The following is a 132,889-nucleotide window of genomic DNA, read 5'->3' as shown; positions in this document are numbered from 1 at the left end:
TGGATGAGGGAAGATTTATTATTGATCGACCTGGCATTGAGCAGCAGCACCGTCAGACCCGAGGGGTGGTTGACAAGGCTACCTGGCGCCCTCTGGTTGGGGGCAGGATCAGAAGGAGGGAAATGCTGTTGCTACACTAAAAACTGCTGTCTGACAAATATGCAAAGGGGAAGAAGCAGGCAGATATGAGCCTGGTGCCTTTCAGTTGTGTTGGACTACAACTCCCACAATGCCCAAAGGCCATGCCTGCTGGACCTGATGAGTACTGCAGTTAGGGTTGGGGAAGTTTACTCTGAGCATGGCGTTACATGCAAAATTCACATGTAAAAGCTGTAAACACGTTACACATATTTTACATACAAAATGAATAAAATTAAAGCATGCAACAGCTGTATGATTTACAATTTTAACATACTTTTTTATCTTAAAGATGCAATAGGCTTTTTGCGACAGGACGGCATATAAATATTTTAAATAAATAGTACGTACATTTTTCCACACCTATTAACTAAAACTTTACAAGCCTATCAGGACTAGTTGATATTGCTTTGAGCAGCAAACCGGGCACCATGGGCCCCTACTAGTCATCCCTGTGGAAGAGGGAATGGAATACATTTTGTTCTGCCTTCATGGAGGTAAGAGATAAAAAAGCAATAAAAATGCTGTGCAATCCCCAAAGTGAACAGATGCCACTCTAAATGAACAGAAGGGGCATCTCTGTTGTGTAAGATGATGCTATTTTCCCTGTAATTACTTTCCGGTGAAGAACAGCTTTGCTACAGAAGCAGATACTATTTCTTAAATTTATTCTAAAGACCTTTCAAACCTTAAAACAACAACTCCTCTAGATTATTTTATAAATGTTTTACTTGCTTTAGACTCGATCAAGAACAAATAATTTACTTGTGTTTTGCTTCTCCATTGTAGCCTGTGCCCAAAGCAGTTCACAGTGAATATCAAATAAATATCAAAATATGGTATTGTATGTGAAAAAAATCAATGGAATCCATGTGATCACTGTCATGTGTGCATATTGTGTTTCTTGTTTGGGTAATAGTTCGATTTTATACAAGCGACTTTCATTTAATGGTTTTCTTGATACTGCAGATTAGCCATGCTGGTAAGCTCTTGCGTTTAGTGGTCACTCTTCTAAACTGTGGCTTCTCTGACAACCCACAAGTTCTCTGGAAAGCTTTGACCAAGTTGATTTCCACTTTCAACTCCCACTTTAACCCCAGTCCACCCAACCCCCCTGCAAATAGTTTGGATGGCTCCCTTATCCACAATGGGAGCACTGTGCTATCTTCTAGTTCCAATGTAATAGGAGGGATGTGAATTAAATTATCTTGTTTCCTTAAAAAATCATAGTAAGGGGTGTGAATTTCAAAGAATTAAGGATAAACACTGTACAGAGGCACAAATGTATGCCTGTTTAGACCCAAAAAGTACAACAACTCCCAGCCTGATTGGAAGACTTTTTCAGTTCAAACATGTATAGGATTGTACCTTAACTATAATACAACTTTCTCCAGGCCGGTGCTCTCCTGATGTGTTAGACCACAGCTCCCACCATCCCCAGGCAGCATGTGGAGCCATCCTGGGTGGGGAGGATAGAAGCTGTACAGTTACGCCTCTGCAATAACTTGCAGATTTATAGTGCTGGTTAATGGGAAGTTGCTTTGAGCCTCATTCTCAGTGCCACATCTGCCCTGAATATTTGTGAGGCTTTGAAGATGGCTTATGTAGGTCAGGTCCACCCCATTAGGCTCTTCTGGTTCTCATTCTAAGCTCGTTCCACATTCTGAGTGACTCATTGGATGAAGTAACAGTTTTACTGAAGCCCATCTGGTCACATTTCTGCCTCTGCCCCTTTGTTTCTGGTCTGCCCAAGTTGGTACTCCATCATCTCTGCCTCTAGCCATTGGTCCATGATGACTGAACCAGCATCTGGCTTCCAGCTTGCTTGCGACCATGCATTCTGGCTCTGGTCAATCCGAACGTCAACTATCTAGCCAGAATAAGCCACACACACACACACACAGACACACACACACACCCAACCCAATGTATTGTGTCAGAAAGTTACATGCCAGTCCTGAAAAGGAGTCAGGAACCCTGGAACCTGGCCAGCCCCCATTGCTAGTCTGCCAGTAGCTAGACCGTGGAATAGATGTACAGTCTCTGTCCAGGCAGAGTAGTGAGGCAGCCTCAAGTCCCAAGATACTGAAGACTGCTGAGAAGGTCAACACAGAAACAGGGCCTGCCTCTGGGCCAGGCTGATTCATACTTGTGACACGTGTTAGCTAAAGCTTGCTGCAATCAACTGCTTGGCTGAAAACCTTTCCTTGAAACCTGAGACTTAGTTAAAATCCAGGAACAAAGATTATCTGTTAATTATGGGATTATCCTATGTATATGGTGCAGATAATTATACTATATGAAACAAATACTATTCATATGGTAAATGCCAAGCCTCAGTTGGTAAACATGTTGCACAACATTTGCAGCTGAGACTTGCCACATATATGGTTATAATATGTTTATATTATTTATGCACACACACACACACACACACACACACCCCTAGCACTCTTTGCTAAAAAGTAATCAGTCATCAGCATACAAACATTTCAAATAAAACCTTAAAACAATAATTTTAAAAAAACAGCCAAGATATATTCAGCTTAATTTATATTAGCATTTCTCATATGGTCATATGCAGAATCCAATGGAGGAATTTGTCAGTGTGAACTGACCCTTATCCTTATTATTCAGCATATTAACATTGTTCTCTATTTGTTGGATATCAATTTCAATATCAAATATCTGTTAAAGCTCAAAAGAAACTAAAACACATTCAATCTGACAGAAGAGGTGTGCACGGAATGCAGACATAAGAACAATCTGAGCTTCACTGAAACAAGTTCAGATGTGTCAATCTCATTGCATTTCCTGATACATACCCCCTTCATTTCCAGCCAGAAAAGCAAGCTGAAGATCAAATTGCCAGTTAGAGTTCTTTCGCCTATCATATAGGCTGCTTAGATATTAAGAGGGGAAAAGATTCCTCATTGCCCAGATACTTGCCACCAAAAAGGTGATGATCTCAATATCTAGACATTCCAATTTGCCATGTACTGTTGGCCATAATGTGATGATGTGATGCTTGATTCTTATTTTGGAGCAATCAATGGAAGTACATGTGATACTTTCCCCCTGGCTCTTTCACATACTTCAGAGTGCTTCCTGATTAAGCTTTTATGATGCCAGCATCCTGCCTCAATCATAGACAGGATGGTCTGTTGAGACACCCTGTTCTGTGGTCTGTTGAGGTTCACCAGGGAAGGTGGTGGCCGGATCAAGGCAGGAAGAAACTGGGTTCTGCTGACTGGAACATTATCCTACTAGTACAACAGAATGATGTTGTCAAAGCAGGGAGCTAAAGCCAACTGAAGCTTTATGAAGGCTGACAAGACACGTAGTATCATTGTCTGCCACCTCTGGAGGAGCTGTCTGTTCAAAGACCCTCACCTGTTTTTATAACCTGAGGCTTCTGCAAACCTGGATAAATGGAGGTTTTGCTTGGAACCCATCCTCTGAGCTGGAGAACAATGGCAGGTGTGTGTCCTCCTAGAGAGATGGGCAGGAATATGTCGTATCCATCAGGAAGTAGCTTATGCCATGCTTTCATCAGAATCCACTGCTGTAGAGCTATTGGCTGATGGCTTTATTTATGGTGAGAAGTTATAGTGGGTTTATAACATTTTAATAGCCACATTTTCTCCCAAAAAGGGAAGTGTTTTTTAGGAAGGTACCAAAAATGATCTGTCAGAGATTCCTCCTGGCCCCCTCACAGGACTACCATTCGCCAGCGAGAAGCTATCATTTTCACGTCACATAAGGTCTTGCTGAATATCGAAGCCCACTATTGAGGTCCCTCTGATAGTGGTACAAAGTCCAAGAAAAGTTTCCCTGAGAATGGGACAGATCCAAAGTTAAGTTGTTCTTTCAGGGGATCAGTTTCATAACATTTCAACAAATATTATGGTTAACATCTTGATTAAAAAAAGATAGCCTTGATTAATAGCATTACAGTTATGCCAAGAATATCTTGGTAATAAAGAAATCAAAACATTCTTCACTTGCATACTTGAGAAACACCAGATTATTGTCATATTCCAGCCATGATAAGCAAAACCTCACTAGACTTCAAGACTGTAAATGATTTTTGCAATGATTATTACAGTGCAGAAAAAGGACAGAACACATTCTAAACATGACCTTGAACAGGCAGATTTAATCAGGCATCTTCTTGTTACATCTAAAGCAGGTAAAGCAAGTACGCAAAAGTGAAACTAAAACCTGCATTCCAGCTCCCTACATGCATTATCCATTTAGCTGTATGTTGTACAACTGAAGTAATGCATGTGGCGGTTTAAAGGGTCCCTTCCATAAGGCCATTAAGTCCAAAGTCTAACACTGAACTGCTTCCCTTGGGACCTGCTGGTCTTAAGTTGGCTCTGGGAAGGTGGGAAAGGGTTCAGGTCAGGACTGTTCTTTAAAAGAAGATCAGTGTATGCTTTATAGTCTACAGCAAAGCCTTTAACTGTGCAGATCAGGAACAGCCATGAATGGTTCTGAAAGAAATCAGTGTGTAATGTGTAATGCATGTTGTTGTAAGAAGTTACTGCTCGGATATGAGATGGAGTGGTTATTTGTTTTTCGGCGCCAGGTGAAGACCTTTTTATTCAAACATTATTTTAATTGTTAATATTATTTATTTATTTTATTCTTTGGCCAGGGCAACTTAATTTATACTGTTAAATTATATTGTTTTATAGGATGTTATTTATTTATGTTTGTGAGCTGCCCTGAAGCTTTGGCGAATGGGGCGGCATAGAAGTTCCCTAAATAAATAAATAAATAAATAAATAAATAAATAGGAAGGAAGGAAGGAAGGAAGGAAGGAAGGAAGGAAGGAAGGAAGGCACAGCCCTGAATTAACAAGAGCTGAGCAGGGCTGTCAAGGACAAGACATTTGGCGGGCAATCCTTCATAGGGTTGCGTAAGTTGGACTTGAGGGCATGTGACAGCAACAACAAAAGTAAATCGTTCCTGTCTCCATTATTCCATAGGTATATGCTGTAAAATAAGCATATTCAAATACATATTCTATCAACTTGAACCAAAAAATCCTGGGGGCAAGCTGAGAAAGCAAGTTTTATGAGACAATAAAAGGTCTGTTTTTCCTTCTGCTTTGGCTGCTTGTGGCATCCCAACCCAACCCTGCCTGGCTCCGCTCAATCATGCATACTCCTTCAGCATAGCAAAACATCTTTCAGTTTCTCCAGTGTTACACTTTTGGAATGATGAGTGATTTGAAAAACAAATTTTCTGGGTGATTTATTTATATTCCAAAGCTCCGTTAAGGATGAAGGCACAGGGCAGCTGATTCTGTCTCAGAGAAGAGACTAGATAGACATGTTATTCCCCAAGTGCATCTCTGACAGAATGTATATCTTGATTTCATGCATTCCACACAGTGGAAGAGGAATATAATTAATCTATAATACTAAAAGAGGTCTCGTGTCTGTCTGTCTGTCCATCCATTTATAGTGCCAAATCCATTAATCACAGGCACCTGAAACTTGCCAAACATACTAACTGGACCCAGGGGGTATACACCTTACATTTGTCTTGAGAATGCATTAATTAATGCCTGAAGCTGCACCAACATCTGCAGCTACTAGGGACAGACTTTCCTAACCACAGTCCGTATTGTTTTGTGGGGAAGCCTCGGTGGCAGCCGCAACAAGGACAACCAGGTTCAGTCAGGAAAGACCCCTTTCGCCTGGAACCTCAGCAGTTTTACTGAAAGATCACCCAGGACCCCTGCAGTTACTTATGACAGCAGCTACCAGGTAGTGAATCTCACTGCCAACTACAAAATCACAGCCCATGTACAGACACTTTTATAACCTGCTAATCACATACACCAATACAGAGTGTTAAATTTCCCGATAATCTTAGTGCGATAGCATCCTAGTGTCTTTAGCCATGACATCATGTTCTAAACTGATTAGAAATACTGGTAACAATAGTATGGAAAACATTACTGATTGCTTTATTGCCCTGTCAATTGAGTAGACCTCTTTGCAGTTTGGATCCTGTTTAAACAGGCAAATATGTCCGATTGAGGAACCGTTCAGGAAACCTGGTTTGACGACTGCACTGTGCAGGCACTTGCCTTCGTGGAACTGGATGCTTAGGTGGGTCCATTCAGAAACAAATGGACACTGTTATTTCAGTTTTTCTGCAGCTGATGAGAACACAGGTATTTCCTCACTAATTGGGTTAGCTTACAGCAGCTTCTCAGTTCAGTTAAGAACTCCATCTTCTTAAAGTAACAGGAGCACTAAACAGTGACCTGGCTTGAAATTCTGCTGCTTTCTGAGAAAGGAGGGCAGGTTTGATTTTATCACATGAAGGCACATATAAGCAACCCTTTTCTGCCAGAATTTATCTGAATTTTCCCAGCAGCCTGAAGCCAGGGGAGATGAGTAGGCCAGCCTCTCCCCTCTGCAGGAGGCCAGAGAGGAGAGGCCTGTCCCTCAGGGGACTGTGGGGTTGGGCAGTGGCAGGTTCAGTGCCTAGGAGTGCCAGTGAGCAGGCTTCATTCAGGACAGGCACCATCTGTCCAAGCCTGACAGTTGTGTAAGTTTGCCTGAAGGTCTGCCTGTATCAAATTAAGGACTATTCCTATCAAGGAGAAGCTGGGCCTGTTCATGGTTCATTTATAAAGTCTTAAAGTTCTCCATGAAGATAGAAGAATAAGACAGTCTTGCAGACTTGCAATTCAATGCCTATGGTACAAAAGGAACACTGAATGGGAAGGGAAGAGGCAAACAAAGAAAATTCAGGTGGCAATTTTTACAGCAACCAAAAGTTACCACTTTGTTGTTCTAGTAATTGACTAGAAGAATGACTGTTGAGGAAGCAGTTCCAAAGCAGGAGGAGAAATCAAATGCCATCTGATCCGATGGAGCCAGGCCAATGGAGGAATCTCTCATTTCTTACTGAGATGTTACTTAAGAAATTTAAGAAAGAGGAGATCTGCGAGAGGCTTGGAACAAGGGAGTCTTGTGAACTTCCAGAGGCTGGCCAATACAGAAACTAGGAGACAGCCAAGAAGAGACCTAAGAAACGGGGCTGGCCCGAAAGATGTTGTTAGGGAGAGGGCAATATATGCCCCCCGTTCATTATTTCATGTACAGAAGCTGCATGACCTGGCGGTCAAACCTTATTTTGACATTGTCCTCCGCATCCAACAGCAGAGGCAAGTGGAAGGGCAGGCTGTGCGATGCCTACAGCACAGAAGTCATCGAGCATCTTGCTGCCCCCTCTGCTTCGCTGCACCTGCTTCACTCAGCCTAACGGTAGGACCCGCCCTGCCCAGAAGGAGAATGTGTAAAGCTCTTCTCATGAAGGGGTGCAGCACCCCTTTCACCCTTAGGGCACATTTCCACTTCAGAGACTTCTCAGGCCTGCATTCCAGTGGCACAGAAAGCCAAAAATACCAGGACATTTAGTTTTCTGCTCGTACTGCCAGTAACTAAGACTTAGCAGTGACATTTCAATATTTTAGAATGGGGGTGCACAAATGCCAGAAAACCACCAAAAGATCAGTGGTTAGGGAAAGGAGGAGTCACCCCCTGGAGGAAGCCCAATTTCGCCCCTTAAAGGCTTTGTACCCATATTCTAATGCAATTGGGTCCTAGCAAGAACAGCTGCTTCCTGTGCAAGGTTTAACTAAAAGCAGAGCCTGGCTCTCAAGAAAAATGCTCTGAAGATCCTTCCCAAAGACTACCATACCGTTTTTTTTTTTGTTTGTTTGTTTTTTTGAGAGAGAGTTTTGTTGTTTCAGGTGCATATGCATTTTGACTTTCAGTTGCCTTGCACTGTGCCATCTGCTTCCATGTTTTGCAGCAGCTGTCCTGCACAACCTTTAACAGCAATCTGCCTTTCAGAACCTTTCTAAGGCACTTCGATGCATCACAGGACTGGAAAGGACCAAGACCACCTCTCTCCCCTCCCTACTTCATACAAACATACATTATGCTTTCCCCCTTTCTTCCTCCCCACAAGAGAGAAGGGAAGCAGATGAGAATCACCTTCCCTGACCCTCTGATCCCACAGCAGCTGCCGGGGTAAAAAGAGGACACAAAATGTCTGTCTTGGAAGGCACATGAAACTGGAGCTGCCAGCTCGGTCGCTTGCCGTCTTCACTCCTGGCCTGGCCAGCAACAACTCCTGCTTAGCTGCAGGTTGCTGGAAGAGTGCAAGAAAAACATTCCTTTTTCTGTTTTGTCTTTTCTTTTTCTGTTTCGGCTTCTGCTTTCATTTCACTGTCATAAAGAAGAGGGCAAAGACATCTTCCTACTCACACAGTCCACAACTGTTATACCGGGGCCATGAGGCATAAGGACTGGCCCTGGGGTCCAATGTTCTAGGCCCCCTAGCCCAGGTGCCCCCCACAGAGAGCAGCAGATGATGGAGATGGTAGTTGATCCGCCGAGGCTCACAGCTTGTTGCTGGTTCTCACAGCACCCTTTCTTTCCTCTTATTTTAAAAACAGGCGGGTCCAGATGGCCAAGCCTGTATGTTTTCAGAAGCACATTTTATTATGTTCATTTTCTGATCATTTAAAAATATATCCTTTTTAACAAAATGTTGCATATTCCAAAGAAGATGCATTTGGCAGCATAAGTGAATGCCATTTTATTCTTGTCGTCATGACAATGCTGTCATTTAAAGGTACAGTATATTTAAAGGTATATCCCATGCATATTTGGACAGGGAAAATGTCCTACTACTCCAGTGGAAACACAGCCTCAGTTCTGGGTTCCAAATGTGTCTGAGAATGCCCCTTATAGAGGATGGGGTGAGTGGCAACGGTGAAAATTCATACCCAAGAGTTACAGTTTTTTAAAAATGCATCACCAACCCAGCACCCAAAGTTCACATCATTTCACAACTTTGTTGTCCCTGACAGTTATCCCAAAATAATGGGCTTTCTTAACAACCACAAATGGGGCCTGCAATGCACAGCGCTCCTGTCAGAGTTCAAGCCAGTCCAGCCTCTCCCCCTTTGCACCCCCCGAACCATCAGCCAGCACTCAGGAACCCCTGAGCCTGTTCAGGCCTGAGCTGCTTTTGGTTCTCACCCTGCCCTTACGGGATTTCCCCCACCGCTTCTTTGCACTTCTGCAAACCGTGGGGTTCCTCCAAGTGTGCTAATACTCTGGGGGTTGCGGGGAAGATGCTGTTTTGGCTACAAAAGGATCTTCTCTTAGTATGTAGTGAGTTTGCTCTTTGTATATAGAACATGATCTTTCTGTTGTGGTAGCCGAAAACACACAAATGACCTCTGGAGATCCTTGACAGTATTCAGCAAGCCACAATCACTGCCAATGTTACGTTTTGTTCTGTTTTTCTTTTGGGTTTTTTTTTTTTTTGGCATTTTTAATTTTTCTTATTTTAGGGCATTCCTTCTTCAAACAGACTGACAGCAGATATGCATGCAAATGTATATACTACCCCCCATCTGGATGGTGCTTTACAGATTTGGAAAAGGACAGGTCCCTACTCAAAGGAGTGTACAGTTAAAAATTTAGCACAAGAAAAAGGAATGGAAGGCACGGGGGAGCAAAAGCAGGGGAAACGGGGCGGCAGTATCCACTTGTTCTAGTTTGGGTGTGCATCGACTTAATTACAGGCTGTCAGGGGAAGGCAGCGTTCTTCAAGCTGGTGACCTGCAAATGATTTGGATTACAGTTGATCACTGATTATGCTGCCTGAGGATGATGGGCCTTATAGTGAGCACATCAGGAGGGCACTGCCTTGGGTAGCCTAGAATAGGGCTTGAAAACTTGGCAGTTGTGCCAAAAACTGCATTGAAAAACTGGGTGTTGAAGAGCATGAAAGAAGCAAGAGAGGCAATTCCAAGCATTCACAGCAGCATGTGAGAAACAGAGGCCTTTTGTGGCAGTAGGTCTGTGATGCACATTGGCAGGCAGATGTAATGCCCAGGCGCATAGAGGTGCCTAGTAGGTGTACATAGACATACTGTGCATTTCTGTAAGCCTGTTTGTATTTCAAACAGATTTCAGATTTGGAGCCACCCATCACCAACCTGAAACCCCAAACAACTTCATACGCATGAATAAATTTAAGTTGCTTTCACGCTGCTTGCACCTCTGGTGCGTTCTTTCGTTCTTTCGCGTTTCAGTGGCAGCTAGAATTGAGAACAACGTTGCTTGCTTGGTTTTCTCTTCCTCCTGCTGCTAACTTTCTGAAAACTGGTAGAGACCTTTCTTTTTAGGAAAGCATTTAATTTGTCATTTTTGAACCAGTGGCTTGAATCAGTGTTTTTTGACTGAAATATATTCATTACCATTTTTGTGTTTAAATAGCGTGCATGCAGGTATTTTTAAATTATTAAGGATGCTTTTAATTGCTAAATGCATGCTTTTATTGCCGAGTTTCCAGGATGAAGGGTGGTATGGTATAAAGGCCTTTAAATAAACAAATCAGCCAGCCAGCCAGCCTGTACAGAAGCGAAAGACTCAGTGCATGACTGAAGAGAGCAATGAAGGATCATGAGACAAGCACCTTTTGACACTTCAGTTTTCATTTGCTGCTATTGCACTGGCACTTCAGAGCTGGTTTACTGTTGTGGCTGCTACAGGAAGTGCTAACTTTCTTCCTCCCATCCATTTTCACAATACATCTGTGAGGTTGGCAATTTGTATTCCTATTCACTCAAACTGAAATCATGATTGAGGGCACAACTCTATATGCATTGGGGGGAGGGGGGCATGACAACAGAATTGTATCGGATAGAGCCTGTGGCACACAACCCAGTCAAGAGGGCTATAAAACTCCACACTTGGAGTACTGCAGCTGCAGAGACGCTCTTTGCCTCCCTGCTCTGCATTTTTGCTAGACAGCCATTTTTTCATCTGGAGCACTTCAGTGGGCGAAGGAGGCTGGGCAGCCTCAGGAGACCTTGCATCTTGGCTTCTGCAGCCTCGTCTCTGCCTTCCCAAATGCCCCTTTACCCTCCCTGAGGTTGTCGCCCTGAGGTGCCTTCTATGCTGACAGGGAGGGTGGTTGAAGCTCCAGATCCCAGCTGCATGGTCAGAGCACTGTCTCCCGCTTGGCACCTGGGAGCAGAGGCAGAGGAGAACCAGGCAATGCCTAGGGGTCCCAGGACTGATTTCTCCCTCACTGAGGGCAGCTTCAGGTTTGCTGTTCATATGCATGTACAGCCAAAGCAAAGAAAGTGTCCATCCATGTGCCTTTGCTCTGTCCAATGACTGCACATACCTGATTTACCGAGGATACAGATTTTGAGAACTTGCTGCCAGACACAGCTTCCCACTGTGTGCCCTGGGCCAGTGTGGCGCAGCAGGAAGAGTGTCAGACTGGGACTCGGGCGTTCTGGATTGTGCTCTTCACCCACGTGGCCCACTGGGTGACTCTGGGCCAGTCACTGCAGCTCACATGGTTGCTGCAGTGGGTGAGGATTTCTGTGGAGAGGGGAACAGTGTGGGCTGCCTTGAGCCCCTTGAAAAAGGGGAAAAGGCAGACTGTGAATGTAATTATAATACAAGGCAATATATTCGTTTGTTTGCGTGTTTAAAACTTTTCTAGACCATCCTTTACCAAAGTCTCAAGACGGTTTAACAATACAATGTAAAATAAAACACAGTGTCCTAAAAAGTTCAACTGACAATAAAACCCCAATTAAAACAATCAGATCTTAAAACATTGGGAAAATTAAAAGGTTTTAGCCTGGCACCAAAAAGAATAAAGCGATGGTGCCAGGAGAACCTCTCTGGGGAGAGAATTCCACAACTGGGGCCCTTCTCCGGGTAGTCACCCTCCCAATCTCCCAACCTTCAGGGAGGGCACCCAGAGAAGAGTGTCTGCCCCAGATCTTAAGGGGTGGGTAGGCATGTATGAAAGGAGACGCTCCTTTTCAGTTTGCAGAACTGTGTATGCTAGTCTGGACTACATTGAAGAATGACATGCATAAAGAAATGAAATAGACACGACTTTATTATTACATTCCATTTATATCTCACATTCTTCTTGTGAAGACTCCAAGGTAGCTTACATAGCTTCATTTTATCCTCACAACAACCCTGTGAGGTAGGATGGGCTAAGAGTCTCTGACAGGCCCAAGTCACCCAGCGAGCTCCACAGCCAAGTGGGGACTAGAATCTGGATATCCTGAGTCCCTACTCCAAGCACCCCAACCTCCACAACCACACTTTTAGCAAACAAGATCCTTTTTATGTTTGTTTATTAGGCCCAAAGAGAATACCTTAACAGATATTAAATTTAAAGAGTTCAATAGTCAAGAGGGTTCTTATTTAGAATAAAAATCTGAATGAACATAAACAGAATTGAATGGCATTGTGTGGGATGCAGTTCAATTGATAAAATGATGGAAGAAACAAAGACAGAACCATCCAAACTTAAAATTATGCAGCCTGTGAAGTCACATTCACATGAAGGTCAGAGCAAGATGGCACAGAAATCAGGGCTTTAGATTAAGACACATCAGAACTGGAGGTGGTGGCAATGTTTTCAGCCCCAAGGGATGCATGTGCTACTGGGGGGCAGGTCAGCTGCCGGTCTCCCACTTCAGAAAGAGAAGATAAGCTATTTCCGGAGAAAGTTTTTCAGTTTGGGGAAGATCTTCTGTGCATTCTGTGTTGTCACCTCTAGAACTTCTTCCACTGAAATGCCTTTTAGTTTAGCAACATATTCTGCAGCAATGAAGATATTCTTTGGTTCATTCCTCACCTGAAATAGAAACACAGGAGGTCTCCAGTGAGACCTATTGCCGACTTCAATTTGCTTTGGAACAAAAGGCTGACAAATGGGTTCCAGCTGAGCTATCCTCTGCGCCTTAATAATTGCACATTCACCACTGGTTCACCCGAAAGCAGGCCTTCCTAGTCTCTACTGCTCACCTCTTCCATTTCAGCTATTAAGATCTAGGAGGGTTTTTATGCCCTGAAGTTGCCACCTGCCCTAATGCCTGCAGCACCTGCCTACGAAGTCAACAATACTTCAGCATTCAGGGCATGTTGTACCATTCGGCAGTGTGGCGTGCACACCTCAGGCGGCTCTTTTGGGGTGTCATGAAAAGGCAGCAAATAATTAACTATTTAATGCATTCTTGTATTTTTACGCCCATGAGAAGTGCTTGTGGATTTTTCTGCCTTGGGTACCAAAAGAATTTGGCCAGCCTGGTTACTATGTACTTGGACTTAGAGAGGTGGTGCCACATTGCCTCAGGCAGTACATCGCCTTGGCCTGAGCTTGCAAGCCCTCCTTAGGAAGAAGGGCTACATGCTCAGAGGCAGGGCACATGTGGGAGGTGCAGAAGGTTGCAGTTCCATCCACAGAATCTCCAAGTACCGAAAAACTCTGGCCGGAAATCCTGTAGAGCTGCTGCCAGTCAGTATCAAGAACACTGGGTTAGCTGGATGCATGCTCTGACTCCGCGTACGGCATCTTCCACTGGTCTTCTTTCCCCCAGGTGCCTTTGAGTCTCATAGGTGGGTAGTGGAAAAGCCAAAAGGCAATCAGCAGACGCCTGCAACTTGCCAGGCTCCTCATGTTCCCCGCTTCCCCTTTTCTACCTCAAGGTCTGGCTCTGGAAAACCTGGCTTCGGAGATGATGCCAACATGCTGCTTCTCCAGCAGAAGGGCAGCTCATGAACTGTGCTGCATCTCAGAAAAGCTGGACCAGTGCGGCATGGGTGAAGCCTCCGGTATTTGCGACAGCCTGTGGGCATCCCTGCTGTATTCTCACACCTGGGGTTACGTCATGCCTAGCAGTTCAGACATGCCTTCCTGCAGAAAAGCCTTCCACAACCTTGTTTGCTCTCCCAATGTTTTACACCATAACGCCAAGCATTCCTGACCACTGACTGGGGCTGATGGGAGTTGAAGTCCAAAACATCTGGAAGGCACCAGGTTGGGGAAGGCTGATGCTCTATTCGGCACTCATCCAACCAGCCAATGCTCGGCAGTTTGTAGTGCCACCCCTTAAGAATCTTCTCCCTTCTTTACTCCTCAGTGTCTTGTCACCTTCCTGAATTTCAGTTGGTATCACCTGTTTTGTCACAGCCTATTACCTTTTGGCTGCTATTGCTGATCTTGATGACCTAGGAGTACAGATGATCCTTTACCTGTTTCTCAGGACCTAGAGCAGGAGAGTCAGTTTCTAAGCAAAGGCTTTCTAGGGGCAGCTGTTTCACAAGTTTCTGCTTCTTGAAGGAAATGAAAAAGGACAGTTAATGTCTACAGTTTCTGAACAGGCAAAGCAAACATTAAATGAAGCAGAGCTGTCCTCTGGAAAAAAGGTTGTTAGCTGATCAATCACCTCTTTTATCCAAAGAAAAGCAATTAAGAGTACAATCTTATGCACGTTTAGACAGAAGAAGGTCCTAAGCAGCCTATGCCCAATGTGAACAGAAATGTTTCTTTTCAGAGTACCAAACCTTTGTTTATTTTAAATTACTTAAGAGCACAACTGTATGCTTCTTTAAAACAAAAAAAAAAAAACTGGTATGGGATTGTGCTTTAAGTTACAAGCCATGGGTAGTCAGGGTGACTTGTTTTGCCCACAAACAAGCCACCCTTCAGCAAGTAGTCTGGGCTGACAACCCACCATGGCTTATCATCCACAATGGGTTGTCATGTTATGCAACCCAGAATATTTATTTTCCATTCCCTGTTTCAGAAGCTTAAGAGTGAAAAAACAGTTCACAAATATAGACAATAATGTGGGCTGGATAAAAATTAAAAATGTGTTTTTTAATTTAAATTGGATTTTTACTTTAAATCAGGTTTATTTTAAATAAAGTGCTTTTTGAGGAAAAATCTATCTAAAGGTAGTTTCCTGTTTAAGATACATTATACTCCAAAGGTTATTCATCATGTAATAAGGATTAGTTTTTAATTATGTAGCATGAGGCTGTATATTCATCCAATGTTTAAATGTTTAGGCAAATGAATTCCATTAATCCAGTCACAATGTCATGCTCTTCCAGAGGTTTCTGTAAGCTTATTGGACAGTTTTTCTGATTGGAAGATATTATCACAGATGCTTGGTTCTGCAGTTCTCAAAACAGTGAATTTGTGTCTGCAGAGATCACATGCATCTTCTTCACAGCAAAAATGTTATAAAATAAACATACAGAGTTGAGAAAAAGAACTTAACCCCACTGTTCTTTTGCAAATCTATGCACACAGAATCAATCCCTTACCAAGAGTTAAGTGCTCAGTTTCAAAAAATTCAATGAATAGAAGAAGATTTTGGGTAGTGAAATAGAACTGCACAAGAAGCTAAGTGTGAGGCGGGAGCGGCAAGCAGTAAAAATGAAAGTGAAACCTTCAGGGGAGAATACTCCACAAGCCTTTGGATCCTTTTGTGTATGGCCTGAGGTTTATTGCATTATTGTTTCCCTGGAGGAGAAAACCTATAATGGCAGTCAGCTGTAAAAGAGACCTACTTTGGGAATATTTTAATAAAGTTCCTCTACTTATGGGTACAGCAAGCACACATGCAAATTATGTAGAAAACAATGATTTAAATTTAGTCTTACTGACCTGTGATTTAAATTGTGATTTAAATTGATTTGATTTCAATCAAATCCACACTGCAAAAATGTTTTCTTAATTCTCACAACCACTGGTAAAAAATTGTTCCAACTATTGAATCAAGGAAATCAAATAAATTAACACAGTATGCATATACATATTTACTTAGAAGTAAGTTATATTCATGTTAATGGAACGTCTTCCCAAGTAAAGGTATAGGATTGCAACCTAACTATGCAATCCTTTAAATGAATTTCCTCTGCATTCAGCATTGTTTACTTGCGGGTAAGCATAAATGAGGTTTCAGGCTATTTGCTCTCTCTTGCGTGTAATACATCAGAAGCTTGCAAACATTTTATGTCATTACCATAATTGTCAATTTACAAAACTGCAGTCATGATCAATAATGAGAGGAGCTCCTTTGAATTATGGTTCCATGGAAAGCAGCTTCCTGTTCCTATTGGTATACTGTTGCTTTTATTTATTATCCTAAATTAGAACAATCTTTAACTTATAAAGAGGGAGGAAATGGCTTTTCCACCTTTTAATCCACAGGGCCATTTCAATGACAATGGCAGGATCTCCATCCCCAGGCAATACATGGGAGGGGTACTTATCCGTATTGCAGGGAATTTATTTGTACAGCTCAGAAAAACAAATTTGAGTCAGATTTTCAGCTGTGCTGCAGCGAGGAAGGAAATATCCTCTAAGGTTCAAGGAATAGTTCCAGGCCTTCAATAAAGGGTCAGCAAAACTGATCCTGCATCACTGCAGCCAAAAAGGAGCAGATAGCCTTGTCATGCAACACAAGGACCTGGCTGTTATGTAACAACAATCCATGGCTTAAACAGCCCATGGGTTGCCATGCTTGAGTGGACAGCGTGCGCTAAACAACCAAGCAGTTAATCTATACTATATTGGTTGATTTAGGCCCCAAACAACTCATTGGTCTGGGTTCAAATGCCACTCTCCAAACCTACAAATGAGCCTATTATAGGTTGTTGTAGGGTTTGCTTTCTCCCACTCATCCCCAGAAGCGTTGCTTTAACCCATGAGTTGCTTGAACTGGCCAAAAAGAGAAAAGTAACAGAAAGATAGCACTTTACAGGAATTAATTGCCTCCAAAATAAAGAAAGAAATGTTCCATAATGTCAAAATCTCTGTTTTGTTGGAAATGCCCAGCTATTGGTTGTATCCAACATCAGTCCTACATAAAGTAATCCCACCAAATGAACAGGACTTTAGTCATAACTAGCTTCAGTCCCATCCATTTCACTATGTCTGCTCTAAGTAGCCTAATGCTGGATGCCATCTGCTATATTGCTTGCACACTTGAACCAAGCAGTTTAGCAATAGGGACCAACGAGGCCCCATCAGGAGATCTTTTAGGGGATGGGGATTGACTAGTCTGAGTCTTACGGCTTCACGGAGCTCTACTTGCTTCACCGGGACAGGAAGGGAAACTGTACCACTCAGCCCGGAAGGAAGCAGGTGCCCTTGGGAGCCAAAAGGCTTGCAAAGCCATTCGAACCCCACTCTCAGGCAGCAGATCCTAAAGGGAAGCACATTCCACTGCCAAGAGAAACACACACCCTAGCCAGCGCTCTGGAGAGTCATGCTGGTGCTCTCCTGGGATGGCTGGCTCAGCTCTCTGGAGTGCCAGCTGACTGATGCTTTGCTTTAAGGACTTCCTTGGAGCGTGGCAACAGATGGGGAGGTTCCTTGGAAGCCCAGCTAGCCACTCAGAGGGGAGAACAGCCAGCACCACTCTGTGAATGGTCCTTCTATAAAATGATGTATTTGTGGGAAATCACCTGAGCTGCCACAATACAGCTGGTCTAGACGCTACTTCCTTGCCACTGCCCTGAGGGAAAGACCCCTCGAGCAGACACTGAGGGAGGAGAATGGCCTGCCACTGCAGCCACCATGCGGGGAGGAGGAGGAGGAGGAGGAGGGCGGCAATTGCTGCTTGGGAAGAGGGGAAACTGTTGCCACTAGTGTGGTGGGTGGAGGGGGAGGAAAGTGGGCGGCAACAGGGGGAAAAGGAGGAGGTAGAAGTGGGCAGCCACTGCCACCATCAAGACAAGGGTGCCAGGAGAGGAGAGAGGGCAGCAGCACACCCTTCTGCCTCGGCAGGAGGTCTTGCATCAGCGCTGTCAGTAGAGGCCTTTGTTGTTATTTGGTGCTGTCAAGTCGTCTCTGGCTTATGGTTCTCCTATGAATGAAAGCCCTCCAAAATATCCTGTCCATGACAGCCCTGCTTAATTGTTCTAACTTCAAGGCTGTGGCTTCCTCCATCTCTTATTTGGCCTTCCTTATCTTTTTTTGCATTCAACTTTTCCTAAAGTGATTGTCTTCTCCAGGGAGTTTTGCCTTCTCACGATGTTCCCAAAGTATGAGAGCCTCAGTTTTGTCATTTTTGCTTCTAGGGGAAGTTCTGGCTTGGTCTAGGACTCCTTCTGTCAGTCCAGGCCCAGCTGGCCTTACAGAGGTGGTCTCCTCAGTTTGCCTCCTCAGGGTGGCCTTCTCTGACAACCCTGGAACTGACCTCCAGCCTGTTTGGACCAGGTTGTTTTCATATCTGAGCCTTTAAGATCCCAACAGGTCAGTGTCAGGAGATTTGGGATACGAACAAGAAACCTTGTGGAAGCCACTGCCCCTTGAATCTTACTTGTTCGCTCCTTATAATGGAAGGAGGAATGGAGAAGAAATAGCCAGCCTTCACCCCTTCCATTGCCACCGAAGGCTTGCCATCAAATGCATGGAGCAGCACCCTTTCAGCACCTGCAAGGAACCACATCAAAAGAATGTGTGTTTCCAGAAAAATTAATGGCAGAAATCAGATAGGTCAGGAAAATTACACAGCAAAGCTCCACAAGGTGCTAATACATAGCAGGGCATTTGATGTTTGTGGAGTTTCGATCTGGGCTTCTATCCCTTTGCCCTTTATTTTATAGCCATCAATGTGATCTCCTGACTTGGCTGGCAGAAGCCTGACCCAAAGCCAGAAGTCTTCTAAGAATAGGATCACACATGATGCCCACGAAATTTCAGCCCAGCACACAAGATCCTATCCTATTGTTTGCGTAATTTCTTACTAAATCTGTGGTGGAAAAAATTGAAAGTTTTTCTCAGGTTATGAGAAGAGATATTTGTGGAAGGACAAAGTCTAACTATACTATTCCCTTTAAGTTAGTCTTCAGCTAAAGAGCTGAGATTCAAAGATTCATTTGATCTACGTTCAACTCCCACTCTTAATCCCCAAATCTCCTTCAAGCTCACTGGCTGACCTTGGGCCAGTTGCTACCTCTCAGCTTAACCTACCTCAAAAAATTGGGATGAGGATTTTAAAAAATAGGAGAATAGGAGGTATAATATATACTATCATGAGGGTAGGGAGAAGACAGGATATAAAATAGATACCACTACATATTTCTTTATTTATTAAATCTGCATGCCGCTTTTCTCCTGAAGTGCTTGAGACAGTTTATCTCACATAATAGTACAAACTGTAAGAGACACATTTTTTTCAAAAGGAAAAATAATGGGGGCAGAAGAGGAAAACAAGCCTATCCAAGCACCTGTTCTTTTATGCCATTAAAGAATAACATTACATAGTGACTGGGAAGAATAGTCTCTGCAGGAGAATATCCTGGGAGCTAAAGACCCTCCTGCCATCTTTTCTTGCGTTCACTTCTATAGGTTGGCTACATACTGGATGTGCATTAGTGCACCTCTGATCATCTTCACTACCCTGAGGTACAGGGACTGACAGACTGACTGATGTACACTAATGCAACCTGCCCCACAAACCAGCATAACCGGGGTGCTGGTGTCTCTACACTGTGGCAGCAACAGGACTGGCTTGTAGAATCATAGAACAGAAGAGCTGGAAGGGGCCAGAGGGCCATGGGGCCCAACTCCCTGCTCAGTGCGGGACACCCTGATGAACCATCCCTCTCAGACGGCTCTCCAGTTGTTCTGTTCTATGTCCTTCTTGACCAAACTGATACAGATACACAGCCTAACTATGCGCTGGATGTGGAATTCTAATACCCCATGCAAAAGTAAAAAAGCAGAGGGACAGTGGCTGTTCTGTCTGGACCATCCATGTGCAGAAGTGTTCTCTGCCACACTGCAGGCTGGGCAACTTGAGGATCTCCGGATGTTCAGGCCTGCAACTCCCGTGTGTCCTCACAAGAGGCTGTGCTGCCTCAGAAGGATGAGAATCATAGGCCAGAACTTCTGGAGAGCCACGAGTTGCCCAGCACTGGCATTCTGAGTCCCATAATGGAGAGGCTTTAGCTTTGGGGGGGGGGGGGGAAACCCTATGTAGGCCAGACCTTTGCCTTATATACAATAGCACAGTTAGGTGTCTTAGACTCGGGACAATGGGTCATATCTAGTGTTGCCCCAGTGCTGTGCTTGTATAAACCAATTGCTTATGCAATGGGGAAACATGGCAAGCTTTCTTTCAACTAAAGGCCTGGCGGACAAGCTTATGCTAGCAAAATATCAGCACTAGCACTGGGGTTACAATGAACACTAGCCAATGGTCTTACTTATTTATTTAGATTTAGGCTGTGCTCATCTTGATTAAAAATACATTGAAGCAGTTTACAAGAAGATTAAAGTACATTACTACACATTGTGCTATACTTTAAAACAATTAAAATACATAACAGTTACTAAAAAACATAGATACAATGCATTTAAAACGGATAAAAACATTAAAACCAATATCCACAATATGCCTTTCCTGTACTTTAGATTACAGCACGTACTCCTTGCCTTACTCCGGGATAGAGTAAGCTAGTCCTGCCAAGCTGGGGGCACTCCTGCTCATTCAGCTCAGTGGGACCCCGATGCCTGCCCCCAAATCCCAGCCTGATGCCAGCCTGCTCATATCTAAAGACGAAGCACTGCTAACTGCAACAACGATCCAGACCCTCACACAGCTGCACTTGTTGAGTTGAACTGAGCATGGCTTTGAAACTTACACTGGATCAAGGAAACTAAATTATAAATTGCTACTTGTGAAACTGGTTCTCACGTTTCTCATCCAAAGGAAATCATCTGCCCCTGTAGGAAATGGGCCCCAAATCGAGTGTCCATGTATTTTGGCAAAAGACAAACCAAACAAACATAAATCAAATCAAACAAATTATACCTTGCTCCTTTAAGAGGTTAATGGTTGGCCTTCCAGCTGAGCGGGAGTGGACATTTCTAGGATAAACAAGAAGAACAAAAGAGATCAGCGGGAGATTTTAGCAGAAACTTGCTGGCTTTTTATGGCCGGATAAACCAGTTCTAAGGGGGGAGCACAAGTGCATTATATGCTTTTAAGATTGATTCAAGCTAGATATTTTAACTTATTGTTATCTACCCCAAGCCTTCAGAGCAGGCTATTTTAAAATTTCTATAAACAAGTAAACAACTACATTTTTTCATGGTTCACAGAGCTTCTGATTATAACAAAATGGGGAGAAAGGAAACCATTATTAGTGTAATTTCTGGAAACATCTCAAAGCACTGGACAAATATTATACAACACAGCTTATTAGCCTGAAAATGCAGCAGCATTTTCTCCACGAGTACAGGAAACATATGCAGTAAAAGATCAATGCAAGCTACAGTAATAATTTTAATAAGACAAGCTTGTAACAGAGCTGCTGAATCTCTTTCAGCCCAAGGATCACATACAGTTCCCAAGAAGCTCTCTGGGGCTGCATTCCAGGAGTGGGTGGAGCAGAAAGCAAAAGAAATAGAGCCCAAATACTTAAGCATAAAATGCTTACTGCTTGCAACTAAGGGGCGATGTCTCAACCTTTTAGAATGGGGAGAAAATTGCAAGAGCTAGGAAACCACCAAATAATCAACAATCAGGGAGGGGGACATGGCTTTTTGAGGTGCCCCATCAGCCAGTTTAGGATCACAGGCAAGATGGAACTGATCCATGAGCCCGAGGATGCACACTCATTATTCATGACAAACTTATTAATTAGTCATTTGGACACTAATCACTACAAAGGGACATAAAATTGAAATGCATTTTTCCTAACAATAAAAATAATGATCTTACTAGCAACACACACAAGACCTACAAAGGCAAATCTAGTTGTTTTGCAAGTTGAATCTGTTTGATCAAGACTTGTCTTTGCCTTTCCTTCTGCTCATCAGTACTTGCAATTCTGGGAGTGAAATCCAAACCAACCTAGCAAAAAATGGAGAAATAAGATTTTCTTCCTCTCCTAAAATGACTGTAAGAGTATTTTTCTTTTCTTAGCACCACAGTTATAAATACAGTCAGTTAGAAGCAATAACAAAAATATGAACTGCACAGGCTCTAATAGCAGTGCACATTTAACAAAAATATATTATGGAAGCTTTGCTATAACTGTGAAACACCTGAGATCCTTAATCAGCCACTCAGCAATCCACCAGGTGAGTAGTTTTTAACACTTTTCAAAACAGATGCTGACTGCTGTTCAAAAGCCAACAATATGCTGGGAGTTTAAGGGCCACATCAAACCTCGCAAAATTCCTACTGGGAAAATGCTCCCTATGGAGGAAATACCAAGCAATGCATAAGTAGATCATCACACATAACAACACATAAGTGTTCTGTAGAAAATAACGCACTCCTCATAGTTTAAGCATGTATTCATGCATTATGCTGCAAGTTTTCTTGCACAATCTATGATGCAATCACAATCACAGATGAATGTACTTCAGCCCAGTTGTGCTTTTTGGAACATGGTAGCCTGCCAAACACCACTTCCTAGCTGGGAATGCATGCCTGGGTGTTTTAGTCATAGACTCATGGAATAGTAGAGTTGGAAGGGGCCATGAAGGCCATCGGGTCCAACCCCCTGCTGTTGCAGGACACCAAGTCACACCATCCCACTCAAATGGCTGTCCAGTTTCTTTTTGAAGGTATCTAGTGTGGGAGAGCCCACCACCTCTCTAGGCAGCTGGTTCCATTGTCGTATTGTTGTGACAGTGAGGAAGCTTTTCCTGATGTTCAGGCTGAATCTGGGTTGTCACAACTTGAATTGGTTATTCCGTGTGCCCTACACTCTGGCATCAGCAAGAAGAGATCTTGACCTTCCTCTTTGTGACAGCCTTTGAGGTACTTATAGAGGTACCATGTCCCCACCACACAAATAGTCACACAAATGTCTATGAAGGAAGCATCAATAATAGGTATGGCTGGGCACCTGCAGATGATCTCCATCCCAGGAAGGACCCATCTACAAAAACTCCCTAGAGGTGCTCCTCCTTTTCAAGCTGGCAACCTGCTTCACCTGTCTATATTTCTGACTCATCCAACAATGGTGGTGCGAAAGGGAAAGCATAAGATGGCACTGCCAACCTGCCCACGGGTTATTTGTCTGCCAAGTAAGTGGTGGCAATGATGAGAAAGAGAATGAAGGACAAGAGCAGCTACTAAGAAGGAAGAGAAGATAAACTCACTGAAAAGGGGGACCATTCAGCATAGACTCACTGAGGAAGGGGGCCATTGAGGGTGCCTTGCCCAAGGGCCCTTGAAAACCTGCAGCATGCACTACATGCATTGTATATTAGCTTCTACACTGCATATTATTTTCTACACCAAAGGGTAATTCTGTGCATGTTTATTCAGAAGAAAGCTCACTGAGTTCAGTAGGACTTACCATCAGGTAAATGTATACAGGATTGCAGCCGCAGCTTACCTTGTGCTGCACAGCTCCAATCCTAGATGCAAGATGACTTCAATGGACCCCCTTCCTCGGTAAGTCTTTCTTCTCACCACTGCTCTTGCTATTCATCCTCTTGCTTTAACAGGCAATGATCAGTGGACAGGCGCCTGCGCCCCCTTCTTGCCAGCACCATTAAATGAGTAAGTTCCACCCAACCCACTGTAAGCCCCAAGAGCAAAAATGCTTTGGTACTGCACCGCACCAAGCCTTCTGCCAAGGAGAACTATTACCTCTAAAGCATACCATAGCATACAAAGAAGGTTGTGGAGATGTGACTTGCCTCTCCAATGGCCAACAGCTGGTCTTTATAGAGCTCTATGAGTGGCAATGCTTCATCTACATCCTGCAGGAAGATCATGTGTAAGTGCAAGATGAACACTGGCACCTCAGACAGCTGAGAAACACTATAGGAAGGACAAAGTACTGCAATGCCATTGGTTTCCATGTTACCTTTAATGTAACACTGCTCTCAAGTCCTGCTGGACTAGTTTGAACTGGATGAATGCCAAGACATGGAAAGACAAATCCTGGGTACCTGGACATGAGCACATGTTAAGGGGTTAGAAAGCTCAGATATATGTTGCTGCCTAAGCTCCAAACAAACACTACATGAAAGACTAAAAAGAGAACAGCCTTTGACATTCTAGTTAACACTATAATTTAAAATGAAAATTCTAGACCAAAATAATATAAGAAAATATAACCAGGTTTTATCTCTTCCGATTGCTTGATTGTTAACAGTAGTATTGTCAAGTTTTATCTCCTGATTTTGGGTAATGCTTAGAATCAACTCCAGTACAGCGTATTTTATATAAAACAATACCAACCAATGATTCTGTTTTACTAGGAAGTAAACTGGTTGTGCAAATCCCACAAAAGACCAGGGTTAAGACCAGGGGAGGGTAAATTCTGGAGGCCCTGGAAAACTCCTCCAGCCATCCTCTACCTGCATACCCTGCCAAAAAGAAGATGAAGAGGAATAAGATCTGTTTAGGAAATAAAATCACACAAATCCATGCTACAGAGCACTGAGACAGGCAGCCTGTGGAAGACTTGGCTGGCACTGGGGAAAGCATCTGCTATTCGTAGTGCCAGATGAGTCCCCAGCTTTGGATGACACATAAGAGGACTCAGCCAGCAGAGGAAGAATAGATGCTCCTTTCAGTGCCAGCTGAATCCCCCATCACCCTAGTTTCCACTGTAATCTCCCATCTCTGTTTGGGGATCCTTGAGGGGTTGGGGCTTAAAGGCTGAGCACTGCCACCTTGAGGAGCCCAAGAAGGTTTTGCAGGCTGGGTATGGAACCTCGGCAGGCTGGATTGGGCGCAGTCAGGTGGATCCACAGCCCTGTGCTAAATGTTCTAGTCCATCTGCCTCTGCCTTGCACCCATTATCCAGATCTGTTTCATTGCACTTTACGACTCTGATGTCAATTAAACAGAAAACAAAAAAGTCTTCAACATCCCCTTTCACCCATTCATCATAACTGACTAAACTCTACACTGATTTTACAAGTTTTCTGCCTAGGGACACCTCTGATATATGTCATTTTCATACAAGTTGCCAAAAGAAAGCACATTGAGGGAGCAAGGGAAGGAAAACAAATCCCTCCAAACTCTCTCAAAATTTGAACGCTGTCCTGCACAAACCGCTGTACCTATCCTTCCAAAACTTTGCAAAGGTTCCCAGCTGCAAAATCCTGCACCTATTTGTCTGAAACATGTCGAGCTTAAATCACTCAAAAAGACCAAATATTCCTGCAAATTTCATCCAATTATGTCAAATGCTCAAAAAGCTATAGCAATGTTGTTGATTTCCAATATATTAAATCAAAAGCACAAAGCTTGGGATTACCAAACTGGGATTTTGGTTCACACCCTGAGTTTACATAGGTGGCCTTGGAATTGGTGCAAGGCAAATAAAGATGTTATCCATATCAGGCCCTAAATCAGGAGTGGGCAACACATGCACTGTGGGCATGCGCTGTTGCTGTGGCTGCCGCCTTGTCAAATATGGCAGCAAGAGAGGGGTGGTGGTTGTTATTGCTGTTTAGATGGAAAAGGGGGCATCAGTAGCAATACAGAGTACTAAAAGAGACAAACTGAAAGTTGCTTGCAAACCTCATGTGACATTTTTAGCACTTTATAGCTACTGCAAAGCACTAACAAGTTCAAATTTAGGGCCCAAGAAAGCCAAATCTGACCCTTTCACTGAGAAATGCAAAATGGGGGGATGACATCATTGGCTGTGCCACGCTCACTCACATCCATCAGCCTTTGGAGGATGAAGTGGGGGAAGCAATTCGACCTCCACCCAAAAAAAGTTCTGCACCCTGATCTAGGATTGTCCAAACATGCCCACTATGACAGCAAATTATGAGTTAATTAAACAACCCACTCTTTTCCATGGTATATGGCACCATCATTTTAAATATGTAACCTTCAATCAGCTTGATTGGAAGTAGTTCCATGACATACTAACCCATCACTACATGTTAAGTGTGGTTTAAACAACTCATAGTTAACTTAATTACTAATTATAGGTTAACTATGGGTTGTTTAACTCATGATTAACTCACATTAGTATTATTTATTTCATTCCTATACCACCCAGCCAGCTTTGGTTTTGGGGTAGTATAGAAATGAAATAGATGATACCTAGTTTCATACCTCACATAAACCTTCTAATCAGAGGTTGTATATTCAAAATTGTGGCAGCCTGCAAACACAGCAAAATGTTCAGTTAATTAATTAACCCACAATTTGCTGCTATTATACATGAACAGAATCAACCTCCCAGGTCCCACGGGAGCCACCAAATTTCTTTTAATGTTCCTGCTACTGGGAAAGAGAGACCAAGCAAACTGCACTTAACAGTTCCTGCAATATATTACTTCAAACCCTTTTCCCCAAAGCCAAAGGAAAGCCACTCACTGTGATCAGAAACTAGAACTGTCTGTCGCAAAACTACATTCCTTCCTCTCCCCAGTTTGGCATTTTCCAACTACGAACAGCTTGGAGATGAGTGTAGCAACTTTTACAAGTGCTTTGTTTGGGTCTCTACATCCTCCAAATTGCTGACAATGTTCTTGTTTCAGTCCATGTTGAAGGAGCCCTATTTTGAATGGATCATCTCCTGAATCTTTCCAAATCACCCTGATTAGTACTGGATTTGAGTGAATCCGGTGTACGCCTAATAGTGACTAGCTCAAGAACATTCAGTGGAAGACTGTAGACTTGAATCATGCTGGTTCTCCAAAAGCACTGTGCACTGTGATTTATATACATACACAATGAATATAATAGAATGAACTCCATCAAATTGCTGAAATATCATTCTAAAATCCTATAGGTAGAATCCAAAAGAGTTATTTCTATGGTGCTCTGGATATTCCAAAAATCCAGTTGGATTTTTGTAGTCTTTTTTTTTTTTAAGAGCAGATGTTCACTGAACACCAAATATATCACAACACGCTTCTCAAAATAAAACAACAAACATAAAATAGTTGCCATGCAGCTTAAGTAGATTCCTTACAAACCAAAACACAGTTGGCTGAATAGAATTAACAGTACCACTATCTGGATCCTAGAATTTAATTATTTTCATCCCACACAATAGGCTGAAAAACTGGAAACATTGGTACCTTTTAGAAAGTTGAATAATTTTTTCAAAATCTGCTAAGTATTCAGCAACTACCACCAAGGCCAAAACTTTAGCCTGAAATAACAGGAAATAAGTTAACTAGAATGGAGAACAAAAATGAGACATCTTATAACCTGATCCTAAATGCAACTATTTGTCAATACCAATTTAAGCGTTACTTCTATATCAGTGGGATTCCCATTTCTTAATTTACCCTATAATAGTTTGGACCATGAAATAAGTTAATGGAAGGGCATTTATGGCATGAGAGTTCCCCTCTAGGCCTTATGGTCTCATATGAGTCCCAAAAAGATTCTCTAAAAATGGGAAAGAGAAGGTATCTTCCTAGGATGGGCTGCTGGGGCTGCAGTATGAAGGTAGAAATAGGAAATCTTCTGCCTGAACTTCTCTAAATTAAAATATCTTGGGGACAAAGTCTGATTGTGGGTGATTTCTCCCCTTCATAACCCCCACCTCCATCTCATATTGGTCAGGGGAGGCTGCCCTCCCCATTGATTGTAGGAGAACACATGACTGGTGGGGGAGAAGTTGGGAAACTTCCCTTCTGTTAACCTCCTTAAGGGCAGAATCCTATCCATATTTAGACAGTAGGAGGTTCTCTAATTCTCAACATCCCTCCAGCCAGCCATATTGGCTAGTATATATGCTCGGAATTGCAGGGCTCCTTTTCTGTTTCATTGGTAGAGAGTTATTTGCTAACTTACCTTAGGATCCAAAGCAGTATTTTGTACTATTGTAATATAAAGCTTTACTAGATATGAACATTCCATTTTATGTAAAACTTTATGCAAAGTTTTATGTAAAACTAATTGGTGATAATCATTCTAGGGCTTAAATATGACAACAGGAACTATGTTACACCTTTAGAAAAATAATGGTTCCAGTTACAAACCTTCTTTGTGTCTTCCAATACACTTTCAATGTCCTGGAAGATATTAAAAATATAGCTATGTTAGTTCTATTAAGCTATGCTATGTTCATTATCTTAGTTCTACTAATATGTTAGCTAGTTTTACTAACATAAGAAAAAGGAAATAGTAAGGGCCACATCGTGAATCTACTTTTTTCTTTTTGCAATAACTCCTCAGTATCAGAGGTCTGAGTTCATATGTCTGTTATGTTGCACAAGCCTCAAAATAAACTGCTCCCAATTGTAGCAGGAATGCATTTTAGACCTGAAACCCCACCTCTCCTTGTATTTTGGTTTCTGAGCAAGTTACTTTTCTTTCAGTCTCACCAGTTCTCCTTCTGTGTCCACTGTCCCAGAAAAGCTGAGGACTCCTGCCCTAAGGCCTAGCAGGAATGGGAGACTTTGTTGGATTGCAAATCCTATAATCCCTAGCCAGCATAGCCAAAGGTAAAGGATGATAGGAGTTGCTGTCTGACAACATCTGGATGACCACATGGTCTATGATGGCAACTACAATAGGTGCTTCTAAATGGAAATTTTAAAAACCAAATTCATATTATTATTATTTCATATGCCACTGAACACCCTGCCTTTCTTGTGAGCTTCTGAAAAGGCATCTTGGGATCGTTTAGCTTACAAAAAAGGGAAGTAAGTGTATACAAATGAGCATGGTGTGGAGAAATCAGGGAGGATGCCATTTTTCTCCATCTCCCATAATTCTAGAATCCAACGGGGTCATCCTATGAAGACTATTGGTAGAAGGTTCAGAACAGGACAAATGAAGACCTTCATGAGGAGCACAGTTAAACTGTGTCACTTCAAAAAGATATAATGATGGCTACTATTTTGGAGAACTTTAAAAGAAGAAGATGGCTTTCAGTGGCTACCAGTCCTGATGGCTAGATGCCACCTCCAGTATCAGAGCCAGTGTGTCTACTTACACCAGTTGTAAGGAAATTGGTCAAGTGGGTAATGTTACACACTGGCCCTCCTTCTGGGTGTCCTACAGGCAGTTGGCTGGCTACTGTGTGAACACAGTGCTACACTAACTAGATGGACTTGCATGGCTTTTCCTATGTTCTCAACTGTGGGAATGTATTTAATTGTTATATTCATATTTCAGCTTTGGTTCAAGGTGCCAAAGGAGGCATAAATGATCCTCTCCATTATATCCTTCAAATAACCCTGTGAGGTAGGTTAGACAGAGTGCCAGTGGGTGTCCCAAAGTCACCCAGTTAGCAGAGATTAGAACCCAGATGAGGATGAAGGTGGGGTCTCAGGCAGTCTAGGTTCCAGTCCCCATTTGGCATTGAAGTTCACTGGGTGACTTCAATCTGGGTGAGGGATGGTGACCCTACATCACAGGATTGTTGGGAGAATAAAATGGAATGGATGAGCAGGATCATAGGTCACGTTAACCCATGCACTACAGTGCAAACAGGATAGTGGACTAGATGGGCTTCTGGTCTTGTCTAGAAAGGCTTATCTTGTGTCAAGAACAGTTTACAAAGGTTTGCTGAGGGAGTGCAATCGAAAGAACAATTACAGTTTACTCAGATATACGGGAAATACATGCAGCTTGTAGGTAGCCCCCAAAGGGACTACAAAGATGGCATCTTCAAGTTGCTTTTATAAATTACATACAAAGTTTGGGAAAGGGGGATCATGTAGGCAGTTTGCTACAGGCACTCGGGAGCATTCCGACAAACAATAGAAAAGGAAGAACTTTCGGAATGGATATACCTTCGCATATCTAAAGTGGGACAGGCATACTATCGCGTACTTAAGGTAGGAAGCAAGACTAGTACCATGGATTCCTGATCAGATCAGGAATCCCACCTTAAGTCTAAAGCTGTTCTTCCACGGTCAGGCTTTCGGCAACTATATCATGGCAGAGCTTTCACTCATTTTGTCCTAACACTTGCCAGACGGGAGGAAAGAGAAACGTGAGCGTGCGTGTGTGTGGGTGATGGGGGGGGGGGGTACCAACCACGGTGGAAAGCACACCTCCCTCCTTCCCGCCCAGCGACTCCCACTCACTCACCGCGTGGAACTCGGGCGCCGCGAGGTGGCAGTGACAATCCACCGCCCCCATCCCTAAATGCGGAACTCCCGCTGGGGAGACCTCAGTTTCCAGCCAGATCTATTTTCGGACATTACCTACTTTTGCTTCAGTGCATCATGCAAAGTGGCTCGGCTTAGTTCCGCTTCCGGGTTACAGTAAGGCGGATGGATCAAATCAGGAAAGGTTTCAGAGAGCGGGAAACGGTCGCCGAGATGGCGGCCGCTTCTCCGCCGCGAGAGCCGCGCGTGCAGTGTCGCTCGCGCCGCTGGACTGGCGAGCTGCTGGGACACTACGGGCCTTTCGTGCGCAGACTCGGGGCCGGCCAGGCCGTTGAGGCGGAGAGCTTGGAACAGGCTCTCAGCGAAGCGCTCTGGGTAAGCGCGGCCGGGCTGAGGTGAGGGGTGGGAGGCCGCTCCGCCTGTCCCACAGCTCTTTGGGCCCCGGGCTGCATTTGTAAGCGCTTCTTTTAGTTTCAGGCGCCCTCAGAAGAACGGCGTCTTCAGATCAAATGATCAATACCTAGCCTCGTTGTCCTGCTTGTGGGGACTTTGTCTGTAAGGGTGGAAGGTTCGTTATTAAACCTTCTTGCAATACCTCTGTGCCTTCAGCAAAGCACGAGAGCCAGAAACTGTATTTTTAATTTAATTTTTGACTAGGATTTTGGGGTTTTGGCAACCAAAAATATGTTTCTTAACCACAAACAGCAGGCAGCATTAAAACAGTTGAGAAACAACAGTCCACAGGATTAAAACAGTATAAAAACAACAGAGCAGAAAGCATATGTCCAGCAAATACCACTTTTTTTAAAAAAGTAGAAGCCTGTCAGACCTGCCTAGGGAGGATTTCACAGTTGTGGTGCCACGGCTGAGAAGGTGCTGTCCCTGGTACCTGTTAAATTTCCAGTGGAGGTGGACAGCATTTGGAACCTCAGATGCTGATTCTAGGGCAGTAGTAGAATCTTATCATGGGGAAAATGTGCATAAGCCAATCAACAAGAAATTCAAAACTTTTTACATTAAACCTTGGAACTGAATCAGCTTTTTACATTAAACCCTGGCACAGGAAGCCAGTGGAGCTGGTGTTATTCATAGGTGCAAGTTCATGAGTCAATGTTTCTGTGCCAGGGAAAGGTGTACCTGTGAATTTTTCATGGCTTAGGGGTATAGCTCTCAAAAAGTGACTTTTTGTTTTTGTTTCTTTTGTTTTTGTAATCACTGTATAATTTTCTGTTAATGAAGTGCTTTTGCTAAACATTTAAAGCTTTTCCATGTTGCATTGCAATGAAGTATCAACCCTTCTTTATTTGCTTAGCCTGATCAAAAACTCTGCCTCTTGGTCACATTAACATGAGCTGGGATAATAGGGACCAGCTTTTTGATTAAAAATAAAAATCTGATTTGCCAGCATAGGACCACATTTGATTTTTTTTTCCTTTTTTGCCTCTGCCTGTGAAGTATCTTTATTCATTTAAACTGTATATCTTGCATGATTGTAAAAGGGATGTGTCCAGCTAGAGTTTTATTTATCAGTGTATGATGGAATTCTTCCAGGTCACTATTGGCATACTATTGATGCTGTCTGATTAAAATATGCATTGGACATCTGGTATGTAGCTACATGACCACAAATTCAGCTTATTCGTTACTGATACTCATTTCTGTGTACACTGGTACCTCAGCTCACAAATAACCAAATTGGGTCACGAACAATAATTTCATGAAAATTTTGACTTGGGTCGCGAACTCTGCATTGGGTGGCAACTAAGATTGCAGCCATCTCCCCACCCCACCAAGTGGGGAGATGGCTATGATCACAGTTGCATTCATGCAGGGAAGACGTGTGTGATCATGGGCACACTCCTGCAGGAAAGACGGGTGCAATTTCGGCCATCTCCCCCTCGCACAACCAGCACGATCGTGGCCATCTACCCCTCCCCCCCACAAACAGCATAATCGTGGCTATCCCCCCCCACCAGCATGATTGCGGCCATCTCCCGCACCTCTCCCCCACGTGGGGAGATGGCCACGATCGCAGTCACATTCGTGCAGGGAAGATGTGTGTGATCGTGGCTGTGCTGTGCCTGTCTTTCCTGCAGGAGTGCACCCGTGATCATGCACATTTTCCCTGCACGAACGCAACTGCGATTGTGGCCATCTCTCCACTTGTGGGGGGAAAGATGGCCACAATCCTGCTGGTTGCGGGGATGGCCATGATCATGCTGGGGGGAGAAGGCCAAGATTGTGCTTGTCTTACCTTCAGGAGCTCGCCCATGCCAGGATTTCTTTGAGAAGCACCTCCCCAACATAACTGTAACAAACAGAGTGTTGAATCAGATGAACAATAACATGGTCTCTCATTTCCGGAGGGTTATGCAGCGCAGGAAAAAACAAGTGACTATAGACAGATTTTTCACCAAATTTGACCCTGCAGCTAAGAGACAAAGAAGAGAGGAAACCCCTGAAAGAGATTTCCTCAACGTCCTTATGGAGGGGGACTCTCCCTCAAAACAATAACCTCCCCCCCCCCCACCTAGGTTAGTGATCTCCACTGTACTGTACAGTACTTTGTTACTTTGTTGTTCTTTGTCACTTTGTTTCAACTTTTTCTGATTAAAATAGTTATGGAACGGATTAACCTTATTTACATTGAACCTTATGGGGAAATTTGACTTGGCTCATGACCAAAAATTGGCTCACAACCACATTCGGAGGGGCCAGGATGGACTAACCTTATTTACATTGAATCTTATGGGGAAATTTGACTTGGGTCACAACCAGTTTGGGTCACAACCAGAGTCGTGGAACGGCTTAAGTTCGTGAGCCAAGGTACCACTGTACCTCCAAGGCTTTTTGAACTGACTGCTCTCCATAGTTTGCTACTTTTTCTGTAACAAAATTTAAAGCAGGAGGTAACAAACTGGGAGGTGTGCAAGTGAATTCTTGTGTTCTATTACATTGACAGAGAAAGGCATTTAAAGGGTTTTATTCAATATATTTACTACAGAACTTTGAAACAGCTGTACAGGAGAATATTACTGTTAATGGACAGCTATGGAAGGAGTCATCAGATGATCTTCAAAATGGTTTGTGATTTTTTGAATATAATTTCTGTTTCTTAGTTTCATTATCCAATCTTTATTATTGTATTTTTCTGTGTATAAGACAATACTTTATCTTTAAAATATTTACCTAAAAATGGAGGGGCATCTTATACATGGGGGGGCGAGAGGAAAATCGTGGGCATGCTCGGGAGGGGGAGACTGGCGTGATGGTGGGTGTGTGCTCATGGAAGCAGCTTGCTCGGAGATCGGTAAGAAAAGGGGGGGTCCTATACATGGGGGTGTCTTTTAGATGGAAAAATATGGTAGTTTGTTCATGAGATGCAATGTAAGTATTTGTGTGTATTCTTATATCTTTTAATGTAGCTATCCAATACTGAATGTACTCAAGATAAATTTCATACCAGCTGTGCTTACATAGGTAACTGTATGGAGTTCTTAGTCCTGATTTCCCTTCTATACACAGTAAATATTAAAAACACATGAACATGCTTAATCCAACCAAAGGTCTGTTTAGTCCAACATTATGTTCCCTCAGTGGTCAAGCAGTTGCCTATGGAAAACTTTCAGCAGGACATAAGAATATGCTTACTAGCACATAGTATTCAGAGAAATTCTGCCTCTGCTCCTGGAAATATATAGTGATAATGACTAGTTGACATTTATAGCCTTATTCTTCCAAAGACATGCTTAGTATCCACAGTGGGTTGCTTGTTTAATTTCCAAATTTGTGGCTATGTTTAAGTATGTCCATAAGAATTTTTGTACATGTGAACAAAATTGATTCATCCCTATTCCCTATTGCTTCCACGGGACCTCATTGAAGCCCCATCGATGAGGGTGTTCAAGGGTAGGCTGGACATGCATGTGGTGGGCATGTCATGAGCAGAGCCAGCTGGACCTGGAGATCAGACTAGTGGTCCGGGAGGTCCCTTCTGACTTGCTCAGTTTCTATGTTTCTATTTTAGCACCTCCACTACAGTATTTATTTATTTTATTTATTAAAACATTTTTATGTCGCCCCATTCGCCGAAGCCTCGGGGCGGCTTACAACAATAAATTAAAATAATTATAATATTAAATTAAAAATATAAACATTAAATTAAAAATACAAGAATACAATATAAAATAAGCCGCCCTGGCCAGATAAAATCCAATAATATTAACAGTTAAAATGCCGCTTAAATAAAAAGGTCTTCGCCTGGCGCTGAAAAACAAATAACGACGGCGCCAGGCGGACCTCTCTGGGGAGCGCATTCCATAACTTAGGCACCACCGCAGAGAAAGCCCTCCTCCGAGTAGCCACCCTCCTAATTTCTTTCACGGAGGGTTCCCGGAGAAGGGCCTCTCCCACCCCGATCTCAAGGGGCGGCTGGGCATATATGGATGTAAGTGCTCCTTGTTCTGAAGTAAGCTATTACTTCAGAATAGAAAAAGCTAGTGTGTTCTCATGATATAGAAGTGTTCTGGGGAAAACTTCTGTAATAAGGGAAGCAGACCATCACTTAGTAGGGTTCATGCTTTGCATGTGAATGGTGCCCCAGGTTATCTCTGCCTTCTCTACTAAAAGAAGACCAGGTGGGAAGTGATGGGCCACCACCAGATAAACAATACTAGTCTCCATGGACAGATAGTCTAACCTGTGTGAGGTGAAGAAAAAGATTTCATCATTAGATTTTATCATTTTGCAGTAAGCATTTACACCTGTATATTTGTAAATAATCTGTGAGGGTGTTTTAAATAAAGCAAGATGTTTTGAGGCAGGGTGTTCAATTAGCTGCCTTGGGTGCCATTTTCTGGCCAAAAAGTGGGGAACAAATCAAATAAGATAGCATCTTTCTCAGCTGGGATTCTTTGCTGTATGCTTTCTTAAATGTTGGAAAAACATCTTGTCCTCCTACCATCTAAAATGTAATTGTTAGAAAAGTCTATCTAGAATTACATGCTTGGTTGTAATAACATTAAATTGCAGTAGGCTAAAAACGCAGGATTTCCACATCTTAAGGATGTGTCAAAGTAGAAAACATATTTTTAAACAGTAGAAGCAAGCACATGAATGCTAAACTTCATTGCCATCTGCTGGTACACTGGAGTTAATACAATTGACAATTCTATTTTGACAATTTATAATTGTTTACAAGATCTTGTTTTCAAGTGAAAAATGGTATGAATGACTAATATTTGAACATTTACAGAAAATACTTTAGAAATTTTAGATAGTTTTCACTGATTTCAATGAACTTTTAAAACGTTATATAAAATAGCTTCAGTACTGCAGTTTTATTTCTTGGACTATACAATTAGATACCATGCAGTATTAATCTTTCATTTGAGATGAAACTCTGCTATTTTTTTCTTTTTATTGAGATGAAAATTTGAAAGACTTTTCAGGGACATTTTTAAAAGTAGGATGAACTTCTTGGAAAATAGTATACTATAGCATACTATAGAAATAATAATATAGGAGGAAGATCAATTTTTGTGAAAATACTAATCTATTTTGTTTTGCATTAAGCCAGCAATATTGAACATTTTGATAATGTAGGCTTGAAAATAACCTTCATTCTTATAGTCATTGGACATGGAAACAATGAGCAGTCATTTTTGGACAAAGCGCTAAACTGTGATTTAATGTTACAAGCAAGAGCAAGCCTTGAACTCACATTCTCTCCTCTCCCTCTCTGGAGTGGCTGTTGAGAGACAATAAGAAGCTTTTGCCCCAAATTTTAAACTAAGCTGAATTCATGGTTATGTACACAATCAAGGAAATTTTGGTTAGCTTAAGTTTCAGTTTGTTCAACATACCAAGACCAAATCCTGACTTGTTCTTAAACAACAATTTAAACCAAAGTCAGGCAGAATATGGTCTTCCAGAGGTTTCAGCATATGGCCAATGACTTGTTATGTCATTTGGAAAACACAGCTGTTCCAAGGCCAGAACCAGAGACATGCTTGGCAAGAGCAGCCTGTTGCCACTCTCGTCAGACAGCTAGCTAGAGAGCACCAGCCGTGTACAGCTGCTGTTCTGTACACCTTTCAGAGGCATCTCTGCTCTGTCTGCCTCCTGTCTAAAAGTGCTCCCTTTTAGTGTGGGGCAGGAACAAGTGGTCAGCTGGTCCATGCTAGGAAAGGCAGAGCTCCACTTAGCTGATCCCACCCACATGTGCATGCCAAAGCAGGAAGGCAAGAATCGGCTGGACAGTGCCCAGTTGAGCGCTGTACCACTCACAGCAGGGGGTGAGAATCAGCTGGGTAGTGGCTTCTGGTGAGGGATTGCACTATTCAGCTGGTTCCCCCACTGCCCCCAGGCATGCCAGAGGGAAGCCTCAATCACAGGTGGGAGAGGTGATAGGCAGTAGTACCTGGGTTTACCTAAGGTGTGCACAGATGGGGCAGAGTGGGAATCAGCTGAGCAGCATTTATTCCTTTCTGCAGCACTGCCCAGCATATTTCCTCCCCTTTTGCCTGAACAGTACTCTCTGGAGCTGGCAGCAAGGGTGCCTGATCAGTTTTCTCCTCCCTTATGCTGCTTTTCAGGGTATGAGCCCTCTTTGCCCAATGGAGACTCCTTGGCAGCAGCAGCAAGCCAAGCTTACCTTGTGATGAATCATGGCTGACAAAGAGAGGAGCCTCCTTTCTCCCTGCAGCATATGCTGGGATACCACCTGAGGACTGAGAAGAATGGAAAGGGCAGGAAGGAGGAGAGTTAACACCATGAGCCAGATTGCCTGTAAGGCCCATCAGGGTAAAAAAGAACATGTGAATCATGCAGGGTCACTTGTCATGACATGTGAACGCAGCCAGTCTTTCATCTATAAGAGTCTGGTGCTCTTATCCCTAACCCCATGATTAACAGTTAATAGAAACATGGCAGTTGAGGGATAATTGTAGTTATAGCTCCCAAAAGATCCAGTTCTACATATTTGATGTACACATAATCTCTAGCCTATCTTTGTGGTCCCACATAACTCTGTTCGAGGGTGAGCAGGGTATGCATCTTCCTGATTTTAGTTCTTATTTGATTACTGAAGTTGAATATGTGCCTTTCTTTGCAATGGGGTGGAAATGGCCATTTCATTCATGTATTTCTTAGCCTTCCTAAAGCACTTGGCTCATGGGCTTTCTAGCAGGAAGCTCGTATTTTTTTCAGAAAATATTGTATACTTCCGTACTGTCTATCTTCATTTACTTGGTGTTCGTATTTTTCTTGGGAATTAGATACGGACCTAAGACTCCTTGAAGATCAGCTTGATGAGTTAATAGTGGAAGTGGCTTCCAAGCGTAATCAGTATCCCAGAAAAATACAAATGCATGTTGTCAAAGGCATTAAAATGCAGCAAGAATTGTTGGTGAGTAACCCCTAATTCATATGGAAGAGTTGTGCACCCATCAAGGGAATGGTAGAGTCACCAGATACTTGTGGATGTTAGAATTTGGGGTTCAGTGTAACACTGCTAAATTGCTACTATACAGTATTCAACTTTACCTTGACCCAGAACATGCTAAGTAGCCTTGATCAAGCTCCATTCACACTGTCCCTCTTCCCCATTAACTGCATAAACGTAAAAACATTTACCTACTTCCCAGCTTCTTACAAATATTACCAAGCCTAATATGATGTATTTTGAATGCTAAGACTTGTCATTGCTGAATGTGAAGCAGGCTGGTACACTACAGTGCAAGCCAAGTTTATCATTTAAGAGGGCCATAAATTGACAGTGATCCATGTAAAAAGGGACATGAATTTGTATATAAGAAGATAGTGTTTTTTCAGAAGCAATTTATTTTGTAAAGTCAGTAGTACTAGAGAAGGTAAGAAGTGAGTGCAAGTAGTCCCTGTTCCTGAGACCAGCCTCAAGTTGAATTTGCATGCAAGTTTTAGCTTTCTCTGCACATAAAACACTTAAGAAATGCTTCCATAGTCATTAAAATATCTTAAACACAATACAGTATCGTAATAAGGATAATACAGTAGTAATAAAGTAACTACGGGTATTAGAGAGAGAGAGAATCTGTGTATGGGTGTATAGGTATACAGTATTGTAAAAAAAATAAAAGAAACAGATTTTAAAACAGTACAAACATTCTTGAGGTAACATTAAGCCTAACATTAATTGATGATGATGGAGATGGACCTGGTGCTGGAGAGTCAGGGCTTGATTATGCTGCTCGAACGGGTGGAGTACCACTGGAGTCCAGGGTCTGGATGCTGCAGAACAAAAAGCCGTGAATACCATATCTCTAGGGAACTACTTGGCCACTAAGAGACATGTCGCCAAAGAGGTCACATAGTTCCCTAGAGATAGCAGTGATTATCTTTAGTGAAAATCCATTAATATTTCTAGGGAACACACACACACCCATCCAGTCTGCCAAACCTGCCACCAAAGCATCTCAGTCTTGTCTGGACCAAATTACAGTTTGTTAGCGCTCATCCAGTCCATTGTCACAGCTAGACACCAGTTTAGCACATCCACAGCTTCACCTGCCAATGATGAAAGTAGAGCTACATGTCATCAGAATATTGATGGCAGCACACTGCAGAACTCCAGCTGACCCCAGTCAGCAGTTCCATGTACATGCTGAATAGCATGGGGGACAGAAAAAAACACGTGAGGAACTCCATGTTTGAGAATCCATGGGGCTGAACTATATTCCCTAAGCACCACCTTCTGGAGATGGCTTTCCAAGTAGGAGCAGAACCATTGCAATTTAGTACCCCCTACTCAGACAGTCACCCCAGAAGTATACTGTGGTTGATGGTATCAAAACCCGCTGAGAGGTCCATGAGTATCAATAGGATCATACTCCCCCATCTCTTTCCCAGCATAAGTCATCATACAGTGCAACCAAGGCTGTTTCCATGACAAAACCTGGCCTGAACCCTGACTTAAATGGATCTATATAATCAGTCTCATCCGAGAGTACCTGGAGTTGATTGGCAACCACCCTCTAGATCCTTGCCTAGGAAAGGGATGTTTGCTACCAGCCTAAAGTTATTAAGGTCTTCTAGGTCAAGGGAGGGTTTCTTCAGAAGTGGTGTTCCTGCCACCCTCTCACAAGGAGGCATTAATTACCTCCCTGGCCCAGCCATTTTTTCCTTCCTTACTGATTTCTGTAAGCCAGGAGAGGCCAGGATCTGGTGTAGAGGTGATTGCACAAACCTGGCCAAGCACCTTGTCCACATCTTCAAGCTGTACCAACTGAAACTCATCCAATAAAACCAGACCAGGCTGTGCTCTGGATATCTATACAGATTCAGTTTTTTAACTCTCAAGTCCAAGTCCCAGCAGATGCAAGAGATTTTATCCTGAAGTGTCGAGTGAGTAAATTACAGCAGTCCTGAGATGGTTCTGAGGGGTCACTGGGGCCAGAGTGTAATAAGCCCTGGACCACCTTGAAAAGCTCTGTTCAGCAGCAGAGAGAAGATTGAATTGAGGCAGTGAGATACTTTTTTTTTTTTGCTGCCCTCACTACCCCAAAATATACCTAATTGTAGGTACATGCCAGGATTCTGTTGCTTATTGAGAGATTTCCTCTATCTTGATTGACTAGAGATCAACTCCTCTGGCCTCCCTGATCTTTCGGGGAGGTCCTGGTGTCTATGCCTTCACCTGAGGATTTCTGTTAGGCAATTACATAGAGATGAACCTTCTCTGTTGTAGATTCTGCATTATGAAATGATGGCAGATTAGACTCTAATACAGAATTATTTCCTGTATTATATTTATTACATTCTTCCATAATCCACTTTGGGGTTTGTGCAAACAAGCAGTATAGAAGTATTGCTAATAAATAATAATCTTATTACATATCTTTCTTACTGAACCAATGTTCGCATTCTTTATACATGGAAGAATCACATGTTCTCAGTTATCAATCCTGTACTGTTGTAAACATAAAAACATAAAATAAGTCAAATAGTAAAAAAAAACCTTAAAGTATTTTTATTTATGTAGGGCTGCTGTCAACCTGCTGTGAATCCTCAAGAGATAAAAGCAGACCCTTCTCAAGGTAATTACTTATCTAAGATTATGAAATTCTTTAGTTTAATGTTGACTAGATAGTGCTGCCTTTGTAGCTGTGACCGTGTTAACTGTGTTAATCAGTTGCTGAAAAAACCAGCTTGTGTCACCTTAAAAACTTTAACCCATCTATTGTGGCTCATATAGATACCTAGAATATAGATATTCAGATGCATGCTACCCTAAGTAGGCAGGCATATCTACACATAGGTATAAAGTGTTTTTCTCTGCACATTAACATCTAATTCATCTGATGTACATTCTAGCTCATAAAAGTTTATATCATAATAAATGTGTAAAGGTTTTTAAAGCACAGATGCCCAGGCCCATGTGCCAAATGTGCCTCACCTTGGGTCTCAGTCTGGCCCTCTGGTGTTCCCCAGATAGCCATGTTCCTTCCTTGGCCACACTCTCTTTTTCCCTGACTACCAGTCATCTGGTATTTTCCTGACTTTTTCTAAGGGAATAGGAATGCTGGAAGTTGTAGGACTTTTTCAGTATAAACATGCATAAGATTGCACACTTAAAAGTTGAAATGCCTTTCTAAGCTTAATGATTGACAGTAAGATCTTTAGGCTAAAATATGCCAGTGTTTTACAGTGTTTACTATTGCCTTCAGTCACTACTGAAATGTGCCCCCAAGAGCTTCTGTGAAATTGGATTTGGCCACTGACCTGAAGGAGTTTCAACACCATTGCTCCAAATTAGTATTATCTGCTTTAATTGGCAGCAGCTTCCCAGTGTCTCAGGCACAGGACTTTCCCCATTACCTACCTGTTCTTCTTTAACTGGTGAACTCTAGGATTAAATTCAGGACCTTCTGTATTGAAAACATGGGCATTAGTAACCTCAGAATTGGATTATTGTAATGCAATCAGTATAGAGCTGGGGCTGGACATTGTGGCTGGTGCAGAATGCAGCAAAAAGGCTGCTAATGTGGGCTTTGGGTGACAAAGATACATCCCACTGCCTCTAGTCAGTCTTCCCTTTACTGTCCATTAGAGCCCTTTAGGATTGTCTAGGGTCCTCAAACTTTCACCAGTTGAAACCTGCTGGTGCTGGGCGTGGGCCGGAAAGGTGATGCCGGCAGTGCGTGCAGGCCGGCACGGGCGGCACACACACTGAGGCGGGGGTGGGGGCGGGCACGTGCCGTGAGGTGGGCACATGAAGCAGCGGCTTGCTCACTTGGCGATCATTTTCTCCGAGCGAACCGCTGCCTTCCTGCACGCAGGGCGAGGTGGGCGGCGGCGGGCCCAAATGGGCATGGTGGGCCAGATAAATGGGCATGGTGGGCTGGATCCAGCCCCTGGGCTGTAGTTTGAGGATCCATGGTCTAGATCCTATTACACAGTGACCCCAAGGACCATCTGAAGCCTGCTGTGATAATATGTGCTAGGATTTCCTGCATCCACCAGGACTTAAACTCCAATGCTATAGCAGTTGCACCTGGCGAGGTACCCAGAGTACAGCTTGGTCTAATTTTATTGGATGAATTCTGTTGGATGTTGACATGGTGTTTGGACAGGTTCATGGAACTACCTCTGTACTGAATCATTGTCCCTTTAGGCTTATAAAAAGTAGCAGGGAGGAAGCAGCCAGCTGGACCAAGGGGGTGATCAATGCCTTTTTGCCAGAGGGAGTGTTTGTTGCCACTTAAAACAGGTGGGGGTGAGGCCACTCATAAAGAAACACACCCTGGACCCAGAAGTTCTCAACAATTTAAGGCTGGTGGTAAATACCCCTTTCATCTGCAAGATCAGATTGTAACTAAGCAGCTCCAGGCACACTTGAATGAGACAGATCATCTGGATTCATTGCAGTTGGTGTTCAGAACTGGTTTTGTCTTGGAAACACCTTTCATTACCCTGTGTGATGAATTTTGTCAGAAGAGAGATGGGGTATGTGACCCTGCTGATACTGCTGGATTTCTCAGCAGCTTTCATTACCATTGACCATGGTTTCCTTCTGGGGCAGCTGTCTGAGTTGGGAATGGGAGGAACTGCATTACAGTGGCTCTGCTCCTACATAGGCTCTGTGGACTCTCCAATATGCAGTTTCTCAGGAGTCAGTTCTGTCCCCCATGGTATTCAACATGTGAATGAAACTGCCAAGTAGGGTCATCTGGAGTTTTGGAGCACATTACCATCAGTGTATTGATGGCACACAGCTATGTTTCTCATTTTCATCTTCAGCAGGTGAGGCTGTAGATAAATTAAGCCAGTACCTGGCTGTGACAATAGACTGTATGAGGACAAACTGAAAGTTAGTCCTGATAAGTGTGAAGTGCTGTTAGTGGGTGGTTCTTCATCATGGCCTCTGTGCATCACACGTATGGGTACTGCGCCTGCGCAGTGCCTTTGGCCGGAAGATTGAAAGCTAATGGTTTTTGGCGGGAAGCTCCGCTCCCCTCCCCCATGGGCTATAAAGAGCGGAGCGTCTGCCATTTGTTCAGTCTTTGCGACCGCCGTTTGCTGTGCCTCGCACCACTTTCAACCTTCGCTTTGGCTATTCTTGGTTCTCTCCTTATATATTGCCTTAAACTACTTTCCCCTTACTTCGCTCCCGTTCTGTGTAGTTTTCTCTCATTTCTTCTTCGATCCAAAAAAAAACAAAAAACAAAAATATATACTTACCCTCTGCACTATCTCTCTTTTCTTCCCTTTTCTGCGATGGCGCAGCGGGCGGCTTTCCGCAAATGTGCTGACTGCGGGTCAAAAATGGCACCTACTGATCCGCACGACCTATGCCTCCTCTGCCTTGGGGAGGGGCATAGGACGGATAAGTGTGTTCATTGCCTAGCCTTCTCTAAGCAGGCTAGGAAGAACTGCGAAAACCGGCTTCGGAGGCTCCTTTGGGATAGGGTTCTGATGCAATCAGACCCGCTCATCTCTACTCCAAAACCGGGCTCCGCTTCTGTGGCTCCACCCTCACGCCCTTTGGATGAAGGCGCGTCTGCTTCGCTGGCCCCCTCTGCCTCACCAAAAAAGAGGCATGAGAAGCACAAACATGCCGAAGACAAGCCGGCAGGCCATAAGAAGGCCAGAAAGGAAAAGGCCTCTAAGCCTCCAAAGAAGGCTAAGTCTACGGATTGTTCCCAAAATCGGGACTCGGAGCCGACGGGCGCTTCGGTACCGGTGGCGGTTACGATACTGATCCTTCAAGAGGCTATGCGGGTCACCCCTCAGGGGTCTCCCCGACGTGTGGTCGACCTCCCGCCTGCACCCCTTCCAACTCTACGGGGGTCTATCTCGGATGGGGAAATTCAGGACTCCCCTCCCAGAGCGAGGTCACCGACACCGATGCCCGCGGTGACATTGGAGACAGAAGCTGGCCTGTCCCCACCAGGGAATCGGAGGAGCCGCTCGGTAGAACAACGCCCGGAGAGTTGCCGTCGTCCCTACTGCCAACCTTGGGGAGACCCGCTCTCTGTGGGATACTACCCTGCTCCCAGAGCGCGATCCTCACCTCCGCCCCGTGACCAACCGCGGCCTGTGGATTCGAGGAGGGTACCGCCTCGATCCCCGCAAAGCGGAAGCAGCCGCTCCTTATCACCGGTGGAGTCATCATCTTCTGCCCCGCCATACTATGGTGCTGATTCGGATGACTCTGATGTAGACTCAACCTCCCCGGACGTCGTGGTGACATCCCAGGATCCTGTGTCACCCGATGAGTCACACGTCTCCTTCGCGGAGCTGATGTCGAGGCTTGTCCAGTCCCTGGACATCGATGCTGCCCAGCGCCCGGGACCGTCGACGGATAAGTTTTACGACGTCCGCGGGGAGCAATCGACCTCTGTCGTTCTGCCACTTATAACTACCCTGCGGCAGGCGATGACGCAGCCCTGGGACCTACCTTCACATCCTCAACCGACGTCCAGGAGATATGAATCTATGTACAGGGTCAGGGAAGAAGACATTCCCTTCCTGTTAAAGCACCCGAAACCAAACTCGGAGGTCGTCAAATCCTCGCAAGGCAGGGAGGCAAGGGGTCATACGGCGCCGAGGGATAAGGAGGGCCGGAAAATAGATTCCCTGGCCAGGCGGGTCTATGCTGCCTCGGGCTTAGGACTTCGCATTTCTAACTATGAGGCGACGTTGGCGCGCTATCAATATTTTATTATGCAGCGCCTCCACAACGTCGCCTCCACCCTCCCAAACCACCAGGGTGACCTTGCGAAGGTCCTGATCAAAGAAGCCATGCAGGTCGCGGTGCAGCAGTTGTCCACGGCACGTCACCACGTGGACACTGACTCCCGGGCCTTGGTCGGTGCCGTTTCCCTCCGGAGACACGCATGGCTTCAGAGTTGTAATTTCCCGGAGGAGATGAAGCGGCAAATAGAAGAGATGCCTTTTGACGGCTCGGGACTCTTCCATTCACGCACCGACCATAAACTCAAGAAACTACACGAGTCAAGAATGACGGCGCGCAGGATGGAGATCCAGTCACATAGCAGACGTAAGTGGTCCTGGAATCGGCCATCCTACAGGCAGCCATACCAACAGAGACAGCTGCCGCAACCTCGCCAGCAACAACAGCAGCAGCGTCACCGTCCTCAGCCCCAGCAGCACTTCCAACAGGGCCGCCGTCGCTTCAACAATCGGAGACAACGCTGACGGGACTGGCGAACCACTCCTCACGCTCCTTTAATACGCACCCCCCTCTCATCTGGGGACCGGCTCCAAAGCCGACTCCTCATTTGGGAGTCCATCACATCTGACCGGTGGGTATTGTCCGTCGTTCAATACGGCTGTCGAATAGAATTCGACATCGTCCCGCCATCGAGTCCGATCTGGTCTACTTCATGTTCGCCGGTACTTCTCAACGAAATACATCAACTTCTCCTTAAAGGAGCGATACGTCAAGTATTCCCATCTGACGGACTCCACGGATTCTATTCCAGATACTTTACGGTCCCCAAGCGGGACGGGGGTCTACGTCCAATTTTGGATTTACAGGACTTGAATAAGTTTATTATACCAAGAAAGTTCCGTATGACCACCCTTCAAAACATCTTGCCGTTGTTAAGGAGAGGGGATTGGTTCGCCTCACTGGACCTGAAGGACGCCTACTTTCATATTTCAATTCATCCAAATTACAGGCGTTTCCTTTGTTTTGCTGTTGTAAACCAACTTTATGAGTTTAAAGTTTTACCCTTCGGACTGGCTTCAGCTCCGAGAATTTTTACCAAATGTGTGGCTCCTGTCTGTGCCTTCCTACGCCTTCAGGGCATACAAATTTACCCATACCTCGATGACTAGCTGTTAGTCTTGCAATCCAGAGAAGGACTACTAGACACCATCCATACAACCTGTGCCTTACTAGATAGTCTGGGTCTACGTATTAATACAGAGAAATCTTCTCTTCTTCCGACACAGACGCTCACACTCATTGGAGCTCGCTTGGATTCGACGTTGGAGAAAGCCTTCCTCCCTCAGGACAGACAGCAGACTCTCGCTCGCTATATCCATCGAATTCGACGAGAGGGAACGGTTACGGCGAGATCCATCCAGAGGGTCCTGGGGCATATGGCCTCCACAGTGGCCGTAGTGCCACATGCCAGACTTCGGCTTCGCCCACTACAATTATTTTTCAACAAGGTGTATCATCCACAAAGAGACCCACAGTCGAAACGGATTCGGATCCCGTCTTCCGTGCTCCACTCCCTGTCCTAGTGGCTGAAGCCGACCAATCTCGTGGTGGGAGTCCCCTTCAGGCCGCAACCTCCTTCGATAACTCTCGGTACTGACGCGTCTCTCCTAGGATGGGGGGCGATCTGCTCTGGCCTGTCTACCCAGGGAACGTGGACTCGTCTAGAATCCACGAATCATATCAACTTCCTAGAGCTGCTGGCAGTCTTCAAAGCCCTTCATTCTTTCGAAGACCTCCTTCGTCATCGGACCGTTCAGATAACTTCGGACAATATCGCAACCGTTTTTTATCTGAACAAGCAAGGAGGGACGAAGTCACCGACCTTAGCCAGGCTTTCTATGACGATTTGGGACTGGTGCATTCTGAGACACATTACTCTGATGGCCGTTCATCTGGCCGGCACAGACAACGTACATGCGGATCTTCTCAGCAGACACATCTTCACTTCGCACGAGTGGGAACTGGATCCTCGCACGCGCAACCACCTGTTCAGGCGCTGGGGGTTTCCCGATGTGGACCTATTCGCTACCCAACAGAACAGGGTGTGTAAGACTTACTGTTCGAGAGCGGGAATCGGACAAGCATCCCTAGGGGACGCATTCATGATCCCTTGGGACAGCATCAACTTTTATGCTTTCCCTCCGATCCCTCTTCTGATGAGGGTCATAGCGAAGATAGTGAGCGACCGTGCATTGGGGATACTAGTCGCCCCCTGGTGGCCACGCCAAGCGTGGTGTGCGAAACGGCTCGACATCTCCCGCGGGGAGTTTCTTCATCTTCCGACACTTCCGTATCTTATTACGCAAATGGACGGCACACTTCGTCACCCGGATTTGCTCTCATTGAATCTGACAGCGTGGCGGATTCGATGATTGACCTTCCATTGGGCCGGCGACAGATTCGAGAGCCTCGAATCCTACAGCTTCTATTAATTCATCGGTTTCAACTATCACTTCGACCGCTTCAGCCCCGATTCTCGAATCCAACCATGCGGGTGCTTCTCACTGCCACAATCTCTCTGTACCATCCAGTTTGAGACAAACCCCGTCGAATTCGAATCCAACACTCTTGCACCCTGAGATTCAGCATATTATCGATGCTGCTCTAAAGCCGTCCACAGGAAAATCATATACAGCTAAATGGAAGCGGTTTTCCGCCTTCGCCGAGTCTCATTCGTTCTCCCCACTTGTCTCATCAATTGAACAAATTCTTCAGTTCCTTCTGGAGTTGCATCACTCCGGACTGAAGCCGTCTTCTATTAAAGTGTATACGGCCGCAATAGCCTACTACCGTGGCTTAGTCAACGGATCACCCCTGTTTTCTCATCCTATTCTCAAGAGATTTTTGAAAGGACTCTATAACCGTAATCCATCGATTAGACCGGTTATGCCCATGTGGAGCCTTTCTGTAGTTCTACAGGCCCTTATGAGGGCCCCCTTTGAACCTTTGGCGACTGTGGATCTCCAATTAGTTTCATGGAAGACGGTGTTCCTTGTAGCTGTCACGTCAGCCCGGAGCGCCAGTGAACTTTGTGCCCTCCGCGTCGACCCTCCTTATCTAAACTTCCACAGAGAAAAGATCGTTTTATGTCTCGACCCATCTTTCTTGCCCAAAGTCTCTACACCTTTCCATTCAGGACAAGACATTGTACTGCCTGCCTTTTTTCCATCGCCATCAAATCCCTTGGAAAGATCTTTGCACTCCCTCGACGTTCGGCGTTGTTTAGCCTTTTATCGATCGCGAAGGGAGTCTATTCGGCGATCCAATAAACTGTTCATTAAATATTCGGCTAGAGATAGGGCGACCCAGTCACTCCTCAAAGGCTCTCTAAGTGGATAGTCCACGCTATTACCTTGTGCTATCAGTTAGCTAAGCTCGAACTGCCTACAGTTCCCCGAGGCCATGCCACTAGAGCTGTCGCTACGTCTTCTGCATTTGCATCCGGAGTTCCGATTGATGACGTCTGCCGAGCCGCTACTTGGGCGAACCCTTGCACCTTCGCCAGGCACTACCGTCCCGATGTTCAAGCTCGACGGGATTGCTCCTTCGGTAGAGCTGTTCTCTCCTCCGTTCTTCAATGAGGACACCTTCCCTCCTCCTTTGATGGCAAGCTTGTTAATCTACCCATATGTGTGATGCACAGAGGCCACGACGAAGAAAAGCAGGTTGCTTACCTGTAACTGATGTTCTTCGAGTGGCCATCTGTGCAGTCACACAACCCACCCGCCAGCCCCGCTCGGTGTCAGTGAGTGGACTCATTCATCGGTACCGAAAGTTTCCCATTTTTTCTTGGTACCGATCCCTTTTTCCTATCTCATACTGAAAATTTTTCCACAAGGGGGCGCACGTTCGGTCGTCAAAGACTGAACAAAATGGCGGACGCTCCGCTCTTTATAGCCCATGGGGGAGGGGGAGCGGAGCTTTCCCGCCAAAAACTGTTAGCTTTCAATCTTCCGGCCAAAGGCACTGCGCAGGCGCAGTACCCATATGTGTGACTGCACAGATGGCCACTCGAAGAACATCAGTTACAGGTAAGCAACCTGCTTTATTTTATATTGTATTTTACTGTATTTTATGAGTTGTAAACTGCCCAGACAACTATTAGGCAATATAGAAAAAATTAGCAACAACAGTGCCCTAAACAAGTTGAGACCAGATTACCTTAAGGATTGCCTTGTCCCTTCTGTCCCTGCCTGATGCTGGAATCATCAGAGGCATTTCTGATGGTACCACATGCTCCTGAGGTTTGTCTCAAGAGCATTTATAGTAGAGCATGTACCTTTGCAGCACCCACTCTCTAGTCGCACTCTGTAGTGGAAGTTAATATTAATTACATATTAATATGTTAGCAATATCAGAATTGTAAATAACTCTAAAAACAGAAGAGGCAATAAATGTAGAACAAGTTGTTTCAGCATCAATGTTGAGCAGTGAGTGTTTTTTAACACTGTTTCTAAATAGAGCAAAAAACAAATTGCTGACCAAATTATTACATGGATCTATGTGTTAGGTTGAATCTGTATGTTTGCTCAGTGTCCAGGATATTCATGTATCCCTGTTTAGTAACTATGGTGGCCAGAAACCAACAATATTTAGATTACTCACTACCTTTCATTTCCTTTTTTCATTTCCTTGTGTTTACAAGCCATGTATATAACAGTTACTAAATATTAAGTACCTTTAATATAATGTCAAGTAGCAGTTTCCCTGGCTTAGTACATCATAAGAATTGTTGGGCCAGATCCATTCAGATATCCCAGTTCTCTGCCTTTGGAAAACTTATAAGCAGCCATTGTCAGTAAAAGCATTCTGCAATTTGTAGCTTGCTGCAGCTCCTGTCTTTAATGCTCCCACTTTACAGATGGAAAAGCAAAGGCTATGAAGGAATAGTTTGCCCAGGTTCACCCCCAATCAGTGGCATAATAGAGACTAAGGATCCTGTTTCATGAAAACAGTGGGTTTGGGGAAAGGACAGGTAGATAAGAACAAGTAGGTGTTCTGGGAGGCATTGTTCTGCTACATCACATCTAAGTTCAAACAGCTGATCCACTGACATTGGTTTGCAAAGAACTGCCAGATGATGTGATCTGCCTAGGCTCCTTCAGCTGTGTGCCAGTCATTCCAGTAATGACTGCTGTTTTGCTTACTCACAACTTGCATTTCTTTGGGCCCTCCAGTCCAGGTTTCTTATTCGAAAAACAGCAGGTTTAGACAAAGCTGCATTCAATCCACACTCAAGGGTGACTTTGGGTTGACTGTGGGTTCTCATAGAACTTTGGATAGTTGTTGAAGCCTGAGTTACCATGTTGTCAGAACCTAATTGGAATAATATGATTTGTTTATCACCAAGAACTCATGGCTAATTTTTGGTTATGAACTGTGGATTGTTTTCTGTGGTTTGTCAGCTTGGATGGATTCAGAGAATATGATAAACCATGTTCAGCAACAACCCACAGTTCAGTGGCAACTAGTGTTCAACCCATTGTCAGCCCTTGAGTGTGGGTTATTGTGCTGCCTGAAACCAGCCTTGTATGCTTGAGTGAGGATTCACTATGCTCCTTAAGGTAGCTTCTGTTCTCATGTACCATGAAATTTTGGTGAGTCATGTAGAAAGCTGCTGGTAGTTTTAATTTCTGTTCTTTAAGTTTGTCTTTGCTCTTAGCATTCTTTCCTGAGTGAAATTTTGTCACCTAGTCCATTCAGGAATATTTGTGTGTTTGCTTTTTAGGCAAGGGAAAGTACATAAGGAGTCATTTCTAGTAAATTTCATTTTCTTTTTACAATCATAATATCAACATTTAAAAAAAACTTTCAACTTAAGTACCTCACTTCTTATAATATCCTATTCTCTGACTTTTACCCAAATTCTTATTTTTCTGTGGGTGGTTTTCCACTTTTTGTTTCTGGGTTTCAGCATTTTTGTTGACAGGAAAGACCATGTAATTGCAAAGAGTGAAATCAAATGCTGACCTAAAAGTGCTCTCACAGTTTTGCTTTTACTTATAACAGCTGAGGGAGCTGTGCTCCAAAGGCTAAACTGGACTTAGAACAGGTGGGAGATATAAAATAATTATGCAAAAAACCCCCTCATTCCCTTATTTTAAGAAAATTTATCTTATTGGAGGACATGTTCATAAACCAAAATCAACCACCAGGAAATCCAACTCAGCACTCTTGAAAAAAGCAGTTTAAGTTGCATGGTTGTAACTTTTTGTTTTTGTTGAACAAAGTGGCTGTTGTCCATGAAGCAGCAAGCATGTATTGTCTGCAGAGGGAACTACAGTTTCCCACTCCATGAGGTTTATGTGAAACCAGTCAGTCTTTTATAATTTCCCTAACTGACAGTGCAAGTGTAATTTGTTCAATTAATTGGCTCCAGATTTTGTCACTGAAATCAAGGAGACAAGTTAGTCATAACAAACCTGTGTCATTGATTTCAGTGGGCCTACTTAAAGCATGATTAATCCTGTATTCAATCCAAAGAGTATATTTGAGAGTTTGTGATGGTTGTCCCTTTTCTCTCCCCTCCACCGCCATATTGCTTGGAGTCTGCTATTTCAGTGTGCCTCATCCAGGATTATCTTTTTTCATTATGTGTGCTCAAAGAAAGGCTATCTAAATGTATTCTTTGAGTTGGAAAGACACTATTGTGTGTGTTACTGTTGCTTTATGTTTTGTACAGCAAATGGGTTTATAGCAGTGTGAAGGAAAGATGCAAGTTTGTGAACCCTCAGAGGGCACGTGCTTTGAAAGTCAAAGTTCCCTGTCACATGTACACCATATCTGTGAGTTTTTATTTTACAGTGAGTCCTGCTATAAAACACACTTTTTACATACAATATGAATCAGCCCTGGAATACAGTTATGTCTTAAAGAAGGAGCTCTGGCTTTTATTCCATGTAGAAGTACATGCTATGCAAAGCAACTCTTGTCTTTATCACTCACACAGTGCAAGCCCATTTCTGTAGACACATGAAAGAAGCAATATGTCGAGGCTAACATATGGTCCCTTGGAGGCCTGCTGTGACTTCTCTTTTCCTGAATGGAACTTTCAACAGATTGCGCATATCTTGATCTCAGCCGCAGAGCAGGAGGCATTTTTTTTTAATGCAGGATTTTTAAATATATGAAATTGTATGCTCTTTGTGGCACAGAAAGGATTCTCTTACATTCTTCTGTTCTTATATTGTGTGTGCAAGCTTGGAGTTATAGTCCATAATAACAGTCATGCATAGTAGATATGGCCAATCTACACTTTAAATTATCTCCTGTAGTACTTGCAATCCTGACAGCAAAATATTTAAGCAACATTGCAGGTGGAAATTTTCTGTAACTACCAGAAGATGTTTTCCTTTCAAAAACTAAGACTTGTACTTCTGGTAGATTAATATAATGGAGCTGAATTAAACAGCTTGGAGTTGTATTGAGGGCTGTCTTTATGCCAACTGGAGGACATCTGGCAGTAAAATGGATTCCCTCCTGCAGGCCCCAGGCAGATCTGCTTTGTAGGATTGGGGAACTGTCCAGGAACTACTTGGGGGTTTAGCAGGAAGAAGGGGAAGGGAAAGTTCGGCTGCAAGAGAGGAAGCGTAACCCTTTGTGTTTATGGTAAAGTATCTATCAGTTTGATTTTAGGAAGCGAACATCTTAAGTTTCATAAAATAGAAGGTATCTATCAGTTAATGACAGTTCATAGACTTGAATTAGAAAATGGGGGACTTAATTAAAATATAAATAAAAAGCAGGCCAAAATAAAGGGACAGAATAATAGCAATAACATAACTCAACATTTTCTTGTGACTCTCATGGAACTTGCCAGCCCATATATAATTGTGTTAAAAGTTGCAGCCTTGATGAGAGTAGGAGTTGTAAATCTTATCTGCTTGATCTGGTGGGAGTGTGGAGCATTCATTCATCTTTAGGCAATCAGGAGAGTGCAAGAATGCTTTCATTTATATATTTAATCCAGTCCTCCCCCCCCCTTAAAGAGCTCAGATTTGTGTACCTAGCTCTTCCTCTATCCAATGTGCTCTGAAAACAACTTGGGTTAGAAACACTGGAGCTACTCCAAGGTCATGCAGAGAGCTTCTTGGCTGAGCAAGATATTGGAACCATATCTCCCTGATCAAGTTAATCACTACAAATCTTTGCTTGTGTGGGTTGGGAGAGAATGAGTTTGTACAAGTTCAGCAGGTGCACATGTTTATACATTTCAGACACATTTGTACTTCAGATGTAATTAAATTGTTTCTGATTTGGAGTGTTGAATGTTATTGCAGATAATTTCTCTTCCAAAGACTAAACAGCTGTTGGGTTATAAAATAAAATATAGTGGGCAGTGGGACCATAACTCCTTTATCTTGGAAGGTTTTCCTCTTAAATGTATCATTTATCCAACAATTTAGGTAAATATTAGCATTTCTTAATGTGGAAACATATGATTGTTTCCCAGTGAAACAAAATACTGTAAAACAGTAGGGGTTGGCTGTGATTGTGCCCTTATGAACCCCCCATTTTAAAAAATTATAGTGAGCTCATTAATTTTTCTCACTTTAATCTTTTTGAGAGGATATTATTTTTTCTTTTCAGATACTTGTATGTCAGCATTGACGCTTTCAACAAAAACTGCATCTAGACACTTTGGAGAATCATTTAAGGTAAGAGCTATAAAAAGCAATACTAGATTGGATACCAACTTAACAGGGTGGATAAAAATTATTTAAAAATGGGTTTAAAATTTTAATTTGGCTTTTTAATGTATTTTTTCAATAAAATGCTTTATGGGGAAAACCTATCTAAAGATAGTTTCCTGGTTAAGATAGTTTATAGTCCAACGGTTGTTTATCATGAAATAAGGATTAGTTTTTAATTATGTAGCATGAGACTGTATATTCATGCAGTGTTTAAATTTTTTTGGTAAATGAATTGCATTAATCCCATCACAATGTCATGCGCTTCCAGAGGTATCTGTAAGCTTGTTAGGCAATTTTTCTGCCTAGAGGATATTATCATAGATGCTTGGTTCTGCAGCTCTCAGAACTGTGAATGTGTGTTTGCAGAGATCACATGCATCTTCCTTACAGCAAAAATGTTATAAAATAAGCATACAGAGTTGAGAAAAACACCTTAACCCCATTGTTCCTATGTACACAGAATCAACCCCTTACCTCTTAAGCACTAAGTTTAAAAAAAAAGTCAATGTATGGAAGAAGATTTTTGCTAGTGGAATAGACCTGGAGAAGAAACTAAGTGTGAGGCGGGAGCGGCAAGCAGTAAAAATGAAAGTGAAACCTTCAGGGGAGAATACTCCACAAGCTTTTGGATCCTTTTGTGTATGGCCTGAGGTTTATTGCATTATTATTTCCCTGGAAAAACCTATAAGGCCAGCCAGCTATGAAAGAGACCAAGTTTGGGAATATGTTAATAAAGTTACTCTACCTACAGGAAAGGCAGTGAAACATGCAAATTATGTAGCAAACCATGATTTACACCTAGTGATTTAAATTGTGACTTAAAGAGACTCTATTTGAAGTAGGAGGCAGCATGTAAATGTTAAAAAATAATAAATCAAATCTACCCAGCTAGCCATATTAACAGTAGGCCATTGAATCATAAGTAACTTATATCCCTGTCATGTCAGCTCAATAGTTCTTGTCAATCAGAAACATTTAAATTTATTTCCAGTCAATCTTATGACACACATTGAAGCAAAAGTCCTAGGAAATAAATAACTTGATTCGTCTAATGCTTATGTTAACTATCTGCAATTGTATATGGAAAGGTGGAGAGACTTGTTTTTGACATAAATAAGCCATGTGCCTAATTGTCAAATCCAATTTAGGTGTTCCACTGATAGAACTTGTACTATCAGTGAAATTAGGAAGGGACAGTTCCCCCTTCAATTTCTCACATGCCCCCAAAATCTGCTTCAAAGATTTGGAGGACCTTCTGGAGCATTTTCAGGGGACTGCATGATAGAAAGTCTGTTACACAAAGTGAAGTGTGTTCATGCAATGCAGTATTTTACCCTAAGGGTAGAATCCAGTGGGATTCTGTATTCCCACTGATTCCGTTCCACTCCGCAAGTAGAGATTTACATAGTGGAGATTTAGAAATGAACGGGAATGCTCATTTCTTGAATTGGACAGATCAACAAAGTTTGGATAAGGGAACTCCAGTGATCTCTCTTAATTTAGAAATGAGTGCTTCAGCTCATTTCAGCATTTCCCGTAGAAAGCATTAAACTTCTGTTGCACATGTAGCTTGTCTTGCTTGCTCAGTGGAATCAGCAGGAGAGAGCATTTACACAGTGGTGGGAATGGATGCTTGCAAAACAGGCCCATTAGAAACTTTTATGAGACTTTAATATTCTTGAGTTTCAGGGAGAGTACCTATATTTTGTTTAACTTACTAGATTATTCATGATTGTTCAACTGGTGTTTTTATTATTTTACAACTGGCTTTTCTTACTACTTGTATTTCACTCTCACCAGTCTTCCCTGGTGACCTAATAGACTAGTGAGCACTAGTCCATTACACTCTCTACTATAGGGGAATCACTAGTTATATACCTTTACAACTAAAGCATTAGAACATCATATGTGTTTTTCTTCCCAAAAAAATTGCTAATATAAAAAGAATTTATGTTCTTGTGTATTAGAGATTCAGTACTGATAACACATTTCACTAAATATAGAAACTAAATAGTTCCCTAATTTGGATTCCCTTTTTGCCACTAAATGTTAGTTGGAGCAGAATGGGTACAGCCTCTGAGAAAATGCTTAGGGCTTCATGCGTCAAGAAAGGAATTGTTATCTTTCCCCATATGCTTCTGTTGGAGACAATGTGATTCTGTAATGGCATTAAGATACATTAAGGTAAGTCATGGGGTGACTTTAGAACCCCCCAGGTGCAGATTCCATACTGTAATTTACACATGAGTAGTTCTACTCATAGTCTGACATCACTGTTATGAAGTGCCTGCTCTAAAATGTCTCCAAATTTCAGCTTATTACCTTTTACTCTTTAAAAAAATGAAAATGCCTAGAGTGACAAAATCACTTTGGAAGCTCTATCAGAATAGCTGGGTGAAGTAACTTTATGACCCCAAACAAAGACTCCGAAAAAAGTCACAAAGCAAAGTTGAACTCAGATCATCTTGGTCTCATTTTAAAGCTAAAATTCTAAGCTAACAATTCCAGCAAACAGAATGAAAATCCAGTGAGGGAAAGCTATGCTATGATTTTTAAAAATATAGTAGGCATTGTTATACAGCAAAAAGTAATGGGCTTGCTATTTTTTATGCAGATTGTCTCATTTTGCATAGTCTTAGGAAGAATTAAATCATAAACTACCTGACAGCTGAAAACCATTCTTACGCTGAATACAATCCCTTGAGAGAATATTCAGACAGAACAAAGGTGTCCCCGACTATCTATCTATGAGGTCTCAGGCACTTTCTCCTGGGGTTATAAAGAAGTGACACCTGTCAAGGGGTTTTATTTGAGAGGGGGTGATTGTTACAGTCATTGTGGATAAAATAAGCAGTTATTCTGTGTAATACATTTGTATATCTCTAGGAAAAATGCTATTCTTTGTGCCTTTTTGAATGTGTTTTTAAATGTGGAATTGCATCGTAGTTAACATTCATGTGAGCTGATGTGGTGAGGTGACTTTGGTTGCAATTCCATGAAGACAGTTCATGAAATGCAGTATGCTCAATACAGTACAGCTCATTTTCCATAACTTGATCTTTTCTGTTCTTCTCTGTTTACCACCCTCCTCCTCCCAGTCATTGTCATCCCTTGTACAAAAAGCTAAAGGTTTCTCAGAAGCATTGTCTCTGCAGCCAAGTTTGGAACAGTGCACACTCCACCAAGAAATTCTCTCTGGCTCAGAAATGAAAAAGGAGAATAAAATCCATGTCAAAAGCCTTACATCACAGGTGGAAGTCATACCCCCACAAACTGCTACAGCTAATTCTGTTCTACTAAAAAGACTTCAAGGTTCCTCTCAGAAACTGTATCCACTTCAAAAAAGAAAAATAAGTCTTGATACATGAAAGTTTTATTTGTCGCCTTCCTCTTTTCTGTTTGAATTGTCTACAGTCCATAAGCAGGGACACCTCTAAAGCATCAACAGTGTTGTGGAATTCATAAGACAAAACAGATCTCATCTGATAGTAATGTGTTGCTGGATCCTTTCATATTGCTCTAAATATTACATACAACGCTTACACTATTTGTTAAAGTTGAGCATCATTCTTTGACATTGAAACTTGCAGTTGCTGTAACTTTGGTATATTCCAGTAAATATGAAGTAAATTGTGAAGATAAATACTTCTCAGTGATGAGGTCTCCAGAGTGGATGCTCCCTGCAGGGAGCTGTACCCACACATAGCAGACATGCTGGCTCAGTTGTCACTAAAGCAGAACACTCTGTGGCACGGGAAGCTGCAAACGTATGCTCCTGTGCAGCATCTGTGGCTTCCAAGAAGAAAGCTGAAAGTCCTGTTACAAACATCCTGTCCTTTATGTACACAGGAAAGGGTTGCCTGGATCACAGTGAAAGTTTTTTTTTTGCAGAGGGTGGGTGGGTTGGTGGCTGAATGACTTCAAAATTTTGTTTACTTGAACCCTCAACTATTCCGGGCATTTACAATAAACCTGTTCAGCTGGATGTCTGGTTGCAGGTTGAATTGTCACTAAACAGCTAGAAATAAGCAGGGAAGGATGTGATTTGGAGAGGAGCTGGGCAGCTTAACATACATGGGTGAAGGGCTATGGAGAAAGAAAGTGAGAGCCGGGAAGGGATTAAGAACCTTTCTCCTGCCCACAGCATTCAAATCATACTTTCTCTGTTTTAGGTATCCAAACCCAGGTCTGCCCCAAACATCTAATTTTGTCCTCACAAGAAACCTGGAATGAGTGTAACTGCATTTGAAATGGTAATAGAATTATTTGCTTGCATGATGTGCCGTTTTTAATTAAAACCATGCCAATGATGCATATTATAGTTTGGTATTACTATTTTTATGATCTCTTGAAAACTGCCCTCTTTAATTGTATTGCCTCTTTTGGGTACCCCTGTGCATTACATTAAAAAATAGCCTGCATTATAAATCTAGGGTTCTAATAAAATAATGTTAAGCTAGGTTCTTTTTCAGTTGAACTTGGGTTGTGCACAGTGTTAAGTCTAACTTAAGTCCCATTCATTTCAATAGATTTGCTCTAAGTAGAACTGTCATTGGATACAACTTGATCACTGAAAATGGGGAGATGGTCCCCTCTAGGACCCTTTTTAAAACATATCCTTAGAACTTATGTTGCTTACTTGAAGAGTGGTATATTGTTTTTCTAAAACCCAGCTGGAATGTACATGAAGTTATATCCACCTGCCAAGGTGTAGAGCTGAGAAACAGATTTGCTCCAGCAGCATGTATTCAGAAAAGTCTATAAATAGGTGATTATAGATAATGGATACTGGCATTGCTTTAGAACTGGCACTGCCTGCTTCTCTGCTTGCTTGCTTTACCATGTAATACTTGTCCAAGTTATACTTGTAAGTAACAATAAGCACTGTACGTCCCCAGCGTTTTCTCCTAGAATAAATATTAAACAATTCATAGTATATCCCCTGAACTTTCTATAGCTTTAGGAACAGTATGTGTATTTATGTACTGTAACTACATTGGTGAATCAGTACTATCTGCAAGTAATGTTTTCCTGTTTTACTAGCTAGAACTTACTGAAAATGAATTGCTTCTAAAGATGCAAAATATTTCTCACCTAGGAATAACTCTAACAATTGTTTCTTGAAATTGTTTCTCAATGAGAGGAAAATAGATAAAATACTATAAACATTTCATCCTGCTCTTGACGTTTTACTTAAAAACACGGATTAATCAAGTGGGATTTCTAAGGTGAATATGTGCATTTCTCTTGTTTCCTGTGTAAAATGTGTATTTGTATATATATTTTCTATATAACAAACTCATCAAGACTAGACCTCTGGAGTTATTCAAATTTTGATTTAAATTGTCTGCTATCTACATGGCAGTTCTGATTTGTCCCTTTCAGAGAAGCTTGCCACATCTTTTCAATTTTGGCGAATGCTTTCATTACACAACTGAGAGTGGTAATTTATCCATGATTTCTGTGCTCCATAATTTTATTAAACATTTGTGTGTGGAGGGGAGTGTTTCACAAAAAAATATAACTTAGAAGATAACAATGAAAGCTTCTACGTGTGCCATTAATTCTTCCAAATACTCCAGTAAAACTGTATTTGGATCCAATGGTTATTCTATGCCCAGTCATTTTGAAAATGCACAGTATGACTTCTTGTCAGTATTTCTGAAGTGGGGAGCCATCCTGCCATGCATGCATAATTGTTCTGACCGTTAGCCTATGAGTTTAGAATTTGTCATTTTATTGACACAGCAGCTAATGTGCTGACCTCCTAAGTATGGATATAGTGAGAATGGATTGCACTAAATGTGGTTTTACAGATCCAGGAATTGTCTCCTAAATTCTGATGCCATAATGATGTTAATAAAATGATACTTTAATTTTTAAGCCCATCTTAATATGTAGGTAACTCTTGGGCTTCAAATTCTATTGTCACATTCTCTTCTAATCTCAGTTCTGCAAATTCTGTCTGCTTGGAAGCAATTTCCACTGAAGTCAGTCAAGCCTACGAGGGGTGTTCAATGTATTCTCAGTATCAGCATGAAGAAAAAGGAATAATAAATTGAAATAATTTTTATTTTTCAATACAATTCCCCGTAACTTCAATACAGTTATTACATCTAGAAATTAACTGTAAAAAATACCCTTCTTCCTTGTCTAAAAAATGTATGTTAATTGCCACCTTGAGCTCTTCATCAGAAAATCGCTTTCCACGAAGAGCTTTTTTTAAATTCAGAATAGGTAGTAGTCACTGGGGGCCAGGTTCGAGCTATAGGGTGGGTGGTTTATTTCTTCAAAACCACAGTCTCACACAGCAGCCTTTGAAACACGTGCCGTGTGAACGGGCGCATTGTTGTGCAGAAACAACACACCTGTGGTCAGTTTTCCCCTCCTTTTTTCTTTAATTGCTTCTCTTAAATTACGCAGAGTGGTTGCTTAAGATGCTGCGTTTATGGTTTCACCTTTTTTCATGTACTCGATCAATAAAATTCCCTTTGAGTCCCAAAACACTGTGGCCATGATTTTTCCGGGTGATGGAGTGACTTTGAAAGTCTTCAAAGGGTCAGCACCTTTTTTATGCCACTGCATGGACTCCTGCTTACTTTCAGGGACATAGTGATGAACCCAAGTTTCATCTCCAGCAACAATCCAGTCAAAAATACTCGATGGATCTTCACCACAGAGCTCTAAAAACTCCCTACAGCACTTGACTCACACTGGTTTCTGAGGCGCCATGAGCATTCATGACACCCATCTTGCACAGACCTTTGAAAGGTTAAGATGGTCATGAAAAATAGTAAATACGATACCAACAGATAGGTTTGTCATCTCTGCTAACATTTTGATTTTTATTCGGGCATCTTCCAATACAAGTTTCTCAATTTTTTTCACATTTTCTTTCAAACTGGCAGTAACCAGCCCGCCCAAGCAAGGGTCGTTTTCAGTGCTTTCTCTGCCCCTTTTAAATTCACTTGACCACTTTTGAACAGTAGATAATGAAGGTGCAGAGTCCTGGTAAATGGCCATCATCTCTTCGTGAATGATTTTTTGACTTTTTCCTTGTTTTGTTAGGAATGTAATCACAGCGTGGTGCTCGATTTTCTTCAACATTGTCACATCAGTCAGAATGGTCTTTCACTGAGGACTTCTAGGGAACTAATGATCACACTTATTTGAAATTTTGCATGTATACCCTCAGATAGTGTCATTAGCTAATGAAATAATTAAATTACCCACATCAATAGCAAATCAACCCAATACCAAGAATACATTGAACGCCCCTCGTATTTCAGAGTAAGCATTCTTTCAGGTGGAGCTTAATTGCATTGGGTCCTTGCCATTTTCCTTAGAGACAATGTTTCTTCTTTAATGTTGGTTCTAAACACTTCAGCCACAAAGTGCTTTGATTTGGAAGAGAATGACTTATTAAAACCTTTCTATAACTTTTTTGATGTTGGAATGTACTAAATGAAGACATAAAATTATTTTTTGAAAGTGGAACAACTGGTGGGAGAAGAAAGTTGAATGATGAATTAATGCAGTGACTGATGTGAGCAAGGAATTACATAACTTTTAAATAACCAAAGCTTCCAATTTTGTTAGGTGGAATAGCATTGCCTCTGAAAAGAGGAACTCTATTAAAAATACATAACTTTGAAGAATGTAAGGATAGAGTAAAATTTCCATGGTGCTTGGCTCAAGGTACATACAGTATCTGAATGTTGTATTTATAGAGTAAAATATATCAAGAAAATTCTGTTCCTTAGCTATTTGTAATTATGTGGTTTTGGATTAGTTCCTATGATTCTGAACTAATAGTTGTAAAAAGAGTTTAAACTCTTTACTTGAAATGTCACAACACAGGGCCTCTTTATTTTTAACTTGGGCATAAACTAGTATTGCATCAGAAGTCGTCTGGCTGTTCTCTTAATATAGCTGATCTCCTTTGTGAGACATTAATAAAAGGATGGCTACTTGGTCCTCAAATGCATATGAATTTGAGAATATATTACTGAGCAGAAGATAGGAGAATTCACTCAAAAACTGATTACACAGAGTTCTTACATTTCTAACGAATGGACCAATTATGCATTTTCAGACTACGATCTTTGATCTGCCCTGGTAGATCCATGATAGCTTATACAGCTAAAGCTTTCCTTAGTGCAGGGATAGGGAACATCTGTCCTTCCAGATGTTCTTGGCTGTAACTCCTCTCAGCTCTAGCCGATGTAGCTAGTGGTGAGGGTTGATGGGAATTGTAGTTCAACATTTTAGGGATTCCCCCATTCCCCATCCCTGAGTGCTGAAGTATCAGCTATGCAAATGTTCCCCAGAATATGATTGTCAATTGTTATTAACAATTTAAAAAGTATCTAGGTACTACTTGTAGCAAACGGAAGGGACTTTCTGCTATGTAAGACAATGGAAAGTAACTGTCTCTCATTCCAACATAATCCAACAGAAACTTGAGTGTCAGTATGCAGCTCAGTCTTGGTTTAAATGTGCAGCATAGTTATTAGCATTGTAGAAAGCCTTCCTGCCAATCTCTGTCTCATATACTACAGACACACTGAAATGATGCCACTGAGGCTAGATGTGGAAGCCAGAATAAAGGATAAAAGGCACGCGCTCTTCAGACCATTTGTGGAAGAGCTGGCACGTACAGAGATTCAAGCAGGAGTCTGTTACCAGCCTGTATAGCAGTGTAGAGCCCGATGGACACACTGGCAGTGTTGATGCCTTCATCTGATTCTAGGATACTTACCTGTTTCCTAAGCATTCCGTGGATTCACAGAATGGCCCCCATGATCAAAGGATTAATTTTGCAAGGTTGAGCAATCTGGCGATATATTGGACCTTCAAGGGTGGCCCGTCTTGCTCAGCAGAAAAGCCACGTGCTAAGAGTCTCAAGTGGGCACCTGGAGGCAGCAGTGGTGGGTGACAAGCAGATGCCAGCAAGCAGTTAAATAAACTTAGAGTTACATGAGGCTCCCGAACCATCCTTGATATACATGATGACTGACTGACACATAATTTTGGAAAGTTGAGCAATAATAAAGGAAAAGATCAAACTGCAAGACACATTCTGTGTGGTAGTTCCTTCCTGCTGTTGGTTTGTTAAATAGGGTTTCTAATCCCAAATCTTTCCTTTCTAAAGAAACAGTAAGGCTGGTTCACTATACTTAGAAAGAGTAGACAATTTTTCACCCATCTTCTAGCACTTCACAGTCTCTTTCCTACTCTTCCAGTGTTTTCTCTTCCATCCCCTCTTGCGCACTCTCTCTTTCATCACTTCAAACTTTCAGAGCTCTCTGCTTGGAAAAAAAGGGGCATAAAATTACCCACAAGGTGGAGAAAATATCTCATAGCACCAGGGTCATGCCAAATATCTCATAGCACCAGGGTCATGGCATGAAGCTAGTGGGAGATTCAGGACAGGTGGAAGGAAGTGGTCAAGCTTTAAAGGGGGATTGGACAAATCCATGGAGGAGGGGGCCGCCTATGGCTAATAGACGTTGCAGCTTAAGTTCCCTCCAGTGCCATAAGCAGCGCGGCGCTGAATTCTAGTCCTGGAGAACACAAAGGACAGGATGCTATCCGGTTCTTTCGGGATAGTATCCATTCCGCTCCGGTCCTGCTTGACGCCTTCCCCGGGCAGCGGGTTAGCTAACGTGGGAACAGAACGCCAGCCCTTGGCAGGCAGGCCGGGCGGCGTCAGGCTGATTCACCCGCGCTAATAACGACGATCCATAACCTCGTCGCGGCCTGGGGGTGGCGGGCGTGGGGAGTCTGCGTTCGTGCGGCAGCGGAGCGTGAGAGGCGCGGCTCCGGAGCTGCGCCCCGCGCCACGAGCAGTCGGCGCGGCCGCCCCGGCGCAGTTCTTCTTCGCCGCTCCAGGGGCCGAGCGAAAAGCGATCCGCTGCGGAGCGGCGAAGAGCCCTTCTCCCGCGGGATCCCTGGCGGCCTCCCGAGGCAAATTCTCCCAGCGCTGCACCGCCCGCCGCAAACCGCGGCTCACCGGCGCGGGCAGAGTGAGAAAGCCTCGCGGCCCCTCTCGCTTCCCGCTCGGGCTGCTCCCCCGCCACGCGCACCCCGCCGCCCGCCCGCCCGCTCTGCCCGGCGGCAGTTCCCTCCGCGAGTTTCAAGGCGCCACGTGATTTCCATGAAAGTGACGAGCGCGCTGGGCGCGGCGGCGCCGTCCCGGGCGGCGCGGGCTCCTGCTTTCCCGGGCGCAGAGGGGAAGCGCTGGGGAAACACGCGAGGCGCAGTCAGGTGCGCGGCTGCCAGCCCGAGCCGCGCCGCAGCTGCCGGGATGTCCCTGGCCGGGTTTTCCGCCTAGGAGGCGGCCGGTCGGTCGGGCGGCGCGGCGCGCTCCTCTCGGCTGCCACGCGCCCTCGCCGCCGCGCACCCCCGATGCTCCGCGGCTCCCTCAGCCCTCGGAGCGAGCCGCCCCGCGGCCAGGATGTCTCACGGGGGTGCCTCCGCCGCGGGGAGCATTTTGCAGAGGAGCTCCTCTTCCGAGGGGACGCAACAGGTGAGCCCGGGAAGGAAGCGAGCGGGGAGGCGGAGGAGGAGAGGGCGGGCGAGGCGCCGCAGGAGTCGGTGTGTCCGGACCGCGGCTCCAGCAGCATCCCTGAGCGCAGGCCACGCCGGCTGGGGCTGGTCGGCGCCGCCGTCCCGCACAGCTGCCCGGCACCGGCCGGGGAAGGAGGACCGCAGGGGCGCCGCGCTGGGAGCGCCGCTCGGGGCTGGTTCCGATCTCCCCGTCGGGAAAACCGGAGGAAGGGCGCACTCCGCAAAAGACGCCTAAGGCGAAGGAGTTTCCTCCCCGGAGAGGCTGTTTTATTTTATTTTATTTTATTTTTTATGAGGCGGTCTCTCTTAATTTGGGCAGGGGCAACCAAGTGGGTCCCGGTGGCGGAGGGGCTATAAAATCAGGGGCGCTGTTGCGCCATGCGAGCCAGTCCTTAGCGCCAGGACTGCGGGTCCTCGGGTCAGGGCACCTCGGCTGTGCCCGCGGGTAGGAAGGGGGGGCACCACCTGGCACCAGCCCAGTGCAGCCCTGCCTGCACCGCCTTTCTCAGACCTGGCACCCACCAGATGCGTTGGACCACAGCTCTCATTGTCCCCACCCAGCTTGATCATGGGATAATGGAAGTAGTAGTAATTTGATACTGACTGACTACACTAAGCGCCAGTAGCCCTTGAAGGTTTTGTCCACGGATCTTCTTGGCCCAAAGGCAGCTGCATTTCTGGAAGTTGCTGTAGCCCCAAGATAGGAGCAAGACCATTGGCCGCAACAGATTCTTCACTTTTCTTTTTTTTCCCGGGGTGGAGGATTAGAACAAATTAACTGAGGATCTTCCTCCCTCTGTGGCATCTAGTCATGATAGCTGCATCTGGGACCTCCAGATTTAAGATTTCGGAAGGCCGGCTGCGGTGCACATGTTCCTCTGGGACACAGCCTGTGGCATCTGGTGCCCATTTGGGTTGGTGGAGAAGAAGGCAGGGCAGATGCTCAGGATCCTCCTGAAAGAGACCAGGAGAAGACGCGCCTGCAGGGCACTCAGGAGTCGCAGTGTACCTGGTCAGGGAAGGTCTCTCTGGTGCTGCTGCCCTCAGTTCCTCCTCGTGAACTTTGTGGAGGCACCAAGCTGGCAAAAGGATTGCCAGATTTTAAAAGCGCTTGGTTGGATCTCCACAGCTTTTCTTGAACGGTGCTGCTTGGTCCTGCATTCAAATCCCGGTAAAGCTGCTTGCTTTGGTTTCAGTTTTACACACAAGGGGACCACAGTTGAAGGGGGTGACCCGGGCTGTCGAGGGAGTGCCTGGCTGAAACTAGGGGAGACGGGGGCTTCTCCCGGCCTGCCCCCAAGCCTTCTCAAGGACTGCTTGCATCTTTGTTTCGGAGAGGCACAGCTCTGGGGGAAAGATGCTGCTGCTTCAGGGGGGAGCCATTCCACTTGCTCCAACCCCAGGAGACCTTCTGCCCAAGGCTGCCACTGCAATTTGGGGTGCACGGCTTTGGCTAAGAAATGTTCAAGCTTGTTCTAGTTGCTAACTTTGTTTTAAATCCTGTTTCAAATTTTGTACTGAAATCTTATACTGCTATACAGTACTTCCTTTTTGAAGGCTATTGTACTGCACAAGTAGTTATTAGCTGCCCAAAGAGCTTTTGCTATTGGGCAGCACAGAAATGAATTTAAACATAAACATTCTGGTGAAAACAAAATAACCCCCAAGGCAATATTATCAGTGTTCACTCAGTTTGGAATACAGGGTGTTCCCTTACACCAGTTAAGTGCAATGTTATCTGTACCGGGAGTGGGGAATCTAAGACCCTTGTGGCCAATGTTGGTCCACCTGAGGTCTCAATCTGCCCTCTGGGTTTCCCCAAGCCACCAGCCTCTGGTTGTTTGGTAGTTTCCCAGCATTTTTCTGCAGTTTTTCCCCCATGCTATAAGGCTTGAAATGCCACGGCAATGGCTTACTGGTAGTGACAGCTTCATGCTATGCTACTCTGGGAGTTTTTACATCTTTGGACCCACCCCTTTTGTCTTTGGTTGTGCTCCTCTTGCCTCCCACCCCCACTGAAATGTGTTCCCTCAAGAGCTGCACCAAAATGGAATTTGGCCCTTGGGCTGAAAGGGGCTCTCCACCACCAGCTTTTCCCAATGAGGCACCACTGAAAATACCTTGGACCGCGACTGCTATCATCACAGCCAGCTTGGATAGTCAAACACTAATTGATTGGCAGCCCAAGGTTCGGCCAAGGGTCTTTCCCAGCTCTTCCTGCAGATGCTGAACACTGAACCTGAGACTTGCTGCATGAAATGTGTGCGCTGACCCTGCTTGCTCTGTGACAAGTTACTTGGTTGTGAAGTAGCAGCTCAGTCCTGTGCTGCTAGTCCTCAACAGAACACTCTGCAAGCCAAGACACAGATCTTGATCAGCAAGGGCAGAACGGGTGTCCTGGAGGTGGCAATGTTGGGGCGTGCAATTTCAGGACTTCCTTCAGAGCAGGAGTGGGGACTGTATCTGTCCAGAAGCAGTAGCCCAGTGGAAGGAGGTGATAACAAAGCTTTCAGGTCTCATTATGGTTTGTGGCAACTCTAGGAGAGCCAAACATGTGGAATGACCTCAAGGATCAGCAGGATGCATTTCCCCCCTTTTCTCTGGTGGGGCTCCTACTTCTCAATAGCCATTTAAGTAGCGCTGCTTCTTTGTCAGACTGTTTGCATTTCTAATTGAAAGCTAAAGGTTGCATTTCAGCTGGTGGGAGATCTTCTGTGAAAGTGTCTCATGATTTGCAATCAAGGCTGTACACAATGTGCTTGTGCAACCAGAAGTATATACCACTGAGTCCCACGAGCTTACTCCCAAGTAACTATGCATAGGATTGTAGTCAGGCTAATCCCCATAAGTTGGGCACTAGACTAGTGCCACTGCTCTTTGGGACTGGTCTGTTCTTGTACAGAGAGAGGGTCTTGATGAGTTCTTGTACTTCAGGACTCACCTGACCCTACACGGCTGCCAGGCAAAAGTGCCACCGGTGATGCTGCCTCAGGTGCTGGTGTCATCCGGGCTGCTGTGTGTGCAAGTGCCACGGGTACCAGACTATCATGGGAGTCTCCGCATGCCTGTTGGCCGCATGGGAGGGTGCAGGCATGTCCGCTCAGTGAAGTACCAGATGCAAAGACGTTCAGCTGGGACGGTTAGGGAAGGGGTGATTTGGCTTTGTGCCATTTCCATGGTAACTTTCAACATGTTTCTTGGGTCCGGGCACACATGTTGCTACCGCCTAAAATGCAACATCAAGGACGTTGCTCCGGCTGGCAGCAACGTCGCCATGCGGAGATGGCCGTTTCCTCCATGCCAGGAGGAGCCACCCTGAGTTCTGGCTTGAGCTGTTCTGCTGTACTTGTAGGGCCAACTCGCCACTGTCTGCACACAGGAATCAGGCTCTGGATATTATGTCATAGGAAGTACAGACTTTTCATTTCAGAGACGCGACACTTCTTGGCTGGGGATGAGGGTAGCCGGGGCTCATCAGATCCCATCATTTTAAGTATTTAGGAAGGGTTCAGAAATATATCTGTCTTCTCTTCCCTTTCCCAGGTCATCTTTTATTGGACCAGTCAGGATTTTCAGCTGAAGTTGCATTTTTATTTTAATACTATCTAGGACATACGTTTTATTGTGGTGTGTGCTGGTTTTTTAAACTTGTTTTGTTTTCAAAATTATTATGATTATTCTTCTTTTGTCATTATGTGGGTGTTTATTGTGCATTTCTTGATTGTGTAGGGCTCTTGGGAAGTCTCTTGCCCTGGAAGGCAGTCCAGATATATTGTAAATAAATAAAATAAAAGTAAAACCATCTGAATGGTGCAGCAAAACTTCTTCAAGTCTAGCCCCTAGCAAAGGGAAGTCTGGGGAGAACCAAGACCTTTTCTGGCCTCAGGACAGACATAGCATTGCTGATTCCTGGTCTTAAAATAAACCCTTGCCCTTCCCAACACCCCAATCGAATCATGATCTTGTGGTGCTGTTGTGTGTGTTCCTCCTTTATGATGTCCATTTCTTAAACATTTATTTCAGGGTGAAATGCCATGTTCTAAATAAAATGCACACATGATAGCACTTAGAACGCATACTGAGTGTGTTCTCAGTATAGGCTGTCTCAGTAATCTCTGCAAAAACAAACAAGTAAAACTTTAAAAAGTACAGGTGTCAAAATTCAGGCCTGGGGGCCCGTTCTAGCCCACCTAGGGTCCCACTCTGGCCCTTTTTTATTTTTATTTTTTAATAATAAGTTTTATTCAAAATTATGATCCTAAAAACAAAGAAAAACTAAAAACAACATCAGTCATCAAAAACATTGGGCCTACTGGATCAGCCCCCACATTTTTTTTCCATTTATGATAACTTAAAAGCATATTTAAATCTATATGAAGTCCCGTTTCTCTAGCCAATAATAAAAAGAGTCCCAAGTTTGATAGAAGTCAGTATCTTCTTTCTCCTTCAATGATAAAGTCAATCTATCTTTTTTAGAATCAATTCATCGGTGGAGAATTTGAAGAATCCCTGTATGACCAGTCCCTTCCACTGGCCGCCTCTTTCCCCCAGTCACAAGTCATTTGACTGTTACTGCCCCCACCTCCCCGAGGCTTAATTACCAGCATTAAGAGCTTTAACCCACAACAGACTGGTATTTTTTGCCCTACCCTTTTTGCCTTTGACCCACCCATCCCTTGAATGTAACCTCCAAAATGGTCCTTGGTCTTGAAGCTGCAAGCCGTCAGAATGGCCCTTGGTCTTGAAGCTCCAAGCAACATCCCTAGCTTAGAGACTTTCTGCAGCCACATCACTGCTAGGTCTGGTGGATGATTTTTCGAGCACCTTTCTAGGCATCTTGACTCAGGGGAAACCCATTCCCCTCAACTCATTTTATCTGAGTGTCATTTGGATGGGGAGGAATGACTGTCAAGTCGTACTCATTTCTTTCCTTCTAGCAAGGTTATCCTTCAAACTGAAGACCTTGTGGTCCTGTTGGCTTCTGCAGAAGCCCAAGTGGTGAGAGATGGTGGTAGACAAGACAGGGTAAGGGCTGATGGCCTGTTCTACTCTTCCCTGACTTGGCACCCGCCTGATGTTTTGGCTGACAACTCCTGAGCTACGTTCATTCCTCAGCAATGGGCATGCCGTCTGGGGCTGATGGGCATTAAAGGCCAACTCATGTGGAAGAGACCAGATTGGAGAAGACTTCTGAACCTTGGCACACCCCATCCAGGCTGGACTAAGGCCCTTTTGGCTGGGGATGATGGGAACTGTAGCCCAGCACAGGTAGAGGGTGCCAAGTTTGAGAAGGTTGATTTCACAGCCAGCCTAGACCTAAGAAGTATGTGCTTCTGAGTTATATAGACTGCATCTTCGGTCACTGGTGTTCAGCGCAGAAAAAAGAATTAAAGGGTGTTGTGTTGCAGGTGGTGGAACAGCACAATAAGACTGAGAAGCTTTTATATGTGGAATTTAAGTTGCTATTTTCTAAATTGGCCCCAAGTAGAAATTTCTGCATTTGGAACCCGATTCGTTCATCTGCAACTGTGCTTAATTGCCTATGCAATTCCAATTGCCTTTGCAACTTCTACCAGCCTAGGACAAATAGGATGGGCACTTATGCTTTGCCCCAAAAAGGGACCAACGAGGTCATAGCTCTGTATGAAATGTGCATGTGCTAATGTATATGCACAGATGCAAAGTTAGAAATAATTACTGGAATGTAAATAGAAGTACATTTCATCACAGTGGAGAAGATACTGCATCCAGGTTGTTCACGTGGCTGATCTCTTCTTCTCTTCATGGGAACCTTCAAGGCCTTACTTGTCTTGCTCCTTATTTCTCTTCACCCTTAAGCAATTTCTCTTCCCAGTGTTCTCCTCCCTGTGTTTACTTGTGCCATGAAGGATGACCAGTGAAAATGTACTTTATGGCAGGGCTGAGCAATACATGTCCATAGCCCATATACAGCGCTAAGCATTGGCAGCCTCCTCCACTGGCTTGTTGCTGCCACAGAGGCAGCAGGATAAAAACAAAAGCAAAAACATATAATAGCATCACTTTTGAAATACTCCATCCTGCTCTCTGAACCAACCAACCAGCCAACCCATAAACTAGTTACCTGCTTACGGGAGACGGCATCTGCAGCACCAGCTTCATTTTCTTCACATTTACAAATGAAAAAGTTGGTTTGTCTAAGCAAGTGAAGGCAAAAGAGGGTGAGGAGGAGTGTTGGTCAGAAGCAGTGCGTGAAGTTGGGAATGTTCCACAAATGCAGTGGGGAATCCCCACGCGCATGCAAAGCACGTACCAGCATAAGGACCGCAGGAAGCCCCCGTGTGGAATCATTCCTTGTATGAAGGCAAGCAATCCAGGGGGAGGCCGTCTGACCAGTTCCAGTAGGAGCAAAGCATGCAGAGCTTTTTCTGAGCCCACTGAACCCGTAGGACATCGAGACTGGCTTTCACAGCCCACTAAACAACATGGCTTAGCAAGCTGTGCGTTGTTACTTTTAGGCCACTCTGCCCCAATATGCTGAACAGGCAATCTAGAATGTATATACTTGTATACTTTCCTGCCCCAAAATAACATGTTAATCCCTTTGAAATCCGTATAATCAGAAGGTCCCAGTTTGGCAAATCGAATGATTCAGCAAAGAGGAATCACCCCTTTAAATTGGATCTGTGGCAGTAACTGTGGAAGATACCTGCCAAGAAGGGGGTTTACTTAGCAGAACCTTCAGGGGGAGCACGGGGCAGCCTGGGTGCCAACGGGGCTTGCCAGCAGTTTCCTCGCTTCCCGTTACCCACCCAGGCTGCCCATTGCCATTCCGAAGCATCTGCAGTTGCAAAGGGGCAGCAACAGCACCAGTAGCCATTAATTGTAGAAATTTGGGATACAAAACTTTTAAAAATTGTTGGTAAGCACAGGCAACTCCTCCAAGGTACTGCTTCTGCGCCTTGGAAGAGAAGCTTGTACCTGATGCAATGCACATCTTCCCAAAAAAATCAGAACTGCAGCTGCATGGAGAGGAGGAGGAAACTAGAGAGCTTTAAATATGCAAAACGACCTATTGCAATTCCAAGGATTCTCAGGCATGCTCTAGCAGTTAAAAACAGCTAAATATTCATCATAGATATGCCAGCAACTTTCTCTTTTCTTTACTTTTGTGGTCTGTATAATGGGTACCTAGTCATCTGCCTTGGAAAGTGTGATTAGGGATGTCCTAGGGATGTCCGTGTCCAGATGGTGGATCTTCCTGTAGTAAATGACTTCTTTACTTTTTGAATGCCAAAGGATTTTAAAAAAATCAGATAAGTAGCCAATAAAATGTTTCTGATTTTGCTGACCAGGGTCACGAAGATGATGAAAGAAAAGTAAGACGGCGAGAGAAGAACAGAGTTGCTGCCCAGAGAAGCAGAAAAAAACAAACACAAAAAGCAGATAAACTTCATGAGGTAAGTTTTAATACCATTCCCAAGCACAAGTGGCTAGATGTTTGGGGCCTTGCAAGGACAAATTTCTATATTATGGTATCATAAGCATGTGTAAACCAGAGGTGGCTTCATCAGATGCATGGAATGTCATCCTGCATTGAAGGAGTGGCCTCTGAGCCATGGAAGTTTATTATGTGTTGTATCCAGTGTTAGTCCAACAGAGTAGACCCATTGACATGAACAGGACTTCAGTTAGCCATGCCTTCTGCTTCTAACTTAAAACCAGTGTCTAAGAGAAGCTGCCAGGTATACATAACATCCAGTAATCAGGTATACTGCCTCTGAACATGGAGGTTCATATTTACATAGCTACTGTGGCTCTGGGATAGAGCTTTCTGCTCTGAATGCCTTTCTTAAAATGTTTAAGCCAGTGCCTCCAGTTGTAAATTCCACAGAAGAATTACACCCCTTGCGAAAAGTACAGTTTTGACTGGTCTGTATCTACTGCCTACCAATTTCAGGAGATGACCCCCTTGGAGCTTGTGGTATTTTGAGTCAGGGCTGAGGTGCCCTTCTTTATTCCTTCTTTCTGCTTTGCTTTTTGGTTTTCTGAACATGCCTTGCACTTCCTTTTGGCCCCCTTGCTTTCAAAGCTGTCACCCCTCAAGGGCCAAAGATTTTATTAAGAAGCCGTTGCAGCAACTAAGGTGGACAGTCTCCTCTGGGATATTGCAAAGGATCCTGGGGAAAGTTCTGGGGTGCTGGGCATCCCCCATTGGCCTGTATAAGTGGAGATTACATCCCACGTGCCTTGCGCTTTCCTGGAAATTTACTCCTCAAGGCAAGGCTGGGAATGGCTGGCTTGTCACCTTTCGGGACAGTGAATCAGCCAGTATAGTCTCCTGATGCCATAAAGTCTGAATGGAGTAATTCCACAGTGCCCTAGCATTGTCTGAGGGGCTGTAGAATAGGTGAGCAGGGCTGTGTGGGGGACAGCGAGGTGCCCCCTGCCCTCTTGCCACTTCTGCTCAGCAAAACAACCCAGGAACCTGCTGGGTGACTGAGATCTAACAGAACATGTGCCAGGAACTCCAGTCTTCCCTGAAACCAAGTCTGGAAGTGACTCCTGTTGTAGCAGCACGATCTCGTGTGTGCTGCTCTGGAGGAAGCCCCACTGTTTTCAGGGGGGAGTAGCTTGCTCCTTCATGGCAGGGCCATGAGGCGGAATGAGGCGGCCTCCTGAGGCAGCAGCGGCAAGGTGTGGGGCTGCCCCATGCCTCCGGCACTGGCCTGACCTACTGTCCTCACTGTCCCATCAGCAGGGCTGATGGGCCTGCCCAGGGACGCAGCACTGCGGCCTAAATCATACAGTGTCAGGACTTCATCTAAACATGCAAGAGGCTGTTCATCAAAAAGGATTTATAACTTTGCGATTACTGACTGATGTGTGTGTGTATGCGTGAAATGAAATATGAAATACACCTAAACTATAATAATAACAATAACAGTAACAGGTCAGATCCAGACCTAGTTGTGCTTAATGTGGGCACATTGAAAGCAATGGGATTTCAGTTAGTCCCGCCTTGTTTGCCCCTGAATGGCTCTGCACGAAATATGACCGGGGCTGCATTTGGTCTAGTCTTGCTAAATCCTGATACCCTCCAGATGTGTGGGACTGCAACTCCTGTTAAGCTGGCAGAGAATGATGGGCTTGGTAGTCCAGTGCATCTGAAGCGCACCAGGTTGAGAAAAGCTGCTCTAGCCTTTCTTTTCCTTTCCCCTACCTCTGGGGCAGGTTGCTACCTTGCTCTCAGCTCTCCCTCCCACCTTCTCACATGCTGCTCTTCGATTATTTCTCAAGAAGTTGAGCTCAAATCTAGAAAGCAAAACAAGAAGGGTGTTGGCTGGGATGCAGCAAGAATAACTGCTACCAGTTGGATCACTGATGCTTCAAGGGTTTCTCCTGAGCAATCATGAATGCAATTTAGAGAAGGGCTGAAGAAGGGCGGGGGCCAGTAGCTACCATGCCATTTCTATAGAAGAGAAATGCAGGTCATTCTCCTCATCTGCAAACTTCATGAGTGGGCCCGGAAGCTTCCAAGTAGGTGATCAAAACACCAGTCACACTGGCGCTCGCGTGCTCGCTCGCTTGCTCGCTCGCGCGCGCTCTCTCTCTCTCTCTCTGTGTTGAAAGTGTATAGGTGGAAGTTCTCTTTTAGCCACATTCAAATGAAAGGGAAAATAAGCACTTGCTGTACATTTGCATTGTAAAGTGATGGTGCCCAAGTCCCTCTCTCCTTTCCCTCCTTCAGTAATTTAAAAACAGCCTGTCATTCATGTGTCATGCGAGGATCATAAAGAGAAGGAGGGGCTTGGCAGATTTTGGACTTGCGCAGTCTACAGGCTGCTTCTTACTAGAATACCAAGATCCACCACCCAGACCATGGCAGGAGAATTAAAGGATTATGAACCCAGGGATTTGGGTTCCAAAAATGAATAGAATTTGTAGTTCTTCCACATGGCAGTCCCACTCTGGAAGTTGTAGCCAATGTTAGTCCAGCTAAAGGTCAGTTTGGATCCCACCAGTCATGGTATTCTGCTGGACTGGTTCTGTGGGCCAGGCTAGAGACCCCATGTTGCCATGTTTGGTCTTCCTGCAGGGCTGATTCAGCAAGTCGCACCGCATGGCTGTTCCTTGGCCCCTTGACCAGTGAGCTATGGGTTCTGCAAGGGACCCTTTTGTCTCCGGGATTGTTCAACATCTCTATGAAGCTGCTAGGAATGACCATGAGGGAATTTGCTGATATCCCCGGGGAAAAGGAAGGGTTTCATCTGATGTGTTTCATCTGAATCTGATGAGGCTGTGCAACTCCTGAAATGTTTGACGGCTGAAACTGCTAAAGGTGTTAACCACACAAGACTGCAAAGTAGTGCACTTGAACAAGTGTGAAGGACCAAACTCTCTCCTCTCCCTCTCCCTCTCCCTCTCCCTCTCCCTCTCCCTCTTTTTTTTGGTAAATGAAGACTTTTGCACACATTTCTAGGGCTGAAAATATACAATCTCACAATGGTGAATGGAAAGGAATCTCAATCAGAGTGGACAAAGGGGAGACAAGATGGGTTGTATTGTGAGACACTAGGAAATTTGCTGCAGGGCTGAGAGGAAGGATAACTCACAGTAAGCCCTGTTGTCAGTCACGCACATGGTGGGCTGTTTGTGTAGCTCATTTGCCAGGTGGGTCATCCAAGGGAATGCAGCAAGAAGGTTTCCCATCCCTGCAGCAAGTAGCTCCACGCTTCCAGCTGCAGCAGATCGTGTGTGCTTTTTAGCAAGCTTTTTCTTACCATGTTCCTATTTACTTTCTCCTCACCTGGTAGCAAAAGGCAGAATTGCAGCTGGGCATGGATTGCTTATTCATGGTCTTTGCTCCCTCTAGGAATACGAGTGCCTTGAGCAAGAGAATACCTCCCTGAAGAGAGAAATCGGAAAGCTGACAGACGAAATGAGGCACTTGAACGAAGTGCTGAAGAACCATGAAAAAGTCTGCCCGCTGCTGCACTGCTCGCTGAGCTTTGGCTTGATTCCCAGACACGATGCCCTCAGTGGTCCTTTGCCAAGGTGAGGCCTCTTCTGGCCAGGCCTAAAGTGCGACTGCGGTGAGAGCGCTGTCAAGATCAAACTGCTTTCTTTCCCACGTGCTGCACCAAGGCAACCACCTGGGAGCAGCATGGATTTAGCACACATGCGCCAATCATCGTGATGGTGGCTGAGTGAACGAGCTCCAGCCGCCTGGGAGAACTGCAGCTACGCACACGGTTCCTTGGGTTTCCCTCCACTCTGTGTTCTGCGCCTGCAAGGCATTCAAATCCTGGCAAAGTACAGAAGTGACAATACAAAGAATGTCTAGTTTATTTTTAACAGTGCAACCATCTAGTCATCGTTGGTATTGGAAATGAGTTACTAAGAAACAGGGAAAGAGAAGAGACTATAACAAGACTGGAACCAAAAGGGAAAGTGAACATGGCAACCCGTGGTCAAGGACCAGGACTTTTGTGCCCATCCCAGCACCCTGATTTCTTGTTGCCCATCTTGGGCTTCTCCACTTCCCAACATAGCAAAACTAGAAGGGTGGCCGTGTTCATCTCTTGCAGCAAACACCTTAAAGACTGCCATATTTATAATGGCTTAAACTTTTATGGACTCCAGCCCACTTCAGATGCATGAAGTATTATCCTCGGTTGGGCAGGTAACACGTCAGCAAAGGGGCAACTTAGGCCATCATAAATTTGTCAGCCTTTAAGGCAGAGCTGCGGAACCTTAAGCTTGGGGCCAAATTTGGCCCACCAGGGGCCACAATCTGGCCCACCAGGGTTCCCCAGGTGGTCACTTCCGCTTTCCTCCAAGCACCAACCACTTGGTGGATTCCTGGACTTTGTGCTGTTCCCCCCTTTCTACTGTGCAGTAAAGGGTGGGGAAGCCGAACTTCCCCCACCACAGCCCTCTCCACTTTTCAAATCAAATTTGAAGGTTGCTCCAATGGCATCCAATCCAACCCCCTGCCAATGCTGGGCCACATCCCTCCCAACAGAGTGGTCCTCCTATCATTACACCTCTAATCGACCCTCCACTCTCAGAGTGGTCTGTTTTGCAGCTTGTACCATTGTAGTGCTTTCCCTAATACGTCTGTATATGTCCGGATGAAGCCTGGGCCTCCCAGTGCAGCAGGGGGCAGGAGCTGCATCTCCTGCTGGGTGCCAGCACCTGTGTTCATGGCTGTGGATCAGGTGTGCAGCAAAGCAGACGCGAGGGTAGAAAACAAGGCAGCAGCTCCTGGGAAGAGCTACAGCTGCCTCCAGTCCTGCCCCTTGGCCATTTGACAAGGTCGGTGTAACCTGGATCACGCTGCAGCAAGCAAGGTGTGTACTGAGCTATACATTCAGTGGCATGCGCCACATTTCCCTGAAGCGAGTGGAATACCATCCAGCCATTTAGAAAGATCTCTGGGGGGAAGCATAGCTGATGTCCAAGAGGAGGTCTCCACCACTGCCTCCATGATGCAGCCCCTCTGCCTGCCCCAGCCTCCAAAGCCTCTCCTGGCAGCCACAGGAGGCGAAGAATAGAAGCGTGACCCACGATGTGGGCAACAGCTGAACTGCAGCTGAGGGAGCAGAGGCCTGGAAAGCTGGCTGGAGCAGCTGTGACAATTCAGCTCCCATTCACATAAGTTGCCTCCAGTTCGTTGGTTTTGAGCTTTCCTTCCTCCTGGGAATCCTCATGTCCCCAGCCTTCCCTAGGGAATCTCCACCCCACAGGAGAAAACTTGATGACATGTAGGGGGCAGTGGATAGAAATGTGTAGAAAATGGAAGAATTGTACCCCCGCCCCCCCGCCATTTTTCTGGGCTTTTCCCCCAAACATTTTCCAAAGCCTTCCCATTCTGATATGACATTGTATCTCCGACCTCAGTCTTTTCATGATGCTCTCTAAAGTATGACAGCCTCAGTTTTGCCGTTTTTGCTTCCAGGGGAAGTTCTGGCTGGATTTGCTCTAGGACCCCCCTGTTTGTCTTTCTGTCAATCCAGTGTATTCACAAGGTTCTTCTCCAGCACCATGTTTCAAATGCATCAGTTTTCTTCACTGTTCAGCTGTCACACTGATAATGGAGATCAGGATGATCTTGTCCTTGATATCCAGTGAAACTTCCTTACACTGTATGAGCTTTCCTAGTTCCTTCACTGCCACCCTTCCAATTCTGTCTTCTTCAAATGTCTTGCCTGCACTTGAAGCCTTCATTCAGCATGTATTCTCTAGAATACATGTATTTTCCTTTCTGTTTGCACTGCTTTTTAGTTATCTTTATGAGCTCTGCCTTGGCTCTACACTATTTTGGATGGCAAGTTTCAATTTTGTTATGGAACAACGCCAGTGTCTAAAACGAATAATGCTTGCAGTTGAATTACTGCAGTATTTGCATGTAAGGTCTGTTTTGTTTTCATCAATGAGGGCTGGTTTGCATTTGAATGAATGATGGAATCTATTCTTTCTGTGTGACATTTAAAGCGGGGTAGGCAGACAGTCTTATGGGATCTGCTTTTTTAGTAGAACCCCAGGATCCACCAACCGAAGTCTGGCACAAAAGCCATACATTTAGAATTTAAGCATTTCAAAAGGTAGAGTTTTAGGGTTTTCTGTATGAGAATAATCCAGAACTTCACCACATTTAAAGCGGGGTAGGCAGACAGTCTTATGGGATCTGCTTTTTTAGTAGAACCCCAGGATCCACCAACCGAAGTCTGGCACAAAAGCCATACATTTAGAATTTAAGCATTTCAAAAGGTAGAGTTTTAGGGTTTTCTGTATGAGAATAATCCAGAACTTCACCACAGTTTCTGCTTTCAGATTCTTTGTGAGATAAAGATTGGCTCCTTCATACGTTTGCCCCCCCTAGGGTTTTTCTTTCTCTTTTTTTCTAGCCATTCAATAATATAGCCACTAGGGGGTGCTGTGGTATAGCAAAATTGCACAATGACACTAGGGTTTCAGTCAGCTATTTTTAGGTAATGTCAGATTTTCTTTAAAAAAAAATAAATGGTTGCAAAGAACAGAAGAGGCTCTGGGTGATGATGAGACCATGTTAAGTACCCCAAAACTACTGTAAGTGAAGGATCACAAGTGCACAATAATTGCGTCATAGAATCCTAGAATAGCAGAATTGGAAGGGACCAGAGTGTCCAGCGCCCGGCTGAGTGCAGGACTCCAAGTGAAACCATCCCTCTCAGATGACTGTCACTTGCAAAGACTCTCCGAACTCAGTGGTGTTCACAGTCATTCTACACAGAAATCTATTCTTGGTGGATTGACAGATCTTCAACACCAAGAGGCCAATACTTTCCGAAGGGATAGTCATGTTAGCATGTTGCACCCAAATCACAAAGTCTTGATCTAATCCAAATCACATCAGAATCTAATTGCAGATCGAGATCTCAGTTCCTTGCACGTCTTGCTTAGAGATCTGTCAAAGCATGTCTACTCAAATGGCTTGGCTTGCAGCTGATGACTAATTCACATTGCAAGCTGCATGACCAGTTGTTCACTTTCCAAGCTGATCTCTGCTAATCTCTGACAATTAGCAGGATCACTGTAGGAAAGGCTACTGCTAAGATGAAACAACAGCAATAGATTGAAACCCCTGCAGTTAAAAGTGTCTTTTTTAAATGGGGGACTTCCTGGCAGGCTTTTTGTCTGCTGTTTCTCATAATGCAAAATGTTTAACCTCAGTCCCATGGGTTAATGCAACAGACCACAAGTCACAATCCAGCCCTCTGGGGTTTCCCAAGTGGCCATAACCCTTTCCCCCAAATACTAATCACTTGTATTTCCCCAGGTTTGGGGCAGTTGATTTCCCATTCTAAAATGCTGAAATGTCTCTACTAAGGTTTAACATGTTGGTATTTTTGGCTTTTGGGGGCATTCTCCCATTTGGCCAAACCCATCCTTGGAATGTGCCTCTGAGCACTTTTCCAAATTGAATTTGGCCCTTGGGCTGAGAGGTCTTCTCCATGATGTGTAGAAGAACCTTCAGAATTTCAAACCGGCAAAAGCAAACGTCACCATTTTACCCATACCTGTACCCATTTGATTGAGAGTCAACTCAAGTTTCAAGTAGACATGGACTATTCTGAAGGTACAATCCTATGGCTTCCTGGCATTGTCTGAAGATGGAAGAAATAGGGTTATTCAGAGTCCATACTGCACCTTTTCCCAGGTGGAATGAACAAAACTCCACCTGCTGCATCTCCGAGGTTGGAATTTGACCTCAAAGACAGCTAAAGGGATGTGCTGGTGGGGAGGGGAGGGGAGGGGAGGGGAGAGAGACAGCTTCTGCTATAACTGAGTAGCACCCCAGCCTCCTCCCTTCCCCACTGTAGAGCTTCATCTACAAGGCTGAAAATGGCCATCTGGGTGAAATATGGGGTGCAAATGTGGGGCAGTGAAGATGGACACTGCTGTGGCTACTGCATCTTGTGCCTTGCACTGAATGAAAACGAAACTCTGTGTTGAGGCTTACACACAGCCAAGGCAGAAAACATAGGATTGTGTTCTCTTTCCCCCACCCACTGGTCAGTTGGGAATCAGCCACAAAGAAAAACACAGTTATGGATGTGAATCTGGGGTATTTGCCTCTTTTCATATTCCCATATATTCCTGAGTTCTACATGAACATGCTCAGAACTAGAGTGAGTAAGAAACATTTCATTGCAAGCTTACCAAATCCTCAGTTGCTGAACCAGAATACAAACTGAAACACAACTAGCCTTTGAAATCTGTCATTTGCACATGTGTATGAAAGCTGCATACATTTTAAGAAGTGTACACAAAAATGCATACATCATCAAAATATACAAAAAGTGCAGATATTTGGGGGGAAAAGGCACACCAAATGTTTTATTTGAGAAATTGCTTGCAAAAATGCATGTGTGAGGGGAAATGCATACACAAACAGATATAGTTTGGGAAATGTGCGCAAAAATACAAACGGTGAATTTGTGTAGACTAAAAAAATCAGTCCAATGTAGAATCCTCGCTAAACAAATTCAGCACTGGGAAAGCAGGGAGCTGAATGAAATGGAGGTTGAGGGATTCACACAATCCCGTATGGAGCGACCCTTCTGTATCTGGAAAGGCCCACCTGGCACTTGGGCTGCAGTATATTGGGCATCATGAAGGATCTTTTATTCTTTCAGGCTTTTCAGTCCTCCCATGCCAGCGCATGATCAGATCGTTGCACTGCTGCTGGGTTTCAGTTTGGTTGCATTCTGCCGTTTAGGGCGCAATGCTATGGCTGCCCCACGCAGCCCAGGAGGCTGTAGGAGCAGTGGGAGTCCCAGCTCGGACCTCAGGCAGTACCGCTGTTTGCCACGAATGCACTCGTCTCTGAGCACCCTCCCTCCACCCCACAGCTGGGCTGGGCCTTTCTGCCCTGGCTGCGGCTCCAAGCTTGGAAGGCTGATGACAGAGCTGGAGGTCTGTGGGCCTTCTGGGCGGGGAGAGAGAGGCTCCAACAGGACATGGTCTGTCCCGGCGGCATCTCATACCGGCCTCATCCCTAGCGCCAGAACACTTGGATGGCCAAAACCAGCTGTCCAGACCTCTTGCAGGGCAGGAGGAACATGGGCACAAAGTCTGCCTCCGCCCTCCTGCCACCCTCCACAGGATGCCCATTGCCCTCCAAGACTGGGCGCACTGGGTCACGCTGCCCGGCCTTTTAGGTTCTACATTGCTGTAGTATTAGTGTTTTCATATTTTATTATTTTGTTCTATGATCAGCCCAAAGAACTGCATCAAAATGTGCTGGTGGCAGCATCACCCACTGCAGCCTGCCTCCACCTGATGCCATCCAAATGTGTTGGACTTCAATGCCCATTATCCCCAGCCAGCTGGGGATGATGAGTGTTGTGGGCCAGTACGTCTGCACAGCACCGGACTGGGGAATGCTGATGTAGAGCCAAAACCAAAACAAAAACAGCGAATCAATCCATGACTGGCATCCCTCACTGCTCCTCCTTTGATTGTCCAGTCTGAAACTACCATTCACAGAAGTATGAAAGGGATATTTAATTTCAAAACCAAAAGTGTACTTTAGATACAAGGCTAAAAATATCCTCTTGCATAAGGGACGAGGAACCAGAAGGCCCTTTTGAAAAAAGGAAAAGAAAAGTCATGAACTTCCTTTTTTTGGAGAATCCCATATCCTCATTGCAGTGGTAGGCGTTATAAATGCGGTTATGTGACAAACGCACATTTCCTTGGCTCAGGGACTTGATAGTGAAACTAAAGGTATCAGATCCTTGTTTCTGGATGTGAATGAGAGTTTCTTTGGGAACTGGATCCTCTGGTCCTCTAGATATTTTGGCACAACCCCCCCCCCCCCAAATTCCTCATTGTTCTTGTTCGGTAGACATCAGGTTTGGGGCTTGAAAAGCAGCTTGAAACAGATTCACTATATGTGAAAATATATTTCAACACTCAAGCAGGAAAAGAATACCTGTTGACATGGTAAGCAAATGAAAACATGCCACACAGGAAATGGTAAAATGAATGGTTTGTAGAAAATAGTAAATGCAAAAGAACATAACGTGCAGAAGTAAAATGTCAAACATGCAAAGATTATAGGGAAAATACATGCATACTCCTGAATCATACATTCATGTGACTGTTAGCAAAGGTTATATTGTATAAAGTATAGCTTGACTCTTGCAGAGCCCTGTTAAAAACAATTTTGCAAAAGCTGCATTGAATGAGCATTGAATGAAATAGCCATGGCACATGTCAAGAAACAATAAAGGCGTGTATGCTGGACAGTCAAAAGAACAGTCCAGTTTATTCAGACATGCAGTGTGTAGGTAGCCCCAGAAGGGGCTACAGAGATGGATTCTGTGCAGGATGCTTTTATAACCTCCAGTTTGGAGGAATGGGAGCCGGGATCAGGTAGGTAGTTTGCAAGAGGCACATGAAAGTGGCAACAAAAGCGTTGACTGGATTAAACCAAGGGACAAAAAGTTTCAGGACAGTCGTACATTAGCATGTGTATTACAGGAACATATTTGACTACATAGTTTCCTGATTAGATCAGGATTCCCATCTTAATAGTTTGAAACTATTCTTGTCAGTTTCAGGCTTTCTGTGGCCATATTTGGCTCATTTAATCCCGACACATGCAACAATTATAATTGTCTAAACAAGCAGTAGTAGGAATAGTTCCTTAGTCCCTGTTGGGGTGCAGTCCTATGGCCTCCTGACATTGTCTGGGGACTCATAGGATTATTTGGAGTTGCACCACTGATTTCCACTGACTTTGGAGCTGGGGCTGTGGATACAGAGCCAGCACAGAAAGAAACATGTCAGCTGCATCTTCCGGGTTGGAAATCTGGGAGGAGACTGGGATCCACAGCCGATGCCTTACCCAAGCCTCTCCCCACACACCCTCCAAAAATGGCTGCCTGGACAAAATCTGGATGCAAAGTGCAAGTCAGTGAAGGCCACCTCTGGAGCAGCTTGTTCCTTTCATCAGATGGACACAAGGCTCTATGTGGCGATTGCTTTTGAGCATCAAGGGCAGGCAGCGTAGCATTGAGCCCTTAAACTCCCAGCAGACTAAGCTAGTTAAATGCAGTTCTTCAGGCTTCTAACTTTCTAACAGAGTACCCAAACATTTAGGGAAAGGGAAGGGCCATGCACAAACTACCAGTAGCCTGAGACAGAACATGGCTGGTCATCAAGCTGAGTGCACTCAGTATGTAATTCAAGTGTGGCATTCAAAAAAGTGCCCAAAGTCACACTGCAGCTTGAGCCTAAACGGCAGCGCTTTAAATAAGGAGATGGTCTCCTGTCGCAGCCACATCTGAGATGAGCCTGGGACTTTCTAGCACCATCTAGTGAAGAATTAATTGAAAACGGCATAGTAGGAAACAGAAAAACCACCAGATTTCTGCCCTCAGGCAACCACTTTGGTTATACTGCTTGGGGTTTCCACCATTGAATCAGCCCACATGATGGCATGTTATGCCGAATGTGCAAATTAAAGCATTTGCTTTAAAAGGAGACAAAAAGCATTGTTCTTTCTACTTCCCATCCGTGTAGTAGCACTATTTCCCTCACAGGAAGGAGTGGGAAAGACATGTCACTGTTATGCTGAGGCATTGTGCTCTTGAGAGAAATGAAGAACATGTGTAACTTTTTCTTTGAACGCCTAGGATTTATAAGAAATGCTGCACAGTTCTGGAAAGGGCACTCAGACAGATAGTAGCATGATGTAAATTGGAGTAACTTCCAGCAGTCCCAGACTACATGCCCAACAATCGGGAACTATGGGGGTTGTGATCCATAGCTACCCTGTTCCTGAACCAAAGCTAGAGGTCTCTGGCCTGTTTATTAATTTATTATTTTCTCCAACTACTTGGGAGGTCTGTTTTCTAGTCCCCACTTGACCATAGAGTTCACTGGATGACTTTGGGCAAGTCACTGACTCTCAACCTGACCTACCTCATAAGGTTGTTGTGAGGATACGATTGAGAGAATCTAGTTTAATTGTTTTTATGATGAAAAGAAGTGGGGAAATTCTACTTGATAGAATTTGTTACTGGAAGGCAAAAAATACTGGGTTAAAATACATAAATGCAGTGCTTTTTTTGGGAAAAAAAAAAGGTGCCGGCAGTAAGCACACACACCAATCCCAAGCCAGCAGAGCAGCTATCTCTCACTATAGATAGCAGATCACAGACACAATAGCAGCCTGCAGGCACCATGTTAATGATGTTTGCTGCAGATCTGCTAAGCCAAAATCACTTCCTAAAATCCATTGAAAAAAAGGTGCGGGAACGCCGTTCCGGTGCATTCTATGGCAAAAAAAGCCCTGCATAAATGACTTGAGGAAATGTTACAAAAACCTTTAATATTTAAACCTGAAGTTTTTCTATGAGGCATTATTTCTTATGACTTTGATAATCAAGCAACATATCTGGTTTTACATGTAATTACTGCAGCAAGGATTGTATTTGCCCAACCTTGGAGGAGCGAAGAAACACCTACTGATGAACTGATCTTAAAAAAGATATTGGACTGTGCAGAAATGTGCAGATTGACCTTGTCTCTGAAGGAGAAAGAGGATACATATTTCTATCAAACTTAGAACTCTTTTTATTATTGGCTAGAGAAACGGGACTATGCATAGATTTGAATATGGCTATGGACTGTTAAAAAAAAAAAAAGAGTAAGGGGCTGACCCAGTAAGTCCGATGTCTTTGATGATTGATGTTTTAGGGTTAGTATGTAGAAAATAATAATAATAATAATAATAATAATAATAATAATAATAATACGTATTTTAAAAAAGATAGAATTTATTACTGGTTTCAGCCTTCTGCAAAGCCCTCCACATTCTCATTTTCACTGAATCATGAGAGCAAAGCAAGCCAAGGCTGTGGCATCCACAATCTTGGAAACTCCAGCACAAAGCATGCAGCTGACATGCCCTTGTAGCAAAGCCCAAATGACAATTATCATTCCTGTGTTAGCATTTCACTGTGTAAATTTAAAGAGACTTTTGGGAAAGAAATTAAACCATGGCTTACTATCCTTAGGGGACAGTTAAAAATGCTCCCGAAGGCCTTTTCAGCAGGCATTTAATCATGCAATCACCATTCCCTTATTTACGGTTTCTTCAGATGATGTTGTCACGGTCCAGTTTCACTTCTGTGCTTACTTACCACTTTTGGTACATTTGTTAAGAATAGGAAAAATGCAGCATTTACTTAGAAAAGTGAAAGAAACCTAATCTTCACATGTACATTTGTGGTTGTCCGCTATACCCCAGTGGCACCTGGAGAACAAGGTAATGGAAAAGTAGAAAAGGAAAGTCTTGTGCAGTGCTCAGATCTCAGTTTTGGGACAAAAGCCAAAGTAAGTACAACAGATGAAAAGCCTCGTGTCAAAGAGGCCACTGCATCGTGCGGGTCTCCGTTCTCACCTGAGGGAAGCAGGGATGGATAGACACAGCCCTGGAGCCTGGAGAAATGCCTTTGGGTTCACCCATTCCCTTTTCGGAAAAACAAACAAGCCACTGTTAGAGACTGTGCATGCAGTGCGAGAGGGAAGCGGGGGAGAGCAAACAGCCTCTGGAAACACACACACCTAAAGAACATGAGACTGATACAGAAAATGTATCAGAACTCCCAAGATGGTGCTGGAGCAGCAAGTGTCCCACAAGAATTGAATCACCTTGCAGGAATGGAACATGTCTTTCTATGGTGCAATCCTGTGTACATAGCTCCTTGGCTGAAAATCCCATTGAGTTCAATGCAGCATGCCCCAGGGGGAGTGTGTATAGGACTGCAGCCTTCAGCAACCCTGAGGAATAAATACCACTGAGCTCTTCTGAATAAACAAGTACAGGACCATACTGTCGATGCTACAATTTTATTTATTTATTTGATTTCTATCCTGCTTTTTTCTTATGAACTCAAAGCAGCTTACATAATACTCCTCCTCTCAATCTTATTTCAATCTTATTCCCACAACAACCTTGTGAGGTAGGTTGGGGTGAGAATCTATGATTGGCCCAAAATGACCCAGTGGGCCCCATGGCTGAGCAGGAACTAGAACCCACGCTCTTAACCACGACACCACGCTGGCATTTTGTTTCCTGCAGGGGCCACCCAGATGCCACGGGGAAACCCATTGGCAGGACAAGAGGTCAGCTGGTCTCTTTGGCTGCTGCCTCCCAGCATCTGGTCCTCAGAAGCCCCAGTGTCTCTCGTCCTGGAGGAAGCACGTCACCATTTGTCCCATAGCCTTTTCCTACATGAATTTGACCAATCACCTTTTAAAACCCTCTGGTTGGTGGCCATCGCCATGTCTTGAGGAAATGGATTCCATGGCAGACTTATGTGCTCCATGAAGAAGCATTTCCTTCTGTCTGTGAATCACTCACCATTCAGCATTGTTGGATTAGAAGCCACCAGAAAAGCCACCAGAAAAGAGAGCAGGGCCCTCACCCGCTCTCCTGATAGTCTGTTTCCATTCTCTTCCTCTGAGCTTTGGAGATTTCAGAAAGGGAGCTGTTCATCCAACATACAAATCTTAGAAATAATCCCAAAGAGTGTTCAAAAAGCCTCAAATCCCCCCTCCAGAAAAGCAAATAATTTCTTTCCATAGCATCCTTCTTCTCTCCCTGCCACCCCACATCCCACTGTGGTTTATAGGGAAATACAAGGTCCCAATGAAATGAAGCAAACTTTGCCATTTCCCCTTTGTTATGTCAAATCCATTAGCTGCCAATGAATAGCACAAAGCCCTAACATCATATTTTTGAATTAAGTAATAGGCATATAGGCCTCTAGTCTGACCTAGCAGTGCTATTCTTTTATTTTTATACAGGCTAGTTCCATTTTAGCTTTGGAAGTGTCAAACTGGCTTCCCCTTTTTGTTTTGAAGGGGGTCTAGTAATTTCCAACTCTAATACTGTATTTGTGGGGCCAGGATCACTCTAGAGTTTAGCATTCTTTTGTTTTCTCTCTGTGGTAATGATGCTCCTAATTCACACCTTAATTTCAATTAGGATCACCACAGCGACCTCCCAGCCTTTGCAAATGTCAATGACAGCAGTTGCTTGGCTCTTCTTGGAACCAGGCCTGCCCAGACACGTCTGTGTGACTCAGAAGCTGGAACACCGCACTGCACCACAGGATCCAGCGGATGGGCCTTGGAACAGGCCCTTGCAGGATGGCATTCAGCATTCCAGAAACTCTGTCCCATCCCACTCACCCACCCACAATCCCTGGAGCAAAACATCTGGAGTGCATGCAGCTGCTGGCCTTTGGGGGATGCTTCAAGGGCTTTATGACAGAATGGGGGAGGCTACCTCAATCTCTCTGCTTCCTCCTCCCAAATGATTGGTCTTCTGACCAGAAGGATTTTTGAGTTCAAAGTCCTAGTATTTGGACTAAAAAAAAGGAGCGTGTGTTGAGAATCTGCCTGCACAGTCAGTACCACTTTGCATGTATGGTTCCTCAGCCATGCGCAGAGAAGCTTGGCTTTCCATATCTGTGCTCCCCCAGATGGATTGGGGTCATTGGTTACACTGGGCCATTGGGTCCACCTCCCTGCTATTGTAGGACACTAAGTTACATTGTCCCGCTCAGATCGCTGTCCAGACACTTTGTGAACCTCTCCACTGAGGGAGAGTCCACAGCTTTCCCAGGTGATGGGGCCCCTTGCCATACTGCTCTGGATATCTTAGTGGTGTTCATGCCCCGCCCGCCCCCCAAGCATCCCCTAAACTCCTTCTCCAAGGTTGCTTTTGCAGCCTTGAAGAAGCAGCCAACATGGCTCTTCCCATGCTGGGCCTTGGGTGGGTGCAAGGGGCGAGCCTGAGCCCGAGCCCGAGCCCAAGGTCGGAGCAATTTTCTGAGGTCAGAACTGGGGAGAGGGACTATCCTCTGCCCCAGATAAAAGCAGCTTTTATCACTGCCCCCCCCCAGCACTCCCCACTCACACCTGCAGGCACATACTCATGCACACATGCTTTGGCTTGAAACTTTCTTTTTAAGTGGCCTTTTGCGGGGGGGGGGGGGTGATGATGGGGGAAGTGGCCAGGTGGGAAGAGTTAAACCTCTCCTTCCCGTGTGTCTGGGTCTGGCTGGCACCTACCTGCATGCTTACAACAATGTAATGAAAATGGTGAGCATCAGCTGCACTCTACTATGCGGTTTAATCCTCTGTCTCATTAAATAAGAAGGGGGAACGCTCACAAGATGGCAGAAAGCTCACCTCTCCATCCTGATCCATGCTACTGTACCCAGATTCGACAAAGAAATAACCACAGGCAAAAAAGGGTCAAATCTGGAAGAATGGCACAAGATATGAAGCTCATCACACCACCTTTCCATTCACATGTATTGCTGAATGTCACAGTGCATCGAAAAGGTTTATTTGTTTATTTATTAAAACATTTCTATGCCGCCTCATTCGCCGAAGCCTCGGGGCGGCTCACAACATAAAATAAAATACAAAAATAACAATATAAAAATAACAATATAAAATAAATAGCAATATAAAAGAAGTCACCCTGGCCAGATAAATAAGCAAATATTGTTAACAATTAAAATGACACTTAAATAAAAAGGTGTTCGCCTGGCGCCGAAAAACAAATAACGATTTGATCCCCAGAAGCTGGGGAGTCTTTTCTTACAGGGCTTTGACCTACCTGTTTTGCCCAGAAATGGCCTTGCCCAGAAAGCTCCAGGCATTCAGCCCTGAGTTTACGTAGTTCAAGTACATACCATTTTGAGCATCCTACCACTTTCTCTTTGGCTTGGTTATGTTTTGACTTGACTTTCTCTTCCTTCTTCTTTTCTTTTTTCCTGCTTATTTAGCTAGTGGTAATGTTAATTATGACATGGTTGGTCTTACTATTTACTGCCGGAAAGAATGTTTGGGCATGAAACTGGTTTGCCAGATTGCACCATTATGTTGCTGGAAGTTGAAAAGTTGGTCTTCTTTGTTTTAGTGATTTGGAGATGTAATTTTGTTCTTGTTTGTTTTGTAGGGCTTTCATTTATATTTCTTTTTTCCCCCCACTTTGTGGGCTCTCCCCCTTTTCCCCCTTCACTGTAAGGATGTACTACACAGCAGTGGTGGTATAAAATATACCATATCCATGACATACTTTGAAATATTCTGAAATTGATATCTTTTGTAGAAAAAGCAAGACATGTATGTATACAAGGGCTAATATATTCATCATAATGTCCCCCATATTTTCATGTTCTATTTTATGGGGCTTTACCTATTCATATACTTTATGAGGATTTTTATAGATATTTATTATGCTGTGTATTTTTCTGTGGCTAAATTTACACATAAAAAATCAAACTTAAAAAACTGGTTTGCAAGCATCACAGACTCTATGAAGCCTAGTAAAGCCTAGAATCCATGAGATGGACTTGGAGAAATCCAGACTCCCTTGAAATTTCCCCAAGATCTCTACTTACCACATCTGATTTTTTTTTTTAAATTGTCAGCTACCCAAATGAACTAGTATTGCAGATATTCATTCATGCAGCTATTTATGACAGGGGAAAAATAAAACTGAACAAAACAAGATGAAGCAAAGATCAACAAGATTGGCCTCATAAATGGAGCCGTGTAAAACAGCAAATGACCTGAGATAACCCATCAAATGCATCTTCCCAAAACTAGACCAACTGTTTCCTTGTATCATTGCCACTGATGTTTTGTGCTTTGTTTACTTACTGGGTCATAATTGTTTTAGGTATTTGGTGTTCAGAGTCTAGATGTATTTTGTGTGGATTTAGATATTTGTTGCAGCCTGTGGTCACAACAATAAATTTATCACTGCTGCAATTACACTGCCGCTGCAAAGAATAGCATTGGAGTTTGTCTGTAAGCAGACATAAAACTGAGCTGAACATCCAGATGGTGCTGGGGCAGGAACCTCTTTCAGCCTGTGGGCTGAATTCACTTCCCAAGTCCATCTCTGGGGCTGCATCCCAACAGTGGGAGGGCCAAAGACCAACCTGGTCAAGCCAAAAAGACAACTCTGACAGCATCTTTTAGCCTAAAGCTCTTGTTTCCAGTGACCAAGTCCTAGGAGAGACTTCACAACCTTTTAGAGTGGGAAATAATGCACAGAAGCCTGGAAACACCCAATAAGCACTGGTTGGGGAAATGGGAGTTTGGCCAGGGGAGGGGTGGGGTCATCCAAAGAACCCCAAAGGACCAGACAGAGAACCTGAATGGTCAGTGGTGAGCCCTGAGCCTAAGGCTCCCCATTCTTGCGTAGTGTGACCAGGAAAGGGCAAATCCACTGAGCTCCAACAAAAAAGTTACAGGTCAGCAGAAGATGTTCCATGATTGTTCATCCCGGTTTTTGCAAGAACAGACCTTCAGGGAAAGAAGAATACCAACATATCATGTGCAAGACTTGTGAAAAGGTAACTCATAGACTGGGTTTGCATAACCCAGTTTGCATAACCAAGGTTGTTGTGCCATACAAATCCAGGATGTGTTTGGCAGAGTGCTAATTTCTGGCTAACAAGCCACCTTGACAAGCCATTAGGTTTGTTTGATCCCAGCCCAGATGACAGAACCCTTTGCGGGTCAAGCCCAATTCCAAGCAAGCCACTTGGGAAAAAAGCAGGACATCTCCTAGCTGTGGGACCAGCTGAAGTAACTCTGCTTGGTGGGGAGGGAACCTCCATGTCCCTGCAGGGTCCTCTGGAATAGCTGCAAGAGGACTGAGGCAGGAGGAAGTGAGCAAGAAGCCATGATGTAGCCCATCTCTGTTGGGCATACTGTGGGCTGTTGAACTGACGACCTACATTACGTGACTTGTGCCACAGTTGTCATGTGGGCTGTGATGTGGTGTGAACCCACCCATTGAATCTGGCCATATAAAAGCTCTCCAAAATTGAACGGCCAGCAGAGTCCTCAAATAGGCAGTTAACTAGTCCATGAACTAGTAGAAAGGTGCTAAAATGAGATGTCCAGCAGGGCCAGCCCTACAGTTAGGCCGAATGAGGCAGTCATCTCAGGCAGCAGATGCACAGGGGTGGAGGCAGCAGTGGTCACTTTCTGACCATATCCCTCCACTGCAGGACAGAGCTGTGGGTTCCAGTCAGGCGATGCCCTCTTAGGAAGTGGAGGTGTTGTTCCATCAGCAATGCTGAACTAATTTTCAATTGTCATCTTCTGTAGCTGGAATGGAGGGGATGCCATGTTGCCCTTTGCCTCAGGCAGCAAAGTATCTTGGGATGGCCAGGTGTCTTGGCTTTGTTAGCAAATCCCATCAGAAATCCCATTAGAAAAGGAAGAGAAGGTGACAAACCAGTGCACACACCTTTCCTCAGAGGAAGATGAAGGGAGAGCGAACTTCTATCCAGGGCTTTGCTTGAGTGCACGAGAGCTCAAAATATGCAATGTGACATATTTTCACATGAGTTCAGGGTTCCCAATTGGGTGGGCAGTTCCAACTCCCATTCGGTTCTGGCTGGTTCAACTTGGGAAGGTCTGGACTGAGGGATGGGCTCACATGCATGGCCCAATCCCTGTTCAAAGCGTGACTCCTCGCATATTCAAAATATGCTGGAAGGGGGCCAGAAAGTTGGATTCATCTGCCTGATAATGACTCTACCAAACTGCCTTCCTTCCTGTCAAGCAAAACAGTCATAAACACTGCCTATGAAACGTTAAACATCAAAAGCCTAATCATAATAGGATCAATATCTGAAGTCTTATTATTAGTATTCTACACCTAAAGCTACTAGTTTTAGAGAGTACAATGAAGCTCCATATGTGTGAGCAGATCTGGGAGAATTTTTCTCAATGTGACCAGTGGATAGCTTTGAATGATGAACATGCAACCAGAAGGAATGCTTGAACATTAAGACGGACAGCTGATTTTCTACAGAAAGCTGTTGCTTAAGATCTGGAGGTAAAAAAGACAAAATGGAAACTCTCCCATCCATCCACCCCATTGGGTTTGTGCTCCTAAATCAAGCTCCCATGCCTTAAAAAAATAGGCATACCTTTAAAAACAAATTAATACTTAGCCTTTGTCGATGCTGGTAGCCTTTTTAATATTTTTTATTGTTTGTTGTATTCATACTTTATTTTTCAAACTGTTTTAATAGGTTGCAATATGCTGTTACTTGTAAGCCACCTAGGAAGGTCTTTGGCAGTTATAGGTGACATAAAAATATTTGAATAAATAAATGACATGAATTCCAACACAAAATGCTTCATTTAAAGCTTAGAAGGAATAGCTGTAACCACCATTCTGTGCTCACTTTGTCATCTCTGCAAACCAAGCTTACCTGCTATTGTTATTTAGTAATAGCTGAACTCTTGGTCACAAACACTTTTTTAATAGTAGCAACTATGTACAACCACAAATTTCCTTAGTTTACTGCAATTCACATGAAAGAGATATATCATTTTCTTAGAAATATATTTCAGTGCCTGTCCATTTCTCTTTGAAAAACATTCATTTCCAGGTAAGAATGTCTCTGCACCCCTTCATCTTCCTGACCCTATTCTGAAGGAGAAGCATCCTTGAAACAAACCATCCAGCAATATCTGAAATAAATATTTTACCTGTGGGTAAGGAGAAGGTGGATCAGAATCTACTGGTAGCTCTCTAAGTGATCATCCTCCAGCAGAAGATCCATAAGGAAATTTTTTTTCAAACAGAGCTACAATTAAAAGGCGTTCTCTTTGCTTTTCCCTGATGAAAAAAGACTGTTGTGGAAAAGGGAGGAACCAAGAGCCAATGTGGTGTGGTGGTCAGAGTGATGGACTGGGACTCAGGAGATCCAGGTTCTAGCCCTTACTCACTGGGTGATTTTTGGACTAGTCATCAACACGCTGCCTAACCTACTTCACAGGACTGTTGTGAAGATGAAAGGCAGGGAGAGAAGGATGCGCAGGCCACCTTGAGTTCCTTGCAAGAGGAAAGCCATGGCAATATAAATGTGAGAGGAGTGGGTGTTTGTGTGAAAGGCTTATGAGTTTGGTTCTGGTATTGAGCCCAAATTTTGGAGGCAGTATATTACTTAGCACGGCCTTCCTGCACATGTTGCCCATCAGATGCCTCAGACTGGAACCTCTGTCCTCTGCAGGCAGCATGGGGAGAGAGATGGTTTTAGTCCAAAGATCTTGGCTGACAAAAGCTGCCACAACATTCTGCAGCTTGTCCAAGCCTCTCTTTTGCACCAGCTGCTGCTTAGCCGGCCCTGGGACTCTAATAAAAAACCCAGAGCAGATCCTGCGCACCTGAAGTCTACCCCCTGCCCTGCTCTGGAACACTCACAGAATCCACATTCTTACATGCAGTGTTTGGGGCGCTTTAAGTTTGAGCAGCATTGAGGAACACACAATTCTTCACATGTTGATGGACTGCAATTCCCATCAGCCCTTGCCAAGATAGCCAATGTGATGGATCATGCGAAAGTCACATGTCCCCCATCACTGGTTGAGAAGGAAGGAGAGACTGGATAGAGAGGCATAATAGCAGAACCCTGGGTCAGCTCATGAAGGATCACGGCAATCACAGGATGCACTTCTTTGCACAGCTCCTGGCACAGTCTGGAATTTGCTATCATAGCATGTTGTGATGGCCACCGATTTGTACGGCTCCAGAGGGGAGAGATGCATGGAGGCCGAGGGTGTCGGTGGCTACTAAACCCAGTGGTTATGTCTTTCCTCCTGTGATGAAGAGGCAAAGCACCTCTGTATGCCAGTTGCTGGGAGACACGGACAGCAGGGGTGCGCTGTTGCCCTCATCCCTTGCGTGTGGGCTTTCCACGGATAGCTGGTTGGCTACTGCGCAGCAGAATGCTGGACTAGGTTGGCCTGTGATTGGCTCCCGCAGGGCCGCCCGGAAGTTGCTTTCCTAAATCCTTTGATCACCAAGCCTGCGGTTTCATCTCCTTCCTCAACAGCTCTAGATATTAATCCTAAATGGAGGTGGGTGCCTCTTCTCTTGCATCCAGCCGTTCAAGACCGACACGAAGGTTAGACGGAACAAAGCTCCACAACACCAAACATTCCCCACCAGCCACCTGGCATGTGGGGCTTTGTAGCACTTTGTTTCTGCTTCAACATGCTTAGTACTGGATGACCAAACTGGTCAGGAAGGCGATCCTATCCTAGGTGTAGTGTTCTTAAGGGCATGGGCCTGGGACTCAGACGATCTGGGTGCTAGTCCCCGCTCAGCCATGGAGCCAACTGGGCGACTTTGGGCCAGTCACAGGGACTCAGCCCAGCCTACCTCACAGGGCTGTTGTTGTGGGGATAAGGTTGAGAACAGGGGGAGGAGAATGATGAAAGCTGCTTTGAGCTCATTGTAGAAAAAAGCATGCACAAATCTCATACATACAGTACGTAAGAATGGGCAAGAGTCTTCTCCTTGCCTAGGGTCAGCAGAGAGGAGGCGGCACAGGACTGTAAGCACCAGCCCTGTTCAGTGGCTGCAGAGCTCCTGGCCCGGCCACTGAGAGCCATGACTGGGGGGAACGCAGCACGAGAGGGCCATAAGCATGCAGGCATGTGCGCATGCATTTCCTGCCTGACCAAGGTTCTGCTCAATCGGCAGGCTCTGGCTGGGGGCGGACTGGGGGCATGCCGATGTGGGAACGGGGCTGGTCGGCGCAATCCTGCTCCCTCTTCCCACGTGTGGTGCGCATGTACCAGCAGCACCGCCCGTGGTGCGGCCGAGGCAGGCGTGCAGGAACGCAGCTTCCACAGGAAGGCAGCTGCCCTGTACCCACTGCTGCCCCACAATTCCCTGCTGCCTCTGAGCTTAGCTGCAATCTTCTCAATAGCCCAGGGGAAATACTTTCCCCAGAAACAATATATATTCCTTTTTGGGGTGCTGAATTAACCCCAGGAGCCTTTAGATCAAGGATAGTTGGGAAGAAACAAAACCACCAGTGTCAAGCATGATATTGAAGACAGGCAGTCTCCAATTTATGAGCTATGAGCAACCCATACTTACAAACTGCCATACAGCCTAATAATTAAAACAAATACTGCAGGAAAACATAATAACCATAGAAACAGAGGAAGTGAAAGAGGAGAGAAGAAATACTCCAAAGCTGGCTTTCCTGTCACACCCATCCCAAGAGGGAAATCTCTGTGGCATATCTTTGCTGCAAAGAGGAGGCACTGGTGAGATTATTAGTAAGACAAACAGTTTTGTTCTCACAGCAAAAGTAGACCTTTTCTATAATTGACTAGTGAAAGCAGCTCCAAGGAAATTGTGTTTGGCGCTCTTCCTAAAAGGCTGAAGGTCTTAGCATGGCTTCAAGAAACTAGTCTGGCTTTTGCAGACTGAGAAGGTTCACTACATCACTTGCTGATCCTTAATAGCTGCCTTGCCATTCTTTCAGTGGAGCCCACCAGATGGCTGAGTCTTTAATGGGAGATGAAGACCCATGTGCTTAACAAAACACCTGGTTGTGATAGAGATGAAGACTCACAGAACCAGGTTGTTAATATGGATCAATTCAATAGCCTGAAGCTTTGGGCTGTTCTTGCAGATGTCCTTATGGGGAATGTCATGATGAGCACTTTCACTACAAAATTTGCACCTGCACTTCTGCTCAAAGCCACGTTCAGAGAACATTATTACAATGAATTGTACATCCTCCCATTTCAGAGCTTGAAGCTTCAGGGAAACTGTTGCTTTAGTTATGATTCAGCTATATAGGAACTGGAAGCTCTACCTCCTCCCAGCTCTCCGTCGGGGCCTGATCCAGGCAGGTACATGAGCTACTCCCCTTCTCTGAGAAAACTCACAAGGAGCCAGCCTGTCTCTGCTTCTTATCCTATGACTGCCTACTTTGTCCAGCCTTGTTTAGCCAGCCTCCTTTTTGGCAGAGACCTGAGCAACTAACCTTCCATACCCATCTCCTTCCCCAACATCTACACAGAGTGTAAATTCTTCTCCCAGCCTTGAGTCTGCAGGATTTCTCCAACAGCTTCCCCCGTTAACTCCCTTCCCTGTTCCCTTTTCTCTAACCTTGCCTAGCATCCTGTCCTTCCCTCGGGCACCCAGCTCCTCTGTCTATCACCGCCCCGCATCCTTCCTTTGCAGAAATGCATCTGGACTCCCTTCTCTCACTTTTCGTACTTCCGAGGTGTTCCTGCACCATGTCCCATAAACTACTCCCATCTCTTGTGCATCACTAACAGGAAATCCCTAAACCAGAGGCCACACATTTGCCTAGGCTAATTTATAGGTATGGGTGGAAAGATAGACATAATTATTACAATTAAGGTAGAAATTCAGTACACCTCACCATTGTGGTGACAACTTGTCTTTGCTCAGGTATTGACTGCTGCTGAGCAGCTTAAAGACCCCTGCTCTCCCTTCTCATGAATCATCATTCTTAACCTGGGCAAGGTTAAATGATAATAATAAAACAATTCAGATAGAGGACACTCCTGAATACAAGATTATCTCTGCAAGCCCTTCAGCTAGAGGGCTGACCTCTGTAAAATAGGACACACCACACTGACAACATTTCCATGCATATAGAGCTAAAACATTGATAGTTTTGAAGCTGGAGCACTTGGACTGTTGATGAGCATTCTGTGCGGTCCAGGGCTAGTTCTTTCTTGAGGCATACCGAATATTCTGCCTCGGGCAGTGAGGTAGGAGGACCTCTGAACCACGCGCTCTCCCTGCCAGGAAGACCAGCAGCAGCCTGCCCTCCCTCTACAGCTGCCACCGTGTTCCCCGCTCTCACCCGTGTTGTGCCCTCACTCTTGGAGCGAGCAGGGGGCAGCCAAGCCCCTGAAGAGTCGTGCCACCTCTTAGTGTGACCGATGCAGATCTTCCGAGAGCTCGGCTGCCCTGCAGAGCAGGAGCTGCTGGCAGTGCTGACAGTGGAGTACAGACGTAGAGCAGAGAGGAGGAGGAAGGGGCCAGGTGGGGCCAGGTGGGCAGTTCAGCAAAACAGATGAGGCAGGTGGGGAAGGGAGAGAGGCCTGGGGAGAGAGGGGCTGGTGACAACAGCAGGCCACCGCTGTGGCCATGTGAGCCCGCTACCCCCAGCTAGCTGCAGAGCCTGTCCCAGCATTGGTGCCTCTGCACGTGGTTAACTTCTGTCAGAGGGTTCTGTGATGCCCTACCTGGAGGAAGAGGAGGAAGAAGAGGAAGAGGAAGAGCAGCAGCGAGTCCCAGCCAGAGCCATGCAATGAGGCTGAGGCTGCAGCCAATGGCTTTCCTTTGGGGAACAGCCTGGCCCTCCTAGGCCATTCCTGGACTTCCCCAAGGGCAGGAGGAAGTGCCAGTGTGCAGCAGTAGATATGTTTAATGCTGCAAACACAGGTCATAACATAAAAATACCATGAGATACCATAAAATGATAATAAAACAATGAAGTAGGAAAAATTGCAAAGTAATAAAATATTGTATACAAGAAGTTACAACAAAATAGGGCCAAAGTACAACTCAGAGTTTAAGAATTTCTTTCTGAGTTTAAATGACAGCAGAGCAAAACTGGCAAGTTGGTTGCTAACAGCTGGAAACACATCTGCAAGAAGATTGATAATTTTTTCAAGGTCAATGCTCTTAAGTATTTCTGCCTTTAGTAATATGGCCTTGAAATCAGAGTGTAAGCAGCTGGTCTCAACTTTGGCCCTTGGCAAAGCTCTTGGAGAGGATACGATTCCCCCAGAGGTATGTAAGATAAGTGCCGGTGGAAATTCACCCCTTGGAAAGGAAGAGGATTACCTATAAGCAGCAGAAGTCCAAGCGGAAGGCAGACTGCGGGGCCACCCCTAAAAGCCACATGCTGACCGAATTAGCCAGCTGTGCTGATTCACCGCCAGCTCTAAATTGGCTCAGCCAGAGGCTGCCCTTTGTGGCAGGCTGCAGGGTTTGCTCTGCGCGCTTGCCATGACTTTTGGGACTAAGCAGATTCCCAGACCTTTTGGCTATTTCCATGAGCCACTCTCTTGGACACCCCTGCCTGCCCTGGAGGCTTGGCACAATGGATCACATGGCCTGACCCTGGAGCGGAGTCTCCTTTTGAAGCGCCTACTGTCTGGACTTGGCACTTGTGGGGACAAGACAGGAAACGTTCGCTACCACAAGCAGAACATGCAATTGGGCACTTTTAGGAAAATTTGGCATTTGGGGTAATTCCAGAGCCTTTAGGACTGGATCTCATATAATAAGAGTGGACTTATAAGGACATATAATATTCCTCATTATATATTATGAAACCTTTCTTGAGTTTCAGATATGAAATTTCATATAGCAAAGGTTTCAGTATGAAATCAGTTTAAGAAAGGTAACTGAGTTTGGATTGACTTCAGAGACACTAGAGGATTGCTGTTAAGAGTTCATAGCCTTTTGCGATAAACATTTGAAAGCTCACTTTTAAGCCAAGTGTCTTTTGCCCAAGTTGTAGTTCTGTTGCAGGAAACCAACATTTCCCCCAACCCACACACGTTTTGCAGAGGAAAAAAGGTGAGTCCCCCACCTCCACACAATAGCACAGCTCTTGCCATTGTTAGTTTCTACAACCATGAACTAGCATTCCTGTAAACAGGTAGACTTTTCCTGTAGATGAACCTGGAGAACAGGACAGCCACAGATAGTCTGGATTTTCTAAGGCTGCCTGAGGTGAATCAGAGAAGTAAGAAATTGTTCACCATTTTTAGTACTGTTTCAAAGAAGAGAATATTTTGCAAGCCACTCCCAATTGGCCTTGCATTGAGCTTTGTGTATATATGGATGGGTGGTGAGAAGGAAGGACTCACTGGAGAAGACCCTAATGCTGGGCACGACTGAAGGCAAAAGGAGAAGTGGGTGGCAGAGATTGCTCGATGGGGTCACGGGCAGTGGGTGTGGGCTTGGGTGGACTCTGAGGGATGGTGGAGGACAGGAGAGCCTGGAGGAATGTTGTCCATGGGGTCACGATGGGTCAGACACAGCTTAGCAACTAAGCACACAATATATGGATAGATGAAATACATTACATTTACCCCATTGATCCCGTTGCCAAATCCCTTTTCCCATCCTTTATTACAGCTTTTCCCAAACTAGTGCTTTCCATATGTGCTGGACTACAATTTCCATCATCCCAAGCAGAAGGCCACACTGGAGGTTGGGGGAGCCTGCTGTATCGTCTCTTCATAGAGAAAAGAAAGGGGAAAAGTAGAATGTACACTCCTGGGGTCTTTCTGGCTCATACAATAAGATGCTATGTGATTGATGGCTCTGTGTGAAAACAAAGGGCAATCAAACCTTTATCTGGACAGCCAGGTAAGGAAGCAGAAAGTCCAGATCATGAAGGATACTGCTTTGGTCTCAGAATACATGAAGCTGCCGCCCTTCTGAGCGTGCCAATGAAGAAATAGTAAGATTTCAGGAAACCGGCATGGAAGAATATAGTTTGACTCACACTGTCCTCTAGTGGTATCTGCGTACAAGCAGAACATCCTGGAATAGAGAAAGTGATTGTATCTGGAGCAAAAGGGCCACCTTTTAACTTCCAGTTTAAGATCTGGGGAGGCAGCAAAGGAAAGCAGAGGCGCTGTGGCATGAACATGCATTGACAGCCCTGGTTTGATTCTAGCCAACAGGGATGACCTAGTGGCACTTACAGGAATTCGGGGGAAAGTGACTGTGTTATCATTGAATTCATGGTTCTGAAGGAGGCAAAAGCCAAGTGCGGCCAAACGTTGTCTGGATTTTAGGAAAACCAATTTTAATAAATAGAGAACAATGCTAAGTTAGGGCCCACAGCAAAAGGCTCTGATGAGAAAAGGAGACCAAGATAGGCGGGAAGTTTTTAAAAAGGATATTCTAAAGGCACAATTACAAATATTTCTAACAAAAGGTAGATGGCAACAAAGAAGGCAATGTGACTTCATAAAAAGTTTAGACATGATCTGACAACAAAAAGACACATATAGGAAGTGGAAGGAAGGCCAGGTTATAAGGGAAAAGTCAGGCAGGTAGCACAGAATTTCAGGGATGGCATCAGGAAGGCTAAAGCTAAGAATGAGCTGAAGTTGGTGAGGGATGCTAAAAGCAACAGGAAAGCCTTCCTCAGATACATGCATAGTAAAAGACCGAGGAAAGATAAGGTGGTTCAGCTGCTCAAGAGGATGGCAAAAGGAGGGCAGATGACAAAGAAAAGGCAAAAGTGCACAATTCCTACTTTGGCTCCACTTTAACCCGGAAGAATGACTATGACCTCCCTGGCAAAGGGGGAGTACAAGCTGAAGGGGCAGGATTGCCATTTGAGATTGATAGTCCAATAGTTGGGGGATGCCTAATTACCTAGAGGTCAAATATCCAGGGCTTGATGAACTGCATCCTTGAGAAATAAAAGAACTAGTAGAAGAACTCTCTATTATCTTGAATAAATCATGGAGAAATGGTGAAGTGCCAGCTGACTGGAGCAGGGCTCATGTTGCCCCTGTCTTCAAAAATGGGGAAAAGAGGACCCTGGGAACTACAGTCCAGTCAGACATCAATCCCTGGGAAAATTTTGGAGCAGATTATAAAGCAGTCAATCTGCAAACACCTTGCAACCAATGCAGTGGTTACTAGAAGCCAGAGCAAATTCTACCAGGTTAATCTGCTCTCATGTTTTGATTGGGTTACCTCCCTGGTGGACTGTGGGAATGCTGCAGGCAAAAGACGTCTTGACTTCAGCAAAGTTTTTGACAAAGTGTTCATGACATCCTGATTTGCAAACTGTCTAAAAAGAGGATCGATGGAGCAGCTGTCAGGTGAATCCTCATTTGACCACAGAATTGGAGAACACTGATCGAAGGCACTATCTCATACTTGGGAATGGAATGAGTGGGGTACCAGCGGCTTCAGTCCTGGGATTCTTATTAATAATTTGGATAAGGAGGTGCAGGAAAATACCTGCCAAATTTGTAGATGACACAAAGTTAGATGGAAGAGCTAATACCTCAGAAGATGGGAGGGGAGGGGAGGGGAGGAATCAAAGTGTTCTTGAGAAGTTGGAACACTGGGCTGAAAACAACAAGGTGAAACTTAACAAGGACAAATGCCAAGTTCTGCACCTAGCAAGAGAAACCAAATGCATAGTTACAGGATGGGCATTATTGGATCAACAGTACCGCAAGTGAGAAAAATCTTGGAACTTTTGTAGACTGCAAGCTGTTCTTGCTGGTTCCTCTCTACTATATGATTATACCATCTCCATTTAAAGTCATTTGAAGAAAAATGGACAAAGGAATCAGTTTCTGGCACTCTCCAATGTTTTAACTTGCTGTAACTGGCCATTTGTTTAGCACTGATCTGAAATTTACACAACTGTACACCTCAGAAGGCCGATCACGGATGGAAGGTTTCAAGCTGTTAATTCAACAGGAGTTGTTTTCATAAGCAGTCGAACTGTGAGGCTGGTAATGGTAGAAGTTCTTTTCATTTTTGCATCTTACCTTAACTGAATGAGAACTAGGAACAGAGACCATTTGAGGCGATTTATTATGTGTACAGAAATGATCATGTAGTTGCGCCATGGTTTTTCAGATAGAAATATGTGCTTTTCAGATTTTACACTTTTTGCTCTGCCTTTTCTTTGCCAGCTTACGTGGATGAAGAGACAGTGCGCAGTCTTGCTGCCTTTCTTGTAGCGTGCCAAGAGACCCTGGGCCTTCGGCGAGGACAGTGGGCGCATGCCTCCTCTGGCAGGCTCAACAGCTCCACTTTTGCAGTGCCTTTTTCCCAGTCCCAGCACTCCACAGCACCTCTCCCTCTCCCTCGGTTATCTGCTGTCTCTCTCCACAACTGCCTTCCCCAGAATCAACACTTTTATTGTAAGCTCTTTGAGGGCAGGGACCTAGCCTCTGGGGTTGTGAAGGTTTGTGTGATGTCATGTGTGAAACCATAAAAAGAGCCATATTGGATGAAGCCAAAGCCCCATCCAGTCCAACATCCTGTCCACATAGCGGCCAAATAGAAGCGAATATGTATTTCTTTAAACATCCAGTTTACCAGCTTAGCCTACACTGCAGGGCTAGAAGCCATGCCACTTTCTTTCACTATTTGCATCTGAAAACCTCTGGTTTTCCTTATTCTTATTGTACACCTAGAATGGAGGGCTCTTGCAGGCGTAGCGGCAGCACCTGCTTAAAAGTTTCAGGATTTGGTGTTTTATGCCTTTCGCAAGGATTCTGCATTCACTGTAAACAACATTTTGTCTCCTGAGAATTGTGAATCGAAATATGGCTTTTCTTTTTTTCCACTTTAAAGATATTGAACTTCTGACTAACTTGACATCATTCAAATCACAGGACACTGAGTGTCCCATTTTATTCCACAAATGTGCATTTTATCACCGTGAGTCAGAGAAACTGAATTACCTTTTTCCTCCCTTATAAACTGAGGGTAATCTATCACTATGGCAACCATCATATTATTACTGGGATGACCTAATAACCTTAATTGAGTCCTTTTGAAGAGAAATGTCTTCTCCAAGACCTTTGGTTTTTGCATTTACCTACTCTTCCTTTAACAGTAGCCAAAATACTGTGAGGGTTTGTGCTCAGGGCGATTTGTCAACTACATTGATGTGAAGCTGTGCATGTAAATTAATTTAGGTTTTGATAATTCCATTGAATGAAATGGATCATACGTCAACTGGCATACAGTATGACTGCAGTGTTACTTCATTCATGCTTCACCAACCAGGCAGCACAAATCCCATTACCCCAGCCAGTTGATGCTCAGCAACTCGGTATGCTGGGAGCTGTAGTCCACCACTTCTGGCAGGTGCCATGTTCAAGATGATTACTAAAAGTGGTCTGTCAGGTCTTTCCCAGAATGAAGGAATGCTACCTGAGAGTGAGCAAACCTGGGCTAGTAAGGACGCAGTGATATGAATTCAATGGATCACATTTCTGTAGTGGATTTAGGCAAATGTAGTAGGTGGGTGGGGGTTACTGGCCATCTCTGGACGATGTGCAGCAGCTCCGTTGGGGTTTCAATCTGCTTTTGATCATCTTCTCCAGTGTGTTGCCTTCCAGGTGTTTGGCTGTGATCTGTTTCTGAGTCTAGGGGAATAAAATGGAGCGCGTTCAAAGAGCTTTGGTTCAACCACGCGCGTCCTCTGAGTGCAGTTTGAGCGTGCTTGTGCTGGGGATGGATTTGTTCCTGGATGTGATGAAGACCACAGAGGAGAGAAAGCACTCCACACAGCAAGCTTTTGTTACAAGCCCCACTGGTAAACCACATCTGGGTCTCTTCATGGTATGTGCTTCTAGGCGTGCTCATACTTATTAGATGTCTAACCTGCCTTTTTTCTTTTTTTTAAGAATTCAAAGAGTTCTTTAAATTCTCCTCTTCCAGCTCTCAGTCTCATCCCCACAACAACAACCGCGTGAGGTCGGTTGGGCTGAGAGTCTGTGACTGGCCCAAAGTCACCCAGTTGGCTCCATGGCTGAGCGGGGACTCGAACCCAGATTGCCCGAGCCTGACCCACACTCTTAGCCACTACACACGCTAGCTCTCTTGAGATTTACTCAAGCAAAATCTTACTAGGGTCACCAGAAGTTAGGGAGAAAAACAAAACTGGCACTGGTGATTTCAATTAGGCATTTTAAAAAGCCTCCTCAAAGCAACCAGTTAGCCAACATTTGAAGAACAATGATGGCCCAGCTTAGCCCCCGCGAAACAAGAACCACATTAACAACAATGCCGTTTGAAAGAACAAAAACATTTACAAAATCCAGTCAAGGCACTTTCCTTCCTTTGTGCCACAATCGTAATTGGAGAGTGTGAGTCAAGTACATTGTCATTCGCTTGTTGCAAGTATCAAATATAGTTTACAGCTTACAAAATGACACTCCAGGGGCCTGGTCCCACAGTCCTGGAATTAAAAACGTTTGCTTGTTGCTCTCTTTCCTCCCTTTGCACTTCCTCTCATATATCAGTTCCAGATGCCAGACAGAGACTGGTGTCAAATAAGCTGCTGTCCTTCGGAGCAGCATCGATAGAACTGCCCAGTTTTCATCCAAAAAGGATGAGGATCTGGGTACCATAGAGGCCCTCGAGGCCCCCAGGAGCAGCCCCTGCCCAAGGCAGGACTCCAGCTGCAAGTGTCCTAGCAGATGGCTGTCCAGCTGCTTCTTGAATGGCCCCAAGTGTGGTCAAGCCATGACCTTGCTACCTAATTGATCCCATCGTTGCATCGCTCTAACAGTCAAGAGGTTTTTCGTGAAGCCCAGCCAGCATCTGAGTTCCTCTCACTTGAGCCCATTATTCTGCGTCCTGCACTCTGGAATGATCAAGAGGAGATCCCAGTCCTACTCTGTATGACAGCCTTTCAAGTATCTGAAGACTGCCACCCTCTCTCCCCTCAGTCTTTTCTTCTGGGAAGGGGAACTAGATCTTTTCAACCTGGAAAAGAGGAGACTCCAAGGGGATCTATTGGAGACATATGGGTATGTCGGGGGGTGTCACACGGAGGTGGGTAGAGACCTGTTCTCCCCTGTGGAGGAGGGCAGGACAAGCTCCAATGGAGCCAAGCTCAGGGAACCAAGGTTCAATTTGGATAACTTCCTGACAGTTATGGAATGGGCTTCCATGGGTATGGGTATGTGTATTTGTATGGGTGTGGGCTTCCACGGGAGGTGGTTGAAACCCCATCGGTGAGGGTGCTCAAGGATAGGCTGGACATGCACATGGTAGGCATGTCATGAGCGGAGCCAGCTGGAGCCAGGGGTCAGACTAGATGGCCCAGGAGACCTCTTCTGACTTGCTGTTTGACTGCTTCTCAAGGCTCAACATGCCTCGTTCTTTCAGTCTTTCTTCACAGCACTTTGTTTCTAGTCTTCTGAACATCTTTGTTTCCTTTTATGAAGTTTTTCCAGTTGGTCTGCATCTTTTTTAAACTGTGATGCCCAGAACTGGATGCAATATACAAAATGAGGCTGAACCAGTTTCTATTTATTTATTTTTTATTTATATCCTACCTTTTTCCTACAAACGGCTCAAGGCAGCTTACATCATTCTCCTCCTCCTCCTCCATCTTATCCCCACAACAACAACCCTGTGAGGTAGGTTGGGCTGAGAGTCTGTGACTGGCCCAAAGTCACCCGGTTGACTCCACGGCTGAATGGGGACTAGAACCCAGATCGTCCGAGTCCCAGTCCCATGCTCTTAACCACTACGCCACACTGGCTCTCCAGTTCTGAGTAGAGAGAACTCATTCCATGTCTTTTCTGTTTGAAGCTGACAATATTTAACTGGTGCAAAAGTCACTCGTGATGTCAGTCCACTTGCAAAGCCTCATCTGTTTCTCCATTTAGCTCTTCAGTTAGGACACAGCTAAGCATCACAAGATGTTGCTGTCAAAAACAAGGTTCCCATGTCAACTTCTTCCTCTGCATCATGTGCCAAAAAGATCTTAACGCATGATTTGATGCTGTCATGCCATGCCTTTTCCTGCCAGCAGCCCCAGCCATGCAGAGAACGGGTCCCCCTCCATCTCCCCCACTGCTCCCATCTGAATTTGGTGGATGGAGAGGCCCAAGACACAAGACCTTTTTAGTCATGGCACCTTTGTTGTGGAATACCCTTCTCAGGGAAGATGTTGAATCCAGACTTAGTCATGAGTAGACCCAATGAAATCAATCGGACTTAAGAGTGATTACTAATTTGTCCTGTTGGTTTTGTGGGATCTTCTATAAGCATGACTAAATCTGCCCTCTTCCAGGTATCTTGGCTTTCAGCTAAACATCAGAATGGCTAATGGTCAGAGATTATGGGGGAATAGTCCCAAACCCCCAAAGGCCACTAGCTTGCCCACACTTACTGTATATTGTCTTCCCATGAATTTCTGTTAGTGCCGCAGTGATTTCTGTTAATACCATGTGTGTGTGCACATAAGGACTCTAGATGTTTTTAGTTTTGTTGGCCAACTTGAAATTGTTTTAAAATGTGCCGATGTCAGGATATGAGGCTTCATGTATAAACCCAGCACAGAGATACCAGTTTCTTTTACATTCGTCCCCTTGGCTCTCATAATGCAGCAGCTTCACGTTGATTTATATTTATTACAACCTGGGGTGGGTCAATTTAAAAACCATATATCATAACCCCATTAAAACCAGGTTAACTAAAATTAAGTCATTTTCATCTAGAAAATGACCTTGATTGTCACCTAAATGTGGGAAGGCTAACTGGCAATCTTTGGGGCTGGAGCCACATGGCTTTTAACAGCTCTATCAATTTTTTAATGAATTTAATTATTTTTCTTCAGCAGAAGAAAAAGGGAAATGTTTCCAAGCTATAGGCAAAGGAGGAATTCCATACTGCTATGTTATCTCTTTCTTCTAGATTTGTACGGAATGTGAAAAACTACAGTATGTTAAATGAGCAGTGGCAAAGAAGCCATTAGGGAGGGAAGACTTCCTTCAGAAAAATAGACATTTTGCCCGAAGAAAGAGAACACAAGGGAGCACAAGCGTGCACAAGAGAGACGCAAGCGGACGGTGGGAAACGGGAAACCCAGTTTGTTAACAAGAAAAGGCCAATGATAAAAACTTGCTTAAGAGCGCAGTCCTCTACATATAGGCCCTTTTCTTCTAAACATGCACAGGATTCTGCCCCAAATATATCAGAAGCAGGACACCAGTTAGGACCACTGGATGACAATGGAGTTTGAGTACTAATGGAGGATAAAGAGGTTGCAGAGAAACTGGATTAATTATTTTCATCTCTTTTCACCACAGAAGATGTAGACTGTGCCTGAATGGATGTTTTCAGGAAGGGATTTTGAGGAACTGAGCAAAACAGGAGTGACCGAAGAGGAGGTTTGCAACCTTATTGACAAATTGAAAGTATGTAAATCACATGGTCCAGATTGTATTTATTCTGGAGTTCTTAAAGAATTCAAATATGACATTGCTAATCTTGTAACTTGTCCCTGCAGATCTAGAGCCCCAGAGAATGACAAACATAATTTTTTTAAAAGGGATCCAGAGGGGAATCTGGGTAATCAGAGGCCTGTTAGCTTAGCATCTGTTCAGGGTAAATTGGTTGAAAGCATGATTAAAGATAAAATTAGTAAGCATATAGAAGGATAAGCGCTGCTGACAAAGAATCAACAGGAAAGTCCCGTCTCATTAACCTTTTGTGGTTCTTTGAGAGTGTCAATAAACACACGGAAGGGGCAATCCAGTACACATTGTATACCTGGACTTCCCACATGCTTTTGACCAAGTAGCCAAGCTTGCTGATGAAACCAAAATTTTAGCGTGATTAAGACAAAAAGGGATGACAAGGAGCTCCAAAAGGCTCCCTCCAGCCTGGGAGAACAGGCACCAAAGGGGTAGATGTGATTTAATGCAGCTGATAAGCTGATGGGAGCTGAGCTAGAGGTGACCAAGGAAGAGATCTTGGCCAGCTTTGTGAAAATGTTGGCCCAGTATGTGGCTGCAGCATGTTAGCAAAGGAACTGAAAACAAACTTTCGATATCATGCTGCTCTTTTAAAAATGGGTGGAGCGAGCACACTTAGGTACTGTGTGTAGTTCTGCTCACACCTAAAAAAGATAAGAGATGGAAGAAATGCAGAAAAATCAACTGAAATGATCAAGGGTCTGGGACAGCTGTCCTGTGATGAAAGGTTACAACATCTTAGCATAGAAAAAGGCTGAGTACATGAAAGGACATGACAGAGGTGTACACAATTATGCACGGTGTAGAGAATGCAGGCAGGGAGACCTTTTTTCTTCTCTTTTCCTAATACTAGAAGCCAGTGGGCTAATCCCATGGAACTGACAGGTGGGAAGTTCAGGACATAAAAAGGAAATACTTTACACAGCACCAAGTTAAACTATGGAATTCTCTCCCACAAAATGCAGTGATGGCCTCTAGTTTGGATGGCTTTAGATTGAATTAATTTATGGAGGAGACAGCCATCACTGGCTAGTTGGCTAGACTAGATGAAGCCTCAGTGTTCTCCATCACAGCTCTCTTTAACTTAAAAGAGAAAGCGAGCGGAATCTAACTTGATGGGTACATCCCTAGGATAAATGCAAAGAGAATGCCATAGGTATCTTTGGAGGGTGTAGGGAGGAGGTTAAGTTATTCAAAAGCAGGGCTTAGTTTGTATCAGAAAAGAGATGGTCAACCCTCCACTGGCAGTGGCCTGCACAAAGGATGCTTTGAGACCTTTTTTTTAAAAATGTGCTCCCATACAAGTTTAATAGTATGATGCAGGGAGGCGATTGTTCAGTTCACATTTTGTATGAATTTGCCTGATTTCATCCTTTGGACCACTGAATGAGCGGCAACTGAATTATCCTTCAAAATGTTCACTTCTCTGAATTTTGCCATGGGGTACCTCAATCAAAAATATGTACAGAAATGGAAAATAAGCATAAAATGCATTGTATTTGGGGAAATGACATAACAGGAAAAATACATTAAAATGCATTTTTGGGAGAAATGTGTACAAAGTGTCTTATTATAAAATTTGAGCAGGCTTCAAAATCACAATTCCCAAAATTAAGGATGAATCAAACTTAAAACTGGAGATGTTTTTGAGATGTATCAGTCTTAAAATTGGAAAAATTTGCCCATCCCTAGTTTGACGTCTGAAGGACCAGCTGAGAGTGACAATCATGAAAATTCCAACCAGTCCTACGATGCACAGAAAGCCATGTCTATTACTATTGGCAAAGGAACATGTGTGCCCCCAAAATAATTAAAAAACATGCACTCAAGGTAGGGGTAAGGATTGGTTATTTATCCTGAGATGAGACACACCTTGTAGCAACACATGGAGGAAGGAACAGAAGATCAGCTACACAGGGGATGTGATGAGAGGGTATTGGTATTAACACTGGCAAGAGGGGGAGGAACCATGCAATGGCTTGGGATAAGAGACTGTTAGGACATGTTTAGGAACACCAGTGGGGGCATGGATGGGCAACCTGTGGTCCTCCAGGTGGGACTGGCCTGCAAACATCTCATGGTTGGCTGGACTATCTAGGGTGATGGACGCTGCCACACAAGGGCCTCCGGAGGACCACCAGTTGTCCACCTAGGGACACTGAGTGAGCACCAGTCTGCAAACACCATAAATTAAGTCACACAGGAGAAAACATGTATTAGTCTTTTTATTATTAAAGTATCAAAACATAAAACTTAATAGAAAACAAATTGCCTCTACTGCATTATTAAATGTTCAGAGAAAACAACACCAGGTACATAAGTCCATGCAGGTCTCCCCATCCATTCCGAGGCCAAGCAAGTGGCCTTCAAGGAGCTTCCCAGCGCTCTGTCTAGCGGGGGAAATGCTGCTGCTGCTGTCACACCTGCAGCACTGCAAACAGGCATGAAGGCATCAGCGGGACCTTCTCCCCATCAGAGCGCGACCAGAGCGCACGGGTCCTTCTAGACTAGAGCTGGAAGTCCCACATCCAGCACCTCTGTCCCTTGCTTCACTCAAGCAACACAAATATATACTGTCATACCACCTGGAGACACTCACACACGGTCACACACACACACACACACACAGAGGAAGCAGCTGCAGCCGACAAAGATCATCTTTGACAAAAGTAGCAGTGCTGGAGTAAACATCTGGCATGCTAGTTAACAGCCGGGGTGCTTTTACTTGAGGAAGCAGCAGTATGACGCCCGCGCCATTTTTATAGGACCTAAAACAGCATTCTCAAAATCTCTTAAGGAGGAACATCCATTCTGTGATGAACTTCAGACAGACCATCTTTACGAGAGCCTCGCACATAGGACAGCATCAGAGCCCAGGTTTTCTTTTTAATGTTTATTTGTTCGGGTTGCTTCTGGAAACATTTGAAATGCACGGACAAAGCAGGGAGACCTGGATACAGCATGCAGCACTTGCGGGTGCCATAGTGTTGGTGGCCTCTTCTGCCGGCAGGCCAGGGTTGCGCTAGGGCAGCCCTTCTGCGGGCAGAAGGTGCCTTTGGCTCCCAGAGGGCCTGCTCCACAGCTCATCCGCAGCGGGTTCCAGGAGCAAAGCATAACAGACTCCCAAAGAGGTCTTCCTGTTTATGCAAGCTGGTCTGCATGTGGAAGACAGCGGCTGATGGAGCGCCTGCTCGTGCATCTTTCGAACGGAGGGAATGAATGCACCCACCAGCACCAGCCAAGACAGAAAAAGATGGCACGGATTTCCATGTGCTAATTTACATGTAACAATGCAAATCTGGAAATCATATTTACAATAATTTAAATAGAATTCTAATATATCTCCCCATAGCGAGGAAATCTGTAATACATTGCTTGGTCAGTCCTGGTGCTTATCAGTGATGGACAACTCTGAGACACCTGCTCTCTTTTCTTTTGGCTATTCATCTTTAAACCAGAGTTGGGCTGGACAGCCCTTCAAAAAGAGGCTAGTCCTCTGTATAGTAGGGCACCTGGCCATCCTAGCAACTGATAGAATTGTGAAAACTCTTCTGCTAGTTTTTGCACAACAGAGTTCCCTGCTATGCTTTTTCCACTCCCAGCTCCTCGGTTCCAACCCATAGTATTCACAATAAATGGCAGCATATGTTCATCATTACAGAAATCAAATTAAATACTTCTCAACAAGGTTCTTGTTCACAAATTGCACATAACTATATAGCAAATCATCTTCTCCCCCCCCCCCAACACCCCCATACATTGCACAATCAATGCAGAGGCCATTACGGGGATCCATCATCCAACATGACACGAGGGAAAGCTCAAAAGTTGGCAAAGTGGGTTTTCTTTGCATGGAAAAAATAATTCTCCAATGAGACAGAATTTGGCCCATATCCTTCCATTTTTGTTACATGAAATATACATTTGAAATGCAGCATTGGACATTACAGGGACATTACAATATATCCAGATCACTAAAAGCTCATTAAGTAGTTCTGTTGCAGAATATAAAAAAATCAACGCAAGCTACAACAGGCAGCAGATTCAAGTGTACTAGTCAGAGATTCAGGGTCTAAATTTTAGACACTACTGTTCTGAGGTATTTGTGTGTGTGTGTGTTTGTGTGTGTGTAACACTGCAAAAATGGTTGGATACATGTTTTGATTCTACTGTATCTCCAATATTGATTGTGCCATTCCATTTAAAGCAGCCAGACCACAGATTTGAAAGCAAAAAATCCTTCATAAGGGGAGTCGGGGGGAAAGGAGAGGAGAATTCTCATTAAAATTCAAATTCACCTGCAGAAATCTTTGAGTTTTATTCAGGTTTTAGAATTCAGTGTTGGAATTTTTGGTGAGCTTGTCGCAGAGGGCAAGTTTGAGCTCTTTTGGGAGGTGAGTGCCATTAGCATGCAACTAATAAAAGTGGATTTGGAATACAAACTCCTTTTTTCTTTAGCTGCCATGAAATTGGACAGTTTTAGAATCTGCTAGGTTCATGGGGAGTTCATCACTGATGCAAGTCACTAGACATTTTCAACACCTGCTGTAAGATTTGGATTAAACTGCTACTACTGTGAGTTAAAGTCGGAGCCTACCCAAGACAGGTTGCCACCTGAGGAGAAAAGCAGTGTCACCCTCACTCTTCCTCAGTCAGCGCACAAAAGTGGACTGGACTGGCAGGGGAATCTCCCCTCGGCTCTGGAAGTGGGAACCATACCTGAGACCCCGAGCTAGTTCAGCGGGCCTGGGACAGGGGGTGTGGAGTACTCAGCTCTGCCCTCAAAGTGAGGGGGAAAGATGGAGGGGCCATCCTTGTCTCCCAGCATCTGCCCTGAGAGGAGGGTGCCCCACTCTGCCTAATGTAGGCCAGCTCTGAACAAAGACAACCACACCTGGAAACCTTTCCTTTATGTATGTTGTTTAGCAAAAGGAACTAAACCTTGTGGGATGGTTTGCAGTCCACACAAATTCCAGTCATATTTGTAGTGCAAAAATGCCTTTCACGTGAATTGCTCACAGGTAGGTTCTGGAGCTGAGTGCATGTAATGAAACACTCCCCTGCAGTTCCTCAAACTGCATGTGGATGGAAGTTTGCAAGCCAAGCAGTCAGGGATGCCTTGGGCACGATGTGGAAAAGGGAGCAGGACTCCTTCCAATTCCTCCGGAATGAGGAATTTCAGTGGCGCACTGGCATGGTCCCACCAGGCACGGTAGCAAAATAGAACCACTGTTGTTGTTGGAGGGGAGGAGAGGATTAATCATAGAACTGTAGAGTTGGAAGGGGCCAGAGAGCCACCAGGTCCAAACTCCTGCTCAGTGCAGAACGCCAAGTTAAACTACCCCCCTCAGAAACTCTCCAGTTGCATCTTGGATGCTCCTGGCCTGGGAGAGACCAAGACCACCTGGGGCACGGGTTCCATTGTCATAGTGCTCTAACAATCGGGTATTTTTTCCTGATACCTAGCTGGAATCGGCTTCCTGGCTTTGCTTGGTCTTAAGCCTTGTGGCATAAAGAATGCCTGTGCTACCTCTGAAGGGTGTCCCTGTGCCTTTAAGCAGGTGCAAGGGCTGCTATTGATGCAGCAATAGGGCTTGGGTCACTCATTCACTCCAGGGCCAATGTGGACTGGAACCTTGGCCTCCCTGGCCCTAGCCCAACATTCTCAACCAGACTGCGACCCCAATCTCTCCCCATTACAGGAGCCGTTGCCTAGTCATCCTGACTGGGGATGATGGGCACTGTGGTCTTACACATCTAGAGGGCACCAGGTTGTGGGGACAGCTGCTCGCATCACTGCACTACACTGACTCTTGGGACAATGATGGATGACATTTCCCAGGCCTGCAGAGAAGCTATTAAAGGGATGTTTATACAGAAAAATGTCTACAACTTCCGGAAAGATATCCTGCAACTCTCAGCATGGCTAGCTGGAGAGTGGTAAGAGTTCTAAGACCATTTTTGCCTGAGCATGCATAGGATGTGGCCTAAATCTCTTCCTGGCATAGTTATGAAGTTAGCTGTTGAATACATTTTGCATATGCCTGCAATGAACGCTTACCTATTCATTAATGTATGCAAACTGGCAGCAACCAATGGTTCCTGCTTGGAGAAAGATCAGGCCAAGGAAAGCTCCGTAAGCTGAGGAATGAAGATATTGTGAGCTACAAATCAAAGAGGGTGATTCATTTCAAATCTGGTCTTAGCATATCACTGTTTTGTATATTGTAATGTTACTCTGAATACTGTCTATATGACTCAAGCGCTGGGTCCTCCAAGGGGAATTTCCCTTTCTTTAAAAAGTAAAATAAAATGCAAGGCAGGTATGGAGGAAGATTAATGCTCCAACGTGGCAAAAGCAGACTTAGCTGAACGAGCAGTTCTGCAAGGAGCTGATGGCTGTCAAGTCCTCCCACAATTTCCCTCTGACGTGACTCATCAAAAACACCCACAGATGGGCTTCTGTGAAAACAACAGCAATAAAAAAGGGAGTACAATGCTCACTTTAAAACATTGTCAAAACACAGTAATTCCCGTTATATTGCAATGCCTTTCGGAACGGAAAGCAGCAATTTTGGAAGTTGCATACCTCTTTCTTTTGAAAGCACAGAGCAAAACAAACCAACAAGCAAACGAAAACAAGCCACTCCACCCACATCGCTGACCCAACCTGAAGTCGGCTGAGCTCCATTCATTCAGCCTCGTTGGCCCTAAGTTGTGCATCGTGGAGAGTCATAGTGTTCTGCCAGAAATAACTCATAGTGCAAGTACTCTGTGCCTGCCAGGGCTTAACAAGTCTGGAGCTTCCATGAGTACAGCTTCTGGGAACAGCAAGTATGGCAGATCCTCAGACCTGAAGCAAAGGCAGGGACCTCTCTTCAACCCAGCCTAGTCTTTTTTCAGTGGGGAGAACCACAGCTAAGCTAACAACAGCTTTCTCTTCTTCACCGCATCACCTCCTCCGCTTTTCTTGGCTAAGAAGAGACCACGAATGCCAAGATGACTTCTCTATGGCTTCTGGCTTGGGTTATTCATTTATGTTTTTGGTGGATATTTGTTTCTGTTTTGAAGTTAAAAGGCAGGACCTAATAGGGGCACCTCGGCATTGTCACTTAGCCTTGCAAGGTTCCTTCTTTGATCTGCTGAATGAACAGGTTCCGTTCGTCCTCTGGTGTCCGACCGTTCTGCGCCCGGACGATGCACGTGGGCCTGTGAAGGTTGAGCATGTAGATCAGGTGCTGCTTTTCGTTCTTCAGCTCCTCAATCTGAGCCTTCAGTTCTGCATTGATGGTTTCCAGTTTTTCTGATTCCTAGTCACAGGAGGAGGGCATAAACACAAAAACATAAGCATTGAAACCCTGAAACCAGGGAGCACGGGAGGGAGGGAATATAATCTGTCACCCGGGGACAAATCACATAACTTCAGTTCAGTAAACCATTGTAGGATTGCAGGAATCCAGATTTCATTTAAGATCAGGGATAAGTGGCCATTACACTGGTTCCCTGGGCAACCCTATGGAAATCTGCCTGTCCTTTTGTGTCTCTATTGTTAAAGCTCCTGATCACTACCCTGCTGCAGAAACTATTCCCCTCTTCCATTGCCCAGTACACAACTGGTCTGTGTCTCCCTTTGAGGTGGCAGGGTTCATGGACATCCTGCCAGTGGGACAGGTGGGATCGACCACCTGTCTGGATTCACTGCCTTAAGTGGGAAGGCCAGGCCAGGCCAGGCCAGGCCCATTCTTACAGGAAGTCCTAATCCTCCAACACTGCAGCTCTCCGGCCACCACCCAAATTAGCACTGCTCCTCTGTAAGCTTGGAACTTTCTGCAGGACACTTTCTGCTGGGGTAGCCACTCTTTCTTCCAATGCATAGCAACACCCCCCACCAGTTTCTCAGAAGGCACAGCTGCAGCCCATCCCACCTGCCCCTTTCCTGCATCCACAACTGCAACTGAGCCAAAGCAGAAAGCGCTAACTGATTGTGTTGATAATGGCATGTCCAGAGTTACTGCACCCTTGCTCAGCTCTGCCCTTTCTCTGCTCTCTCCTCAACTGTGCATTATAAAGTGAGGCTCCTTGGTGCAGGGACTGCCTTTTCTGTTTATGTGTTAATGAGAAGTGACCAATGAACTCTTCTATCTAGGAAGTTATTTATATTGGAGGAGGAAAAGCTAAAATATACTATTCAACATACAAGCTTTGATCAATTAAGCCAGGGTGCTGAACCTCTTTTAGTCCGATGGCCAAATTTCATTTCCAAGAAGCTGGGGTGTGCCAGTGGTGGCGGCGGCCAAAGGCAAAAGCAGCTGAACCAAATGCTAAATGTTCCAGCAAAAGAGGAAAGCCAGAAATATCAGCAAGTTGCAGCTTAATGCTTTTACTTTCAGTGACTATGCCTTAGAGAGGCATTTCAACTTTTTAGAATTATGGAGCTGGAGGGGAGGGAGCTGTGCAAAGACCAGGAAACTACCAAATGAAAGGAAGTCAAGGAGATGGGGCACAGCCATCCAGGGAACTAATTCCCAGCTTGGAATGCCACTTAGGCCAGGCTTAGCCCATGGGTCTGACGTTCAACACCCCTGCACTCTGTAGTACAACCTGAAAAGCTTTTAGTTTAAGATGTAATTTTGGTTTTATCCCCAAATCAGTGATGGTGTTGAGAACAAACGTGTCTAACTTGCACCCTGAAAGTGAAAAGCAACCTTGCAGCTACTATGCAAAAGAATCAGCCTTCAGTAACTCAACCAAGATTACTCTTAATAGAAAGGGCAATTCAGAGAAGGTCCAAGCCATCTACCAAGTCAGCTTTAGCAGACCTTCTTTTGACTCTCCTTTATCTTGTCCTCCCTGCTCAGATATGAAAGCAAAGCAGTCAAGTTGGCTTACTTTCTGCAGACATTCAGTTTTCTCCTTCTTTTTGTTTCGACACTTTGCTGCTGCAATCTTGTTCCTCTCCCTTCGCCGTTTTTTCCTCTCATCTTCTTCAGGGGCGCACTAGAAGAAAGCAAAGGTAGATGTCGCTTTTCAGCCAAAGTTGGACTTTCATTTCTATATCCCCTACTAGAGAAACTGGTTTTATCACTGTGCTTATCTAGATTTCTCCACTACCAACAATTTGACCAGCCCGTCGGTTCGGGATTAACTGCTATGCTCAGTACAATGCAGCATGGTGGTGACCCGGCATATTGAGCCATGACTGGAACTCCCAAACTCAGAAGCTCACGCTCATCCAATGCAGAGTGGGTGGATTGGCAAAGGCAATCTTTGGCCATTTTTGGCCATCCAGTGAAGCATTTTGAAGAGAAATGGAAGGAGGTCAGAGTGACTTCAGGATACCTTATATCTGCAGTCCACTCGCCACACCCCAAAACCTTTTTAATTTTCTCTTCTCCAAGTTTGCTTTCTCAACCTCAGAGAGCAGCCCAGTAGTTCTTTGTGAGCTAGCTCCAAGAGGGGACCGGGTGGGATCGCTGATTCCCAGCTGCAAGAATGGAGCACACTCTGTAATGTCAGAGCTGGGAAACAAAACTATTCCATGGCCCCTCAGTTGCAGTTTAGGGTCACAGCATCATTCCCTAAATGATTCACTATTCCGCTGTGGAATGCTAAAATTCCATAGCTCTGGTCAAACTCAAATATATTTTAATGGTGGGGATGGGGAGGAACTCTTGATTACAGGATTCTTCTAATCTGTGCTGAAACACCCAGCACCGTACTGGGTGCTTCCGGAAATGTTTCTTTCACCTGGCTTAGAAAGCGTCCCAGAATTCATCTCCCAAACCCATTTGCAGTGGAATGGTACAACCTTACAACCTGAATTTATTTATTTATTTAGAGAACTGCTATGCCGCCCCATTCGCGGAAGCCTCGGGGCGGCTCACAATCATAAATAAACATAATATAAAACAATATAATTTAACAGTATAATTTAAGTCACCCTGGCCAAACAGTAAAATAAATAAATAATATTAACAATTAAAATAACGTTTGAATAAAAAGGTCTTTGCCTGGCGCCGAAAAACAAATAACGATGGCACCAGGCGGACCTCTCCGGGAAGCGCATTCCATAGACTGGGCGCCACTGCAGAGAAAGCCCTCCTCCGAGTACTTACCCTCCTAATATCCTTCACGGAGGGTTCCCAGAGAAGGGCCTCTCCCGCTGATCTCAAGGGGCGGGCGGGCGTATATGGACGTAAGCACTCCTTCAGGTAACCAGGACCCAAGCCGTTAAGGGCTTTATAGGTCATCACCAACACCTTGAATTGGGCTTATTGAATCAATAAGGATGATAAGGATTTTGATGGTGTCTCTGAGCACATGGTGTACCCCTGAGAAACCACAGCCAACATCACCAGTGTCAAAGGGGGTGGGGCACCAAGCCTCCTTCCACTCTCCTTCCCCTGGCTGTGCCTCTTTTCCCCAACCACTGATTATTTAGCAGATACCCAGCTTTTGTTTCCTTTCCAGAAGTGTGAGACGCAACTCCTAAGGCTTAGTTCCCAGCACTAAGAGCTTTAACCTAAAATGAATTTTGTATTTGGTCCTGCTCTTAGCCCTTTCGCCTTTGCGCATGTCCACCAATGGAAGGTGGCCCCCACCCGTTTCCCAGAATGGCATTCAGCCCTTTGCCTGAACCAAGTCTGACACCCTGGGCTACATCTTGGGATTATGGAGAAAAACACAAAAAAGCGACTTTATACCAGCTCAGACTATTTGCCTCAGCCAGTATGACCTTACTGAGTTAGCAGCAGCCTCGCAGGATCTCAGGTGGAAAATGCTCCCACTCTTGTTACCTCATCCTTTTTAAAGGATGGAAATGCCAGTCATGGAACCAGGCATTTTTGCAGGCAAAACTTATGCTCTGCCACTGAGCTACAGACCCTCCCAAAAAGAGCGTGATTCAGATGTGTACTGGGGGCACAACACAACCACAGCTCAGCATCTGTATGTTTTCAGCCTGGCATTGGTATATTTTCAGCCCTTCGTACTAGCTCTCTCTGATAACTGACTGCAATGGGAAAATTCAGTACAAATCTCTTTATGAAAGTTTCACATATTTTGCAATTGAAATAGAATGCTTGTCAAACAATTATCTAATGTTTTTGAAAGTCTGGGGAGCAGATGCAGCATTTACTGTATTTAACTTCATAGAATGCTACTACTGAATATGATTTAAATGAAATAAAATCCAAGTACCTCTGCTTTTAAAGCAGACATTTCAGCAGGCCTATCAGAAACCATTACTGTGTCCAAGGTAGAGGGCATCCTGTGGGACAGCTGCTTATTCTGGATGGCGAACCTCAACTCTTCTTTCACCAATGGAGTTAGGTTTGTGAAGTCTTCAAAACCCAGTGATACGGCAGGAGACAAGCATGGGACAATTGCGGAGGCACTGACCTCTGAAGCAGACACCTGACCTGGGTGTTGGAGCATCATTTTGCTGAAAATGGAAGAGGAGCACAAGAATCAATGGTGCTGAAGTTTAACAAGACAACAGTATTTACCCAAAGACAGTTAATTATTCTCAACTAAGACCAGAAACAGAAAATATGACCTTTGGACATGGAACGATTCCAACATCTCTGCACCATGACTGAATACACATGGTAACATATTGATTGAATGGTTGTACATACAGAGAGAGAGAGAGAGAATATCCAAGATGTTCAGCTTCAATGCCATTGGAAATTGAAGAATTAGTTCACAAGATTAACAGGAAGCAGCTCTTACATATAATATTGCATGCAGATGAGTGCCTTATTACCAAATAGGAAGTGTGGAAAGCTGTCCATCAAAATTGGTAACAGAGGGTCGAATGCATTTTGTGAAATAATCCCACCAGCTTTTAAACTGTATCGATGCACTAATTGCATGATGTTGTGTTTAGGCACAACCCTATGCATGTTTAGACTGAAAAAAAAAAAAAAGTCCAGCAACTCCCAGAATTCCTTAGCGTGCATGGAGATCTTGAATGAAAATGCTCCATTATTTGTGTAGCCTGTGAATGTCAGAATAGTTGTGCAGGACAGGTGTACCTAACACTCAAGACGTTTACCATCTGCAACTTGAGTACCTCCAGACTGGGAGTCAAATCTGGACCTCCTGGGGTCCCGATCTAGAGTTTCCCAAGTGGCCACTTTCCCTTCTCTGCCCACCAGTTATTTGGACCTTCCCAGGCTTTTGTGCATGTCCCCACTACCACCACACCCATTCTAGATCTGGAATGCTTTTGAGCTTTGCTCAAAATGATGTAGGTATTTTGAGCCTACATCATTTGCTTTGGAGTCCACCCAATTTGCCTTCAGTTCCCTTCCATCCCTGGAAGGCAGTCCCCAAGAGCTTCTCCGAAACTGATTCTACCCCTGGACCTGAAGACTGCTTCCCACCTCTTATCTGTGAGTCACTCTCACACCTACTGCTGCATGTGCCTGTCTCCATAAAAACATTCCATGGGAACCATCCCTTTTCTCAAAGCGTGTTGTGGGAATCACTTCCACAAAAGATGTAATTCAGCTGGACTTTCTCATACTGTCACACTGAACTCAATTAACTTCCTCCCCCATTATTGCAGAAACAGTGACTCTGTGTTCAAGTAAACACAATATTTGCTTTGTAACGTGGAGGTTGAGTTACTTCATTTTATTAGAAGCAATAATGCCTGCAAAATCTTATTATAGCAAACTGTCTTCCAACAAGCTTCACACCTTAAAAACCAGCAGAAGGTTTTGTGGGCTACAGCTCATGTCATCAGATGCAAGAAATGTTACAAGCTCGCGTGCACACACACACACACACAAGGTTGAGTGGGAGAAGCTTGTGACCTGTGAAGTTCAAGAGAATTGAAATGCAGAAACTACAAACAGTGATAACATTTCAGTTCCCTCTGACTATGCTATTTACATCCTAGCCACTTCCAACAAGGTGTAACTCAGGGTAATGCTTCATGCATCTCATGAAGTGAGGCGTTGTCCACAGTCTTTCAACTGCCGTAAAACTGTTACCTTTCCTCAGAAATCCTTTTACCTTAGTACATTGCAGAGCAAAAGCAATTTCAACTATTGTTATGAAAGAAAATAAAGATTTGAAGACACTATTTTTCCAATCTATAACACCCATGTTCAAGTCCCACAAAAACAACTAATTTCTGTCTTAATTCTTTATGAACAATATCTTCCACAGAAAGCATTTCTGAAAGGAATAAATATGAAACATGGCCACTCTTTTCAATTACGCACACAGCTTGCTATATTTGTATGCCACAAATATCTGATGTTATCTGATGTTAATTTAGTCCCACTCATTTCATGGGTCTCCTCTACTTGCAAAGGATCTACAACCTGCAGTACACATGTATTTTTGTTTTTGCCAATTTCACAGCAAAATGACAGTTTAGAGAGGGTGTTTCATAGTAGTTCCTGTACAGTACTACCTCCTATGTTAGAGGAGGTAGTACTCTATGATTTTCCATGCAAAGTTTTTATGAGCTAACCTCAGACAATAAAAGCAGAACACCAAAGAGTTCTTGACCTCTTAATTTATCAGTGAAAAGATTTCCTGGAATTGTTTATTTCTATAGACCTTGAGAAACTGATGCAATTTCACTCAAAAATCCCCTTAGTCGTGAGTCAGAGCTGAACATGCTGATATCTTAAAGTCCATTCAAAAGGTAAAAAGACAGTCTACTTGAATCAAGTCAGCAAAACACCTATCGTGTTCAGGTTTATCATTTTTTCAGCTTAGTGGTAAGGCCAAAGATATAATAGAGGCCCAATCTGAATATTAAATTAAAGTCTATTTCTTCACTCTTGCATCAACTGGCATTTTTTACTGATGATGAAAATCACTTAATTCTACAAGAGATACCATGAATAACTCATTCATTTTGCAAGCTCATCTTCATAGCCTGAAGGACTAGGAACTTATCTTTTCAAAAAAGACACAGGCTGGGCTTGCACAGGCTCAGCAGGAAAGCAGCTCAGCAGGAAAGCAACCCTGATGATTTCTTTTCTCTGCCCCTGCGCGCCATCCAGGCACCACAAGAGTTGCCTAATCACCCTCGCAGCAGGCTGCTTCCCACGTTGTTGTCTGAATCCCCTGAGCTGCGCTGCAGAGATGACTCCTTTCAGAAGTTTCAGAGCCACTCTCTCCTGCCACACACTTTGCCAAGTTCAGATGGCATGAGAAGCCACGTGCTGTGAAGGCAAAGAGGCAAATTGTGCCTTGCGTGACTCCTATGCAGGGGGCAGGGAAAAGAGGCCACTGTGGCTCCCCCTCCAACCCCGCGATTGTGCAAACCTGACCACAGAAAGCTGGGATTGTGGAGATGCCGATTCAATGGGCCATTGTTTGCAGAGGCAGCATACAGAGGCCCCATTGAAAACTATGGTCCATGGGCACCCCGTGCCACTTTGTAGAGTCTGCTTCCTCATGTCGGCACTAGTGATGGTTTTGATATACGGTTTGGAGGGTTTGGGAAACAGCCAAAGTTTCATTGCACCAGTCCTCTGGCACAGAAACTGCTGAGAATGCTGGCAGCAAAATCGGACTGAAAGCTGAAGTAATCCTATCCCAAAAACCACACTGCTATGGATGAACAATCTCAGCTGTGTTTCAAACAGAGGAATGAGTCAAGTGACCTTCCCTCAGCACTGAGTAATCACAACTGGCCCAGCACACATCACGGCGAGCACCTTCCGAGTCCAAGGATGCAAGCTCAAGAAGACTTGAGTCCTACCTGTTGAGCGGCACCAAGAACATTCGCCACTGAGTTACCTTGTGATACCTACCTGACTGTATGTCAACTACTATCCCATCTTTCCTTCCGAGAGAAGCTGAGAGGGATGTTTTATCCAATGGCACCCAACCAGCATCATAATGGATGCAACTAGAACGGTGACTGGGGTGGTGGGATGTGGACAAGCCCAATGCTCCTGCTGCAGCATCTGCCACAGTCTATCCGCTGGACTAGCCATGCTTCACTTGCACTGCCTTTCCTTAAAAGAACCGTCAGGCATCTGCCATGCAGCTGCGTAGGCCCCAGCCCCAGAGGACACAGAGCATCAGCGCCACCTGAAAAAGTCACTTATGCCAAAGGACGCTCAGCATCCCAGAACAGGGCAGAAAAACCTGTGGCCCTCCACATTTGGCTCACTACTGAGGCAGCTGATCAAGGCTGATGGGAGTCCAGTCTCTGAAGGGCAGTGCACCCCCACTCCGGCCCCGAGAACATCCACAATCTTTCCTAAAACTGATGCAAGATGGCTGCAATCACAAATACTCATTCTGCAATCATTAGTGACTCCTGTGTAGCCACCATGTTATGAGAAACCAAATGAAAACAGCCCATCGCCAGCATCAAATATGCAATGTCCAAATGACTGAAAATATAAGAGATAGATTACCCTTCCCAAAGGTTCCCATCTCAGTTGTGCCCTACTCAAACAGGGTAACATCGAACTAAAGAGGGGAAAATATTTTCCTCCAGATTCCATAATCTAAGATTCGTGGCACAAACAAGAGTTACGTTTATATGCATATAGCTATTGTATACCATGAAAGAGAAATATTATTAGTACTATGAGTGCTTAACTAATGCTCATGAAATTTACAAGCCAAATCTAGTCCAGCATTGTGTATACCAACCCTCCCCAATCTGGTGAGTCCAGTTGTGATGGGCCACAACTCCCATCATTCCCAGAGATAATTTGGTGCTAGCTGGGGGTGATGAAGGTGTAATCTGACATTGCTTGTAGGCACTGGGTGATCTGTGACTAGCAGTAGCCACTCAGGATGAGTGGCCGGAAGGGTTTCTTTTGAGCCCAGCTGCCTGACACCTTTCAAGAAGAAACACTGGGAGATGGATGCCGAGGACCTCAAGCATACAAGAGTTCTGCTCCATCATATCCCTACAGAACAGCCACCCACACCATATATTTAAAGTATTTTTACACACTGATCTTTATCATGGGATGATTGGCTGCTTGTAACTTTATTCCAAGCAACAGTAGGGAATCCAAACTGCTCTCCATTCGTTCAACTTTTGCCAATTTGCCTACAGTTTGTAAAAAGGGAGAGTTTTACTTTCTGCAGAGGCCCACCCACTTCCTCATGACTGACAGACACACATAGACCAAACAGATATTTTGTGTATTCCTTAGGCTTTTGATTTGGCCTTATAGTTACCATCCAATGATCCTGTGTACATTCTAAGAGTAAATTCATTCTGAACGTAGGCACTTAGGTAGCCAGAACAACTCCATTCACACACAACAGGCAAGGGAACAGTAGCTTTGGGGAAGCCTACAATATTTGTATGTATGTATGTATGTATGTATGTATATTCATAAGAACATTAAACCCTAAGTAGGGGGATCCAAACAGTCCAATGAAAAACAGATCTGTTCAGTGGCCACACAACGCTGGCTGTTGTTGGAGCAGGGACGAAATACAATATCCAGGAAGAGGGTCTTGCTAGGTTGCTGGAACCCTGAACAGGAGTCCCCATGTGTTCAATTTATTCTCTCTTATTTTAATATTCATAACTCACCTTTCTGATTATATCCCCAACACATTTATTTTGGAACACTTACAGAGGGTCCAAGCAGACTTGGTGATGGATCAAAGCCTACATTTTTGGAAAGCTGAATTACTTTCAGTCAACTTGGTTGACAGAAGCTTTCCATTCATGTTAAAAATAGAACAAGGCGTACTACTCAATCCTTTTGCCTGTTTTGCCTGATCAATTTGCTTTTGTGTTTTCCTGAGTATTCCCACCCACCCCCATTTCCTGCTGGTACAATAAAACCTGTTAAACCACAGAGGTTTGACTACCACAGCTTTGAAAGCAACCAAGTTCACCCCTACCTTGAACTGAACTTGACCTTTTAGGAGTTTGACATTGTTATCTGGCCACAGTTATCTGCTGCTTTCACAGCTGTTGACACGCAGAAGAAAATTAATACTGCACAGGAAAGTATTGTCTACCATCCATTTTCTGCAGTGTCCTTACCAAAACCTGTTGGCAAATAGGGCAGCTGCATTTGTCTGCCACAGCTTCCTCGCCTAGTGTCCTCCATATGTACCAGGCTGCAATTTCCATAATTTCCAAGGCATCGGAGGAGTTGCAGCCCAGCACATCTGGAGGACCCCAAATTCAGAAAGGGTGATTCATGTGTCAGGCTAAGGTAATTCACAATGACGCTCATTGCCAGTTATGAATCTGTTTATTCTGCCTTGTTGGAAGCAATATGATAGCTGGTGCAGTGTGGTGGTTAAGCGTTGTGGTTGAGCTGGGATTCAGGTGATCCAAATTCTGGCTTTGTTTCAGCCATGGAAACAAACTAGGTGACTTTGGGACAGTCACTGACTCTAAGCCAAACCCACCTCGCAGGGTTGTTGTGGAGTAAAATGGAAAGGAGGAGGAAGATTACATAAACTGCCTTAAGTTCTTTGCAGCACAAAGGTGTGATGATGCTACTACTAATAAGGTATAATCAATCTGTATGCAGAGTTAGTGAGAGTAGACCCACTGAAATCAATGGGGCATCAGCTAGTCACTACCAAGTTCCGCTGATTTCAGTGCTCTACTCTAAATATGACTAAACCCAGATCCAAGCCTTATCATCAATAGCCTCTTAAGTGATTTGTGCCATGATCCTAGGCTCTCACACAGAGTAAGTGCTATCAAACTCAGTAAGGCTTAGTTCTGAGTAAATGTGATTTGAAGGGAAGTCTTGCTGTGCATTAGTGCTATAGAAAATAAAGCAAGGCTGCAAACTTAAATGCTTTTACATTAAACAGAATGGTACTTATTTCAGAGTAAGTATGCATAGGGATTGCTCTCGAACTCAGTGGGATTGCTCCCAAATTTGTCCTCTCTCATTTATACCACCCTGAATCATAAAACAGTCTTCAGAGGCCCTTCCCTGGGCCTTCCCAGCAAATGAAGTGAGACTGGTGCTGACTAAGGGCATGGCCTTTTTTGTAGTGGCACCCCAGTTGTGAAGTGCCCTTCCCAGAGGAGCTTGCCTAGATTATAGTCTTTCCAGCAAAAGTGAACACCTTATTTTCACAGGCATTTCATTTTCATTTCCCCAGACTTTCATGTTCTCTTTCTTTAAGTCTGATAAGGTGTGGCATGTTTAGACGGGGAAAAAAAGACTTTGAACTCCCAGAAAGCTCTTTTTTCTGAATAAGCCTTACAGATTTGCACCTTTTCTGTTTTTTGTTTTTTGTTTTGTTCATTGTTAAACTGTTGCTGCTTTTGCTTTGATTTTTATATTGATTTGATATTGTGGTTTTTAACTTTTAAAAGTTATATATTGTTTTGCCATGCTGTATTTTATAGTTTTAATTAGGTAATATGGAAAATAGTAGATAATAATAGCTATAGAATTGGCCTTCCCAGCAGCTGGGCTGCAGAAACTTACTTCGGGAGTAAATCCATTTAACTCAGTGAGTCTTTCTTCCACGTCAACATGCGCAGGGCTTACCCTGGCTCATCATGAGTCGCCTTCATACAAATAAAACCTAAAGATCTCTTCGTTCTCCCTCTAGCCACAGGAAGATTCCTTCAGTGAAAACAAACTATTCATTCCTTTGCCATTATGCATCATTTAGTCATTTCCCCTAGCAGGCTACCAAAGTCTGACACACCGAGTCGCTCAAAATCTCTCCACATGCCTGCTATGGTCCCTGTGAGCCTACTCTGATCTTCTATGGTTTGTATACTGAAACCGGACTGCTTGGACCGGCTCACCCACTCTAACGCTGCGTCGAAAATGCCCAAAGTGACAGCTGGAGTAGGAAGCGCTCGCCGAAGTAGCCGCGGCGTCCCCCGGCCAGCGCAGCGCGCCATCTACTGGAGGACGGCGGTATGACCGCCTCGCTCAAAGTACTGTAGAGTTAAGCCTTGAATCTTTCCGTCAACTTTCGGCAACCCGCAAACTTACCGTAAGTGACATAACGATTGATTATTATCAGTGATTAGATATTCCCGAAAGAGCAGTGATGAAATGACATCTTAACGGTGACCTGATGGAGGAAAATAACCGCGGCACCTGGCTTTTTACGCAGTTCTAATGACACGAACTCGGGCCGTAAATCTGAGCGGCTGCTCCCGTTTTCCCCGCGCTCCGGCTCTTTTGGGGTGGAGGAGAAGCTGATCCCCCCCCCCCCAGGCACACACGCCCCAAAGACCCCGCGATGGCCAAAACTATAAGACAGCAACGAACAACGCTCCCGGAGAACTCCCAAAAGGAGGAAACTAAACGAGAGTTTCTGCGGCTGAGGTGTGTCTCTCAGCTGCGGCTCAAAACTCCATACGGATGAATGAACTTTTGCTTTCAGTTAGTTGCGTGTGCGCTTAAAAAGCAAAACAAAAAACAGGCTATTGGATTGAGGGTTTGTCCAACTCATCAACTCCAGGAAACCACAATCTCATCCACTGATGAGAAACAAAGTTCGTTCCCCCCGCTCTACCCGGCGCCCCTCCTAAAAGTCAAAGAGCGCTTTTAGAAAGTTATTAAGACCTACAAGCGGGAACGACCGGTACGCACGTATCTAGGACGACACGGCTGGCTACTGACACCCGGCTTTCCCATCGCGCTCCTCATCCCATCGAAAGACAGGATCGAAAGACATCGAAAGACAGAAAGACCCCTCTCGTCCCACCCATCCACTGCCTTTCTGCGTCGCGCAACTTTACCCGTTCCGCGCGTCCTCTTCAGTGTTTCTTTCTTTACTTCTCCCCCTTGTCAGCGCTTGGAGAGTTTCAAGGCAAATAAAAACAAGCGTGTCTCAGGGACTAGCCGCTTAAAAAGTGTGGAACGGGGGAGAGAGAGAGCTTGAGAGAGAGATCTTTGCGCTGCTGTCGAAGCAGGAGGAGAGCAGCAGCGCCTCCGCGCCTCTCTCGCTCGGAGCGCCTCTGCGCGTCTCTGCCTCCCCGCGCGGTTGCATCACTCCCTTTATATAGCCCGGCGGGCAACGTCGGTATTTACTTCTGGCCGGGAGTCCTGGGTTGATGTCATGCTATTAATAGATCCTTCAGCGGGAAAGCGGAGGAGGAGGCGTGGGCGTGGCCGCAGCTCCGGGGGCGGGGCCTCCGGTGATGCAAGCCCCCCCCCAGGCCAGGGGGCGGAGCGGCAGGCCAGGGTGCGCCTTGCGCGGCCCACGCTCCGCAGGAGGCCGGACGGGAGCCGCGCCCGGCGGGGTGGGCCGTGGCCAGATGTGAGTCCCCTCGGGTGGAAGCGGCGTGGCCGCCCCATGAGCCAAGGCTGCCCAAGCCAGCGCATGACTGCAGCGCGCTGGCATCCGGGCGCGCAGCGGCGCGAAGGGCCGGGCCTCCGAGGCGCGCCCGGGAGGTGTGCAGCCGAAGCTCCGCTGGGAAAGGGGGCGCTTCTGCTGCTTCCGTCAGGCGGGCGGACGCGAGGCCTGGAGGCGATGCGCGCCTCTTTCGCGAAGCTGCCCGAAGAAGAGGGGCGCCTGCCCCCCCCTTATCCTCTTTTCGCATCCGGGTCCGGACGGTGTCAGGGTGATTAAAGGAACTGGGTGTTGCACTGAGGGATCGGGCGACTTCATCTGCCTCCGGGAGGCCCTTAACTGCGCGCTCCCTCGTCTAGCACGTCGGTGTACATCAAAAAGAGAGAAACTTCCCTTCTGTTTCAGACAGCCCCTTTGCTGCGATTGCATCCCCTCCCGGCATTCATGGGTGCCAAAGACGCCGCATGTGCGCGTGTGAGCGCCTTTGGTTTAGGACTCGGCCCGGCATCGTTTCATTGGAACCGCGCTTTCCAGTAATAGCACCTCCACGCTGCTGCCGCAAATGAGGGTTTATAGTAGCCGCACGAAAGGCCGTAGAAGCGGCGAGGAACTGAGTGGGAAGGGCTTTCCTTCCTTCCTTCGCGTCTTCTCGCTTTCTTTCTTGCACTCTTAACAGGGCGACGCGCACAGCCTTTTCACCCTCCCGCAAAGCGCTCCTCGAGCGGTACCCCCAATTAGGGCCCAGAACTTTTCAGAGAGAAAACTGACCCGCATCTCTTGCCCTCCCTAGTTTCTTCCCGAGATGTTTGGTGCTGGCGTGGATGATTGATCTTATCACAGTTACGGGGATCTTTTCCCCTCGTTCCTACCCACGTGCAGCATTAAGGCGGGGGGAGGTCCTCGCTTGAAAAAAGCCTTGGAAATTGCGTTCTGTTTGAATTCTATGTCCAGATCCGAAAGGAAGCTGCCTTTCAGGGCGTGGAGAACGACGAGCCGCCTCCCCGCCCGCTCCCTATTTCTCGGAACCCGCACATACGGTAACGGCACCGGAGCAAGGATCGCAGCCCGAGCCTGGCGCACCGTTTGCTAAAGGAAAAGAGCTTTTCACAGTTCGGAGGAGGGGCGGCGGCGGCGAGAGGTTCTCGCCAATGTAGTGCTTTTTCTCCCGGGCCAATTCGCGTCCCTCCGAAGTTTTCCTGTATGGGCGTCCGAGAATCTTGGTTTGGCAGTGCGCTTGAAAGGGGTCTGATCCGAATGAACAGGCGCAGAACTGACTCCCTTTCCTTCCCAACAAAAAGTTACCCGCGGAATATTGGGTTGCGGGGCGGGGGGAGAGAGAGCAAGCAGTGCAATCAACAGTGACAGAAGAAAGGTGGTTTAGAAACCCTCCCCCGATTTTGACACTACCAGGAAAACGCGGCGGAATGCCGCCGAGATAGACTGCTTGGCCGTATTTGGTGCAACCGCGTAAAGGCGTGTGCACGTCGTATAATGCCCCTATTGCACACGCAACAACTTGCAGCAAAAAACCCCCCAAAGCCCATCGCTCACTGCTGGCGCTCCAAATTCCTCCTGGAGTCTCGGCTCCCCCTTAATTGCAAGTAAAGTCCTCTGAATGCAGTGGAAACCCCTGCTTGGGATCTTCATCTTCCCACCAAAAGGATTTTGGTCATCACCTCCGATGCAATGCAGGTGTATGTTTATTAGGAGTAACCAGGCAGCACATATGCGATTTAAACGGAGCAAACATCTATTCCCAAAGTCGCTGCCATGACTCAGCTCAGCTGAATGTTCCTGAAATGCACTGGGTCGGATTCAGACGCAGTCGTGCTTAGACCAGACCCACTGAAAAAATCAGACGAGTTAGTCGTGACTAACTTAAAATTCACTTATTTAAGCCCGGACCCAGCCAATGTATCATGTGCGGGTAAATCCTATGAGAAGGCAAATAGGATTACAGTTTGACTGATCATACATTTGTGTAATGCACACATCAGTCTCCATTGTTCAGAATTTAAAACTGAATATTAAAATAGTTCTCTTTCTAATTTATCTCCTCCACTAATAAGATTTGCACGTGCATCTATATACAGAGACTCCGAAAAAGTTTTAAGTATTGGGGGGGGGGGGGAGGTTACTCTAAAGGTACTCAAGGGGTTGGGTTGCTTTAACACCTGTTCCAGGACTTCATTGTGTGCATAAACTAGATTCACCTACTCTTCAAGGTTTTTGGCCATTTTACAAAAGATGCTTAAGGTTCTGCTTTTTCCATTAAAAAATAGACATCATGGATAGCATGTTGACATATCCATAAAGGGAGATTCGCTAGAACTAGATATGGGATAGGGAGAAACAGACACAACAGAATTTTCTCTGTTTATTTGAACTGTCTGCTCTTAAATAGCTGGTTACAGTTCCCATAATCTCATAACAGAGTTTGGCATTTTTATTTCATATTTTTACATAGTTGCAGCTTCAGTTTTGAAACACTGGACGTTCCTTTCCTCAAGAATACTCTAGCTTAAAAGTAGTTTTGTCTGTCTGTTGTCAAGTTGGTCCTAGAAAAGTATAAAAGAGAAAAATAATATAAAACAGGAATGGTGATATTTTAATCACCAGGTGCTGTGTTGGTATGAGAGTAAAGTAACTTTCTTCATCAGGCAGAATTGAAACTTCCAATGCCTTTCCAGTAATTTAAAAAGATATGTTTGTATTCAGGTTTTGCATTATATGTCTCTAAGAATAAGTTAGCCTTCCATTCTGTGTGATTAAAAGGTTCAGCTAAATCAGACAGTCTGTACACCTGTGTTTTAAGAGAAAGGTAACCAATCGAAGCTATTGCTTCTTATATATCTAGGCTAGTACTGTAATCATAAACTTGAACCATTTTATTTATTGCACAAAAAAATGTTCATGATCTCAGCCTTGACTTATTCGCAAGTGTGCCCAATTGATTTTCACAGTCGTTTCGTGCAAATAAATGTACAATCCTAAGCATTCTTTCTAAGAAACTATTCCCACTAAATTAATTGAGACGTTTTTCTGAGTAAATGAATTTAGGCTCAACTTACAAAAATGCAATGTTGCTGCAAGCTCTGCTGGGCAAAGCTTGAATTCTTTCTCTGAAATACTGCAAAGTGAAATTTAAAGCCCCTTACTAATTTATTATGTATATGGAGCTCTGCTTTGGCAAAAGAAATTAAACATCCACGAATGAAGTGGAGATCTATTTCTCAAACCACAGTCCCATGCAGCTGGAGAAATTTATCTCAAGCCATATAATAGGTGGTAGTTCCATTTTATCTGCTGTCAAGTCATCTCCGACTTGCAGCGACCCTGTACATGAATGCCCTCCAAAACACCCTTGTCTTGACAGTCCTGCCAACCCCTAGAAACCCAAGGCTGTGGCTTCGCTTATGGAATCAATCCACCTCGTAGTTGATCTTCCTGTTTAGGAAATCTCCCTTTTTGGTCATAGTGCACCTCCATGGGGTAAGCAGTCCAGTGCCTTCCAGGTGTTTTGGGCTGCAGCTCACATCAGCCCTGACCATAAACCATATGCGGGGAGGTGCTGACAGGAGTTCTAGCTCCAAACAGCTGAGGGGCAAACAGCTGAAAGCAGCCTTCCTCAACTGGGTGACCTTCAAGTGTGTTGGGCAGCGACACTCATCCATCACAATCAGTATGGAGCGAGCTGGATGGTGGCTAGATAGCTTCCTATGATGTCCTTTGTTCCATTGACTTCTGTTGATTCATGTTTCTTGGTCCATCTAACTGAGGATTGGCCACAAGGGACTGGCAGTGCTTCAGAGAGCGGTCACTCACTGCCCTACCTGGAAATACCAAGAACAGACGCCTGGGCCTTCTGCACACAGAGCAGGAGCCATAGCGCTGAGCCGCAAAAGAGGGGCTTTCTAAACATAATAAAAAGCAAAGGGTCTGATTTCTTCAGAAGTCTTTTTTCATTGGGCTGACAAGGCTACAGCAGTGTGGACTCCGAAATGGTGAAAGACCACTGTTACTCTGCCTCTTAATGGGATTTTTCAAGAAGCTTATTCACTCATACGAATATAAGCCATATAGGATCAGACCAGGCGTCCATCAAGTGCAGCCTTCTGTTCACACAGTGGCTTATCAGCTGCCCTCTAAATCGCCCAAGCCGGAGGTAAGCACAACAGCCCCTCTGTCCAGGATCACACACAACTGGTGCACATAGACATATTTCTTCTGATACTGGAATGTTGCCCCTAATATTGGAGCTACGCCATAGTCTCCCCCTGGTCATGACCAGCTCATGTGCTCCATGCTCCAAAGCCCTTGCTGTGATGCCAGCGTGATCATGGTAGATCCCCCTCCTCTCTCAGTTTTATCACGGTAAAACCTATCATGCAGAACCTTTCATGGTAATCATCTATTATTATGGTCAAGCCTTAACCTCATGGAGCCTCGCCATCCCTATGCATAAGGGAGTTTTCAAGAAGCAGGTTCATTCCACAACCTTTCCATGGAGATGATGGACCATTGCGCTCCATATCTGTTGAGTTCTCACAGCTAGTAGACTCTCGCCATCCCTGAGTCTTATTTTTCCAACTCCTGGTCCAGTGTTGAGAGGAATGGACAATTGGCCACATAGAATCCAGGAGATTGGCCAATCCCTGATTTAAGGCATAATCAACACATACCTTTCTAGAGGTTAAAATATGACAATGCACAGCTACAAAGATGTGTAGACAGCTTGGAGATGATGGAAGCATTGTTCTAAATCAGGGTAGGCAACCAGGTGACCTCCTTTGGACTATAATTCCCACAAGCCTCGAGCATTAGCCATGCCAGCTTGGATTTATGGGAGTTGCAGTCCAACCTGGAGGGTGCCAGGTTGCCTACCCCTGCTTTAAGCACTTGTATGATCTCACGGCAAAAAAAGAGAGTACAAATGGCAGCTACAGGGGGATAATCCATCATTTCATAAATACTGGAAATGTATTATGAAGAAAATGTGATGGGAAACCAACAGAAACATACCATAAATAACACTGAAAATGAACGACTTGAACCTCCCCCCACCCCCATACTTCGTAATTCACACGATGTCAGGTTGTTTTGTAAAGACTGCAAAAGACTGTGCTCCAAAATACACTTACCAGGGATAAAGCTCAGCTGAGTGCAGCACAGGTGGGCACTTTGCGACCTTCCAAATTTTTGGCTGATAATTCTGATTTGGCTCTGAATTTTATGCTTCTTTTTCTTTCTTTTTTCTTAAGGTATGCTGGAAACAGAAGACCTGGAAATGATTGCGTGTTAGTTGCTTGCAGAAATCAATTTCTTTTACTTGTGGACAATTATTCAGTATCTACAATGGTCCTCGCAATCAAAGATACAAAGTTCTGAAGTTCTGAAAATGGATAAAAATATGAGGAAATTGCGAGTTTCTCTCCAGGGACCATTTTTTCCCTCTAACTTTTCTCATGGAAAAATGGAAAATTTGAAGAGGACTTTTTCTTTAAAATCTTCTTTTAAGATCCAATAAAATCTTCTTTTAAGAGCCAATTATTCCATTTGTGTTTGGAATAAGTGATGTGCTTTTTAAGACAAGGTTTACTCACTCAGTTTGAAGATTATTATATACTATAATCAACAGCATTAGAGAATGATTACGTGCTATTTAAAATTGAACATTTTCAGCACTATAAAGTTTTATATATCCAGATATTGTGTTAGTCTTTAACACTGTGACAATATGACCCATCATCTGTCTAAATTACCTTTTTTGTTGTTTAATACAAAATATGCAGTTTCATTTTCAACTTCTATTTTACTTTTCCTACTGCCAAGAGGGGGGTATACGTGCTTAGGCAGAATAGAGTGCAGCGATTTTTTTCTCTTGCATTGGATACAGTCACAATTTTGCTTGCTCAAAATTAAGGGCACCATTTTCTGCAGGTTCATAGAGAAATAAGGCCTACAGTTCCCACAGACCAGAGGCAGGAGTTGTTAGATGTTTTTCTGTCCAAGCCTCCTTAAGGCATTTATATTTTGGAGCCTGAAAACTGATGTGTACTTTCCTGGAAATAAGCTCCACCAGAGTTGGACTTACATGAGAATACATGTATAATATTCTTTTATGTAAGACACCTTTCAAAATCTTTATCTTAAGAAGCAGCTTAAACATCTTTAAATGGATAAATACCATTCCTGTGTACATTTAATAAATGTTGCCAAATGTTAAAAATTAGTATAGCCATGTGATACATTCTGCATTTTGGGTGGTTTAAATAGCAAAACAAGTTTAGGACAGGTCAGACAGTAAAGATTGCAATATTTTTATATTTTACAAAATTTACATTTTTTTCTTGAAAACATACAAGAGGAAAGGTGTTCCCCTCACCCTCATATAGCTTCAACACTTCTGGAAGCTTGGCATATCAATTTATATTGCAATCCTACATATGTATGTCTGTTCAGAGTAGAGTAGATTTATTGAAATGAATGGACAAGATACCCATGATGAACTTTCATTTCAGTTGGTCTAATTCAAGTAGCACTTATGTTGTAGCACATTGCCAACCTGGTACCTTCCAGATGTTTTGGACTACAAGTCCCATCATCCCAAGTCAGCATACCCATTGCAGTCCAACACATCTAAAGGGTGCCAGGTTCTGGA

The 132,889-nt window shown here is 44.6% G+C and overlaps 4 protein-coding genes across 9 annotated transcripts; 2 read left to right on the top strand and 2 right to left on the bottom strand.

Moving 5' to 3' along the window:
* Positions 1 to 12,105: 12,105 nt before the first annotated feature.
* On the bottom strand, positions 12,106 to 30,168 carry TATDN3 (TatD DNase domain containing 3). Of its 5 annotated transcripts, none has more exons than XM_044423250.1 (10): positions 30,047 to 30,168; positions 27,985 to 28,017; positions 27,073 to 27,146; positions 23,880 to 23,964; positions 23,710 to 23,772; positions 21,792 to 21,901; positions 20,858 to 20,913; positions 18,359 to 18,471; positions 14,274 to 14,354; positions 12,106 to 12,876 (listed from the first exon to the last, which is right to left on the bottom strand). In XM_044423250.1, exons 1-10 carry the CDS (start codon positions 30,095 to 30,097, stop codon positions 12,733 to 12,735), a joined length of 810 nt encoding a protein of 269 aa, XP_044279185.1. In that variant the 5' UTR covers positions 30,098 to 30,168; the 3' UTR covers positions 12,106 to 12,732. The 5 variants fall into 5 exon arrangements, with proteins under 5 accessions (XP_044279185.1, XP_044279265.1, XP_044279356.1 ...); XM_044423330.1 differs by having other exon boundaries at positions 14,274 to 14,351; XM_044423421.1 differs by lacking the exon at positions 23,710 to 23,772.
* A 100-nt stretch (positions 30,169 to 30,268) lies between these two features.
* Positions 30,269 to 58,163, top strand: NSL1 (NSL1 component of MIS12 kinetochore complex). Its single transcript, XM_044422903.1, has 6 exons — positions 30,269 to 30,441; positions 33,071 to 33,149; positions 37,344 to 37,474; positions 40,085 to 40,139; positions 52,889 to 52,956; positions 56,091 to 58,163. Exons 1-6 carry the CDS (start codon positions 30,280 to 30,282, stop codon positions 56,358 to 56,360), a joined length of 765 nt encoding a protein of 254 aa, XP_044278838.1. The 5' UTR covers positions 30,269 to 30,279; the 3' UTR covers positions 56,361 to 58,163.
* Positions 57,201 to 77,587, top strand: BATF3 (basic leucine zipper ATF-like transcription factor 3). Of its 2 annotated transcripts, none has more exons than XM_044423113.1 (3): positions 57,201 to 57,245; positions 70,899 to 71,003; positions 74,420 to 77,587. In XM_044423113.1, exons 1-3 carry the CDS (start codon positions 57,222 to 57,224, stop codon positions 74,603 to 74,605), a joined length of 315 nt encoding a protein of 104 aa, XP_044279048.1. In that variant the 5' UTR covers positions 57,201 to 57,221; the 3' UTR covers positions 74,606 to 77,587. The 2 variants fall into 2 exon arrangements, with proteins under 2 accessions (XP_044279048.1, XP_044278964.1); XM_044423029.1 differs by lacking the exon at positions 57,201 to 57,245 and adding an exon at positions 63,369 to 63,523.
* A 30,591-nt stretch (positions 77,588 to 108,178) lies between these two features.
* On the bottom strand, positions 108,179 to 125,921 carry ATF3 (activating transcription factor 3). Its single transcript, XM_044422795.1, has 4 exons — positions 125,675 to 125,921; positions 117,166 to 117,409; positions 114,856 to 114,963; positions 108,179 to 113,276 (listed from the first exon to the last, which is right to left on the bottom strand). Exons 2-4 carry the CDS (start codon positions 117,403 to 117,405, stop codon positions 113,079 to 113,081), a joined length of 546 nt encoding a protein of 181 aa, XP_044278730.1. The 5' UTR covers positions 117,406 to 117,409; positions 125,675 to 125,921; the 3' UTR covers positions 108,179 to 113,078.
* Between the last annotated feature and the right edge of the window lie 6,968 nt (positions 125,922 to 132,889).

This window comes from Varanus komodoensis, unplaced genomic scaffold (assembly GCF_004798865.1).
Source record: "Varanus komodoensis strain SLA01 unplaced genomic scaffold, ASM479886v1 scaffold1, whole genome shotgun sequence".
NCBI lineage: Eukaryota > Metazoa > Chordata > Lepidosauria > Squamata > Varanidae > Varanus > Varanus komodoensis.
This window is presented reverse-complemented; position numbering and strand designations above follow the sequence as displayed.

Bases quoted from the DNA above. Each gene is read 5' to 3' on its own strand.
- TATDN3 (XM_044423250.1), bottom strand. From the start codon at position 30,097: ATGGGGGCGGTGGATTGTCACTGCCACCTCGCGGCGCCCGAGTTCCAC. The intron at 23,773-23,879 runs GTAACATGGAAA...ATCTTCCTGCAG, and splicing joins AGAGCAGTGTTACATTAAAG to GATGTAGATGAAGCATTGCC. The intron at 20,914-21,791 runs GTAGGTCTTGTG...TGTTTATCCTAG, and splicing joins AAACAACTAGATTTGCCTTT to AAATGTCCACTCCCGCTCAG.
- NSL1 (XM_044422903.1), top strand. From the start codon at position 30,280: ATGGCGGCCGCTTCTCCGCCGCGAGAGCCGCGCGTGCAGTGTCGCTCG. The intron at 30,442-33,070 runs GTAAGCGCGGCC...TATTTACTACAG, and splicing joins CTCTCAGCGAAGCGCTCTGG to AACTTTGAAACAGCTGTACA. The intron at 52,957-56,090 runs GTAAGAGCTATA...TCCTCCTCCCAG, and splicing joins ACTTTGGAGAATCATTTAAG to TCATTGTCATCCCTTGTACA.
- BATF3 (XM_044423029.1), top strand. From the start codon at position 63,452: ATGTCTCACGGGGGTGCCTCCGCCGCGGGGAGCATTTTGCAGAGGAGC. The intron at 63,524-70,898 runs GTGAGCCCGGGA...TTTGCTGACCAG, and splicing joins CTTCCGAGGGGACGCAACAG to GGTCACGAAGATGATGAAAG. The intron at 71,004-74,419 runs GTAAGTTTTAAT...TGCTCCCTCTAG, and splicing joins AAGCAGATAAACTTCATGAG to GAATACGAGTGCCTTGAGCA.
- ATF3 (XM_044422795.1), bottom strand. From the start codon at position 117,405: ATGATGCTCCAACACCCAGGTCAGGTGTCTGCTTCAGAGGTCAGTGCC. The intron at 114,964-117,165 runs GTACTTGGATTT...GCTTTCTTCTAG, and splicing joins TGTCTGCTTTAAAAGCAGAG to TGCGCCCCTGAAGAAGATGA. The intron at 113,277-114,855 runs GTAAGCCAACTT...TCCTGTGACTAG, and splicing joins AAACTGAATGTCTGCAGAAA to GAATCAGAAAAACTGGAAAC.